Source organism: Emydura macquarii, unplaced genomic scaffold (assembly GCF_026122565.2).
Source record: "Emydura macquarii macquarii isolate MOO-44397 ecotype Brisbane River unplaced genomic scaffold, CSIRO-AGI_Emac_v2 contig_1451, whole genome shotgun sequence".
NCBI lineage: Eukaryota > Metazoa > Chordata > Testudines > Chelidae > Emydura > Emydura macquarii.
Genome location: NW_027131588.1, coordinates 23,409,782 through 23,552,524, shown reverse-complemented (window position 1 = coordinate 23,552,524; position 142,743 = coordinate 23,409,782). Strand labels below are relative to the sequence as shown.

Below are 142,743 nucleotides of genomic sequence, written 5' to 3'. Positions count from 1 at the left end.
CCACTGTGGACAGCCAGGAAAAGCCCAGGCAAAACCTGAGCAAGAGTCAGATCGGTAACCCCTTAAATCACCACCGCTTCCCATAGGCTTCTGTGACTTTGGATCAGGCCCTGACAAATGAAAGTAAAGCTGCGTTTTTATAGCACACCCACCAGATAACACCCCCACCCATTGCAAACACCCCCATCCCATCTATGCCTAAAGGGGCTGCCCTGTCCCTGGGCAAGACAATCGCTAATTCTTTGCCTTAATGCCTACATAAATATTTGCACAAGGACAATAACTTCTTAATAGCAGCCAGTTTATGGCTGCTAGGGGGAAATCTGCATCCGTGTCTGCTGCTTGTTCTGTGAGATCCGGGCACTGCGTGAAAGGAAAAGCTAGCCCAGAATTACTGATTCTTTTCCATTCACAGGGTAAACATTTTCTGGCTCTGTGCTATTGAGCAGGGAAGCAGTGATCTGTATCAGGAACAGCCATTGCAGTCATGCACAGCTGCAGCTCAGAGTCGTAGCATGAGCCGGGACTAGCCGGGGGGTCAGATGGCCCAAGTTCTAGTCCCAGCCCTTTGCTTGCTGAGTGTGACCTTGAGCAAGTCTGAAAGCTCTTCGAGGTAGGGACTATTTCTACAGTGCAGATGCTATTTTAACCCAACGAATGGCCTACAAGTCATTCCTGTCTGGTACAGATAAGATGAGATGTCCATTTTGCTGCCAATTGCCTCACCTTCCGGCACCCTAGACAGGACACACAACAGGTGGACAAGACACTGAAACTGTAAACTGTCCGGGGCAGGAATTGTCCTCTTTGTTATTGCCGGTGCAGCACTGAGCTCAGTCGGCCCCTGCTTCGTGAGTGGCACTACCAGAACACAAACAGATAAGAGTAACACACAATGCATTTAGCTTTGGGTGAGAGATGGAATGCAGGAAAGAAACCAATGCAGAAAAAAAAATGCAGGCAACTCGTGATCACAAAAGCAGTAATAAACATAAGCTTCATAAAGTGGGTAAAGATGAAGGCTGCAGTCCAGCAACGTCATTAAGCACATGCATCATTTCAAGCATGTGACTAGTTGCATTGACTTCAGGGGGACTACTTGAACGCGGAAGCATGTCCTGAATTTCAAGTGCTTTGCTGGCTCTGGGCCTACGTTCAGTTCTTTAAAGAGAAACAAATTCTCATTCTTCCTTCAAAAAGCCCTTTTTACTGTCACTTTCTGAAGAGAAATAATAAAGCAGCAGTCATGCAGGCAGCCTGATCCAGTGCTTGATTTCTTCCCTATTTTTAGCCTCTTTAGAAAGTGTATGTTTTGTGTCCTTTCCCTTTCTTTGTCAGATACTTTTAAGGTGAATTTCTTACCCTTTTCTAAGCGTAGGATGACGTTTTCATCAGACCCTGAACCCTTTGCCCAGCTCTAGGTGGCATGCACTTAGAATAACTAGCTACAGACTACATTTAGCTTGGGCATTGATATGAAATTAAAGCCACTTTCCCAGTGAAAAATGGGAATCAATTTTGGACTCCTGAAAGGTGCCAATGGGAAGACTATCGCCCTATTATCTCCCTGAGGAACAAATGCACCATCTATGAAGATGGGTCCCTGATATGGAGATCTGGCCTTTAGAAGTAGGATGGTAGCCGGTAACTCTCTTTCCACGGGCCAGTGATTTTTCAGCCACTACGGACCCGAACCCAATCAGTGACCTAGAGGTGAAAGGAAGCTCTGTTGTCTGGCCAATCGTGAATCCCCGGAGCCCTGAAAATGAAGCTGTTGTAAGAGATTTGGAAATCCAGCCTGGATTTTGGCTGACAGTTACTAAACCAGTGCAATGACTCATTGTGTTGCTCTTGACTGTGGTCCAGGTGACGAATGTGGGTTTATACTAGGAAAATCAAACAAAGTTTGCATGAGATTCTTGAGAAGAGTTTATTCAAGCTAGGTGGAGCCCTAGATGACGGCTTTCTTGACGTGTAATAAGGCTACCTCAAGAGCAGGACTGGCGCCAATGGATCGAAACCATTTAGACACAGTACTGAATAGGAATGTGACTGCAGAGGCCATGTTGTGGCCAGAGCTGTATAGACTGTCCAGTAGTGGTCCTTGCCCCTATACTGACTGCCTGCGTAATCCTGGCACCTCCAAGGCACACAGGAAGACTGCTGCAGTTCTCCTCTGAGCAGAGATGAGAAATAGGGGCCCCGATTCTGGATAGCACTTAAGCACAATCTTAAAACCAAGCACATGCTTACCACTCGTTGACACCCACACAAAGTGAAGTGCTTTCCTGAATTGGAGCCTTGAGCTGTAAGCATCTTGGAGCTGGGACTCTGATGGTCTATTTACATAGAGGCTCTGGTCCTGACAGGTTTTTAATAGATTTATGACAACCAGCACTGCTTGTTACACCAGAAACCAATCCTTAGTATCTGACTAAGAGGTTGGAGTTGGCCTGTGAGCTGTTCTCATTGGTTTATGGACTAGATTGGGTTTTGTAGGATTCCTTTCATACCTGAGGTGTCTATCTCAGCGCTCTGAAGAGCAAAGGCTACGCAGGGAAATGGCCCAGTGATTTGCACTTTTTGATAGCCTCCACTCATTTCTCTACATTAGTACTTGCTTTATTGGCCAGGGGACTGGCGCGTCTCCCAGAGATGGGCAATTGGTGTTGCCAACCCCATGCATTAAAAAATGAGTCCGGGTCCCAAAAATTACAACATTGGTTTAAAAATTCTGAGACTTTCTAAAACGACTTTTGTATCTCTTGATTTGTCTCCTGGTGTCAGAGCTTTGAGGGATTGCATGTTCAAGATTTTTTTGTGACCATGAGGGCTAAAATGTACTCTTAATGCCTGCTAGGTCGGGAATTCTGCTGTACAGCTTCTCAGTCTGGGCCCTGGGATTATGGAGTAGTTGCTCTTTATGCTTGGGTAAACTTTTTTTTTTTCTAAAACATGCATCCAGATCCTATAGGGATGGACACGTTATGACTGAGGAGAGGGAAAGGAAGAGGAGAGAAATAAGAGGAAGGAAACTCATTTTCTCTCTTTTTCTGGGCAAAGAGGGAACAGAGGGTTCTGACAGGTAAGTCTTAGATTTTTTTTTCTAGAGAAAATCCCTCCCAAACGATAGAAGGGGACAGAACATTAGTGTTTCCTCCATAAGGGTGCAGGAGCAGCAATCACACTAGTGTAATAGACAAGTGTAAAAAAACACACAAAGCAGTATTGTGGGTGTCATAATAAATGTGACTAACTGAAAACGATGGTGAAAGAAAATTTGATTTCTTCTGGGGAAGAAAACTTAACCTTCCTCTGCTATTTCCTGTTGAGCTTATCTGGGTTTGGGACCTGGAAATCAGGAGATTGAAAAAACAAATGGAAGCTATTTCTGCCACATTGCAAAATGTGTGTTCCTCTGTTATCCCCTGCTTTTGAAACAAAGACTGATGAATCTCGCAAACTCCAAAATCCGGTGGAGGTTGAGTCCTTCTCTGGCACAATGTCTTCAATGGAAGTTTGGTCTGTTTAAAGACAGGGTTGTGGCCCGTGTGGTTAAATTACTTGGAACTATAAAACAGATAGAAATATGCACTCTGTACCTGAAACAGATGACTAAAACATTGCCATAAACAGAGATTAGCAATTCCACCTAACTATATATTCCTCTTCTGTACACACTGCACTGATAAAGCTTTATGAGCAGGTGAGGTGAATGGTTCACCTGCCAGTTTGTATGAGGTGTCGGTGTTTTCTTTCTGCCAATCTGCAAAAGGCTGTGATTAGGTAATGTTCTTGGTGTGATGCAAGCCCCAAGAAGAAGATGCAGCGCTGGAGTCACACCGCTGCCTTTTCTCACACTGCTGTGAAAATAAAACAATTCATACAACAGAATAAACGGGGATGAGAAATTCCCCACGGTCAGCCCAGATTCAGCGAAGCATAATGCTTTAGCCCCATTGATTTCGATGGGACTTAAGTACCTGCTTAACGTTAACCATGTGCAGAAGTGCCATGTTGAATCAGGGTGTGATGGGATGTTCACCCCACCCTTGCAGGGGTTAAAATGGCTCCGGAGGGGCTACTTGACAGAACGGGCTCCACTGGGGTGAGGTGGCTACCCAGCCCTCACTGAATCTGAGCACAGCTGGGCTTGTAGAAAGCCAGGGAGAGGAGGGCAGAAAGGGGCTGCTGCGGAGGGGGAGAGTCGGCCATCCCGCTCAGGGGTGAGGAGAAAGGAGTAGGAAGAAGCCTAGGGAAAACAGCAGCCAGGGTGAGACCACCTGGGCCTTGCCCGCTGATTGTCGGGCCCCGAGGCTGGAACCCAGGGTAGAGCGTGGGCCTGGGGTCCCCTCCCAGTCACACACTGCACTGTGCTCAATGTCATGCCGTCGTGTCAGGAAAGGTCTGCCTTGTAAGAGTTTGCACAAGAGGGCAGGCAGAATTAGGGTCGCTGTGGGACCCTTACAAAGCAATTACCTGCTGCTGTGCTGAAACTGTAGCGCTATCCCCGCCAACGCTCTGGGATTCTGGTCCTGCTTGCAGGCTAGGGGGCTCTGTCAGGAAGCACGTGAGCAGCGGTCGGTCTGCAGGCATCCAGCCTGCACAGAGGCAGAGGCAGCTGTACACCCCAGCCTTAGGGAGCAGCCTGCTCTGTTGCTGTTTGCTCTCCTGAACACTAAGAAGTAAAGTGATGCTCTGTGGCAACCTTCCGGCAAAAGGACTTTCTGTATATATCTCACCTCTCTGCGTCTGCCGGGAACGTAACACATGCGCGTAAGAGAACAGACAGAAACAATCAGTAAACTCCACCCCAGCTGCTCCTTTGCTTTGCATCCCACTCCGGTTCCTCCTAGGAAGTTGAGGCCACAGCAGATGTCACTCCGGGTGCTGGGTCCTGGAGCCCTGTTAACCTGTGATGTTTAACGTCTGTCCCTCCTTCAGCAGGCGCAGGCAGAGCTGAATGACTCTAAAGTCTGCCTAGTTCATCAAAACAGGTAGAATTATTAGCTTAAGTTTTACAGCTGGGATTGTCCCAGGCTTCTCCAGGAGTTGGGCACTTGGGCTGGATTTTCAAAGTATTATGCACTGGAAATAGGTGCCTAGTGAGATAGGCACCCACTGCTTTAGTGCAAGCGAGCTGACTTGCGTTCACTAGCAATCCATGACGTTAAAAACTCCCGTGTAGACAAGCCCAGAGTATATGAAGTTTACACCGTTAATTAGGCCCCGTCTACACAGCGGGTACTACAGTGGTGTAGCTACAGCACCGTAGTTAGGCCAACATAATCCCATAGTGTAGATTCAGCCAACGGTGACTGAAGGGTTTTTCCATCACTGTAGAAACTCCCTCCTCAAGCAACAGTCACCAGGCTCAAGGATGAATACTTAGCTGCATCCACGCCGGGGCTAGGCCAGCATAGCTATGGCACTGGAGGGTGTGGATTTTAACCGTGGACAGGCCTCAGTGTGTTGCTGCTGTGTCTCCAGCTGCACTGGGAAACCCACCGCCACCAGATGTGCAAACTTCCTTGCTTCAACGTAAAAGAGTGTCCGCTCTAACCCGAACTTCACACTTAAATGTCTTTTTTGCCAAAACCCATCTGTAGCCCCTGTTCCTCATCAAACATTTATATATTGTTACATTCTGGACCAGATCTTCAGCTGGGGCACAGTGGAGCAGTTCCACTGAAGTCGGTAACATTACACTGACTTGCACAAGCTAAGCATTCGACCTGTGTTTATGTAGCAAATTAGCAATTCAATATGCAGCAAGGTGTAGACAGGACTGCAGCAGTTTCAGTTGCTTCTTTATTAATTATATCTGCAGCGCCCATGATACAGGAAAAATCTCCAGTGGTTTGGGGTTTTTTTGGTCTCAAGTTTCTCAAAGATTTTCCAGAAGCCTGGAGGTGTGCAGTTTGCTATCAGATAACTGCGTAAACCATATCATTGCAATTTGAACTCCTGCTCTTGGCCTGATCCAGTATAGAGCAGTAAGAAACAGTCCAAAAAGCAGGTGTGCCTGTCCACATTGAGAGGGATACCTGTTAGGGAAGGGGTGAGATTATCAGAACCTGTTCAAATACAAAGCCAAATTGGCCGGAAGATGGGAGAGACAAGATTGGTCGGGTAATATCTTAGTTTGGCCAACTTCTGTTGGTGGAAGAGACAAGACCAGGGAGCTCCACAGAGCTCTTCTTCTATCTAAAGGTTTATTAACTAGGAAAAAGACACAAAAGTTATTTACAGGTTAAAGCAAGCAAGCATATACACAAATGAGCTGCAATCCTAAAGATCCAGAATCTGAGTTGGCTGGAGTAAGCTGGAATAAACAATGAGACCTTGGCTAGGACTCTGCTCAGGTGAGATGGGGGTGAGGCGTAAAGTTGGCTGTATATTATCTTTCTTCCCTGCACCAGGCTCGATTCTGGAATTGGCTACGGTCCACTTAAAGTTATGGTTTTGCCCTGTGGGTTGCAGCGGAAAGCTATCAGAGCTTTTACTGTTCTGCAGGCTTTTTAAACCATCACTTGCAAGCGTGTCTAATAGTTCCACTTTCCTGACAGTACAGGGCTGGTCGGACCTCATGATTGCTGCATGCAGTCACATGCTGTCTCAGAAAGCTTAACCCCTGACATCACTTTCTTTGGGCTAGCCACTTATCTCTACTCAAATATTTCTCATTCCTCTTTGCCTTTATCTAGCATCAGAGAAAAAAAGCACAGCTGGACGACACTGCTACACAAAAAGTCGTATTTTTCTATAAACAAATATTTTTAAATAAAGCAAAGAAATCTGTTGAACCTGTTTGAAGATAACTCTAGTGCCATCCTCTCAGCTGTGCTGCTTCCTTACGATGATATATATCTGTACAAATACAGCACTTTCCACTTCCTCACTATGCTGGGGGGGTGATGAATTCCAGTTCAGGCTGTGGAAACCCTTGAACCCTTCCTGAACTCAGTTTACTCAGGAACCTCTAGGTACCCTACAGGTTCAGATACAGCCTAAGCTTTTCAAATTAGTCACGCAGGCTTAATGACTCCTCTTTCTGACATCATGCAACTTACATGCTAAACTTGCAGAATATGTCGCTCTGGCAAAAATAATCGTGTACACACATTATCAGGTGCTGTGCATGGGATCCAAAGCCCATGTGAGTCAGTGGAAAGATTTAACGTCAATTGGCTTTGGATCGGCTCCTATATAATACCCAGCTAGTCTCAGAAGATCTTAAAGCACTTTACAAAGGAGGGCAGTGTCATTTCCCCCCTTTTATTGATGGGGAAACTGAGGCACATGGGGGGAAAGTAACTTGGCCAAGGTCACCCAGCAGGCCAGGGTTAGAGCTGGGAACAGAACCCAGGTCTCCCAAGTTCCCGTCCAGTGTGCTAGCCACTAGGCCACACTACCCAAATGAATCTTACTGATTGTGTAACCTGAAGGCAGTTTCTCATTTTGGCACAGATGTTTGTTAACCAGGCTAATCGGCCCTGTCAACTGTTAGAGGTTTTTAAAGTCTTTATTCTGAGACCTGAAAATCCTTGCATTCCTTCAGCTGTTTCAGGCCAGCAGAAGGCAAAGAGAGGGTTGTACGGGGTGTGAACCAGGCACGACTGAGCCCCATAGAAAGGCACTTTGCACTGAGTGACTAAGGTCTGGCGTTAGGCACCAGGGGGACCACCTCTAAAGCACAGCAGCATTCAAATGAGGAGCAAAGGCTGCCGGCCGTACATACAGGATGGGGGACTCAGTGCTGGGAAGTAGTGACTGAAAAAGTTTTGGGGGGTGGATAATCAGCTGAACATGGGCTCCCAGTGTGATGCTGTGGCCAAAAGGGCTAATGCAATTCTGGGATGCACAAACAGGGGAATCTCAGTGAGGAGGAGGAGAGGTTATTTTACCTCTCTATTGGTCATTGGTGCGACTGCTGCTGGAATCCTGTGTCCCGGTCTGGTGCCCACAGTTCAGAACAATGTTGATAAATTGGAGAGGATTCAGAGAAGATCCACCGGAATGATGAACGTGCCTGATAGTGCTAGACGCAAAGAGCTCAATCTGTTCATTTTAACAAAGAGACGGCTAAGGGGTGATGTGATTAGTTTGTAAGTACCTGCATGGGCAACACATATTTAATAATGAGCTCTGCAATCTAGCAGAGAAACGTATAACCCGATCCAATGGCTGGAAGTTGAATCCAGACAAACGTAGACTGGAAATAGGTGTGCATTTTTAGCGGTGAGCGTAATTAACCACTGGACCAACTTTCCAAGGGTCCTAATGGATTTTCCATCACTGACAATTTTAAAACCAAGACTGGATGCTTTTCTACTCGATTTGCCCCAGGAATTATTTTGGGAGAAGTTCTCTAGCCTGTCATATACGAGGTCAGACTAGATGATCAGAGAACGGTCCCTTCTGGCCTGGGTATCCTATGAATCTAAGCATGGGGGTTTTCTCAGATGAGCACAGGGCAAGACTAGAATGATTTGGGTCAGTCTCACTGCAGCGTTAGCGCGAGTTAGCCTAGCTCAGGTGAGAGTGGCTACGCTATGAAACAACACTCGAGCTGCTGTGTCCACACCAGGACTCCACCCGCTCAAATGCGGCACTGAGGCTTTGGCGGGGAGTACGTCCCGTGGTTCTTTGTGCTCCATGAAGCTGCACCATGCTGATTCTTTCCCAGTGAATGGTAGGAGAACTTGTCTGTCTTTTCCAGGTGCAGGGGGTAGTTGTGGAAGGCATTGGATGACCAGTGTCATTCAAGTGGATCTAGCCTGTGTCCACACTGCAGAGTGGTCATGTTAGGAGAGTACAGTGGGCACCAGCAAAGGCTAACATTTACAAACAACTTTCCCCACCGTGCTCTCAGAATCTCCTATTTTACACAGAAGGGGAAATCCCTGGCCTCCCACATATCACTGTGTATGGGAACTGATTGCAACCGTCAGCTTTTAATGTCCTCATAGATTAAAGTTGCTATAAGAAATGTCTAAATTGTTCTCTTAAATAGAGACTTTGGTTTTTTTTCTATTAAAATATATTCCAAGTATAAAGGACGAAATGTAACGGCACTTCAGCTCGTAGATCAGAAAAAGGCAAATGTCAAAATAGTTTAAACAAATTGTCCTATAGCTGAAGTCATTCCAAGCCTGGAACATACTAAACTTTTCATTAAGAATTCCTGGGTCATTTTAGTAACCACTTTGGCTGCAGACTAAATGCTTTAAAATCTCTTACATGTGGATTTATTTGTCAAAGGAAAAAAGGAGGACAGACCTTGTGAATGATGAGAGATGGTTTTTCTTGACAGCTAAAACAGCTGCATTTCTTTATGATTTGCACCGAAAACAATATAATTTAAAGTTGGAAATGGTGGCAGTGTCTCCAAAGAATCAGATATATGTGGCGATATTTTTGGCCTCGTAGGGCTTAAAATGCAGTGTCATGGACCAAGAGAAATGGGCTGTAACAGGCCAGAGAGTGTAAGAGGAAAAGACAGAGAGTGAGCAAGGTTAGGATCACAGACAAGAAAAACTGGTGTGACAAGCAATGTGCTATTAACCCTCACCTCTGATCTTTATGCATATTGAGTCTATTGAAAAGCACATTCTGGCCTTCCTTGCCCCAAAGCAAAGAGATCTACATTGCAGCAGAAGTCATAGAAAGTTAAAATTCACATTTAGCTTCCTGCCCTTCTGGCTGTGGCTGGAATAGTCCCTTGGTGAGGATCAGTGCTTAGGCACAAGAGAAACCTTCTGATAAAGCAAGGCTCCATTGAACTCAGTGGTAAATTCCTGTTGTCCCCCTGGGAGCAGGAGCAGGGACTTGAGACTCTAGTAGCACAAATAGGGTGATTAAGCAGGAGAAACTAGGAAAGCAATATAGGCGTAAAGGGGACAAAATGTAGGGGATGGACCATGAAAATGAAGTTAACTGGAGGAGAGCAGGAACAAAGCTGGGCTTTCTCCAGAGAGGCTCCAGGGAGGTGATCCAGGAGCCCCAAGGTTATCCGGATTCATTTAAAGTAGGTGAGCATTTCCTCATAAAACAGTTCTACCGTGCTGATTGTCACCCTGTAATCTGCCCTGAGGAAGGGGCAGAGAGGTGCTGCCCCAGGAGCAAGGTAGGGAGAGAACGCAGCTCTCCGAGGCTACGTTTGGGAGGTGTATCCCTAGCTTGGGGTGGATGATCAGAGCTGGTGTGTATGAGCTAGCGCCTAAAAATAGCAGCGTGGCCAGGTCAGCTGCCCAAAGACATACCTAGGCGCTATTTTTAGGCACCAGCATCACTCGAGCTAGCCCCTGTATGTCTACCCGCGCTGGGAACTGCATCTCCCCGCTGCTGCGTAGACATACCCACGTTCACTGTTGCTTTCCTTGGCTCACCTCGGGCCCCTGAGAGTAAGTGTCCCACGCTGGATCTATGCCCACGGCTGATTACTCCCCCCATCCAGCCCAGCTCAGCTGGGAGCCACGACTCTGCCATTCCACACCCCTTGCACATCCACTCCCCAGTCAGCTCTACAGAATCTGCTGTCTCCCCTGCACTGGGTGCCTAGCCCTTGAACTGCGGGGGAATAAGCAGGGGGTCTTCTGCCTCTGACTTTCCCTGCATGGACCCAGTGTGAGAGACAATCCTGCTGGTAAGCGGGAGTTATTTTTCCCCAAATGACAGTGAAATCTGGCCCCTGGCTGGCAGGGGGCACATGCTGGTGCAGCTCCTTGGTGAGTGAGTGTGACAGGTCCCCCCTCGCCCCCGTGCTATTCCACAGACGATAGGCGTTGTTACGGGCCCCGGCTACAGAGCCTGTGCCTCTAGCTCTAGAGGTCGCCGGCCCAAATCCGGGTGTGCTAGCCAAGAGGGCAGTTGTCACACCATGTCAGACAGGCAGCCATGTGGCAGACCTCGCAAGGGTTCCTTCCCTCTCTGCATCCCACCACACTGGTGGTGAGGGACTCCTGTTCTTCCCCCCTTTCTCTCCCATTGTCCTCTTGGCGCGCTCCTCCTGGGACCCATGCAGCCATGTTGTTCCACTGGGCTGGGAGTCCCATGGGAGCCTGAGGCACATTTTCACTTTCCCCGGTAGAAAGTGGCCTGTAGCCATTGTAGGGACTGGTTTTACACTCAGCTAGGAACGGCCAGCTTCTTACAGCTTCCAGGGACAACAACCTGCCCTCCTGGCCAGAGTCCATCGGTTTTAAAAATACGGTTTGTCCTGGGATTCCCCGGAAACGCTGCCTGGGACGTGGCAGAAATGGATTTTTCTTAATGAACCTCTCCCTGCCTGTTACTGGAAAAGCACCGGGCACTCCACAGAGCCGGGGAGGTGGGGCGGCTCAGCAAGATGCCAATGGGAGATAGAAAGCCTTGCACTTCTGGGCCCTCCCTTGTGAATCCAGCTCATGTTGCCAGTGATCATCAGATGCCTCTTTGCTGGCCTACATGAAGCTGGCGGGTGGACAAGTCCAATTGCTAGTGGACAGATGTCCGCATCATAACTCAAAAGTGACACCACAAATGGGGACCCTTGTCTGCCATCCCAGAGGGGAGGGATGAAGTGGATGGGTGAGAAGAAGAAATTCTCACTGTGACAGGTGGTGAGCACCGAGTCTGGGGGAGAACACCAGTGGGACAGCGTGGGGAAGTTGCCACTGACGTCTGCTGGCTAAATAGATGGCTTCGTTCTCCAGGACCGCCATCGAACACCATTCCCAGGCAGTAAACATGCACCGCACGTGTGTCTTTGAAACACTGCTATAACTGTGGCAGGTGTAATGCTAAGGAAAAGAAAACAGAAAAGCAACAGCCCAACTGCTGGGTGAACACAAGAAAAGACACCGAACAGATGCTGGGACAGGTAAACATCATCTGCAGACCTACACATTTGCCTTGGGCAATTGAATTGTGCCTCCAACATTTGTGGTTGCGTATCTTTGTATGCACGTGTAAACAGGTAGCAAAGTGTGCGATTACCCAGTCTATATATACCAAGATGAGGCTTTTGCCTACACAAATGGCTGTGCTTGGTGAGTTTGCAGAAGCATTTTTTTTAATGCCTGTTTGAAATGTTGTCTGACCGTTTGTTCGATGTAAACCTGAGCACACTGAGAAAGAGACTCAGTCCGTGCCTGGTGCCCTTTGAGTTTCCTTCCTTTCCTTTCGCCTTTCTTGGATCTTTGCACAGTTATTCATCTGACCCAAAGAACAGTAAGAGGCCTTCTCCAGGTGAGCCATGGCACAACTCTAAGAATCAAGGGCTGGGTCCCTGGCAGACTTACAGGGCAGTGTACTGTAACATTAAGCAAGCATTGAAGACAGATGAATGAATTTACATTTGCCTCAGTCTGAAGTTCCTACCTCTGCCCCCCAAACTCCTGTAGGAGACAAATCACTGGAATAGCTGGAGCTGCCATTCCAATTATGTCAGATGAACTCTCCATGTCCTCTGAAGAATAAGAGTCTTAACTCTGCGCAAGGGTGGGAAAGTATTTTGGTAAGTTAGAGAAAATGAGTTTGTTTTGTTTTGTCTTTTTTCCTTGTAATGCTCTGCTGGAAAACCTTAGCTTCAGGAGTCCTGAAGTTACTAAACAGATTAAAAATCATCATTATAGTTGAACCTTAAAGGCAATGTTTACCAAAAATCCACAAATTTTAATAGATAGTTTCTTATGAATTTGGGTCCAAATGCAGCTCTTTAATAAAGTCTGTTACTAGCAAAAAAATATTTTAAATGACATAAACTTCAAAATATACATGTGTGTGTACATGTGATGAGAGGGAAAAAAAGGAGTCCTGTACTTGGAGGTGGCGACCCTAGGAGGGTCACAAAAGGTGTCAGGAGGTCATGACCCCCTGCCCTTCCCATATTGCTAACTGGGAGGGCAATCCTGGCTAGATTCAGATAGGGAAGGTCCTGATACAGAAAAGGGGGTTGTGGTCGACTCTAGAATAAACTGAGAACCACTAAACCTCCCCCCCCCCCCCAAATCATCCTCTTACAAATCAGAAACTTTCTCTCTTTATGCAGTTTTACAACAGCTGTCCTACTGAGGGCTAAACCAGCGTTCAGTCATGAGATGGAAGAAGTCTTGGGCCCCATGTTAAAATAGGGAGAGTCATGCCAGTGACTTCAACAGGGCCAGAATTTTACTCAGACTGGCTGCAGGAGCTCCCCCCTGCCCGTGTTGGAGGAATGTATGTAAGGATGCTGAGCAAAGTACACAGCATATTATGGTCTGCCTTCTTAATCTACATAATGGTGTAGATGGTGTCGATTAGTAGGTACTATTCATACGGGGTGAAATTCACCGTGCAGAGAGCCCATTCATGTGTCTCTGAAGCCCTTTTTTTGTTTTTTGGAGGACTTTAAGATTTAAATGGCGTACTGTATGTAGTATTCATTGCACTACTGATCTTTGCAGCATATATATTTGTTCTTATAATACGAATGATCATGTCTGTGTCTCGTTAAAACAATTAAAAACAGTGAACAAAATTAATGTCTCTTTAAAATCAGTATAAATCAGAATCTTATGAATCCAGATCCTTCAGAGAGATGGGGAACAGGGTTTGTGACATTAGAGCAGGTAACTAGACCAGTAAATCTGGGATCCTGCCCCTGGCCTGGTCCATTGATACCTCAAAGGAAGAAGATTAAAAAGTAATCAACAAGGTACCAACTTTCACTCAGGTGCATAGTGAGAGAATGTGATTTCCTATTTATTAGCGGATACCAAAAGGGCTTGCCAAGATAACAGCTGGAAGTACACTTGTAGTTTGCATAAGTACAAGTTATTTCTTATTTGCCCCAGGAAAGAAAATCCGTATGCTCTCCACTACAGCAATGAAGACACTGAGACGGCCAAACGGTCAAACACTCCGTGACAGGTAATGAAACCAGGTTGTAAGGGGCCTAATGTGGGTTGCTCCCGTTGGAGACAAGTTGAAGGAAGCCACGCTATGATGGTATGGGCATACCCAGTGGAGGCCGGAGAGTTTTATATCTGTAGGATGGCTCTTGCAATGGCTTGACAGAAGATGACCAAAGACTTGGTACATGGATCTGAGAGGGACCAATGTGCATGACAGCCTTGCATATGATCATGACTTTTGGAAGAAGGCTATAAAAGTCACCGACCCCTGAATGGGGAAGTGGCGAAAAAGAAGAAGATGTACATTATTGTAGCGCCAGGAGCTGTAATCAGGACCACATTGTGCTATAAGCTGTACAAACACAGAACAAAAAGTTCCTGTGATTAATAGTCATAAAAATAACCCACAGACAGAATTAATGAAGCCCCACTGAGCTATTCCTAGACTATTCCATCCAAAGGCCCTAGTTATAACAAGCACCAAAAGCAGCCAATCCCGTTCCAGTACAAAGCTGTTTATCATCCAGATCATTCATTACTGTTGTCTGTCTGTCTGTCTGTCTCCTGTGAGGGCACAGCTCCAAACCCTGGTCCTTTGCACAAAGCTCAGGTAAACTAGAGTAGTCCCCATGGACCATAGGATTGGGAATGGGTCTGAGGCAGAGTCACCAAAATGAAGGTCACTCCAGCCATTCGAGTGGGGAGGTGTTAGCACATACAGCAGCTCAGGACGGCCCAGCTTAGACGTTCTTAGGCAGAGCAAGAGGAAACAGCAGCTCAGACAAACGACACCAAAAATACCCTTTCGCATTCTGGATCAGCAGCGATCTGAGTTCCCTTTCATGAAGGGAAGAGGAAGCAAGACTAGCGCCATGTTGTTATGATCTCACAGTTCAGACAGAGCTTCTCCCCCAGGTGCGTGTGGTCAAAACCATCCTGGATTCCCTTCACAACCCCTTCAGCTTTTCCTGTCACCGCCCAACCAATGAGCTGCCTGTTCCCTCCATTCACTGAAAATGTTTGCCCAGACGCAAGGTCACAGCTGCACACCCCGTTGCGGTAGCTGTGTGCACGCAGAGGCTAGCTGTGCCCGCAGATGGCCAGTTAAACATGTCGGTAGCCCTGCGTTGGGCCTGCCTCTGCCTGACCTGCACACCCAGTTACTGTCTCTGCATGCACAGACGTGGTCATGTACACGCAGACACGCACGCTCTTCGTGTGCCATTTCAGATGTCATTGACCTCTTCTGAGACCGTCTTGCCTGGGCGGGAGGCAGCATTGCCTAGGGGATAGGGCACCGGAGTGGGACCCTGGAGGCCGAGGCTCTGCCCCTGAACTCCTGTGCGCCCTGGAGGCAGTCACTTCACCTCCCGGTGCCTGTAGAAGTGAGACAAGGCCCCCCTCCTTTGTGACGCGCTTTGAGATCTCTGGATAGAAAGCACTGCCCGCAGCCGGGTGTGCTGGTGGCTAGCCAGGGCTGGCCCTGGAGCTCTGCTTTTTCTCGCTTTGCAGCAGACTGCAAGCCGGCGGCAGCGCTGAGGGTCCCGCACAGGCAAGGAAAGCCTGGAAAAGTCCGCTCAGCATTTCCACCCCCCCCAGCCCAGCCCAGCCCAGGGGAAAACCAGCCTCCGCCGCTGCCCGGCCCGGCCCGGCCCCGCCGGAATGTGTGCGTGCTCGGGCGGAGGGGGCGGGCTGCCATTCCCCTGCCTCTCGCCGGCGGCAGACCGGCGCGGCGCGGCTCGGCTCGGCTCGGCTCGCGGTGTAGCCGGCACCGGCGGCATGGGCTCGAACCGGCCGCCGCGCAGGGAGCAGGGCTGCGGCGGGCCGCACGTAAGTCAGCCCCGGGGGGGCTGGTCCGGGGGGGGCTCAGCATCTGTTTGAAACGCGGCTGCTTTTTCGGGGTGCTTGAATGGGGGGGGGGGGACTGGCAGCATCCTGCCCCTCGCCGCTATCGGGGGGCCCCGCTCTGCATTTCTGGCGGAAAAAAATGCACGCAGGGGAGGGGGGGCTCCCTGCCGTCCTGCGCCGAGCACACCGGCCAGTCCTCTCTCCACAGGCGGTGCGGCGCCCGGCCGCGGAAAGGGGAAGCTCTGCCGGGTGCTTTTGTCTTGCTTTGTGGCCTGTCGTTGTGGTTGTGGGGTTTTTTTTTTGGAAGGGGTTTGACTGCGATCTGTGAAAATCTCGTGAAAATCACCGGGTTTGTCACCAGCCGTTTCCACACAGCAGCGAGGGAAAGTCACGAGCACGCCCCGTTCACAGTGCTGCTGCTATGTGAGCTGTCCTTCGGGTACCCAGCCATCGCATCAAAGTGTTGTTACCAAGTGAAAGCAGGGGGTGCTTAGACACAGGACTGGCAGCCAGGAGAGCTGGGTGAGACACCAGCCCTCTTGAACTAAAAGGGGGTTTCCACGGACTTCCAGAGGACCAGGATTTTATTCCTGAACCCTATCAGACTTCATGTGTCCCCTGGGAAAAGTCACTTAGCTTTCTTGTGCCTCGGTTTTTTCATTTGTCATATGGTAACTGATAGCTGCTGTGAAGCCCAAGGTAACCTGTGTGTAAAGAAAGGCACTATACAAGTGCAAAATAGTGGTCTTTTTATACAGCATCTTTTTCCATCTGTTTCAGTCTATAGCCAGACAGACCTTGGGACATCTGGCGAGCTTCCTAAAGCTGACATTTTATTTCTTATCCGGTGACGTGTTTTTTCCTCTGTACTGCTTGGGTGGAAAAGACTTCAGTTAAGCTATTCTGTTGGTAGCACTTGGAAAGTAGGAGACTCAAATTGCCAGCATGGCGTTAATAATAATAATAAATAGTAGGGCTGTCAAACAATTAAAAAATGGCAATTAATCATGAGATTAAAAAATAGTTACGATTCATCACAGTTTTAATTGCACTGCTAAATCAATAATAGAATACCAATTTACATTTATTATTATCAATATTTTCTACATGTTTAAATATATTGATTTCAATTACAACACAGTATACAAAGTGTACAGTGATCACTTTATTTTTTTATTACAAATATTTGAACTGTAAAACAGAAATAGCACTACAGCACATGTATGAGATGAATTGAAAAATACTCTCTTTAACATGACAGTGCAACTTACAAATGTCGATTTTTTTTTTTAATAACTGTATTAAAAAAAACCAACGTAAAACTTCAGAGCCTATGAGTCGAAGCATGAAAGGGCATACGCATGGTTAGCATATCTGGCACATAAATACCTTGCAATGACGGTTACAACAGTGCCATGCAAACGCCTGGTCTCACTTTCAGGTGACATTGTAAATAAGAAGTGGGCAGCATTATCTCCCGTAATGTAAACGAACTTGTTTGTCTTCGCAATTGGCTGAACAAGAAGTAGGACTGTGTGGACTTGTATGACGTGAATTGAAAAATCCTATTTCTTTTGTTTATCTTTTTTTTTACAGGGCAAATATTTGTCATAAAAATAACAATATAAAGTGAGCACTGAACACTTCGTATGCTGTGTTGTAATTGAAATAAATATTTTTGAAAATGTAGAAAAACATCCAAAATATTTATAATACATTTAAATTTGTATTCTATTATTGTTTAACAGTGTGATGAAAACTGTGATTAATTACAACTATTTTTTTAATCTAGTTAATTTGTTTTGCGTTAATCGCATGCATTAATTGCAATTAATTGACAGGCCTAGTAAATAGTAATTATGTTTGTTATGACTGTGCCTGAGGAAGAATGGGCCCCATTGTGCTAAGTTCTATACAAACACAGTAGTAGATAGTCCCTGCCTGTTTGCTATACAAACACAGTAGCCTTACAATTGCAGTAACTTTACAGCTTTTCAGTTGCTATACAAACACAGTAGATAGTGCTTGCCTGAAAAGTTTACAGTTAAATTAGACCAGATAGAGCCAGGGTGGGGAAGGGATAGACAAGCAGAGTGAATATCTGATGTTAATTCCACAATTTGTTTGGTTTGGGGGGGTTAGTTGGGAGGGGATCGATTATATGGGACAGGCTGATGGGGACAGGGCAGGGGAGAAGACAGTAAAAGGGGCAGGTGTGGAGTGAAGCTGAGAGGAAGAGAATGAGGGAGGTGAGGGTTGGTCAAACAGCCAGTCAGCGGAGGGCAGAGGTCCTAGGCTGTTCCAGACCCCGGGAGACACTGTTGTGATTCCCCGAGGCTGAAGACGATGGCACTTGCTCTGCTGCTGTAATACTCGAATGCTGCTCTGTGCCACCGCCAGAACTGTGCCATCTCACCGAACCGACAGACGCGCCCAGCGCTGCGCACAGAGCGTGATATTCTCTCCACCCGTGGAGATCCTCTGGGCCAGCTCCTCAACTGGCATAGCTCCCCTGATGTCAGCGGAGCTACACCAATTAACACCAGCTCAGGATCCGACCCTAAGCATTCAGGATCCGTGTGACATGCACACACACTTGCAACTCAGGGTCCGTCCTGCCAGAACCTGAATGTCTCGTCACTTCTCCTGGAATCACTCCTTGCCATTCCCCGAGTGATTCCCCCAGGAACATGCTTTGCCAGCCCTCACCACCAGCCTGGCCAGGTGTGAGCTCAGCCCTAGCATTCAGTGCCAGTGTGCAGTTGTGTCACAAAGCACAAATTCTGGAGTCTCCTTCTCCACTGGTGCTTGTTCACAGCCGTGCCACTGAGCTATTAATTAGCCTCGGGGGAGATCACAGCTACAAACTCATCACCGGTTCTCCAGTCTGAAGAGAGCACAGTCTACAAGAGGTTCTAGAGGTTCAGGAGAGGAAAATGTTTTTTCTATCCCGAATGCACAGGGAACCCCTCAGACCAGCTTGGAGCTATGGCTCCAGCAACGATGGCCTTTTTATTCAATAAATGCCTTGATCCTACAGTTGGATCCATATAAGCAGACACTTGCAGTAGACCACAGAGAACCAACTCCAGGATGCAGGCCTGAGTTTATACCCAAATTAGGGTTCATAGGAAAAGCTTTCTAATGTCAGTGAAACTATTTCCGTGATACCTTAGGAGTTTTTTTAAACAGTAATTTCAGTGAAACCAGTGAGAGTGGTAGCATATCTTATCTTCCCCAGGGTAGCAGCTCTGGAAGCTACTCAAATCTAGCCTCTGCTCCACTGCATTAATAGCATTTTTAGCTTGTTGAGTGCCTGGCTGTGGCGTTGTGGAGTTCAGCTGAGAAAGCTCATTTGACGTAGGTGTTGTATGTCCCCCTCTGGCTCATACCTGGAGCAATATTTAGGTACTGCAGAGAGATGGATCCATCCCTCTTCATCTGCCAGGAGGACAGCAGTAATACTCAGCTTTTTAGGCCTGCTGTGGGGACAGGGAATGTGCCCAAGGCATTCCCACCCCTCCCCGAGAAACCAGTGCCACTACTTGAAACAAGACACATGTTCTAACATAAACACACCATGTGTCAATGGCCCGGGCTCCCACAGCAGAGCCTGTACAGCTGTAGATTTCCACTATGTTAGCCCTAGCCTGCTGAAGGCTCAGGGCTTATCACAGGACACACAGTAAATCGGGGTGGGGTGGGGTGGGGTGGGGAGATGTCTGTTAAATACCTGCCATTGCAATAACTCTATTTAAGACCTACTGAACTAAAGTGAATCTTCCTTTGGGGGAAAAAACCCGAAAGGCCTGTTTAACTTGACCCAGGCTGTGATGCAAAGGGCTCCAGCAGGGTATCTTCATCGTTGATAAAGCCAGTGTGATCTAGCAACGCTTTGGGGATTTGAAAGTGAAATGAAATTGGTTTTCTTCTTAACTGATGTTTTTCTGCAGTAATAATCACTGCTTTGATTCTCATGACACTGTTCGGAGAGGGGATAAAACACAACCTACCCTAACAGTGCATTAAGGAAGGACCCGATTCAGCTGCCAGGGGTTTCACTGGAGAGACTCCCACTGATTTCACTCAGAGCTGGCCTGTACCTACAGGCCGACTGAGGCAGTGAATTCCTGGCCCTTGTTCGGAGTCTGCCCTCACAGGGAGTACCCTGTGGCACTGTGACTCAGAGAGAGACATCATGTCTCCTAGAGCTCTGCACTGTGGGGGGTGCCCCCCACTGTGCCCAGTCACCCATTAGAGACATGCAGCAGGCACGGCTCTTTGCTACCATTTTTGGCTGTGTAAAAAAATCCAGGCCCTCAGAAGCAAAAGACACATGGTCATAATGAAGATCTTCCTGCTTTTGTGCTCAGCCCTTTAAAAAAGAAGGTTGTCTTCCGTGCAAATTAAAGAGATGCATGCATGTATTGCACCTTTTTGTTAATTGGTATGTTTGGAGGAAATCCTGTATGCAGAGTAGGATTGGTGATATATTTACTGACATGGGGAAAGAAAATGAACATTCATAACTTTTAAGAAATGAATAATAGCCTAGTAGACTCCAAGAAAGACACTCCAACTTCTAATCTTGCTCTTCAGTGAATATATAATAACCAAGATCCATTTTAGAATGCATGAGTGGGAAAAGAAATTACCTTTAAAACTGGTTTCTGACTGGTCAAATTGCCACTAACTGATCTCTTTCTGCTGAATTATTTTGATTGCTATTTGTATCTGAGAGAGTCAAGAGGCCTCAAGTCCTTTGACCAGGTACTGCACAAACAAATAAAGAGAAGTCCTGATCCCAGTGACGGCAATGGCCAAACTCCCATTGATTTCAATGGAGCCAGGATTTCACCCATTGTGAGAAACAGTCCCCGCCCTGAAGACCTTAGACTGTGTAAATAGACACAACAGCCAAAGGGTGGGAAGAGAAACTGAAGCATAGAGAGGGGAAGTGACTTGCCCAAGGCAAACCCGGCAGGCCAGTGGCAGAGTAAGAAATAGAACCCAGGACTCCTGAGTCTCATTCCGGTGCCAATCCACTAGATCACACTGCCTCTCAAAACTGAACTACCGTTCACCAGGGTCCTTGGTTCTGGGTTAAAATATGAAATATAAAAGGGGGCAGCAAGACACAGTGTGATGCTGCATTTCTTATTATCAGCTTGTATTACAAGATAATTTCTCTTTCATGATTACTTGATAGTTCTTCATGATTTTTTTTTTCAGTTTAAACTATCAGTAGATGATCAGATTTGGTTCTTCCCCGTCCCCCCACTCCCCAGCAAATATGTGCTGTAATGTCTGTCCTCAGAGCCTACTTTATTTAACGTATAGTATTTTCTGCCTCTGTTGTTCTGTTGACACTGGGAAATGTATTACTACTGCTGTACTGCTTCATACTTCATACTGCGGCTGGATCCAGGCTGCCCACAATGTTAGATTCCAGCGTGGGTGACAGCACGCTCAAAAGATAACCCTAAAGTCACTAGCACCAGAGGAGATAAGTAACATTCCCCAGAAATAAGCTCTCACATGGATTTAAGGTCTGTGATGGATTTTAGTGTTTCCATTGTTTTCAACATTAAAAAAAGATTTAATTTTGGAAAAAGGTTCTTGACTTTCTATTTATAAAAACTGAACTTCAGTGGGAATACTCCCATGCTTAAGTAGTTTGCTGGATAAACAGATGAAGGATGGGGAAATGGGTTACAACAAAGAGGATATTATTTATTTTTCTGTGCCTAAGAACTCCAGTCATGGACATTACACCGCCTTTGTGCAAGCACAGAACAAAAGAAGTGAAATGAAATGGCTTCTTATTAATTCACATTAGAAAGAACTTACTTTTTTCATTTCCTCTTCCATGAGAGAATAACTTTGAACTCAGTGGAACTATCAGCTCCATCAAGCTACTCACGTGCTTCATGTTTGCCAGATCAAGCCCTTAGCATACAAATAGCTCTTTATAAAACATACAGTCATGTTCTGAGTTAATTTGCTTTAAAAAAAAAGGCCTGCAGACTTTCCCCAAGTTCCCATAGAATCTGGGGCAGAAATTCCACACATCCTGCTGCAGTTGAAATCAATGGTGCGAACGGATGGAAGTTTGGGCCCAATGGCTGCAACTTGATGCTTTTTAAAAAATAATCACATTTCTTTTCCGTTTTTAGCATTCTGTTGTTTTAACCCTGTCCAAGGACACTGGTGTCAGACTTCAGGGTTGGCAGCAGAGCGCTTAGACATATAATGCCGTTCATTTTGAGAGGCAGTGTGTATGGTGTAGTATAATGTTCAAGATGACAGGAACTGAAAAAAATGAGAGAAAAGAATTGTTTTTCAGTTCTCTTTCCACATTTCCACAGCACTCTGTAGACAGTTAGTTTCCCTGTTTCTCCTACGTTGTCAGTTGGTTTCCCCTGTTGTGTTAAAGACTCTTATGGACAGCAACACACCATAACTCGCTTTTTTTTTTTAAAAAAAAAAAGACTAGATTCCAACCTGTTCAGCATTGGGTGAAACACTTCTGAAAGAGTCAACCAGTTCAGCACGAGGTAGAATTAATCACCTGTTTACAAAAGTAATGTCAAATCCCACTCCTGAGCTCAGAAAGGACAGATGGGGCAAATCCACTGCTTGGATCTGACCTGATTTGCTCAGATTCATATTCATACAAAAGTCATCTGTAAAAATAAGACCGATAATGGCCACTGCCATAAGGTGACAGACAATTTTAAGTATGATCCAGTTCCACGCACCACTCCCTCACCTACACAACCTGCTTCCTGCACCCCAACTCCTAGCACGCATCTCCTACCCACTCCTTCCAACTGCCCTTTCCCTGACCTCAACACGCACGTTCCCACCACTCCGCTTCAGTAATCAGATTCATTTGCTTAGAGAGACGGTCTGGATAGGGTGCTAGACTGGAACTCAGGAGACGGGTTCCATTCCCAGCTCTCCTGTGGGGTAACCTGGGCAAATCACTTCTCTTCCCTCCACCATTTGTCTATCTTGTGTATTTAGACTGTAATCTTCTGAGGCCATGGACTATCTTACACTCTGTGTACAGCCCCTAGCGCAATAGGGCTATGAACCCAGTTGGGCCCTCTCGGTGCTACTAGAAGTCCTGATTCAGGAAAACACATAAGTATGCTTAAGTCCATCTCTGTTCAGCAAAGCCCATGCTTAACATTAAGCACATGTACTTTGCTGAATAGAGATGGATTTAAGCATATACTGAAGTGCTTTGTTGAATAAGAATGACTTCCTAAACTGGAGCCATCATATAGATAATAATAATTCACTTAGCTAATCAATATTGAGGTCTGATATTTGGAATTTGGTAAAGATGATTATCCCACCTCTACGGCATGGACAAAGTCATGTTTGCTGGTTGGTTGGTTTGGGGGGTTTCTTTTAGCCAATCTTTGTGCCAGAGTCCAGGTTACATGATGGGTTTTACACCATGTTTTAGGTTGTAATCATATCAATCATGTCCGTTTCTCAGAATTGAGTTGTATCAGAATAGAGCTCTTAGTTGGCTTTTCTCCACTGCATAAATGCTTTGAGTAAGGACAAGTAGCGTCATTCTTTCCTCTGTGGCTGTATCTAAAGATTTATTTTGTCTGTATTTATTATGTGTGCTGTGTAAATCATAGTTTGAGCAATGTAAACAAGCAAGTTTCGCCAAGTCAACTGCATGGTGACGTTCTTGTAGGAGTATATCCTGGTTTGATAGCTAGGCTTAAATTAGCCGTCAGAATTGAGCAAGGATTGTGGATTTTGACTCATGTGTTTATCCAGTTAATTGAAGCAAGTGAAAACTGAGGCTTTAAGAACATTGGCTTGGGTCAGGCAGACTCCAGGCAGATGCTGTACAACCTTCCTCACACAGCAGTGTTAATTCATCGCAGTGAATGCTACATATTTAAACTGCATACATAAACTGCTCCACAGCACCTCTTGAGCAGATTGCCAGTTGGGTCCAGTTCTCTGGTGGGCGTTTGATGTGCACAAATGAGGTCAAGACCATCAAATCCATCCTCACTTGTAAGCAACTGAGCTTAGGGCTTCAGAGGTACATGCCGTGAGTGTGGGGGGCCAGGACTAGATGACTTATTGAGACACCTTCTAGTCCTACATTTCTATGATTCTATGATTATGGGCCTGATCCAAAGCCCACTGTGAGTCTTTCCATTGACTTCAATGGACTTTGGATCAGGGCCCTATCTCACTTTTCCGCCCCCATTAGTCCCCGTGATGGGGGTTGCTTTTTCTTTTGGTCTGAATCAAGATGTCTCACACTATAGAGTCAGTAAACACACCTAGCTTCCTTGGATTGTACGTCTGAAATTCTTGATGCTTGACTCAATCTGAGAATTATATTTGTGATTTATCAAACATTAATGCACATTATCTTAGACAGCCCAAAAAAGTCTGAGTTTTAAAAAACAAAAAACCTAAAAACAACATGGCTGGGTTTTAAAGGAACCGGTGTGATTTATGAGTTAATGTTTGAATTCTTTCAGTGGAATCCAGGCTCTCCCTTTCTATCTGGGAGTAGGATGAGCAGATGTCCCGATTTTATAGGGACGGTCCCAACATTCAGGGCTTTTTCTTATATAGCCACCGATTACCTCCAACCCAATTTTTCACACTTGCTATCTGGTCACCCTATACCTGGGACTTTGATACATCCTGGGATGCACCCACTTTCACTACACTTTATGTATGCTCTTGTGAGTAAGAGAAGGAGCTCACAAGGGGCTCTAGACTAGAGCTGGGCAAAACTTTTTTCAGTGAAAAATGCAGGTTCCCGTTGACCACATTAGAGGTAATTTTGTGAATTCATCATGATTTTGGCAAATTGTTTTGGGGTTAAAAAGAAAATATTCTGGAAAAAGAAACAATTTTTTTGTTTCAACAGTCCCAAAACAAAACATTTCAATTTTTCAATTTGAAACAACTTTTCATTTTGAAATTTCCTTTGCTTTTATTTTAAAAATTTAAAAATATATAAAAATGCTCAAAACCGAAACAAAACTCCCTGCTAATGTATTTTTTACTTTTCAAAGTTTTCGACAAATGAAAACATTTTGGTTTTGGGTTTTGGACCTGAAAACATTTTCTGCAATACTTTTGGAATTGCCAGTGAACCAAAAAATCTTATCCCCACTGCTCTATTCTAGACTTTCCTCCTCTTGGCACAGAATAGGCCTCGTGCTTAATTTCACTTGAGCCCATGCCTTCCTTGTACTGGAATAGAACACTGTGCAAGGAGCTACAGGATCAATTCTACACCAAAGGTAAAATGGAATAACCCCAACATCTCCTTCCTACATGGTGTAGTATGGCACAAATGGCCTTGCATTCTCCTTCCCTTCCCTCTGAAGCATCGTGTGTAATTTATTACCAGACTGACCTTTGCTCAGGTCAGATATGGATAATTCATTTGTCATAAACAACTGCTCACTGTTTACCTGACAATTTTAACTAAGAAAAAAACAGGATAATTTCTGACAAGATGATCACTTTTGGTTTTTTCCCTATTGCATGTGCTTGCTCTAATATTTGTCTTTGGTACTTATAACAAGTAGTACTTGTTGCTCGGTATTGCTATAGTAAAGTTCACACAGAGGACATTCATTACAGAGGTAATTACAGTGACTGTACCCTAGGGACAGAATTTTCAAAAGTGACTAGTGAGTTGGCCCCCCAACTTTGGATACCTCACAGGGGCCTGATTCTTAGAAAGTGTTGAGCAGCTGTCCTTAAAGTACAGGCATCTTTTAAGGTGACTTAAGTTGGGCCCAGCAGAACTGAGGTAGCCAAACATTGCTAGTCGCTTTAAAAGATCTTGGCCTGAATTTTCACATCCCCGTAGTTAGTTTTCAGTTTCAATCTAAATACGCTTCATGCAAATGAAGAGTTCTACCAAAGAACGTGATGTAGTTCCATCTCGGGTGCTGTACAGGATGAGAGCTAAGGGGCCCAGTCGCATGCTCTTTACTCCGGCAAAACTTCCATACGAAGAAAGGCAGCGTCAGAGCCCCACGGTGTAAATGAAATGTACATTAATATAACTTTCGTAAGAATGTGTTTGGCTAGTACAATGGTCTCCATAGCCATCAATTAGAGGGACTAGAGCACTGGTTATACTGTAACCGACCCTACTGCAGGGGTTATTACAGCTGTGCACAGCTCCAAGAGGAGGAGGACAAGTCCAGCTGTCCTACGTCATCACTGAGGCCCCAATCCTGCAGTTAAGCCCTGCGATGGCCCCACTGCAGTCAACAGGGCTCTGCATGGGCCCAGGGGTCCATATTCACATTGCAGATATGGAGAGCCCACGGTCTGATAAAGCAGGGGAGGGTAAAGGGTATTGCCTCTGCCACAGCCTAATATTTTGTGGTAATAGTAGGGTCAGTGGGGGCCAGGATTCCTGCTCTCAAATGGTGCAGAGCTATGGAGAGAGCTCCTTCAGTCATTGAAGTAGAGGATACCTCTCTCCACATACCTGATGCTGTGAGGTTGAGGGTGGGGGTCGTGAGGGGGTGAACAAGAGGGGAAGTGTTTATCCTTATAGGACTCTGTCCTGTGGACTGCTGGAAACAACATTATAGTAACACCTCTGTAGACAGTAGATTAAAAGACTAAGGATTCTGCATAAATAGAGCCCTGCAAATCCATGGCAATTCATGGACCATTTTTGCAGACCGTGGATTGGATGCGGATACAAATTTGTATCCGTACAGGGCTCTATGCATAAAGGATCATTAATCCCCAACATACTTAAATGCCAATTTGCATTTCTTGTGCAGCCACAGGAAACATTCAAAATATATCTTTAAAAAAAGGATAATTAACTCTGAAAGATAATTCAGACTTTGCTAAGCATTTCATTCCAGAGAACGCATTTTCAGGTACTGCTAAAGAAATTATATCAGGGAACAAAGAAATGTGCAAATGAGACAATACTCTAATATAAAGCGACATTTTTAGACATGCATACAGAGTTTTAAGCAATGTGCACAATATACAAAAAAGTGCACTGATGTGCAGAAAATTATGAAAACAGCTTAAGCCTGCCAGGAATTCAGTCCAAGGTGCCTCCCAGCTGCTGCTTCTACCTCTGATCAGCATTTCTCATGGTTGTAATGGTAAGTTGAGAAGAGGGCATATACTGCAATTATGTATAGGTCACTGGCGCTTTGAGGGGCCGTGACTTACTGTTGCTGCCCAACCCATTGTGAAGACTTACTGTATGTCACACAACATTCTTTTGCTTTCCACAAAACTCCATAAATGGAGACACTGGAATCTTTCTGAAAACAAAACCTGCAATCATTATTCAAGATTGACTCAGGCAAAACTCCCCTTCACGTAAATAAAGATCTTGACTAAATAAAGACTTAAAGATTGGTCCCGTAAAGCTTTTTTACCTTTATGTTCACAACTGCTAAAAAGTACACCTGAGAAAGGGCATGCTCTTTCTTCCAAATAAAAGATAAGAATGCCCCAGTCCATGTACCCTTCGCTTACACATGCATGTGTCCTCTTCTAGATACACCAACAACAGGAGCAGAAATCAGTGCTAATATGCATGTGAGGGAAAGACCCAAAAGTGGAGGGGCACGGAGCCTCCCCACTTGCTATATTGATGAACACAGATGCAATTTTGACTGAGAAAATACCCCAGAATGCAAGTACCTGATGCCCAGGTGCTAGACAGGACTGATATTTCCTTCGGACCAGATGATTTGTCACAGCAGAGCAGACCCTCGGTTCACCTATCAAGTGCAGTAGCTAGCCTTTGGTAAAGGCCAATACATGATCTATCAAAGGAAGATAATCATAAATAATCATCCTAGCCAACTGCACATTCTTTATCCATGTAACACAGCAGCAGAAAGATTTTTCATGGGAGGGGTCCCCAAAGCAGAACTTTAAAGAACATCTATTATCATCATTTTTATTACAGTTCCTGATTAGAGACTCCAACCACGGCCCCATTTTGCTAGGAACTCCACAAACACAGAAGAGGCAGTCCCTGCCCCACCTAGTTTATAATCTAAGCAGACAAGACAGTTGCAGGAAGTATGATCTCCATTTTATAAACGAGTAATTGAGGCACAGAGAGATTAAGGACCTGATTCAGCAATTTTCCTGATTGGAGTTAATGAGATTTAAATCTATGCTTAAGGGTTTTGCTGAATTGGTGCCCAAAGTTATGTAAGAATTTTGTGGCAGAACCAGAAATTAAACCCAGATTTACTGAGTTCCAGTCCAGTGCCTTAACCACAAGATCACCCTTCCTTGGTGAGGTAGAATCACCACATCCTTTGCTCAGCTCAAGCTTCTCTCCTGACTGCCTATAGCTCCTTCATCTGCTCCTAATTCTGGGACCTTCTTTCATGCTGTGCCCAGTTAGTCTTTGTCAAACACCCTCCCTCTGCCTTCAAGAAACTCTTGGGGTATGTCTACACTGCAATAAAAAAACAGGGGCACCAAAGCTGATCCTAGATCAATTGACTTGGGGTCACAGAGCTGCAGGGCTAAAAATTGCAATGTAGACATTTGGGCTAGGGCTGGAGCATCTGCGCTGCAATTTTTTAGCACCACAGCCTCAGCCCCGCTCAGCTGAGCTGGGCCAGCCACGGCCATGCCCCGGGTCTTTTATTGCAATATGGACGTACCCTTAAAGCCCAAGCTGTTTCCATGAAGCATTCATGCTATGAGGAGGATGTCACGGCATATATCGATCTGTATTGTACCAGCTAGTTATCCAACGTGTAAGCGGACAGCTGTAAGCTGTCTGGGGCGTTATTCATTTTATCCATTTTACCAGCTAAATAGCAGTGTGAATCTAGTACAAGGTAATTATTATTAACAGTCCTTCAGTTGCAGCCCCTACCTACAGGGAGATCTTTAAATTAATGCAGTTCCTGTTATCCTACATCACAGAGATCGATCGAGAGAGAGGTTTCTGGTACTAAGAAACCTATTTACACTATTATTACAAGCATATTGGGGGATCTGGGTACAATGTAGGATCCTGATCCTACAACTTAATCGAGCCAAGCAGACCCTTCCGCGCCCTCCCTCACGGATCTGATTGCAGGGTCGGGCCGGGTTGTGCCGCAATGGGGAACAAGTTCATTGCCACCACGCAGGGCAGGGGACTGCACGGACATCTCCCTGCTGGCCAGTCCCAGTCCCAGGCTTGGTGAAGGTCCTGTCTGCACAGCACAAGAGAACGGCCGGCCGTGTGCTGGGTGGTGGGGAGCGTATTGCCCTGGGGGCTCCCAGGACATCTGTGCAGATGGACCCACTGCGGCAGCCTCACCGACGCAGGCCCCCTAGAGCCATGGGAATTCAAACGCAGTACATCTGGGGCTCTTTCTCTTCTCCTTCTGAGCAACTCTTTCAAGCTTCTCTCCACCCCAGTTGAAGGCTAGAACCCCCCTTTTTAATGGGGGGGGAGGGGGCAGGCTTCTCCTGTGAACCCAGGGCTCCAGCAGCTGGGGCTGGGAGAGGAGCCCCCGAGGGGGCGCTGCGGGTCCTGTTCAGAGAGCACTGCCTGGGCGGGTGGGCCCCAGGGTGGGCTGCGGGTGGGGGGTGTCACGGCCTGCCCGGCCATTGACCTGAGTGGGGGGGAGGAGCTGTGGGGAGCACCTGTGCCCCCCGGTGAAGGAGGAGTGGCTGAAGGGGGGGTCTCTGGAAGGGGTGCCCCCCCCACTTAGACAGGGAGGCGGGGCTGTCTGTGAGGATCCCCCAGGGGATGGAGGGAGGCAGGAGAGGAGGGGATGTGAGGGGGAGGGGCTATGAAGGGCCACGCCTCCCCCCTAGGCAGGGCCACGCCTCCCCAGAGCGGGAGCTGTGCGTGGGCGGGGCTAAGCTCCCGCACGCTGGGGGCTGTGAGGGGGCGGGGCTCTCACCGGCCTTTGACGGCGAGCCGCTTCCCCCCCCCCCCACCGCCCGGCGGGTCGATGACTCGGCGCTCGCTCGCTGGTAGGGCAGGCTGGGCAGCCGAACGTGCCGAGCGCATCCATCGCTCCGCGGCCGGGCGCCGGGCGCGGAGCCGGCGGAACGTCTGAGGCGAAGGTGAGGCGCGCGGCCGCGAGCGCGGGCCCGGCGTTCCCGCCCGCGCGGGAGGCTCTGTCCCCATCCCGCCCCTCCCCCAGGCTAGCGCGGGCACCACCGGCCCCGGCGGGCGGAGAGACAGACGGACAGACACCCCCTGCTCTCAGGGAAGGGGGTAAGGCGAAGAATGCCCCCCCCCCCGCACACCGATGGGGGGAGGGGTAAAGGGAATGACCCCCCCCGCACACCGATGGGGGGAGGGGTAAAGGGAATGACCCCCCCCCCCGCACACAGATGGGGGAGGGGTAAAGGGAATGACCCTCCCCCCCCGCACACAGCTAGGGGGGGACCTATCCCCAGTTCTCTCAGTGGGGTGGGGGAGGGGTAAAGGGACCCCCCCCCTCCTCACCCAGGGTTTGAGGCAGGGCTGGTGTTTCTCTGGTGCCCAGTTTCAGGTTGGTTGTTCTTATTTCCACGCCCCTTATCGTGCGGTTTCACAGGGCAAGTTTCCAGTTTCTTTCCTGCCTCGCTGGCATTAAGACCATTTACGGGGCAGTTTACCCCACCCATCGGTTTTCTCCCAGGGTTGAAAGGCCCCCGGGATCTCTAACAGGATGTAGTGCCAGTAAAAAGTGAATACCGGTTAAAGTGCAGGTGCTGTCATTTGCTTGTGTGTTAAATATTAACAAGGAGGGGCATCTTTAACACCTGCTGGAGACAAATCATAGAAAGAGCAGCTCTCTGTTCACCCACCCCACCCCTTCACTCCCCACCCTTCACAAGCCTCCAAGCCTTGCTGCCCTTTAGGAAATAGACACGCTTCCTTCTGAAGGCCGGCAGTCACAGACTGACTGAGGCCAAGGCGGGATGCAGGGCCGTATTATCCATTAGACTCCGTGCCTCAGGCCTAGGAAACTTCCAGGGCCTACAAAAAAAAATTGTATATGTAATTTTTTATTTTTATTTAAAAAAAACTATTTATTAATAGCTTAAAATCGAGTTAGTTATTTCGGTCGGGGAGCCTGTGAAGGCAAGTGTGCCTAGGGCCTACGAAGGTCTTAAAACAGCCCTGGCGGGATGAGCCGATTTCTCATGATGAATGCTGGCCTGCTAGCTCTCCTGTCTTTTAAATGGAGGGGGCTCCATTGATCCCTCCCTGGAGAGGGAGATGGTCATTCAGATATAAAGATCCCAACCCGGTGCAGGCTAAATAGCATAAAACTAACACCTCAAATCCCTCTGTTAATAATTCATTACAAAAGATGTTATATACTGATGGCACTGAGTATCCGCTCCTCTACTTGACTTATGTGGAAGTTACTCAGGACTTTTCAGAATTGGGCACTTAAAGCCTATTTTAAGTTAATGGTAGTTTTCCCATTGATTTCAGTACTGAAGAATAGGCACTTAATGCATAAATGTAAGGTATGTAAGGTAAAGAATGAACAAGTTTTACAGGTTTTTACACACGCCCACACCCTGCCAGGATGGGTCTACATTTCATGAGAGAGGTTGCTCCATTTTAATGATAGGACAGAGAGCCACTTCAGACCACATTGCCAGGAAACAGCTAAAATGGTTTTTGGCTAAATCTTTGCTGCCAAAAAAGGTGGTTTTTTAGAGAGAGATACCTAATGCACATTAAGTATCTTGTTGTAAAATCCTAACCGAGATAAGGCTCTGGAGTTTTCACCATGATGTAGCTAGGTGAGGTCGAAGTCAGGTGAGGGTTATAGTGTTGACCTTGGCTAGCTACATCACAGTAAACTGCCTGTGAGAACTTCAAACACACTTTTTGAGCTTATAAGAGAAAGTAAATTCTGTCTGTGCTCTTAAATTGTCATCTAACTGAAAGATCCTATTTCTTTAGAACTCAGAATCCAAGTACAAGGCCACCACTAAGGGCTTGCATATACACAAGTTTTAACTGTACTGACAGCTGAAGTGGTACAGCTCACCTTTGTACCAATAACTGCCCACACGAGGGGTTGTACTCATACAAGTATATGGGCTAAAATAACCATACCACTAACTGAAACAGTTATATCTGTACAAAAAGCTATATTTAGATCAGTCCTAATTATGTTGTAGTTTCATTGTTGAATCCAAACATGTTATAGAGGTTAAACTCAAAACTAAAACTAATGCTGCTGCAGGGTTGCTTGAAACTTATTAACACTAAATATAACTGAAATGCACTTCTGCTGTAAGAATTGCTTTTGTTTCTAGCCAACTCCAGAGCAGATGTCACAAGGATCTTTGATCTCTGCTGATACTTTACAAACTATTTGTAAGAGGCCATTGCTATAGAAAGCTGTAACTGATAAATTAAGTTTAAAATGTGTTGCTTTGCAGATGTGCATTCTGTCTACTTCATTTTCTACAGATTGGTAATTATTGTGTGTATCAAGAGATTCTTAGACGTCTGACATCCTCAAGGTAAATTCTTTCTTGATTTAGGGTGTGTGATCTTATTTGGATCTTAGCTGAATGATTTTTAGGAACTTAAGAGTTTTTCCAGAAGGGCCTTAATTGAACCAATACTGCTTTTTAAGGCTATTTTGCATAAATAAGCAGATAAAAATCCTGTCTCAGGGGAGTTGGGTGTCTGATGTTTAGAGCATGTAACTTGGAGTAAGGAGACCTGGGATCTGTTCATGACTTTGTCACTCTCTTGCTCTGTATCCTTGGACAAGTCACTTCACTACTTTGTGCCTCAGTTTCTCCAACTGTAAATAGGGGAATACATATTCACTTTTATAAATCACTTTGAGATCAGTGTTTGAAAGACTCTATGTATTTGCAATATGTTAGTCAGACAATGTCAGAGACAATCATGTAATGATTAAAGCTGTGTCATAAAAATTGCTTGCAGATTTTGAGTATGTTCTTATTTTTAATTTTTAATTGTAACTTCTGTTTTTCATAGATGAAGGGATGTTGTCCTCTTTAGAAAAACTTCTATAATTATCTGCTTTATTTAAAAACAAGAAGGCGGTAGTTGTGTTGTAACAGTGATGTATGTGTCAAGTTAATTTATTATACACCTGCTAAGCATATAGGAGGAAGAATTAGTTCTTATAGATTTCATTTAGCAATATACGACCATGTGACCTGGGCAACAGAACAGTGTTGCTAGAATTGTTTGCAGAGTATTTTCTAGATATCTTAAAGGAAAAAAAGATGAAGTTCTCAAACACTTCATACCTTTTATAAAAAGTTGTATCTGTTAAAGGAAATGAAATCCAAGACTAAGTTTTGACTTTCAGTAAGACATAGTATAGAATAGATGTAGCAAATGTACAGAACTTTGCAGCTGGAGAAAATGTCAGTCTCTCTGAAGGATTGAAACCCTATCCATTACATTTCTAAAATAGTCATGAATTAATATTTGATTGCTTTTTAAATGGTGATTGAGTGTAACAGTAGTAACTCAATCCAAATTAGAAAAAGAACATGACTGTGGTGCCATCTAGTACAGTTGTGAACTTGGTTAGGAATCTGGAGTGTTTATTGCCCTGAAGTTTTGCAGGGACCTACAGGCCACATCTGTGGCTCTTACTCACATATTTTGTCCCCTTGACTTCTGCAGGATGAAGCTGTAATTGCTTTAGCATTACATAAGTCATTATACTAAGGCATTTTTGTTCACTGTACACAGGAAAACATCCATAATGACAGGGAAAATCCTTGGAAATTGTTGAATGTTGTGAATTATTAGTAAATAAGGGCCTGTACCTGCAAACATTTAACTATCAGAAGTACTTACTAAAGTAAGTAATCCCACTGTTGTACTGCACTAAGCAGTTCTAGGAGTAGAAAGCACAAGCAGTGTTTGCAGGACCAGGCCCTAAGTGAATTGACACAATAAAAATCAATGTATAATGAATCGCCAAATGTTCTTTGTTCCCTTATTTTGGCAACTAGTTGAGTTTTAGTTATTAATAATACTTGCACTCTTTACTTTTTTTTTTTAAAAGGTCTTTGTAACATGGCAACTCATTACAGCTTTACTATTAAATGTTTACTGAGGGATGGGGAGAAACTGCTTTTGTTTAATGTCAAATATAAATTATGAGCATTAGTGAGCTTCCTAGAATGTTGTTTCAGTGGTAAGAGAACCCTATTTGTGTGCGTACTTGCATTTAAAATGTTTGTTTTTTTTAAAAGTCCAGTATGCTGCTTCACTGTGTGATGTAGCATAACATAGCACACTAAACCAGATTCACACATAATTTTGTTCCTCATCAAGACAATAGAATTTGAGACCAAGCCTTTTACTTAAACTTGACCATTTTTCCTAATCAAAATAGGCCTGCCTAGGTTGGAACATGTCTAGCTAAAAGTGAACTAAAAGTATTACCATGCATCTCCTACACTAGGTAAAAGATTGGGTTTAAATTGGATTTAGCGAGTGTGTGTGTTTAAACCCAGTTTAAGCAAGACCATTTTCCTTGTCAAGACAGAGCCTAAGAACGCTATATAAGCTTGTTTTATCCTTTCTGCATTGGTAATAGTATTTTCTGACCATTACCAAATCACCTTTGCTCATGTCCTTGATACACATTGTGGTCCATGGCTATTTTGTGTCTGCAGTACACAGCCTTCTCTGCAGTGTGGAGGTCACATCACAGCTCTGCTGTCGTAAAAGGGGTACCCTGCTGGCTTTCAGAACATTGCTAGTTAGGTTGCATCAAGCTCTCAAGAGCAGGGATTCTATTTTTTGTTACTTCTCTGTACCATGCCTGTGGGGACCATATATTTGATTGGGGTTCCCAGGTGCTAACCTAACACAAATAATTAGAAAATTCCCTACGACTACCTTCTTGCTGTGGAAGCAGAAGCTATGTTAAGTGCTTCTGATTGCTCCACATGAAAACAAGAAGCAGAGAGGGCAAGGTATATAAGGATGGAGTAGTGGCCCTGAGACTTGTTCCAAAAGAGGTCATTAGAGGTATTGATGATAGTGGTTTCAGTGGAATAGAGAAGATGAAAGGCAGACTGGAAGGGATCCAGGCTGGAGTTGAAGGAGAGGGATTTAAGGCAAAAGTTGTAGATGGGATGAGAGTGTTCCATGAGTTTGGATTTGAAGGGAGATAAAGCAGTACTTGGAGTCAGTGGAATAGCTTTTTTGAGGATGAGAACACTCCAGGCCCCTGTGAATTCCCAAGATGCAGGATTTGCTGTGGAATCTGCACCTTGCAATGGCATCGTACTCCAGAATCTTAACTTTTATTTCAGTGAGATGTTCCGTGCTTCATAATTACAAAGATATGCTTGGTTCATGTTTTCAAGGTTAAACCAATATAGTGTTAGCCTGAAACAATATCGGAAAGTTACGAACTGCCCCATTCCTCTCATAGGGCGGCTACATGAGAGATCTTACAGCGGTGCAGTTGCATCAGTACAACTGTGCCCGCTGTAAGCTATCTACTGTAGACATGGCCCGATTCACATGAAGTGCTATCAGATACCCAAAGTAAACAAGCTGGAAAAAATATTTTTCTTGAATCTTTCAAGTTCAGTAATCGTAAATGTAACATGTAAGTACAGTAACCACAGAACTCTGTGAACAGAGGTGTGGCTTTTTAATTTATAGGCTCCCTTTTAAAATACAGCACACATTATCCCATTGAACTGCGTGATAATTCTTTTAAATAGTTTTTGTTCGATTCATTTCCAAAAGGTGATATAAAAATGTGATTCAAAAAGAGAATGGGTTGTTCAGACTGTTGTATAATCTTGATGCATTTTGACCTATAAAGGGGGTATGCATTGGCAGTACAATAATTTGACCGCATTTACAGAGAGCCTCTGTACAATAACTGAAATCTAAACTCTTCATTTAGGATTTTAGGAAACTTTAGGGACCACTCAAATTAAAGTTGGGAAAAGCCATCTCCTCTGCAAATGAAGATGCCTTTAAAAGGCAGCAACTTCAGATGAAGACATGGCTTCGGTAGAAGCAGATCTGCTGATCTTATTATCATTAGTGATGAAACCAACAAGAACTCAGTTTTTAGGAGTGTTCTGATTTAATTAGCTTGATGTTATACTGTGAATCTTCATGAACTACCAGGGCTGAGTGATCTCAGGACTCAACATTAACAGGAGCAGCATTTGCTATGGGACAGTGAGCAAAAGAGGTCTGTTATGCCTCCGGGAGAGCTGTACCCATCTCACAGTAGAAGGAAGTATTTACATAATATGTTGTTAAGCCACAAAAACTGAATCCCTTCTGTAGAAGGATATAACTTTCTTTATATGACTACTAGTTAACAGGAGATGGAAACAAAGTAAGAGTTTCTGGGGAGGAGGACATTTATTGTGCAATCTGCACACACTGAAACTGAGGACAAAAAGAGATCACTGTTCTAATGTAATGTAAATATGACTTACTTTGCAATATTTGTTCTGTAGCTTACCCGTTTGGAAGTGACAAGTGACCTTTTGACAATAAGAGACCAATGGTGGATAGGTGGGAACATAAAATGTTCAGGGCCTGATCCCACAGCCCTTTAACTCCCCATTAACTTTTCAAGCCCTTGGTAAGCATCTAATTAAACGTACATGCCTATCACAAGTTGACTCCTTTAAAGCACTCATGAAGACTTAGGCGGCTGGGTACACTCTGTGTAGTGATGTAAATTCAAGCACCTTGTGGTAGGTTTCCCCTTTCATGACTTCTAGCATTATGCCTTTATTTTTCTCCTCCTCCTGTGTCAACACTTCTGCACCAAACTGTGAGCAGGCACCTTTCTCAGGCCTGTTGTACAGACATTCACTGAAGAGTTTTTGCATCAGGACTGCTCAGCCCTTACCTCTCCCCAGAGGCCACTCCTGCCTCTTTTATATCCAGATTGGGGTAACGATTCTTCAGTGGATGTGACTAACACACTGAACCTTTTCCCAGCAGGCTCAACACCTGCTAACAAGGTGAGGGGTATTGGGTAAACCCTACCAGCCTGTTACAAACCTGTGCATGAGACTGGAAACTCTCAGATTTCCCTCACTGAGTTTAATGTGGATGGCTTTCCCATGGAATGAGAAGGAAGTTCAGCCCCATAACCCTACAGAGGCCCAAGATCTGACCTCCACACTGTCTTTGGAGTCTCTGGCCCATTCCTATTCACTCCAGTCTCCACAGCAGCACAGCTCCAATGGATAATGAAAGGAAAACATCTGTCACCTTTTGCTCATCCTTATGCATCAGTGGAAGCCCACTGTGGCGATCCAGTTCTGCAAACTCCCATGGAAGGGAAATAAGTGTTTCCTTGCCCCATCGGGAAGGTCACTGTGTTTTCATCCCCTCTGCTTACATGGATGATCCCAGGCCTGTGTATTCTGCTGTCAAGGTTTCTGGAAACTTTCAGAGGCTATCTCCTTTACTGTAAATTTAAAATGTGAGCTAGAACAATGCTTAGAAGATTTCTGATATATGAAGATCTCTGAACTGAATCCCAGTAAGTGAGCTGACACTTAACTGACCTTCCTTTTCTATTGTGAAGGGGAGGTGCAGAGTAGGAAAATTAGTGGTACAAAATGTTTTGTTTTGTGACGCTTGTCATTTAAACTCATAAATACTCCATTACAGTGCTACACCAGTATAAGGAATAATCTGATCATTCTTTTTACTTTGTCTTGTGCATGAAGCTTGAACACGCGTTAAAGAAAAGATCAGATGTAATACCAGTTTATTATATACATTGAATTTAGGGAATTGTGTGCTGTACTTGCATGAGTATGTCAGGGGGAATAGGAGAGAACTGACTATCTAATAGTAGCTGAAGATTGATCAGAATTATTTGATGTCTTGGGGCCTGATTCTGATCCCATGTTGGTTTTGCACTGGTGTAAACTTCATTGACTGCAGTGGAATTACTCCTAATTTACATCAGTGCAAGTGAGATCACAATCAGGGTCTTAGTTACAAACCTGTTTTAGTGGAGGCCCCTCACTTACGTAGTGATTTCTGCATTGCTGATAAAGGAGTTGACACCCATTCTTCAGGGACAACTTTCTTCTGATGGTCACACAGTGTCTTTGTTAATGTAAACCTAGGTATCTCCCAACAGTCCCCTCCATTAGGGGTTTTTTGGCTATGGCTGTCATCCATATGGTACTAACTTTGCACTCAATCTGACCATCTCAAAGCATTTTAATTACAATTGGACCTCACAATGTGTTTGTATCATTATCTCCATTTTAAAGTCAGGTAAACTAAGGCTTAAAGGTGTTAAAGCCTAAATTTTTCACAAATGTCCACACATTTTGGATGCCTCAACTTTTGAATGTCCAACTTCAGACTCTTTGGGCCTGATATTTAACAGAACTGAGCATCCACAGCTCCATTTCAAGTCAGGAGAGCTCCACATCGCTGAAAATCAGACTTTACGTCACTCAAATTGAGCATCTATAATTAGTAGATATTTTTGAAAATTTAGGCCTTCGTGACTTTCCCAAGGTTACATAGCAATTCCATCTCAGAGCAAGGAATAGAACCCAGGAGTCCCGATATTCAGTCTCTTGCTTTAATCACTAAACTGTTTCCTCTGTGAAAGCAGATACACAATCTGAGATTATACTTAAAATTGAAAGTATGATTTTCCCTGCAAGGTACCTGTTATCTAAATGATAATCTTTTGATCAGTTAGCACGATAAATTATCCAGATTTCTACACTGGAATAGCATAGAATTCTGCCACGTCTCTTTCATTATTTAAGTATGTAGTTTAATGGCTGTATAGAAAAATATTAATCCTTGCTTTCTGTTGTTTCAGGAACTGTATTTCAAGAATCTTTCAAAACAAAGACTAATCATGGAGAAGAATGGGAACAACCGAAAACTTCGGGTTTGCGTTGCTACTTGCAACCGAGCTGATTATTCAAAATTAGCGCCTATCATGTGTGGCATTAAGGCAGAACCACAGTTCTTTGATCTTGATGTAGTGGTGCTGGGCTCCCATCTGATTGATGACTATGGGTAAGATGGAAACTTGCATCTCTGCCATTTTGTTAGTGGCAAATCCTTGTCAACTTGAGATCCGATATAGAGAATGGAACGTTAGTCATCTCTTAAGGTACATCTTCAGTACCGCACTAAGTTGATCTAAGTTACGCTAGTTACGTTATGCAAGTAATGTAACTTATGTCAGTGTACCTTAGATCAACTTGCAGCAGTGTCTATGTTACACTATGTCAACGGGAGATGCTATCCTGTTGCCATAGCTTCCGCCTCTCATTGAGGTGGATTACAGACGTGGACTGGGCAGGTGGCTCTTGATTTGGTAGCAGTAGGGCTTGACAGCACACTTACACTTCAGATCACTTCTGTGCCCCTCAGTGAACAAAGGAGTTTATAGGATACATGATCTTTCCTGCACCAGTGCTTAGAAAGGCTTCTTCCAAACAAAAACATGCTTGTAGATCGAAACGCTAAAAACATTTTGGAAAGCCAGTTTGAAAGTTCACCATTGTGTGTAAAATAAACATGGGTATCGTACCATTGCTTTGTACCAGGATTGTACCCCCTTGGAACATAACAAGTGATCATTTGTCATAAAAATTCATTGTGAAAATATTTACTAATTATCCTGAACCTCTCCTAATTGCTCAATGAGAACTCTGTTTAAACTAGGACTTGAAAAGTGTATGCTCAAAGGCATTTGCTGTGGCTAGGGCCTCCAAAACTTCCTCTGAATTGTTTTCCCAGAACTAATAGTCTCATTTATAAAAATTAGCAATGGCTCTGGATATTCTATCTACTGGAGTGAAATTAAAAATGGCATTAATGACTTACCTGCAGCAAGGAGCCAGAGTCCAAAGAAAAATCACATATTCAGCAAAACTTTGGGGGTAAGGGGACAAGACACAGGGTAGGGGCCATTAACTGCTAAACAGAAGTAATTCTTGAGTTAGAAAAGCTGGGTCCATTAAAACACACATTAAATGGTTTTTATTTCAGAGTCAATGTAGAAATGTTGTGACAGAGTGGACAAAAAAATGAAAAAGCACTCTTGTGTAGTCATTTATACCAGTGCAGAGTGGATGTAAATGCTACCATTGTGTTTATTACCTACCCAGCTGGTGGAAATGAGGACACAGTGTACAGCGCAATGGAGAATTGGGCCTAAAGTGTAAATGTAGGTGCTTCCATACAAAACAAGGTTGGTTTGTAGGAAGGGTTACTAGTCCAAACCATGTTACTTTTGTCTCTTTTCTCACCATCCTGCACTCCTTACTCTGACAATAGTCCCAGGAGAGTCAGTGGGCCCGTTTACACTCCCATTGAAGTCAATGAGAGTCTTGCCTTCAATTTCAATGGGACCAGGATTGGGCCTGCTGACTCTTGGGACGGAAGCAGCAGATAGTCATTGAGCAGCAGGCCGCCACTGCAGAGTAAGTCTAACAGATTCCACTTCTCTGGGTCACCATTATTCCTGCATTGCTTAAGGGGTAGGGGGACTTTGGGCATTGAGCCATGAAAAAGATTGCAGCTACCACCATTGTTGCTGCTAGCTGGGTAGTCAGTGAGGAAGGACACTAATGGAATGTCCTAAAGCGATTGATTATGAGGGTGCAGTGGTGAGCACGCGAAGAGGTCTGTTCGAGGGTAGTTGTAAACAAAGCCAAAAACATAATGCATCTGAAACTATTTCAAGTGAGGAGGTTGAGAGAGAGTTTTTCTGGAATAGTAGCAGCTCTTAACAAATCATGTAGGAGGTCACTGGCCAAGATTTATCCTGCATGTACTTGTAGTAAGGAGGATTTAGGAGTGACAAGGCTGGGTTCCTCTGTCCCTTTTCTGGAGCCCCCATCCTGAGGCTGAGCTCTTTGCTCTGCTTGTAACCGTTGCTCTGCGCACACGTGCCAGCTATGCGATTTTTAACTCTCGGCATGCAAGTGGACAAGTGGATTTGCCGAGCATTAAATCTGACAAAATCCTACTTGGAACTTTGCTCCTTTCCACTGAGAGGGTGAATGGATCAGCTCTCTTAAGGAAAAGAATTAGAATCCTTTAATTTCTCATCTCTCATTCCAACCAGAGAGTGTGGAACATTTAAAGCCAGGTATAATGAATACGGAATGTATGTAAGTGCATCGCTATACATTTGTAATCAGAACAGCAGTCTTTTCTCCTATTGTCATGCCTCTTGTCCTTCACCCCAATTACAGATTATAAGTGTGTGTGTGTGACTGTGCAGGTGGTAATGACTCCAGCATATCAGAAATATTATGGCTTTCCCACTGTGGGTGTAAACTGCTGTTAGTATGTGTCATCTTACCAGCATAAAATGAACCCTCTCTGGCTTTGCTGCGCCTCCTGCAGCAGCTATTCAAGATCTTATTACTGTCTTCATTTGTTCTGGACTTATTTACCTTTGTTAGTTTTAATATAATTCATAACATACTCTAGAGGGCTGAGGAACTGGTTGGTCAGGCAGTAAATTGAAATTACCATATTGACAGTAGTGGCTCTTCAGCTGCCTAGCAATGGGAAAAATACAAGGAAAAAAGGGAGGCAGCTGTAAGGCCCTTTGTCAGTATATATATAATACTCAAGTTTCCATTCTCCCTATCACTGGTACTGATGCTTGGTAGCCCTCCGGAACCTCTATAATTTTAAACTACAAAGATGTGATGGGAAAGGTTGACTCAACTTGCTTGTAAGACCCCCACACCCACCAACTCTAGTCTGTGGAAGAAGCTCAACATTTTCCTCTGCTACTCAGCCTATGTAACACCTTGGTGCAAGTATATTGGAAAGAGACTTTGGCAGAGTTGTGCTAATTAAATGTCTGGTGTTGATTAAAATGTTTTGGAATTTAAAGTAAATAGCTTATGGTTAAAGAATCTTTACTTTTTCTTGGCTTTATGATATTTAACATAGGCTTTAAAATATTATGTGAAATCTTAGTCAATATTTATTTTTAAAAGTAGATTCCTAGAAGTCCCATGTTCTTACAGCCTTGGTGTGACCCCTTTTCTCCCACCATTCCATTATTTAAACTTTGTTTTTATTTTTTAAAAGTCTGGTTTCCTGGTGCTGAAAACCCAGCCTGAACGTGGGCTACTTGTTTTGTAATCTATAAGGGGCTACTTCGATTGCATGATGTTGGAAGCAGGTCAGTGCTTTCAAACAAGGCTGCTTAAAGTTAGGCGCCAACATCAAAATGGCCTGGTTTTCAGAGGTGCTAAGTAGCCATAGTCCCATTGAAGTCAGCGAGAGCAGGTGCTCAACCCCACTGCAAATCAGGTACATCTATGCAGGTGCCTAAGTATAGCACCCTAGCTGAAAAATGTTGGCCTCGGTGAACAAGGATCATTACAAATTTGTGAAGGTATCTCCCAAAGAGGGAGGGAATCTAGCTGCTGCCTCAGAAAAGTTAGTGAATGGGCAAACTGGTAATCAAATGCTTGTGTGTGGTTCTGCTGTCATAAGATATATCGGTATGAAAACAAGCAGTATTGCAGTTTGAGCATTCCTTTGCTTTCCCTCCTCTCTTCAGCAACACCTACCGTATGATTGAACAAGATGACTTTGACATTCACACACGGTTGCACACCATAGTGAGAGGCGAGGATGAGGCAGCCATGGTGGAGTCAGTAGGCCTTGCCTTAGTGAAGCTACCAGATGTCCTCAACCGTCTGAAACCTGACATCGTGATCATTCATGGAGACAGATTTGATGCTCTGGCACTGGCCACGTCCGCAGCCTTGATGAATATTCGGATTCTTCACATTGAAGGCGGGGAAGTCAGTGGGACCATCGATGACTCGATCAGACATGCCATAACCAAACTGGCTCATTTCCACGTGTGTTGCACGAGAAGTGCAGAACAGCATTTGATATCCATGTGTGAAGATCATGATCGCATCCTCTTGGCTGGCTGTCCCTCGTATGACAAGCTTCTATCTGCCAAAAATAAAGACTACATGAGTATTATACGTATGTGGTTAGGTGTGTATTACATTTCTGTTCAAAGCTCATATGATTTCTATAGGGAGACAGATTTTTGTTAGCATTCCCATGAAGATGAGCTAGGGTTTTATGATGAGCATGAGTACATTTCTACAATGCTATTCTATCGTCTTTTTCCCAACACAGAAGTACATAGACCCAGTAAGCACAGATAGGTAATTTAAAACCTTGGTATGCTGTTTTTCAATAGAATGCTATTGCAGAACTATTTCCTGTGGCTTTTCTTCTGCTCTTTTGGAAGAAAAATACCCATCTGCTCTGCCTTTCACACTTTAGGGAAATTTGTTATTTTGAGAACAAAAGCTATTGGTAAACCAAAGGGAGAAAAAACAGTGTTCAAATGGTATAGCACAATAGTCTGTTTCCTGGGCAAGATAATAAAAGGGCCAATTGGTCTGTAGCCTGGAAGACTGAGAAATAGGGGCCCCAATTTCACATATTTAACATAATTACATCCCAGCAAATATCAGATGTAATCCTCAAATATTCAGTATTTGCTCTCTAGAGATCCAAATTTCACTTTGGTTGTGTTGGTTTCTTGAAGAAACTCCTTCATTTCTACAATTTCCATTCTTGTATTTGTAGTAAGGAGAAAGTAACTCTACGTGGCCAAAAAAAAAAAAAAAAAAAAAAAGATAGTCAGAGGTTGTCTTTAACATCTGAAACCTTATTGCTGAGTCAAAAAACAAGTCAAATTTGCTGAGTACTTTGCTAAAAGGTAAATTAGAACTCAGAGCCTTTGGTACACAGAGATTCAGAATGTTATTCGTATCCTTTATAACCAGACATCTGGGAGCAGATCTGACCTAATGTTAAAGATTGTGCATGGTGCTAATCTTGCAGAAAAATCAAGGAAATTTACATGCTGTACATTGTCTCCTGCACAGTGTAATACAGTAGCATGACAGATTTCAGAGATTTGTGTTGTATGTCATCCATTTACTTTCATATCATTCTATATAAATCAGCAAATCTTGTTGGTGTTTGATAGGAACAATTCTTCAACCCCTGTTGGCTAGGAACTGGACTCTTGTTGGTTCAATAGTGTAATAGTCTTTGGTGAGCTTAAACACAAAAAAGAAGCTTAAAAGAAGTGGAAGCTTGGTCAGATGACTAGGAAGGATTATAAAAATACTGCTCAAACATGCAGGAATGAAATCAGGAAGGTCAAAGCGCAATTGGAGTTGCAGCTAGCAAGGGACGTGAAAGGGAACAAGAAGGGTTTCTACAAGTATGTTACCAACAAGAGGAAGATTAGGGAAAGTGTGGGCCCCTTACAGAATAGGGGAGGCAACCTAGTGACAGAGGATGTGGAGAAAGCTGAGGTACTCAATGCCTTTTTTGCCTCTGTCTTGACAGACAAGGTCAGCTCCCAGACTATTGCACTGGGCAGCACAGAATGGGGAGGAGGTGAGCAGCCCTCAGTGCTGAAGGAACAGGTTCAGGACTATTTAGAAAGATTGGACATACACAAGTCCATGGGGCCAGATGCAATGCACCCCAGGGTGCTGAGGGAGTTGGCTGATGTGATTTCAGAGCTATTGACTATTATCTTTGAAAGCTCATGGCAATTGGTTGAGGTCCCTGATGATTGGGAGAAGGCAAATATAGTGCCCATCTTCAAGAAAGGGAAGAAAGAGGATCTAGGGAACTACAGACCGGTCAGCCTCACCTCAATCCCTGGAAAAATCATGGAGCCAGGTCCTCAAGGAATCCATTTTAAGGCACTTGGAAGAGAGGAAGATGATCAGGAATAGTCAGCATGGATTCACCAAGGGCAAGTCATGCCTGACCAACCTGATTGCCTTCTATGATGAGGTGACTGGCTCTGTGGATGTGGGGAAAGCAGTGGATGTGATATACCTTGACTTTAACAAAGCTTTTGATACAGTCTCCCACAGTATTCTTATCAGCAAGTTACAGAAGTATGGGTTGGATGAATGGACTATAAAATGGATAGAGCTGGCTAGATCAGGCTCAACAGGTAGTGATCAATGGCTCGATGTCTAGTTGGCAGCCGGTAACAAGCGGAGTGCCCCAGGGGTCGGTGCTGGGGCCGGTTTGTTCAACATCTTCATTAATGATCTGGAGGATGGGGTAGATTGCACCCTCAGCAAGTTTGCAGATGACACTAAGCTAGGGGAGTGCTAGATACCCTGGAAGGTAGGGATAGGATACAGAGTGACCTAGACACATTGAAGGATTGGGCCAAAAGAAATCTGCTGAGGTTCAACAAGGACAAGTGCAGAGTCCTGCACTTAGGACAGAAGAATCCCATGCACAGCCACAGACGGGACCAATGAGCTAGGCAGCAGTTCTGCAGAAAAGGCCCTGGGGTTTACAGTGGATAAGAAGCTGGATATGAGTCAGCAGTGTGCCCTGGTTGCCAAGAAGGCTAATGGCATATTGGGCTGCAGTAGTAGGAGCATTGCCAGCAGATCGAGGAAAGTGTTTATTCCCCTCTATTCGGCATTGGTGAGGCCGCATTTGGAGAAGTGTGTCCAGTTTTGGGGCCCCCCCCCACTACAAAAAGGATGTGGACAAATTGGAGAGAGTCCAGTGGAGGGCAACAAAAAATATTAGGGGGCTGAAGCACAAGACTTATGAGGAGAGGCTGAGGGAACTAGGCTTGTTTAATCCGCAGAAGAGAAGAGTGAGGGGGGTTTGATAGCAGCCTTTAACTACCTGAAGGGGGTTCCAGGGAGGATGGAGCTAGGCTGTTCTCGGTGGTGGCAGATGACAGAACAAGGAGCAACGGTCTCAAGTTGCAGGGGGGGAGGTCTAGGTTGGACATTAGGAAAAAGTTTTTCACTAAGAGGGTGGTGAAGCACTGGAATGGGTTACCTAGGGAGGTGGTGGAATCTCCATCCTTAGAGGTTTTTAAGCTGCAGCTTGACAAAGCCGAGGCTGGGATGACTTAGCTGAGGTTAGTCCTGCTTTGAGCAGGGGGTTGGACTAGATGACCTCCTGAGGTCCCTTCCAACTCTAATATTCTATGATTCTCATCATTTTTAGAATAAAGTAAAGTAAAGTGAACCTGCTTCTCTTTATAATAAGTGAAATAAGGTATTTATGGAACCCCACACTTTTTTTTTTTTTAATTAAAGCAAATGGTGAAAAAATCCATCCCTTGAGGCCCAGAAGAGTATCAGGAAACTGAATAGATTATGATCATGTATCTTTCAATCCATTAATGAAAATCTCTATCAAATCTGCCTGTTTGCTGTTATGCAACAGCCTAAAGCGCAAATTCTGCTCTCATTTACAATCGTGTAAATCCAGAATAATTTCATTGGCTTCAGCTGAGTTAATCCAGTTTCATGCTGGTGTAACTAGGGGCCTCAGTCAGTGTTCAAAATATTCTTATAAAGTTTTAGGACCCAGTACTACAGTTGACTCTGTGCAGGGGCTTTAAACAACAGCAATTGTTCAGATCTTGCTTACAGGGGTAAACTTTAAACCCATATCTTCCTCTCACTCCCTCAGGATTTCTTGTAGTATTGGAACTCATTGTGCTAGAAATTAGATTTGCTGTCTAGAGCTTTAGGTTTTCATTTCAGTGGCTTTGGAATCATTCTCCCACCATGCTGCTAAAAAAAAGTCTCTTTTGGACTGTCTTTAAACAGGTGAAGATGTAAAACAAAGAGATTATATAGTTGCCCTGCAGCATCCTGTGACCACTGATATTAAACATTCCATAAAGATGTTTGAACTAACGTTGGATGCACTTATCTCCTTTAACAAAAGGACACTAGTTCTGTTCCCAAACATTGATGCAGGTGAGTGAAACAGGTACTCTTTATAAGTGGGGTTTTTTGAAGAATTGCCCTCCAGATTTTCAGAACTCTCCATGAAGTCAGTTCTCTCTCTCTCTCTTAACCCTAAGACCTCTTAACCCACCTGTTTCCATTCTTGTTCATTCCAGCCCTCCCATTAGGCTTCCTCTCTCCTCTCTGCATCTTCACTTGGCCTCCTCCTCTACCCCCATGGAGATAGCTTAGTGATGTAAGCATCATGTTTGAACTCACTGGAACCGTGTGCTGAATGCAGCCTTGGCCCTTCAAACTTCTGAGGAAGATAAAGGGAAACCACTGCAATTTGTGGGGACAGAAGCTATTCTGCGCACCCACTGGCTGTAAAATGTTTTAATATAATAGTAATGATGTGTTTCCCCTTTGGATTTCAGACTCACAGCTGAAACCCTTTGCTCAGTGACAACTGTGAAGAATCCTGGGCGGGGGTCGGGGTGTCCAGCAAAGAATGGTTGGGAACACATACATTGAGCTGACCGGGGCAGTTCTAGGAATACCAGCCCAGCTGCTTTCACAGTACTTCTGTGTTAGCACCAATGGCAGCTACTAACATATAGTCACTGTATATATAGTTGCCCCTTTAGTAACCACAGTGAAACTTGAACTATCTGTTAACAGTTTGTTCTCCGTTGTTGGCTTTTTCCCTAGGAAGCAAAGAGATGGTTCGGGTAATGAGGAAGAAGGGCATTGAGCATCACCCCAATTTTCGAGCAGTGAAGCATGTCCCATTTGAGCAGTTCATCCAGTTAGTGGCACATGCGGGCTGTGTGATTGGTAACAGCAGTTGTGGTGTTCGAGAGGTGGGAGCCTTTGGTACCCCTGTCATCAATCTGGGAACACGTCAGATCGGAAGAGAAACAGGTATGTGTTTGCTGCTAAGGCATTGTTTCCTTATGCCGCTTTTCCTGGTGAGGGTTGCAACAGCAGTGTGGAGAGAATGGAGGACCAGACTGCCCTTTCTTCTGCAACAGGTTCCAGCTCCTTCGGAGAGATTTCCTGGCGTTCCCGGGCTACCTGGGAGATATAATACCTCCAGCATGGGGGCCTCCTCCCAGTGGGATGTGCCCGGTACAGTTACAAAGGAAGCCTACCAGGGCCCAAACAACCTCAGCTGACTCCTCTCAATCCAGAGGAGTAGCAGCTCTACTCAGAGGCCCTCCCAAATAACTGAGCTCCTCACCCTATCTCGGAGAGTCAGCCCAGCCATCTAGTGGAGAAACCTCATTTCTGCCGCTTGTACCCACAATCATCCTTTCGGTCATTACCCAAAGTTCATGACCATAGGTGAGGATGGGAACATAAATTGACCTTTAAACTGAGCGCTTCGTCTGACAGCTTAGCTCCTGCTTCACCACCACAGATCAGTACAGCGCCTGCACTAATCTGTCAGTCAATTTCACACTCCCACTTATCACTTGTGAACGAGACCCCTAGATACTTAAACTCTTCCACTCAGGGCAGCTGCTCCCCCTTCACTGGGAGAGAACACTCCACTTTTTTCTGAGAAAGAACCATGACCTCTGATTTGGAGGTGTTGAGTCTCATCCCAGCTGCTTCACACTCGGCAGCAAAGCATTCAAGTGCATGTCGGAAATCATAGTCTGAAGAAGCAAGGACATCATCTGCAAACACTGTTTGAGATGCCGCCTCCAAGTCCCCGTACTGGATACACTCCCCTACACGCCTGCACCTGGATATCCTGTACATGAAGATCATGAACAGGAGTGGGGACTTCGCTGCTAAATTCTCTGCTAAATTAGCTTCCTGGGTGTGGGGTACAGTTATGTGGTTATATCATTACAGAAGGTAAGTCAAAGTTTAGCAAGCATGTTAATTTTATTTTTAATGGGCATTATCACAATTGAGCAATTTTGACCTACCTTAATAGCTCACTGATCTGTTCCTTCTGATTTTTTATTGAAAAGGCCTTTATCTATTGTCTAACTAAAATAAATATCATGCAGTGGCTTCCGCCTACCAGAATAAACCACTGCACATGTTTTCTTGATGGTTGCAGGTGCATGTGACATGCATAAAACTATATACTCTTGTATGATCCTGCAACTTTACTATATATACACACACACACCATAACCAGCAAAAAATGCATAGTTTGTCTTCACAATCACACAGGTGCCTCAGATGTGACATAAGTAACAGTTTACCTTCCTGCTGTTCTCATATGTGGGAATTACACTGGAGTTAGAAGAATTCTATTTTCTGTGTGCATCTGAGGCAAGATAACTGTGTCATGACAGTGTACTATTGACTTCAGTGGGAGCAGGTCCTAACAGAGAAAGTCTCTTCTAAATGTCAGCTTAGCACCTGCATGTAAGAAGATGGCACATACAGAAGTAGGGACACGCTGTGCCCATAGCTTGTTGTTGCAGGGTACGTCCATCCCATCCCCCTGTGGGGCGGGTTAGGGAGTGTGGCGGCCCCACAGTTAGAGCTCTCCTGACTGTTATTGGACTCAGGACAGTATGGCCTAATGGCCAGAGTTGATATGGCTGCCCTGGGGGTCAGGGCTGTGCGGTGCAGCCCAACAGTCAGAGTCAAGGGGACCACCACCAAGGGGGTGACAGCCCAGGTGAGAGGACTGGGTCGTCCTACCTACTCCACTTGGTCCCAGTCTAGAGCCCTGGCAGTAGGTAGGTTGCTCACCATTGAGTCAGCAGAGAATCTGCCTGCAACATACTGACTGCTCCTAGGAGTCACAGCTTCCCTGGACTGCTTCCTACCCTTTGTCCTGATGTGATGGTCCACAGGTCATTGGGGATTCCGGGCCCCTCAGCATGCAAAGTCTCCCCAGGCTCCAACTGCGGTTGGGGGTCTGGGTACCCCAGGGATCCTGCCTGGTTCTCCAGGTCTCTGGCTGCATCAGGCAAGGGCTGCTGCAGAAGCTCCTGGGTTGGTGCTTCCACTGTGCATCCTTCCTCCTTAGTGATCAGCCTAGACTGACTGGAGCTGCTCCCTTTATATTATGGCAGTAGTTGGAGCATGCCCAGCACGGTCTGGGGGGCGGGACTTCCGCCTCCCATGGTATGTGGTTAACCCTTTCATGGCCAGTGCGGGGTATGTCCACCCCACCATACTCGTGTTACTGTTGAGTCGAGGTGAGGCCCTAACAAATTTTGCCAGGACACAAAAGTAATTGCTTGTTCATTTCAAACCCTGTTCTCCATGCCCCTCACCCCATATTTTTATCAAGTTGCTGGCATGCACTATAATCCTGTTGCATTTTTGATTATCAAGGTGAAAATGTTCTTCATGTTCGTGATGCTGACACGCAGGACAAAATACTACAAGCTCTACGGCTCCAGTTTGGAAAACAGTATCCTTGGTAAGTACATATATTCACCCACTGCACTGCAGGGGACCAGAGGAAAGTCCCTTAGTTAGTACTGGGGTGGAGAATAGACTTCACCATATTTATCCAAGGTTAGCTCACCACTCTAGGAAGAAGAAATCATCTTAGATACCTTATTACATAAAAAAGAAAGCAGTCTGTGACTCTCAGAATCATTGTACAGTGTTAGCAGATTGGTACTCAGGCTACAAAGCCCTGCTGTAAATGGCTTGATGGCTTGGATTCAGTATCAACGCCTAGAATTCTTTACAAAAACATCCTGTTGTACCCTCATGAAACATGGTTAAACAAGAGCAGCAGGCAAAAAATGATGGTAATTCAACATTTGTGCTACCTGCATCTGAACAACCCTCAAACCACTCCAAATTATTAAAGCATCTAACACATCCTCTGGCACACTCACAGAGACTTGAAATGCATTACTGTCCTGGCAGATAACATGTTCTAGTTATTAATAACCTTTGAGATGTGAGATACTGTGGACTTCTATTTTATAAGTGCTTTACAGACTTGCAGTTTTCCTTGCACTATAACTGGGGCTTTTTATCTTACAGCTCAAAAATCTATGGGGATGGTAATGCTGTCCCAAGAATTCTGAAGTTTCTCAAATCGATTGACCTCAAAGAGCCACTGCAGAAGAAGTTCTGCTTCCCTTCTGTAAAGGAGAACATATCCCAAGATATTGACCATATCCTGGAAACCCAGAGTGCCTTGGCTGTGGATCTAGGTGGAACAAATCTGCGGGTAGCAATAGTCAGTATGAAGGTAAATACTATGCCATGCCTATACATGTCTGTAGGTGCCATTGTATCCTCTGGGAATAGCCCTGTGTTGGGGATAACGCAGTGCAGCACTATTCCCAGGGGAGATCCCAAGTGCACTTATGAAGTGGGCCTGCTGTTGTGCCATGGTCACACCTGCTCCTGTCTTTGCGGGGGCATGCACCCACAGGGAATAAGCAGGGAGCAGTCCCTGTACTTCAGCCTGTGTCTTACATAGATCACACAAGAGGGGAGAGACTTCTGCTGTCATTTTGCTCACTTCCCACACTACCCCCTCCTATGCCCTTGTAATGGACATGCAGAATAGCTGAAAAAGAGAATGAAACTCGACTCCAAGGATAATTAACTGAGGAAGGAGTGGATGGCTCAGGTCGGGTGATATGGAGTTTTTCATCTCTGTCACCAGAGAAAAACAGGTAGGCCAAAAGTTGTTACTTTCTGATGGCTGTTGGACCAACAGCAGGTGATAGTTGTTCTCCATTTGATACCTGAGAACAGGAGCCCAGCACTTCAGGCTAGAAGCTGATTGGCACCCATGAATTCTCAGAGAAACTCATGACTGCATGAGCTTGGAAACTAAACTGCCTCTTTCTCTTCTAGAAACAATCCTTCCAGAACAGGGTTGAGGCATGTGGTGGGCAGTGTGGGGAAAATGTGGATGTGCTGTAGATGTTCTGTGAATAAAAGACTTCAGTCTCCAGGGCTGTCAGCCCATCATCTTTCACCACCAAAGAATTCATGGAGAGAATATTTCTCTTTGGTCTAGGGTTGCACAGTTTGTACACAGCTAGCTCAGTTAAATAATGTTTCCCAGAGTGAGGGGTACACCCCTTGAGCTGGCATGAAGAACTAGCCAGGGAAGCACAAATAGGCCTCTCCGTTGTTCCCCAGAAACTTAGCCTTCATTCAAAAAAAAAAAAAAAAAAAAAAGTGTCTAACTGTTCTGATTGTGAAGAAAACCTTGAAAATGTGACCCAGATGTAGCTGATAAAGAGATGTTTGCAAAACGCCTGAAACAAGATCTCGGAGGTGTTAACTGCCTTATTCTCTTGACTGGGTACAGCTCAGGCACCACTAATGATACTTCAGATTTTGTCACCGTTGTTAACAAGTTCACCACTCAAAGCATCTAAGAAAGGAGACAGAGTGTTATAGTATGAAGAGCTACCAATCTACTCTGATCTGCTGTAAGGGCATGTCTATGCTAGGTCCCTGTAGGTGTAGCAGCATAACCCTATACTGCAGACTCAGCCTACACCGACAGGAGGGATTTTTCAATCAGTGTAGGACCACCACCTCCCTGAGCGATGGCAGCTACGTCAATTCTTCCACCAACATAGCACATTTGCCATGGGGTCAGGTTGGCATAGCTACAGTGCTTAGGGGTGGGTGGTTTTGTTTTTGTGTTTTTCCACACTCCTGGCAGATCTAGCTAGGTTGTTCTAGTGAGTGTCTGCACTACAGCACTATAGCGTTTCTAGTGTAGACACACCCTAAATGTACACCAGGCCAGAGTGACACCCTGTTTTTGAGTCAAAGATGCAGTTGGTTTAGTTTTCCTGAAAGGTGGGACACGGTTTCTGAAGGTTTGGGAACCACTGCTTTTAAAGCGCTTTCAAGCTCTTCTGGCAAAGCCAGAACAAAGAGATTACCTCCATAAACTGTCTCTATTTACTTTTTTTTTAATTTGTTCCTGAAAAAAGCAAAAACTGTCGGAACATTGTAACATTGTTCTAATGTTAAGGTTGTGAGAACTAGCTCTTAGAAGTTAGGAAATTTCTAAAATTGAACTTTGCTTTGGTAACATTAAGCCAGCCATATTGTACATATGTAAATCATAGTGTAATATTCTGTTATAAAATACACAGGATGTGCTTTGTGGCAGAGATAACATCGCAGAGGCATATCTTCACTTTTGAAATTTCCTCACTTCCTAGTGTTTGATCTTGCAAGCTTAACATTTTATTAACATTAGTTTTCCCCCTGCATCCACGCGCAATGAATACTTTCATTGCTTTATGACTGTTAGGTTATAAAAATACTCCCCTCTTTCGTCCCTCACACAAACAGACGTCAGAGATTATATTACTGCAAAAAATGTTTCAAAGACTGATATTCAGGGTCAGCATGCTGTATAAGAACCAGTATTTATGAAAGAAGCCCTTTAAATTCTCTTAACTTTGATAAGACCAACTCCTGTATCTGAATTCCAAGTACGTCTCTCTACTTAATCTCCTGTTGCCAGTAAAATAGCAATATTTATGACACCACACAAACTTTTGTTTCATCATATTTAAAACTAAATTGAAAACTCTTCTCTTTTAACCAAACCACTGATCATGATTCTTGAAGCTATTTGAATTGGCCATTCCTCCCTTCAGTGGTGGGACAAAGTGAAACCTCCAACATACCACAGTAGGGTTTGCTGTTTGCAGCAACTTCCTGTGGGATATTCTATTGGCCAGCTCAAGGGTCCTTGTCTTAGAGGCATGTTGTATATCAGCTAGTAGGGGTTGATTGCAGAACCCCAGTCTAGGGCCCCACATAAGTGCAAGGGACCTGTCTACACAGAAGTCTTAGGCCCTGATCCTGCAAGTCATTCAATCGTTTTTTCCCCCCAGTTGGAGATAGAGCTGTGGCCCTTTGCAAATATAAAACTGCTTTTAAAGTTGATGGGTCTGTAATTTAAACAGGAGAGGAGTAATTCATTTTGCAGTGCATTTATATAAGTGGACAGCCCTGAGTGTTTTTCCCTCTTAGGGTGAAATAGTGAAGAAATATACCCAGCTCAATCCTAAAACGTATGAGGACAGAATAGAATTGATCCTCAAGATGTGTATGGAGGCTGCATCAGAAGCTGTAAATCTGAACTGCAGAATTTTGGGAGTGGGTAAGTTAATGAATATTGAATTTTTCTTCCAAAACTTTAAGTACTCAATTAGATCTTTATGAATGTGTTAATTTAAAAATGCTTTTCAAAATTGATCCCAGGTATTTTCACAGCTTTTATATTGACGGTTTTATTCCTGTATTTAGTGAGTATGATAATGAACTCTTTTTAAATTAAATACATGTGAAAAGGCAGATCTCTCTGAGTAGGAACTGTGAAAGCTCACCACAAAGCTATGCCAATGCACTCAGTCCCGACCTACAACACCACTATTTTTCCAGTACTTGTCATTTCATAAGAACAACTTGTCATTCATACTCATTTCGGTGAAGTTTGATCCTGGGCCCATGATTCTGAACAGCACTGCCAGACTGGTTTTGCTGAGGAGATACAGCCCTAAGGGTGGTGGGTGGCAAAGGGAGCTTATAAACCTACCTTGACGCTGGGACCTAGTCCCAGCATTTGGAGAGCACCATTTTAGAGAAGTCCCTGAAACTGCCGTAGCTACAGATGCCTGTGGCAAATAACTTGGGTGCCAAGCCCCTTGACTCACCAGAGCAGTGTAGAGAGGCCAAAATACAGTCCAGAATTGATGCTTGTGTCTGCAGAAGCGGAAGGCAAGATAGTTTTTCATTTGCCATTTCAAGTTCACTGTAGCAGAAACCCGTTTTAAATTATTTTGTTTATACTGTAACCAGTCCCAACTTCATTCTGCTTACTGACTGACTAAAAGCTTTGTTCTGAAGTTTTTCTTTTAGTGGAAAGGATTCTGTTGAACTAGGATGTTAGAACTTCATTCCATTCTAGCAAAGACAAGTTTTGCTCTAAAACCAAAACTTTGATTTAAATCATATGGTAGAAAAATGTTACTGTCAACTCTTGAAAATTCTTATTTGCCATAACGAGCCTGGAAAAACGTCAATGATGGGTACATAAAAGCAAAAGAAGCAATGTACACGTGTGTGATCCAGATCCCTGAACTAAAGGATTATGAAAAGGCAATTTATAAATTCTTTATCCCCAGCTAAGAGAGAACCTTTTTGAGAAAATTGTATCTTAAATGATTATGAAACTACATCAAGTAACTGAATCTTTCAGAATAATGTCAGTGAACAAAAGCTCCTGTTTGATATCTGATGTTTCATTTGAACTAAAAGGTTTCTCTACTTGTCCCCAAAGGATTAGCTTGTGCTGAAGGATTCACTTTAATATAACACAGTTGTGAGGAGTCACTGAGAAGTTGATATTCTTAAGAAAAAATATTTTATTTTTCTACACTGCACAATCCCAAAGAAAAGGATGTATTGTGTACTTCAGTTCAATACTTTGTTCCCAGTCACTAAGTTCAAATGAGCCTTGATGCAACCTTGTAGCTGCTGTAATCTTAATGATTTTTTGTTGTTGTTTTGTCACTATTAAGATAAAACTGGAAATAAAAACAATTCAAATAACTTTATAGATGTGGCATGAAATCAAAAGAATTGAAAAACATTGCGAGTATGTGTTGTGGAAATGTTCTGATTTCCATTTAAACAAATGGGAAAGGGGCATTCAAGGTATTTTTCAGGTTGGTGGAGTGCACGCTTCTGAATGCACCTCAGCTATTCAAGAAATGATACATGCTACCCACAGCAGTAAACTACAAGGCAAGGCCTCTTCTGCTTCCAGTATTGCCATGTGTTTTTACGGTTCTTATTAGATCTTATTTTATAACCTGCAAGATATAAATAATATCAGTCACTTAAAAAAACTAATGCACAATGGGCTAATTCCTGCACAGTTACAGCTCTGCATCCTTCACTGATAGACTGTGCTGGTGACCTCACATCTATGCTGGGCTATCACACCGAGGTGACCTGCGGTTTGTGAACATGAAAAATGAACATGAAAAACTTGTGAACCTGCAGTTTGTGAACATGAAAAGCTTGTTTAAATGCCCTAAAGGGGAATCATAACTTTTTTCAGAACATATTTGTGAATCACCTTTCTGGCAGACACTGTGAACCAAATTCTGTGCTGACTTATTCCACGTGCACAGGGAGATCACAGAAATGCAAGTCAATGTAAAATTTACCCCTGTATCTATAACTCCTTTCCTTGTACTTAACTGCTGCAGTACAAAAGATCACACCACAAGTGAGACTTTCAAAGACACAGCGCTAGATTCAGTCCTGCTGTGATTTTACTGCAGTGTGTGAACTGACATTAGGGATGAATTTGGCCTAGGAGGTCAAAATGAGACCAGGTGTAAATAGGTCCAGCGCCTCTGGAAGTCTCTTGGCGAAATTCAGCAGTGACTTAAACAGTGGCAAACTTTGGACATTGAGTGTAAGGTGCTCAGAAAATGGGTGTAAGTGACAGAATGGTGCGACTTGCCTGGGGGTGGCATTCAGTGGGTGTGCAAGAGAAGTGTAATTTATATGCTGAAAGGGAGGAGAGATGTTAGAAAAAGCATCTTATAAGTTAAAAGGGTTAATTTCTCCAGTGCTGGGTGCCTTATGTCACCATGCACACCTGTGCAGTGTGTGTCAGATGCTACCAAATCAGAGTGGTGGTGTGTTACATCCACTTCATGCAGGTGCAAATGATTACTCCAGGTGCAAGGCAGTGGAAAATCACACCCAAAGAGTGTGTGTCTGATCCTTCTCTTCCACTGGTGGTGGTTGTGTGTGTCTGAGGGGTTGTTTTATTTTATCCCCTCCTGTTAGTTGCATTTCCTGCTACATTTCCCTTTTCTCCTCCTTGTGCAAGTTATACTTGTTTTTCCCAGCTACTGAATATTAAACCAGTGCAAGTTGCGCTACTTTACACCTATTTTTTTTGTGATAAAATTTGCACAGCTTCTTATGTCCCTGCTGAATTGGGCCCGGGATCATAGCTGTAATGCTCAATTTAGTTGATGTGTCATGTGGCTTTTTGAAACTTTTTTTAAAGTTATTGGACTGATTTTCAACAATCAAACCACATGTTAATTTGTGAATTTGTAATCCTGGTGTGTGGATTTCTGGAGGAAACCACTGTTGGAACGTTCTAATTAATCAAAATCAAATAAACCCTTGTTTTGATAGCAAGCTCTCCTTTCTCCCTTCATCTTACAACTCTGAGTAGAGGGACTGTTGCAAAGGGTAAGGTGGATCCTGATGGACATGAGCATTCCAGTATTTAATGAAATTTTTGGATATTTTTCCCAAGTAGGAACCCACTTAAACAAACATATAGGGCCTGATTCTGATGTAACTGCATTGGTTTCTGTGGGTCACTCCTAACTTACATTGATGGGGGATCAGAATCAGGCAGGCCCATTAAACTTTTAACTGACTACTTAAATATTATTAGCTACCAAAGACTCTACTATCCTTGTGCAAATTAACTGTCATAGTGAGTTATCTTTGTGCAATATCTGACTAATGACTTTCTGCTGAACGTTACATTCAAATAGTTGTCTCACTCCTGTACAATGCATGAATTTATACCAGTGACTTAACTCTTAATCCTTTTATCCAGTGATATTCTGAATTGAGTAAAAAATGGATTTTCTGTGCCAAGCAAATCTGTACTCTGAAGCTGTATTCCAGGGTAACCAAGTTAACTGGCTAACAAAACCTCCACCAAAATACCAGTCTTAGTGTGGGTTTACAAAACAGGACATCGTAAAATAGCGCAGGTGCTAAACGTGGTTGCTGTTAAACAATATAAAAATAGTTTTCATACTGTAGCTGCTTAAAACGTAACTAGCTGCTGAATTCATTGTGTATAACATTTCACTGTTTTGGGAGTATGGATACACATTCTACTCTATGCATTGCACTATGGTGAAGAAAATATAAGTAGTAGTTTGAAAATTATTGTAGCTTTCAAACAATTTGTTCTGCATATATGTGTGGCATCTACCAAACACGCAATTATTGGCATAAATGTTTATTTGCACTCGTGAAGGCTGACCGGGATAACTGACCCTTGTCTTTGGAATAGCTGCATTCCTTATGAGTGGCAAACTCATGCTGCTATCATGCCGCACCATCATATGTTCTCTATGTAAAAGCAGTGACCAAAATGTTCATACTTGGGTATCGAAAGCTAGGCACCCTAATATTTAGTTAGGCACCTAAATAAGCAGTCCGGCTTTCAGAGATGCTTTGCACTTGTGTTCCCACTGACTTTAGCAGTTTTCATCTGACTATAACCATTGTCTTCTCAATATAAACTTGACTAGTAACTCCTTACTCTGTGTATTGTTCTCCAGAACAAGTCCCATTCAGGCACACACTTAGATACTTTACTATCCAAGTTCTATTGCTCCTTTTTTGTTCATCCTAAACGTTTATTTAAGTGTTGACAATTTCAGCAGCTTTTACTGTTGATGGGTTTTAAATAGTTATTTAAGATGGACAACTCTTTGGTATTAAACAGGGTTTTTTTTTTTTTATATGGCTAAAGAGAGGCATAGAAGGGTTAAATGATTTACCCAACATCACCTAAAATAAGAAATTGAAATTTCAGCTGCTAATGATAACATCTCCCAGCTGGTTGGCTGGGACACTGAGCATATAGTGGTAAGGATGATAGAATTATGTTAATTCTCTTTTCATATCATAAATGATGTAATGTATTGTAAGTGAGGCTTACAACTGTTTTGTTTAGATTCAGAAATATGTCATTTAGTGTTTAAAAATAATCCTTTCATCTCAGGGAGAAAATAGATTGTAGTTCCAGAATTATTTCACATTAGTCTTGATTTTTCTCGCTTGTGTGTTTTGGGTCTTAGGTATTTCTACAGGTGGACGGGTGAATCCCCGAGAAGGAATAGTGCTTCATTCCACAAAACTCATTCAGGAGTGGAGTTCTGTTGATCTGAGGACCCCAATATCTGATGCTCTTCACTTGCCAGTCTGGGTAGACAATGATGGCAACTGTGCCGCTCTGGCAGAGAGGAAATTTGGGCATGGAAAAGGAGTGGAAAATTTTGTAACGCTAATCACTGGTACAGGTAAGTGTGAACACAGAAATCAAAGCACTGAATCCTACTGTGTTTATGTCACAGAATAGGGGGCCGTCTTCCAGTGCCAGCATTGTAATTTAATTCCCTTCCACTGCAGAAAATGTAGGTCAGATCTGGAGCCTTATGTAGTAGCTAAATGCGCAGTTCAGTATGGAAGATCATCCTTGTAGCACATTGTGATACATTGCTGGGTAGCACTTTGACCCACTCGTTTGATTAAAAAGATATGAACCACTTACAAGGGTCACCTCAGCTGAAAAATCCCCGCTTGACATGTTAAAAAAAAAAAAAAAAACACAACCCAAAACATGCTTGATTTGGGGCTTAAATGGGGCTGCTAATTTGCCCTCCCAGCTACTAATGCTACTGCTGGGAGTCAGAAGTTAACTGGGTAGGAGGGCCTGGGCCGGAGTAGCCCCGCATGGAAGCTCCAGAATAACAAAGCATACTATCCTCGGTGCTGAAACCAGCATGGGCACTCGAACAGTAGCTCCGCTGGTGTGAGGGAGAAAGGGCTGCTGATTGGGTGTATTCTGTAAGGGTCCCAGGGCTTTAGCATTCGCTTCTCCTCCCCCACCCCCAGCAGTCTGCAACAGCCCCAGAAGTTTAAGGGCAAATCTCATCTGTTTTCCCCAGATGACAAGGGGAAGGGGATTGAGGGGGACTGAAGGTGCCTGGCTCACTGTTGGTGGCGTCTCTTTTATACAAGGGAGTTCAGGAGCGCCTAGACCTATGGGTAGCAGCCTCATTTAGTTTTGTGGACATATAAATATCTGGAGATGACTAGATTTAGAAAAGAAGTTGAGGTTGGAACTGAGTTATAAGCACAGACATATCAACAATATGGCATGTTGGGCTTTGCCCTCCTTTTGACTCACTTTTCCTGCTTCTTCCTTGGTATACTAAGAAATGTGTAGCTAGCACTGCTCAATGGGAAGTGCATACACATGACTAGTCTGTCTCTACTAGTGTTGAGTAGGTGTTAAAAGATAAAATTTGGATTAAGGAATCTGACTTCACACATCCAGTATCCACACAGCTGTGTGACGACACGCAGGCCTGCCCACTGCAATCAAAAGTAGGGAATTAATATTAAACAATAGTTTATAATGCGAACCACAATTTTATTCTAGTCCCAGGACAAGAATTCTAGATGCACCACATCTGAAGGACATGACTGATGTCTATTGTTTTACTTTAGTGTGTACAAGTCTTGATAAGATTTTGCATTTCAGTGAAGCGTGCTGCTTAAGGGTGACAAATATTTGTTTCACGCATAAAGAATTTAGGACTACAATGACAGGAGTCGTGAACATAATGTCTAGAGGTGCCCCTCAATAAACCCACTTTGGCCATTTAAAAATCAAATTGTTCCATGAAATGACCAATGAATTATGCATTGTAGATTTAAGTTCATTGTGCCATGGCAGTGGAGGTTTATGCATTTATTTGCACCAAGTACATTAAGCAGAGAAGAGATTTGTAATGACTACTCCCTTATTTGGTCCTAATTACATGTATTTAACCCCTTCCTATTTAGGTAAGCACGTATAAGTGCCGTGCTGAATCAAGCCCATTATGTGACTGTTCTTTTACTGTCAAAATTTGCATATGCTTATAGGAATCGGAGGTGGAATCATTCATCAGCATGAACTGGTCCATGGAAGTTCCTTTTGTGCTGCTGAACTTGGACACATTGTGGTATCTTTCGAGGGGCCAGAGTGCCAGTGTGGGAGCCATGGCTGTGTAGAAGCATATGCCTCTGGAATAGCCTTGCAGAGAGAAGCTAAAAAACTACATGATGGTAGGTGTATTTTGTACCCTCTTTTCGATGTAACCGACCCATCTTCTGTAATGCCGGTGGCACAGCCTGAAATGCTGGGCATGCCACTGGGGCAGCCGTTTTCAACAAGCATTCAGAAGGAGCTTCAGCAATGATCAAATTGGATCCCAGGTTCAATAAGTGTGACAAATCAGTAGCGAGGGTAGGATCTTTAAAGTGCTGTGTTGGCCTAGTTCTGCTCCCATAGAAATCAAATCCTAGCTTTTATTCAAATAAATTGTGTTGAATTTAAAATATTCCATAGACATTTCTTTTTTTTTCCCCAGGGTTGGTAACTTTTCCCCCCCAGCAATTAACCCGTAGAGCAGCGAATGCACTAAATTAACATATTGTGATATTTGTAAAGGCAAATGTACATGTTAGCTTTGGAAGATTATATTCCTCCAGCCCAACAGACCTTGGATTTTAGACTTTCTCAATGGCATATTATTTCTACTACTGCAAATACGTAGCCGTCTTACTAGCCATTTGGCTGTTTTGGCTCTATCAGTTGTCTGTTCCTGGTGGAATTGGAACCTCTCATCAATAGCTCCCTAGTCTTGAATCAAATGTGGAAGGTTTCTGCTCTTAATTATGTTGTACGTCTATACTGGGAGTGATCGATTTGTGAAGCAAACCAGTATGTTATCACAATGGAACTGTCGTAATTAAGGCCCTGATCCACCAACCAGTTAGGCTAACTAGGCACATGTTGAGCTCAGTGGCACCACTGTCATGCATGTTTGCAGCATCGGGGCCTGGGTGTGTAAATAAGGTCTTTATTTTGAAAAGGAACCCTCCTTTTACAGATGTATAACCTAGATATAACCCTGTCATATCATTATTTGAACGGGAGGTTCGTTATTAATGTTTCCCTCTTGGTTTCTTTTCACCCAAACAGAGGATCTGTTGGTAGTGGGAGGAATGTCCTTGAAAGCGGAAGAGACCATTAACGCTGCACATCTCATTCAGGCAGCTAAATTTGGGAATGCAAAAGCTGACCACATTCTCAGAACGGGTAAGAACATAGACTAGCATGGGGGAAACCCGCTTAGAACAAGAGAGAGATGCTCAGAGCTGTAGAACTGGTATTTCACTGCCGCAGGCCAATCTTCAGTGCAAGTCTGCTGGTTTCAGTAGAGCTACACTTACACTTGGCAGTGGGACCAATGAAATGACCAATAGGGAATTGTGAAGAGAATGGGCTGGTGATCCTGTCCTGTCTACATCAAACTCTGTTCTGGGACAGGATTAGAGATTTGATTAAACAGATTACAAATTGCATGGTCATTGGACCCTTTGCTATTTCGTTTGAGATTCCCTGCTCTAGGGGATTAGAATATTAAAACCGCATTCTTTTTCTTTTCCTGTGGCAAGCAGAATAGCTCTGGCTTCACACTGAAAAACAGTATCAGGTATTGGTATGGGAAATTATGGGACACTTCAGTGATGGACCAACCAATATATATGCTAGGCAACCGAAATTAAGCAGTTTCTTTGTTCTAGTTTATACAATACTTTATAATGCACAATTTTTCTGGGATTTGAAAGAAGCATTAAATATAACCAGTTTCCTTATGTGTCTAGCACAAAAAGGTAGAAAGCATTTTTTTCCCTTTATTCCCCAAGCCCGGTAATATGTGTAGACTTCCCTCACACATCTATATCACTGTATAACTTCCTTGACTCTTGAAAGAAAAGAGAATGATCAGCGCAAGTGTCCCAGCCAGTTGTCCTAGAGTTATACACGAACACTTTCTCTCAAGAAAAGGAATAGATTCTGTTGTGATTCTAGTGTTCTGGACAGAAAATCATAACTATCTGCCCTGTAGAATGAAAAGCTCTCCTGTGTTTAGAGACACGAGGTCAGCCACGGATGATCAGATTCTTCTGTGATATTGTGTGTTTGCTGTAATGTGTCTCTCATTTGTTTTCACAGCTGGGACGGCTCTCGGCCTTGGAGTTGTGAATATCCTGCACACCATGAACCCCTCTCTGGTGATCCTTTCTGGAGTTTTAGCAGGCCATTACGTTAACATCGTCAGAGACGTGATCGGTCGGCAGGCTCTGTTCTCTGTTCAGACGGTGGATGTGGTTGTCTCAAATCTGGCGGATCCTGCTCTGCTTGGAGCCGCTAGCCTGGTGCTGGATTATAGTACACGCAGAATATACTAGGTACCTGAGGAAATGACAGAAACGGACAATCCAGCAGGATAACGGTTCTAGGGAAAACAATACTGTGCTCAAAGTATTTCGTGCTGACCATCATCTTTATCTCCTGTAGTAATGCAGATTGTTGTGCGTTAGGTAGTTAGTTACTACTTCAGTATTTCCGTATTGTAGTGATACTACTTTGTATTTTGTTTCTAAATTTTAGCCAAGTTCACAGGGAGTGATGTGCGTTTCCAGTCTTTGGTTTGCCTCCGTAGCATGGGAGCTCAGGTGTTGCTTAAGCAATGCTAGAAAGACTGTCCATACGCACGTTCCAGTGCGCTCACTGGATATATGGGGTGAGGTGTGCCGAGTTCTAGACAATACTTGGGGACCCTGGCCCTGTTTCATAACTAGAAAAGCCTGCAGATGAGCACTGACTGAGTCTGACTTGGCTTCGAATTTCCTCACCTTCACATACAAGTGGATGCGCTGCAATCCTGACCAGTAGGTCATCGTGTCGGTGGGGGGAAACAACAGAGAGGTTGCCTCTCAGGAGACAACCGTTGCCCCTAGAGCTCCTCTCGGAGAAGTACTCTTTTTGTTGTTGTTGTTTGTTTTTGTTGTTGGTGCCTAGGGGTCACAGTCGTGAATCGGGCCACGTCGTACAAAAAGGAAAGACTGTCCCTGTCCTCATAAACTTACGAGATGCAACAGGTGGCCAGACGAACTGGGGGAGTGTGAGAACAAGGGAGCAGAGCAGTAATTGCTTCTGGCAGTGAGCAGCAGTGAGTTATTGGAATTTGACCAGTTCCACTCATTTGGATGTAGGAGGGGGAGGATTTTCTGCCAGAGCATGAGTCTGTCCTGTGTTAGCATGCCAGGATCGTTCCTGCCTTCATTAGCTGTCGGATGAACTATAGCAGTGCAATAGCCACGGCATGGAGCTATCTGCACCCAGGAAACTTCAACTGGTATGGGACGCTGCCGCACGCCTCCACGGGCTACCACAATCACCTCAGACCTGCCCTCCGCTCCCTAAACCAGCTCCCTGGTGCAGAGCTCTGGATCACACGCAAGGGCTTGGTCCTTATCTTCAAGATGCTCAATGGCTTGACCCCAGGGTATCGAAAGCTCTGCTATGCAGACCATGGCTGATAACTACGCTCCTCCGGCACAATGAAACGTTCTACCCTAAAGAGCACGCTTCTCCGAGCAGAAGACACAGCCTTCTCAGGTCAGCCTGAGACTGGAACAAATTCCCCATCACAAACCGACCCCCCCTTCCACTCCATGTCAGAGGTGTTTCTTTGGCATGACCCCCCCTTCCAGTAGACCTGTGTGTATGCTAGTCTCAAACTTCCATACCAAAGCACCCTTCTCTGGAGGTGGAGACAGCAGACACGTGGCAGATGTTCGTCACGTCGCTGGCTGCACTGCCGAAGGTGCACAGACACGCCTGTGACGAGCGCCTCTTTAGAACAGGCTAGCTGATGAGCTTTCCGCTTCCTGTAACGTGCAGTCTGTTCCCTTCAGCTTGCTCCTCGGTGTCGTCTCCAGCCACTGGCTCCCTCTTCCATTCCAGTCTGCAAGGACTTTGGTGCAGCCCCCAGCGGAATCACGTTGCTCAAGGCAGTACCAAGGACCAGCCAGTCTCCCAGGCCTGTGGGAAGTTTTCATTCATCTCAGACTAGGGCATCTCTTCCCTCAGGAAAACCTCCCTTGTGGGGATCTAGCAGTGTGTCCGCCCCGTGGTCCCTCCTGAAACTTTCAGCAGAGAGCGCCTGGATTTGTGGGCTTGCATCTTCTCCCCACGGCCTCTTCAGCCCAGCCCTCAGGCGGCCTCTCAGGATCCAGCTGACTTTCAGCCGGTTCCTCCAGGCATTGAAAAGCCAGAAACACTGCAGCTGGGAGTCGGGACACATTCCAGGAAGTGACCGAGCCCTTTCCTCCCCCTCCATGGCCTCAGATGGTGAAACACACCGGAGAGCTGTGGGGCTCCGAGTGTCTCTGTGCTCAACGCTGAGAGCCGGAATTCTCCAGCTGCTGTCCCCAGAGCTGCCTGGCTGGAGCCACGCTGTCCCCAGTGCAGGGTCCTTAGCCATGGAATTGGCTCCCCCCCGGCTCCCTGGGGCCTTGCCCACCTTCGGAGCATTGCAAGGCGCTGCAAGGGGGGGAGGGACGGATTTGCTGTGTCGGCAGCAGTCAGGCGAGCATGTTAATGGAGAGTGCTCTTTGGGGAGGGCGGGGGGGGGGGGTGTTTAAATATTATTTCCGGTGCCCCTGCAGAACCTGCAACAGGTGCTGAGTACAAACTGGGCACCAGACGTGTAATCCCAAGCCTCTGCATCCCGAGGAGAGGTCTGAAAACATCCCTGGGGTGCTCAGTGACACCGTCCCAGGGAGAGCCTGAGGCCAGGCCTTGGAAGAGGCAGTGCAACTCCCAGCTGCCTTTGCCCTTCTCAGCCGCCTCCGTATGATGGCGTCATGCATGGCTGTGCGACCATGGCCTGCGCTTCCCCAAGGCCATCTGGGAGTTCATCTGCACAGGTGCCCTCCCGCTCGCAGCACGGCCAGGAGGGCTTCCCCGCCACTGGAAGTCAGAGAGGCGCTCTGGGGAAGCACAGTCAGAGCAGGTGAGAAGGGCCGTCAAACAGCTGTGCAGTTCGCACGCCTGGAAATCCAGACACACGTCGTGTGGCGTGGCGTGGCAGGTTAAACCGTGAGCACTTGGCTGCAGCAGGAGGCTCTGCCCCCATGTCTGGACAGAGGGTGCAGTCCCTAGGAACCAGCCATGTGACGTGGGCACGGAGCGGCAGAGCGAAGTGGCGGAGACAGATGTCTGCTGAGGAAAGGGGACAGTCTCTGCCGGTCCAGTTAGCACCAGAAGAGTAGCACTGAGCCCTTCGACAGCAAGCAGCGTCCCAGTGCTCCAGGCCTCTGCAGACGTGCTCTGGTCTCTTGTGTCTCAGGCAGCCGGTATCTGTCCCAGCATGACACTGACCACACCGGACATGGCCCAGTGATGGGCATTGTTCTCCAATCGAGATTCTTCTCTGCCTTCCGCCAGGGAGCCCCAGCTACTCCCAGGGCCCAGGGTGACCTCCAACCCTGGCAGGGTTTTCTGGTTTTTAGCAGGGGGGGGCTGGAGATCTGCGGGTGGAATCCCTGTGCTCCCCTCGCACACCGCGGGGCTGTGAAAGGCGAGGGAATGGCTGCGCGTCCGCTCCTGCCTGCTCTGCAATGTCTGTGTTAACTGGGCTCGCCTCCCACTCTCAGCTGCAGCTCCAGGGGCAGCACCACAGTGCTCAGAGCTACGTGCTGACACTAAACGTCAGTCCCAAGCGGCAGGGCCTGGCTTCCCCCAGGCGCGGCTAGCCTAGGCTGTTGTAGACCAGAACCTGCTCCTGAAGCACTTGTCCAGCACGGGTGTTTTCAGGGCGGGGCCCTTCCACTGCGCAGACTTGCTGGAAATGGAGCTAGACTAAAGTAGAGCACAGCAGAACGGCAGGCCCGCCCCGCAGGTGAGGGAGGGGTCACAGCCTTTAGGAGATGAGTGACTGCATGGGACAAAACCCAGGCAGGGTAGGGTCAAAACAAGGGCAGGCGCCAGGGCCGCGGAGCAGCGTGTCCTGGCTCACACCTACCACTCTGCAAAGGAGGCCAAGAGGCAGGACACCACCTCCCTGTGACAAATGCAGAGGAGCTGCCCTGTGAGCTCCCTCCTGCAAAGCTGCTGGCCAGCCAGCCGGGCCCGGGGCGGGACGGTGACAAGGAGGCCGTGTGTCTGGTGGGTCACAGACGAGCTGTGTACAGAGAAGGAGGGGGGGGGGGAAGTGCAGCCAGAACCTGGGCCGGAGGAGCCAGGAGGGGAAGGGTCGGGACTATGAACCACCCCAGCACCATGCTGTGCTCATGACCCCGGCAAGAAGCTGCTGCCGCAGGCGCCTGGCAGGCCGTGGAATCGAGCTGCAACGAGAGAGTTTGTTTACCACAGGCTGGGCCGCGCGATAGCCGGACACGTCAACCTGGAGCACAGGCCCCTGTGTCAGCTGGGACCCAGCCTTGCAAAACGCTGTGAAAACATTAACACCAGGGCCTGGCCTGCCCTCTGCCCAAGGGTTAGTCATGGGGAAGCCAACAGCGCCGTCTCCATCTGTCCAAACAGTGCCTCCCAAGTCGGGGGGCGAGCAGGCGGAGCAGGATTTGCAAGGCTGCTTTCAGCCTCCACCCGTGCAGAGATTCTGCGTTAAATTGCTGGGTTCAGCTGGCGGAGGCGAGGCTGCAGGGGGGGGATCCCTGGGAGTGGGGGAAACGGAGACCGACCATGCTCCACAGGGCGGCTGGGCCGGGACTAGCGGCAAGACTCCTAACCAGGGGCGGTCTGTGAACCAGCTGTGCGGGGAGGCTAGCTGCCGGCCTCAGGCGGACTGGCTGGGCCCAGACAGGGCCGGAGCACCCCAGCACCAGTGCCATGGGGCAGCTTGAGCCCATGCCCCAGCACTGCCCCCAAAACCCTCCCTGGCCCTAGGCTGGCCAGCCCGCCCATACCCCAGCCCACCCTCCCTTCCCTGCACCTGGAGTGCTGCCCACTGGGCAGCACTCCGCCCAACCCAGCCCAGCCCTGGGCCCATGTGAGCAGGATGCAAGAGGAGGGGGGGGCAGAGCCACAGCTGGCTGTCAGGGTAGGCTAAACGTTCCCCAGCCTTACACACCAGTGCTGCTGCTCCGAGCTGGCTGGGTGCTGAGGTGGGCAGAGGTTATTTCACAGACGGGTGTGGGAATAGTGAGGGTTTGCCCAGACCTTGGATTTCCTGATCCCACTAAGTTTCGTCCTTTGGGGTGAAGCTGCTCCAGGTGGGGTTTGGCTGGGGATGCAGCGCTAGGAAAGGTCAGACTGCTCCATCTGAGTGAGCTGCCTATGTGTGGTAGAGCCTCCCACCTTCTGTATCTCCAAGGGCCTTAGGCACTTTTGAAATGGGCATGTGAGACTGTTACGTGCCGTGTCGATTGTGGGCCCGCTGCAGGGGGATGGCGGCAGTTTGTCAGTGCAGCTGCTACAACGGTTCCCTTAGCACGACTCCACGAGACACAAGGGAGGGTGCACAACAGTGTCTCTGGTGGAGGGGCCTTTTATCACTTCTTGTCTGTGGCCAGCCAGAACACCACCCCCCTTTCCCAGTGGGTGCAGGACCAAGCCCTTATTTAGGGCGAGTGCTTGGAGAAAGCCTTGGTCAACAAGGGTGTAGCATGCGCCGGCAGCTAAGGTGAACTCAGCCGTGCGCGGTTCCTGTTTCAGAGTAGCCAGAGTTAGCCAGTAAGAGTGGCGAGGGGTTCGAGGGAAGAGACAGCCCTGGTGCTGAGCTGTTCAGCCCTGGTTTAACGACTACGCCGCCTGTCACACTTTAATTCCTGCTCAGAACCGGGCCGGGCACAGCTCTGATGCTGTTACCACACCTGGCTATGTGGCAGCCCGGCTGAAAACTGGTTCAAGCGTCTCGCTCGTTCAGGCTGAGCCGTTTGACGAGTGGCTTTATGCTGTGTGGCCAGTGAGCTCTGTGCTGCTGCCTGTCCTCGTTATACAGGTGGGGTCTGGAGACTTGTTACCTGGTCAGTCACTCGTTTTACAGGTACGGTGCATGACCCCGCCTCCCTAGCTGAGCCCAGCTTTGCAACAGGCACCGGGGGGAGGGGGGGGTGTCTATTTAACACGAAGTTTTAAAGACAGGCAGGGTACCGAGGTTTCTTTTAATAAAGACATTACACATGCTCCCTTTCTTGTGTCTCACGTCTTCCACGCCAGGCCCTTTCCTTCTCCGACCAGACTAGTGCTGGGTGCAGGCTCCTGTACGCCGCTCCTCTGGTCACAGAGTACCTGTCCAGCCTTCCAGCTGTTCTCGGGGGTGGTGGCAGGGGCGAACGCTACATCTAGGGCTCAGTAATCACGTCTACATGAGGAAACTAAGCCCTTGTTGAGGGAGTGGCCACAGAAGGGGAGAAATTAGATGCTTGACATCGCTGTGCTACAGGTTTCACCAGCCAGCCGCCAGCCTTGCCCCAAGACCCGCTGCAGTTGGTAAGAAAATGCCCCCTTCTGACCAATCTGCCATTCAGCCGCCATGAGCTGGGAGGCCAGGCTGGTCTGAGTCAGCAAATACAGCCCTAGGACAGGACAGTCACACCACTGCCTGGCTTCCTTCTCTGAGCCGGTTACATGTACATCGATGCTGTCTCTCAAGCCGTGCCTGAGGCTCAGCCTGCCACCGATGTGCTACGCCCCACTTTACTTGCATCACTGTCAGCAGCTTGTGATAGCAACGTATCCAGACAGCGCCAACCTGCCACGTGTGCGCCAGCCGTGCCAGGCGGCCGACAAACTGAGCAAGGCCAGCAGGCTCTATGCAGCACAGAATAAATAGACCCACTGAAAGGCGGGCAGGGAAGAAACACGAGGGTAGGCATGGCTAAGAGCCAGTACCCAGACTCTGGCTGTGACTGATGGCGAGGGAGATTGCTGCATTTCCAACAATGCAGAAGGTGGAAACCAAAGAGAGAAATCTGGCACAGCACAGCGCCTGGGGCTGCAAGAGAGGCCTGGCTAGCCGCAGCAGGACTGCAGTCTCAGAGCAGCGTAGAAGCCCATTACTTGCCTAGTCAGGCCTCATCCACAGGCTTGATGACCAGGGGCGCATGCAGGTCCTTACTGCCCTGCTGAATCAGGCCCAGAACCATGCTAGAGACAAACCAGGCAATCTGTGTATGGCAGAATCCTGCAGTGAGAAAATGGGTGACCCCAGCTGAGCTGAAACCATCACACCCCTCTCACCTTGCATGTGCAATGTTGTGTCACGCCCATCCCTTGGTTGTGGGGTTTGTTTGGTTTTTTGGTACCCCTCTTAAAAACTCACACCCTGGTTGCAGCAGGCTGCAGCTGCCCTATGGCCCCTACTTCCAGGAACAGCAGCTCAGGGGAGGGAGGTTTCGTTTCTTCCCATCACAGCACACGTTTATTTTGAGTGACAGCTGAAAGCTCCCACAGGGCCAGGGGGACTGTGGGGGAAATGAACCTTTACGAAAGGGCCCAGCCAGCTCATACCCCAGTCCTGGGGTGGGTGAAAAGGGTGAATCAAGCACATTAAAAGACTCAGCTGCCCCGTTCTTCTAAGGGGGCAAAAGCAGTGTGGGGAGGGAGACGTGCTACCTCCCTGTCAAGATCCTTTGTCCAGCAGGCAGCAAGAGCTGTCCTCTCAGTGCCCCCCCGGCCCCCCTTTGCCATAAGGGCATAGAGCCGCTCTGGGGGAGGGATCCAGGCCTGTTTCCTGAGTAGCACCAGGACCCCCAATCACAGCGTGCGGCTCAGCTGCACGCTACGTTCTTCACCCTTCCCCGTTTAGCACCTTCATTCGGGCACTGTCGGAGCAACAGCAACCTAGGACTTTGTCTGCGAAAGGCAAACGCAAGGACCTGGCCCAGTTACAAACTAAGGCAGCTAAGCTGGTGCTCCCCCTCCCCCGGGCACACAGTGGAACCAACCCGTGGCCATGTCAAACCTGATACACAGACAGTGCTTATCACCCCCCTCCCCCCAGTAGCTCACTGCTGAATGCAATTTTCCCACCCCCAGCCTGCAAGTACAAGTAAAACCTAGTACAGTCAATAACCCAAATAACTTCCCCTCAGTCACACAAGGAGCCATCTCTTTAGTGTCCTAGGCTATCACCCCAACCAGCGACCATCCTCTCTGCCTCCCATTGGTCTGTGGAACTCACTGCCACTGTGCCGTTGAGGCCCATAGCTTAGGCTGATTCAAACTTGGACACTAGACCATTGGACTCATCATTCAACACGCACTCAAGGAGCCACAGACCCTCCTGCTGGTGCACACAAGCCAACCTGTAACTACAGGGGGTCAGAGGAAGCTTTCTTGGTGCTCACATTTAAACTGCCTGCTGCAGGCCTTCTTCCACTGACAGCGCCCACTGGCAGACAGCCAGAGCTAACCTCGCTTGTCATCTAAGCAGAGGATCCCCTGCCTTCCCTCCCCTTCTGAAGAGCAAGGCCCCGTTTCACCGCTGTTACCTGGATTGATTAGTAGCTGGAGCTAACTCGAGGCTGCTCTTCCTGCAATTTGTCTAGCCTCTCCTACACTTGAAGTTTTGGGGCTTTGCTTCCTCTGCGGTTTCTTCTCCTTACTCCCTTTCCTCTCAGCCCTGCCAGCTGTGCCTACAGGACACAGGAAGGGGCACACTGGTAAGTTTGCACCACACTCCTCCCTATTGCTGATAAGCAGCTGTTTCTAAAGGGGTGGGAAGGGAAATAACTAAGGAGGGGCCTCTGACATCTTAAATCAGCAGGTTGGCTGTGGGCACACACTTATCACTGCTCCTTCCCCCCCCCCAGAGCTTGCGTCTGTCATGCTAGTTAGCGGGGATGGAGTTAATGTTCCCAAATCACAGGGAGGCACTTAACAGTTTAAAGCCCCCTGGGAGTCTAAAGGCTGCGTGGTCAGGGCAAGCAAGCAGCAAGTTGGATGTCCTACCCAGTCATCTGTTACCTCACAAACTGCAGCACTCACCCAGCACTAGGCATGGCCACTGCTTTAGGGGAAGTTATTCAACTGCCCGTATAAGCAGGATGGAAGTTTGCTCATGGACACTCTCTGGATTGAAAGAAGATCACACTGAACTTTTTAACAGACTTTAATATCAGCACAGTTGAAAGTGACATCTCCGCGCACAGGAGTGCAGAGAGACTACACTTCTGGAGGCGCTCTCCTCCCATTTGGGACACAGGAATGAAACATGAGGAAGAACATGCAATCACAAACAATGATCAACTCTAGATACTTCATGAGGTTTGGTCCAAAAAAAAAAAAAAAACACATTTAAACATAATTAATCCAATTACTGCAAACACAGCTTCTCTGAGTAAGGTTAAGATATTGCATTTGTAGTGTTTCCATTGTGCTTTTCCTTCAGTGAACCAGCGGAGCCTGCTTGAGTGAAATAAGGACCGAGCGCATGCGGGACACGTCTTTCGCCTGTTTACTAGACTTGGGATTAAAGTCACAGAGCCGAGCCACACGCTCCCACTCGGTGCCTGGGGAAGTTTCTTCCACATCATTCACAAAGGCTTCTTCAGCTGCCCTAGAAGCAATGCAATAAACATGTTAATACGGGAGCTGCACGTCCCCTGGAAGCCACTCCTTTCCCTCCACAGAACAGAGTTATTTTTACAAGTTTCATAGGAAAATGTAACCTAACAGCTGCTTGAGAACATTAAGGTTTGTTAAGTTCCCCTACCCCAACCTTGCAGATGAATCAGTTGCAGTAATCTGCTATGCACAAGCAGTGCAGAGAATTGCTGTGTAAAATGTTGGAATACAGGTGTTTGGTTTAAGAGCAGTTATTCAATCTTGGCCTACAGCATGTACACAAGTGTCTAGAGCAGAGTGCCTTCATTTAAAAGCAATGCTTTAGAAAACTAGCTATTGTTTTACACCTTCAACTCTTATCAGTTTGCTCTGGACATTTGCCAACTGGAAGTTTACCATCTACTAAAGCGTAAGTTTTGAGGAAAAACTTTATTTAGTTTACAGATACTCCAAGGCCTGCAGGCCACTAGAAGACTGTGCGGCTGGTTCCCAGGGGTGTGGAGCAGCAGTGTGGATCACAGAGAAATTGAAGTCATCGCCCCCATGCTAGCATATGCTCTAGGTTTACGAGGCATATTTTGGCAGAGGGGAGGGTTACGGTGAGCTCAGCTAAGAGGAGAACACGTCCCCTTCTTTCATCCTGAACGGACACAGGGAAGTCTTTTCAACATGTCGGTTGGCAAATCATTCACATCAGGGTTATCCTTTCGGCATCCCTGTGCAGCTAGCAGCATTGCTATAGGCACATGTAACCCTCTGATGCAAGCAAATTGTGAGTCTCTAGTAGCCACGTAAGGGCAAAAGCAGTAAGCATGTCAGAGAAATCAAACCAAATCCATCTACTCCAACAAGCAGCACAGAGAAAGCAATGCCCGTGATCATCCTATGGGAGGGGAGGGGCAGCACTGGGCACAGGGATGACTCGAGTACACACACCACTGAAGACAAGGGTCACTACAACACTGCTACTTCATGTGACAGACACTTAAGGGGGGCAGTGAAGATTTTTACTTAACTGTTCTAGGCTGTAGCAAGGATGGTTTATGTTTGTGCTTAAAGGTGACGAGAAGAAAAGAAACAAGGAGAGAAAGTTTAAGTCAGATATAGAAAATGAAAATGAGCTTAATGCAGATGACAAGCTGGCTGGCTAGACATGCACTAGTCGCTCAGTCTACATTCAGGAAACATGCTGCCAGTTTTAGTCTGGCATGTTTCCTTCTGCATTGGCTACATGGAGACCGGTACAGGAAACACGTGGTTTAATTCCAGGTCTTTCAGTGTCAACTTCAAAACAAGATCAAACACCACCTGTAAATCCAGCATTTCACAAGTCTTGGCTTACATCCACCTAGTTAGGCCATCAATTCCACACTGGAACTTCAACCTTAATTCACTCAGACAAAGCCATACTACTGTTCTCACCAGTGCACCTTTACAAGGGACTTTAGTATCTGAAATGGCCAGCTTTGAATTCAAGTCTACAAACGTAAGGGAAGAAATTAAAGTATAAACAAGCCAAAAAGCCACATTGTAATCCTTAAATACCCATCATTCCTTGGGGGTTGGAGACCAGGGCTTGTACTTAGAAAAAACAGAAGCTAGATTGAAAGGCCCCAGGGCCTACTTGTCTGCCTGAACACGGAGCATTGTTCTCCAACATTCTGGCTGTCTGGTTTTATACATCCCACGTAATGGGGCTTTCAGCACCATATCCTCTGGGAGATTACCCACGTGGGAATACTACACAGATGAAACTGTGTAACCAATCCTGAATTCCTCACTGCTGCCCCGATTGCATATTAAGGCCTACTTTCAGGGTTGGGTGTGCAGAGTTAAGAGCTAAATAACTGGCCTGATCAGCAGAGGTGCTGAACATCTGAAGTTCTCTGACTTCAGCATCTCGACAGTCAAACTAACCCTTTATACCTCCCTTAAATCAATCCTTCCAGCCCCAAGCGCAAGTTGCTAGAAAAGCAACCCTTTCCTATTTAACATCTTGCCTGTAGAGATGGCTTGGGGCAAACGTAGCATCCAGGTGAGAAAGTACCAACACCAGAGAGGTTTGTTACCTCAGTATGCAAGCTTCCATTGGCCGGGAAGCAGGAGTTTAAGGATTTTAGTCTTGCTACCGTGTGCTTTACCAACAGTGTATTACTGGTGGTATGCATGCTGGACTCCAAACACTCAGTTTAATATAGTCAAGTTACAATGCTAAAATGTATCTGAAGGATAATGAAGAGGATCAGACAGATAATTAGTAGCTAGGCAACATACACATAACCAATCACGTCAGCGAAGGGTTGTTTGTAGAAAGCTTCATCTGCCACCCTAGGCAGCAAGTAGTCCAAGAGGAAGGCAAGCAGGCAGGAGAAAAGAGAGACGGATGAGAAGCAGAGAATATAGCTGAAGACAGGTTAGGTACAACAAAAGAACCGTATTAAGCCTATACCAAATCAGAATGAATCTGTAGTTCGACTCAGAGCTGGTAAGTGACTAATATTTAGTTACATGTTCTGCATCAAATTTTCCCATGAAGGAACAGCTCAACAAGCTTTTGAGATCTAGTTTTAGACTGGAGACTCTGGACTAGTTCAGGGAGTCAGATCATCTGGGTGGACTGATTTACATCAAAGCTGCTTAAATCACAGATTTGAATCATGATTCAAATCAGCAAGGAGGAAATCTGTATTTAAATAACAAATTTTAATTGTGTTTTCATTTATACTTTAGTTATTTTCATTGAATCATACAAATGTTGGCTGGAAGGGATCTTGAGAGGTCATGTAGTCCAGCTCCCTGCAGGGAAGCAGGGCCAAGTGAACCTGAAGCATCCCGACAGATGTTTGTCCAATCTGTTCTTAAAGCCTCCAATAGACAGGGATTCCACAGCCTCCCTTGGAAGCCAATTCTAGCTGTACAGTTCAAAAGTTTTTCCTAATAGCTAACTTAAATCTCCCTTGTGCCAAATTAAGCGGATTCCTTTTTGACCTATCTTCAGCAGACATGGAGAACAACTGATCACCATCATCTTTGTAACAGTCCTTAACATATTTGAGGACTGTTACCAGGTTAGGCCCTGTTTTTGGCTTTCCCACAGAGGTCAGGCTTTCTAAACCTTTTATCTTTTTGTTGCTCTTGCTTAATGTATGTTGTTAAAAATGCATCAACAACAATTTTCTATGTACCAGATTACATTTTTTTTACTTGTGATATACATCAAGATGAAAATTCAAAGTTCATTAAAATGCACAAACTGCATTTTAATGATTTTATTAAACCAAGCTACCTTAAATTTGCTATAAACTTAAGCAAAACATTTATCAAAAAGTCTCCCAAAACCTTTTCATTTGGAACAGATTGAATTCAACAGAGCAAGTACTATTTGTAGTTAGTGAGTGAACTGATTATTTCTAGTCACTATGCCCTTTGAGATTTTAGAGCTAGTAGATCTCACTCTCTTCCATCCAGTTTTTATTCATTGATTGGAAGATGAAAACAAACTTTCCTGCCTTTTCAATGGCCAATGGGTTTCTTAACTGCAAACGAACTAGTCACTGCACTGAACTAATAGAATAAAGTGAACGGAAAGAAATATCCTCTCTGCACCTGCAAAAGAGGGGACTTCTGACAACACTTCAACAGCTCTGCTTCCAACTCAACCAGTGACTTCCACCAGCTCACTGGTTTGACTCTTTAAAACAGGTCCTACATTTTTGTATGTAAATGGTTTTAATAGATGTTAAGGCCTAACCTTAGTTTGGTTTTTTAAATAAACCTGTGATTTAGATGAATGGATTTTAAACAAAAAGTTTTAAAATCAGATTTTTAGCCACCCTGTGGTTCAGTGTGTACATCCGCCACATCTGAGGACTGTTTGGGATCAGTTACTTTTCCATCTGGAAGTCTTCCAGAAGAGCCATCCCAAGGGCTGTAAAGACTGTCAATCACACCCCTTCAGGCCAATGCTCTTCCAAGGTCACCATTATCACAGAGGGGCATGAACACATCTTCCCACACCCTTTTACTTGTGATCATTCCCCAATTCCAAGAAGTTCACATCAGCCATCTCAGGGATTGCAGTACCTGAACTCCAGCCTGAGCTAAGGAGAGACTTTGATGACATTCTTAACTTCACCGTCAGACTACCCAGACATTTGTTACTCCTACCTCAGTAGGAAGATGTGAGCGGTGTTAAAGTTTCATTTGCCTGAGAAATGAAGAGCAGGGGTGTGTGGTGGGTACTGAAGTTTGAGGAGGAGGGGGGGGGGGGGTGTGCCCAAAGCCCTCCATTTGATCTGTACAAAATATTACTCTTCGCAACCCCACTGGAGCTTCAGCTCCTCTTTCATCTCACCCAAAGGGCCAGGCCTGCCATTCGAGCTCCCAGTATGCAGAGACTTCTCACGTGGCATAATGGGAGCAATGGTCCAGTGGACAAGATGCTCTGACAGGTACGATCTTTATTCTTGAGAACCTGACTTCTATATCCAATTTAAAAAAAATAAGGCCACAGTAATGGCTTTATATAGCCTTGTTCAACAGCCGAAAACACTAGGAAAACAGAGAGGCTAAGAATAAATTGGCCAGGTTTACACAGCAAGTCAGTGCCTGAGCTGGGAGCAGAACCCAAGACTCATCTCCCTGCTCCAGACACAACAATATGGTGCCTCAGGACATCAGAATTATAATCAGAGTCTCAGATTTTCAGGACAACGCCTGCCTCGCCACCCCGTGTCCTGTCACTAGAATGTTAGAGTACATGAGGTCAACCATCACTGTGGTGTCTGACACCTGCCCGGGGGGGGGGGGGGGGGGGAGAACACAACGACACAGGACACCCCCCCCCCCAAAGAGGAGTTATTGTTGAGATTTGTTTAACCTATCCTTGGGGGTGCTGAGGTTACTGTGAGAAACCCAGATCAAAAACATGTTCTCACCAGCTAGACGGAGCAGGCCATTCAGCACAAGTTAAAAATCTTACCTTTGCTAATTGTGCTGGCTCTAACTATACTGATGCACCTTGACGAAGGTCACATCTCCGGGTACCAAGAACATCCTCATGAAACGGACCATAAGGCCTCTGGTAAGTGAGTTTCTTCATAATCTTTCAACTAAGAACCATTTACTCCAATCAATCTCTTACTGAACACCCAAGACAGTTTCACTGGAGGTCCAAAAGCACCAGTGTCTCTTTAGTCTGACAAGGGATGTAGACAAATGCACTGGATGCAAGCATACAAGATGGCAACAGCACTCTAGTTATGTTTTGATTCCTTCCACAACCATCCCAAAGCGCTACAGAAAATCCTTACCTGTTGTTGGCTTTTGTTTTCTGTAGCTGTTCATCTTGCCTTGCATACCATTCTTCCAATTCCTTTATCGCCTTCTCTTTCCATTCTGCTTCCTGCTTTCGAGAGTTGGCATCTGAAGATTTAAGAGATGCTATAATGTAACATGTAAACCAACATCATGCATTTCTGGGTTCTGACTGTGTCTTGCTGAAACTTGACAGGAACCCCATATCATGACTAAAATGGTGAACAAGTTAAACTGTACTGTGAACCAAGCTGATCAGACAAATGAAATGTAAAAAGATGCTAGGTGTCTGCCTTGACAATTCCAGACCACAGAACCCTTCAAGGAAGGGGTACGATCAGCTAATGCCTTTGCACAAGACATTTGTTTCCTGCTGAAATTTTCCTCATGCAAAAGGCATAATGGAACCACTTCAAAGTTACCTCATTTCTGAGGACAGGCTAAATATGCTGCTAAGCCTGGCTAGTGAAGGCTAAAGGAGATAGCTTTGTGTTAATCCTGTTTGCAGACTAGCTGAAATCCATTCCCATGCTCCCAACAAGTCTAGTCAGACACAGCTATTACAGAGCTCATCTGAAGCGGGTTGCAGTTTGGCTGATTACTGCGTTTACTTTTTGTTCACTTATTTCCCCACAGGGCATAAAGTAATGATTAGGCAAGCCAACTGCATTTTCCTAGCTTCTCCTACAGCAGCTGTACCAGCACCAGAATGCTACTTACTGGACATCAGTGAAGCAGAAACCTGCCATTATAGCTCTTTGTGGGACCTAGAGTTTAGAAGAACAAGTTCAGTTAACATGCCAGGGGGTTTTGTCTGGTCAGTAGCTACTGCAGATAGCAATTCCATTAGCAGGTCACTTTAGGAAAGTGACAAGTAACATCCTGTTTTTAAGTAGGCTCTCAAAAACCTGGTTGACTGCCAAAGATATAGCCAGCAACCGAGGCAGAGGACAGTGCCAGCAAGGCAGTGAGGGGGTGCTCTCCTCTGATATCTGTGCTGCTCACAGTGTTCCTGACAGTCAAATACCTCTTCAATGCCTAGTGAAGCAAATTGTGGGGGCGTGGTACTCTCAGAAAGGCTAAGAGGCGCACACTTTCGGAAAAGGCCAACTCCATCCACTCCAACAAGTAGTGCCCAAAGGACAGTAGCATTATCCCACGGAAAGCAAGAGTCACTACAACACTGCTATGTCATGTGATAACAGGAGAGCTACTAAAGTACGCCACATTTTCCCTTGCTTTAAGTGAGTAGTTGGCCACATTGACCTGCTTGTAGACTCTCGACATGTCTAGGTTTTAGCGTTCGTATTGTGTGGAAGTAATTCCTCAGTCAGTTGACAAGTCACTGCTGAAATGGTCTTAAACCAACAGCTCCGAGATACTTTTGGTAACTGAGGGCTTCAGTGCTCTGTTAAGACTGGGCAAATGGAGTAAATTGTAATCAGAGGCAACAGATTTACACATGGCATGGCACCAGGCTCACCACCATTTCTTGCTGGCAGAAGGGAGGCTGGGTTTGTTCTGCTTTAGACACCAGTTAAAACAGGAGGCAGGTCACTCAGATGTGTTAGCTTACGCTGAACGCCTTAAGCAAGCTGAGCTAGCAGCAGCAGAGCCCAGGAGACAGACAGCAAGGTGATGGCCCAGGCTTGGCTAGGCACACTTGCACCATACAGTGTTTAGCCACGAGGCCTTTGCTCTTCCCCTTGCTGCTGGGCAGCACTGAAGCCTTAAAGCAGCTCCTGCTCTGTCACCCCCGAGGTCCTGGCACGTAGCAGTGCTGAGCGCCCTTGCAGATAGGCTGGAGAAAGGGTGAGCACAGAAACACCCTCTGCACTGCATTTTCCTTTCGATGAGGCAGTCTTCAGGACAGGTTTGAGGCAGAGGGGCATCATTGTGTTAGACACACCCCTCAAGTCACCACATGCCAACACTACTGGTTAAGCAGGAGCAGTTTTCACGTGGCCAGGTTTTCCAGCTTTAAGTAACAGCTGGCAATCGTAGATGCCCAAGCAACTGGGAGATTTCCCCTCAGTTGGGCAGCACTAAGCCAGCTCCCCATTAGCAGAGAGCTTGATTGGCCAGCATGTTCGTCAACAAGGAAACCGGTGGTTTCAGATAGCAGAGAGTCGAGTGAAAGTTAAAGACCCAACTCGTGTACGAAGGAATCAAAGCAGAATTTGAGCAGCAAGCCCTGCCAAGAGACATACAGGAACCTTCAGCTTTTCCTTACCCAGGGCTTCTAGACGTTCCTTTTGCTCCTCTCGCCATTTACGGATACTCTCTGGTTCTGACTGCAGTCGATCAACGTGTGAAATAGCGGCATAGCAGTCTGTCGGACCATTGCTCTCCTTAACCAGACCAAACAAGTGAGAGTCAGTCATAAGACAGCATGACCTGTATTTTAAATACCATGAAGACAAGGTAAAGTACACCCTTCTCATATGCTAACAGGGCAGGTAAGCAACAGATGCTTCTAGTGGATTCTGAACACAGACACCTAGCAAGGAGAGGTTTGCAGTAGGATTAGTGTGCTCGTGAAGAACACAGCTAGAGAGAAGATATTCACACAGTCCATTACAAAATTACAGGGGATAAGGAGCTAGAGACCGCTTTAATAAAAGCGGTTTGGACAAGGGGTTTGGCATGGGCAGAAGAAAGGGACTAATGGATAAAACAAGAGCAGGAAGTGACGTTTTGTTGTTTACTACTACTTAGTAAGAAAAGCAACCATGTTCAAAGCACTGCAAATACCATTCATCCTCCACACTAGGGTGTTGTTCCCATTGTACACAAGGGGAAAAATTCCTCCCATGGTTACAGTGAGTGAGTGCTGGAATCAGAACTCGAGATCTCACTTTGCATCTCAGCCACATTGCACATCAAGGCCGGTTAGCATTTCAACTTCCCCCGCACCAGTCACAACAGAGGGTCCACAGAGATCAGGACTGCATTAGCTGTGAAGCCTCAAGCAACGTTGAGAGCTGCTCTGTTCACTTAGGACATAGGTGCAGAAACCGAGGTGGTTAGGCCAGCCAAAGGCCAACCCTCATCTGAGCAGGGTCATCTAATGAATCCTTGGCCCCATGAAGCAACAGCAGCAACAACTTGGACATTTGAACTCAATCACCAAGACAATTTTAGGTTACAGTGAAGTTTAGACATACCTGGAACATTCTTATCAGACCTGTGATAGAGCAACTCTTTAAAGCTCTTTGTGGAGTGGTTTAGCCAGCCACATGCACTCCTCTCCCTATTCAGGAGAGGGTCTTAGAAATGTTGGTTTCTGTTTTGCCACTTGATAAAGCGGTGTCCATTAGAATTCCTTCATTAACCCTTCACACGGGACAGCAAGGGGCTATTTGGCTAGTGGTTAAGAGCTTTAATCACATCTTTCTACCAAGCTATTTAAAGCATATTGACACAATGAGTTCGGTTCTGATAATGCAGTAAGCGTAGGAAACAAACTGGGTCTGACTTTATAAGGAACTGTTTAATGTTAGGATGCAACCATTTACTGGGAGAGAAACTGACCAAGACAAATATTATCCCTAGGCTTGGATTTTTACAAAGTAAAGATTGGTTAAGAGATATAATTGTACACACATAAATTGACAAAAATATTTCTAGAGATAATGGAAGTTTGCCTAAATAAAAAAAAAAGTTACTTGAAAATTTAAATCAAACTAAGGATCTTGTACATTTTGATGTGTGATGTGTTTTAATGGTTATAAAGCTTTAACTTTTTGAATCACAACATCTGTCATTAAAGAATTGTCTGAACCCCCCCCCCCATAAGTTTCCACAACTGTGAAAATTTAACTTTAAAAAAAAAAACTTCTAGTATGGATCTGTTTAAGTTATACAACAAAAATTGAATTCTGCCATGCCTAATTATCCCCTACGCTTCATGCAATGCCACAGAGTCTGTAGCTTGTGCCTGGGGAGTCAGTCAGTGCTGACCCTGATTCAGCTTGTTAGCTGAAGCACAGCATCTCTAGTAATGCAATGCCAGCCCTTGGTGTCACATCAAGTCCTAGCATGTGGCCGGAGTACATGGCAGTCTTCCCAGAGGAAGGCATGTTACCCATTAAAATATGATGCAACATGAATTGTTGCTGTAATTTGTCTTCATTTTTAAGATGGGGTGTACTCTAATTGTCAGGCACTTTTGGAATTTTAGTGAGTATAACAAGATTAGAGACTGGATTAGAGATTTTTCTCCCTTCATTAAGGAGTCAGGAGATTTAAGTGTAGTAAAAGGCAGGCAGTGGGAAACATTTCTATTTAGATTAAGAAAGCTAGTTTAAGGTCTGAGTAATCCTACTATAAAAGCGAGAAACTGCTTTTGAGAAGTCACTTGGCAACATTTAGGAGGTATTCTAATTTCACCTAGCAGGACTGATTGTTCGAGATGAAGATATTCCTTCAGTTTACCTGGTAGACTTCTCCATTCATCACCCCATCAACAGCATCTGTAAGGTAATGACGACTGTAGGTTAGACAGCTCTGAGAGCAAAAATTAAAATCACAATATAAGCCTTTATAGGATTAGGCTTATTAATTGTAACATTTGCAGACAATACAAAACTACTCAAGATATTTAAGTCCAAATCTGACATCAATGAGTTCCAAAGGGATCTCACAAAACCAGGTGACAGGCAACAACATGGCGGATGAAATGCAATGTTGATAAATGCAAAGTAAAGCATATTGCAAAATGTACTCCAAACGATACATGTAAAACAATAGGGTCTAAATTGGTTGTTACCACTCAAGAAAGATCTTGGAGCCATTGTGGATAGTCCTCTGAAAACTTCTGCTCACCGTGCAGCAGCAGTCAGAAAAAAAACTAATACCGGTAGGAACCATTAGGAAAGGGATAGATTATAGGACAGAAAATATCATGATGCCACTATATAAATCCATGGTATGCCCACACCTTGAATACTGTATGCAATTCTGGTAGCCTCATCTCCAAAAAAGGTATTAAATCAGAAGTACAGAGAAGGATAACAAGGGATTAAGGGTATGGGACTGCTTCCAGATAGAGAGAGATTAAGATGGACTGTTCAGTTTAGAAATAACACGACAAGTGTGGGAGATATGATAGAGGTCTATAAAAGGCCTGGTGTGGAGAAAAAGTATTATTTATCCCTTCCCCTAACATACAAACCAGAGCTCATCCAATAAAATTACTAAGCATAATTTAAAAAAACACTTCACACAATGGTAGTCAACCTGTGGAACTCATTGCCAGGGGATGATGTGAAAGCCAAAAGTATAACTTAGTAATTCATGGAGGATTGGCTAATAGCTATTGATGGGCCTAGGATTGTCAGGGCCACAATCCCATGCCCTGAGTGTCCCAAAACCTCTTACTGCCAGATGCTAAAACTGGATGACAGGAGAAAGGGCAAATTATCAACTGATCTATCCTGTCCATTCCCTCTCAAGCATCTGGCATCAGTTCTGTGGAAAACAATGTACTGGGCTAGATGGCCAATTGGTCCGACCCAGCACGGCCATTCTTATGTTCTTAGATATTACAAAGCAGGTAAAGAGTTGCTTAAAAGTTTTGGTATTGTGTTGCTGGATTGTGTGTGTAGTGATTCAGGCCAGCCTTAATCTGTAAATTATGCAAGGAATTTCTGTTCTCAACCAACTCTGTGGGGTTACTTTCCTCAGTTAGCCACAGGAGCACAGGCTTCCAAACAATGCTGATCAGCACTTTGCTTCCAACACCAGCTTTTAGGCAGAAACTAATAACAAGCCAGCCAGCATTCTTCCTATGTCACGACTGCCAGCAGTGTCATCTACCGTTTCCAGCATGTGGGGCTTCTGTGCCCAACAGCGTAAGAACTGGGATGGAAAAGGGGGACTAGAGAAGAATATGCTGAGAGAAAGCCTTGTGTGGAGGGGTGGTAGGCAGGAAAGAGATACAGGAGCCATCAGTAAATGAATATTAAATAATATCTGTGTCTGAGTGTTTACGCAATTTGACTTGCACCCCTCTCAAATAGCCCCCTAACCACCCCCCAGCAGTGGCATACGGAATGAGTTCAGTGAAGTCCTTCATTACGCCATATTGTGGTCTGGTCAGAGTCTGCCTGCATTTTAAGCTGTGGTCTAACGATAGAGGCCTGCAAATCCATTGACATCCGCATCCCATTTTTGTGGATTGCAGATCGGATGTGGATACAAACGTTGTACTCTACTAACAGAGATATGTGGTACATGACACAATGTGATCAGTTTATCACATACCTTCACCCTAACCTCACCTGCCCCCCATCCATAATCCAACTCGAGACCAGCATTCCAAACCTCTGAGCAGCTTCAGACAACTGCCTCTTGTGGCTAGCTGTCTCAGTCACTTCCTTCCATTTCAACCACAGGACATTTTCCTCTGAAGTTATACTGGCAGGTAGTCAGCCCTGCATCAGTGGCCAGGAATCCCACAGCCACAAGGACTAGAAATAGGAGGAGTTTTGCACCATTAAATATCCAACAACTCCCCCCCACACTTTTTCCCCCCACAATCATTGGCAACAAAAAGTTTATTAAGTGGAAAAAGGTGAGCGAATGAGCCATTTTAAGTAGAGGCTTATGAAATTTATAATCTCTCTTCCACTAAAGCCTGTACATCTGGACTTCGGGCTAAAGGCACCAGGCTTTGCAAGTTGTATGAAGGTATTTGTAGGGTAGTTTCTGTGAGGAGTTGCATATGCAGATTACACAATGCACTGAAAAGATACAACAGCTGTACTGGTATTCATTTGCCATAATCTGCATCTCAGTGACGGTTTGCCACCCTTCAATCATGCGACCACCTCTAATTCATGCCAATGTGACATTACTACATCTTGCTGGGATGCATTCTTTACAGAACACCATTCATCCACGTACAGTAATGCTCCGAATATATACAGCAATCACTGCAGCCACAAAGAAATGGAGATGGAAATACAGCTACAGGTGGCTGGCACAGAATGGCAAACATCATCAGGCAAGTAAATAATCCACATGAAACTACAACAGATTCTCACTAGTCAGCCTAAATGGTGCAAGTCCTCCACCCCACTGCCTGTTAGGGAGATTTGCTGATAAAAATGCCAAGGCAAAACCAATGTCATTCACTGTCTGCCGTGGGGAGTCTTGGATCAGCTTCTAAACCTACCCCCATCCAATGCTTTTCCTGGAAAAGAACCCGAGAAGGGTATTTATCATTGGTACTCCGTCAACTGCAGGTGGCAAGGCAGGCATGCTAAGCGAGTGATAGGAACTGGCCAGTGATTAAGGGCGCTGTCCCCCTCCTTCTGAGTCACTGTTCACGGTGCTACTTAGGACTAGTGGTGGGGCACTAGTAAAAATGGCTGCCAGCTTCAGTAGCTAAGGAAAGGATAGCCCTGATCTCCTCTCCCTCTGTTCAGACAGGGAAGAGCAGAGCTGCGGCCCACCGAGCCATCTCTGCTTGCACTCCACAGCTTGCCTGCATACCCCAGCTCTTAAGAGTCACATCATTCATTGACAAGATCAGCTAAACGCTGTCAATTGGTTGTTCTCCAACAGTAATCCTGACACAACTGCCGTGGAAGAAGGCAAGTCTGTCTCTGCATGGCAGAAGGCCCCGCACACAAAGGAGCACCAACTGCAAGTACTCAAAACCCAGACTCAGGGCTTCCTTGAGTGCAGCATGCAAGAGTGCGCCCTATGGTCTGTCGGGAGGTCGATGTCCTACCTCTAGAAGTAGCCCACTGTCCTGCACTTTAGTTAACAGCACGTCTGGAAATCCACTTACAAGACAGGTGTACATGAACACTGATGAACTTCAAAAGCCCTGTTCTGGCCTAGAAGCAGCCAAAGAAAACAAATTGTCTGTGTGGAAAACTGTACCAGTTTAACCTAAGGCGTCAATATAAACAGGTTTAGTTAAACTGGTGCAACGCTGTGTGGGTACTTATTTCAGTTCGAGTGCATTTTAAGTTTAGTTTAAGTGGACTGGGAACAGCAGAACCAAAATAAGACCACACTCAAACTGAAGTACCATACAGGGATTTGCATCGGTTTAGTTAAATTGGTCCTTAAATCAATTTAAATTAACCTGGGGGTGCAATGTTCCTATTCAGGCAAGGCCTTAGAGTTTGGGACTGCAAGTCCTGTGAAAATTAGAACAAAAGCAGTCCAGGCAGAATATGGGAGGGTGGAGAGCTGATTAGACTCAAGCAAGTCCACGCATTCATGAATAACTGGTGCACCTTGAAAAGACTAAATGAGACATTCTGAAGTCTTACTTTGAGGACAATACAAGACTGAGGTGAACCCAATACAGTAAGCATCACCACTACCCTAATTAAGGTAGCACATAGCATGGCTTTATAAATAGGATTCTTGGAAACATACCTGCCCACATGATCTAAACATAGCAATTGCTAACAAGTTTTCAGCCACAGCAAGAGAAGACAGACTTCAGATATTCTGAACTAGTAGTATGGTAGGCCTAGCAGTCTTGAGATCAAAGCTGCAAGTCTCAGTATTCAATTCTTACCTCCAAGCCTCAGCTAAAATTCACATCCACCCTGTTAACATTATGATGCCTACTGGACAAGTTTAGTTTGAGAAAAGTCAACCAAATACGACCTTCCAGTGAGCTTTAGTGTGAAGGAAAGTAGACATATGGCTCCGGTATGGGAGTGAGTGTGAAACCTATGTGTCATGTGATGTTCACGTAGTTTTTTACATTGTAACTTTTGAGGAAACGTGTAATATTCTACAAGTTTGCATTTATCCTCCGGTAGAAGACTGAAAGAAACAAACTTGGTCTCATTGTTCTGTTATGTATATCACTACCTCTAAGAAAAGAGATGCTGCTTTAGAACAGTCATTCCTGCACTTATTCCGCAAACTGAATGAGAAAACACATCCAGGTTTTGGAAAGCCTTACCTCAATTTTGTACACAAGTCTGAAGGTATCACGCACCACTACATTATATTTAATGACAGCTGCAACAGTGGCAAGGCATGCCAGTGTAAAAAAAAAAAAAAAAAAAAATCCTACACTTCCTCAGTTAAGGGTCAATCACATCAGTTTAGACCCCTGCCTCTAGTGTCCAGTGCTTTTTATTAAAATCCAGATATATTTTTATAAGAAGTGTGTTGAACTTTTAATGGAACTATGAAGTGCTATGAAAAAGACAGCACTGTGACTTCTCAAAGTGGGCACCCAACGTTAGCTGACTTCTTTTGGTTTTAATCATTGTGCCTGAGTTCATGAGTAAGTCAGGATAATACCATCTCACCTCTGAGGAGCGAGAAGATGGTTCTTTACATGTATGAATGCAGTTCAGACACTAGGATGAGAGCACTGCAGAAAAACTGACCAGAAGAGATTGTGTTCAGTACAGGGTTTGGATGGTGTGCGGTAAATAAGTACAGAATAGCTACCATTCAGTGAGCACACCATCCTGTGCGCTGAACGAGACACGGGTCCTGTGGAAGATGTGATCATGTAAGTACAGATGCACTAAGGAGCCAATTAAGCTTGCACAGCCAACCTTAAATCTAGAGTTCAACTTTTGAATGCTCGACTTTGCAATCTTAATGGTGTTTAGATGTAGCTTAAGAGTTCATATTATATTAAAAAAATACTATAGTGGTGCCTTTAGTGGTGTGTGTGTGTGTGTCTTTAAATGTCACTATAGCATCTAGATACCATGGGGAGGGGCATTTTGAGGGAATATATTGACGTTTTCCACATATAATTACAATTACACCACTGCAGAAACATACTGCCTCAGTAGATGAATTTCAAGTAATATTAACTATATATAGTGACAAGAACTACGAACAAAGTGTTCCCAATGAAGAGGATATACATGCACCTTCACATTTTAAAACTGTACTTTTGTGCCTAGACTTTGTAAATAGAATTTCTTTAGCCTGTTCTGCTGCTCTTGGCATGAGAACACAGTAAAGACAGAAGAAAGCAGTGAAAATGGTGGTAAGTTATTTTCCACACATTAGTTCTTTGAACCTCAAATTTTGCCACTAGAATACAAAGTCAGCATGCTGACTGCATCCCATCTATGCATACCACCATTTCCTCTTCTGTATACAGTACCAATATTCACCACAAGCCATGACAAAAGCACTAAAAATAGAAGTAGTACTAGAAGCCAAGCATTCTCTTATTGCAACTTTGTTCAGACAGAGCGTTTGCATAATTCAGTATCAGTTCTGGAATATCTGCCTGCTTGCCAATCTTGGGCCCAGTGCAAGTAATGCAGAGTTGTGTAGCTGGCATCCTTTGCCCCAGAAAAATGGGGAGTCTTTTTCCCTTAGGAGAAAAATATATCCTGCCTGTGGGTCTTCTTTCCATCAGACAAGATCATCAAAGCCACTCAGCTGCTTTCAAGCCAGAGGCAGATTTAGACAGGCTAAGAGGGCTGCCTATGGCACTACCTCCTGAAGTACCTCCAGTAACCAATACTGCGCGAGCAGGTCAGCACTTTGAGGGACCTAATCCCCTTCCTGTAAAAGGGTCAGAGCTTGAAGAGAGGAGATCAGACACTCTTGTATGCATTGCATATTGAGGTAAACAAATGAACCCCAGAATCAATGCAATGTTTGTGGATCCTGGCTGCAGGAGACAGTGACAAGGCCTGAAGAAACACATTTAAAGCGCTGAAAGGCTGGATATAGGGAAGGGGAGAACTGTCTTAGATCTCCCGTTATGTGGTTGGGGGGGGAGAGGGGAGGGGGAAGAAGACACAGAGTCTTAAGAGCCCTAATTTCTTCTGCCCATTTTAGAGGTTAGCAGCATAAGCCAGGAAAGTGAAAGGAGAGACAAAGGCCAGATGGACATATAGGGCTAGCTTAAAGAGATGAGAAGAGGCAGGTCCAGAAAGAGGACTTGGTGTGAAAATATTTTACTTCAGATTGCAATAAAGGGGGATCTAGAAGAGTGAAATCAAGGCAAGGAAATGTCATTGCTGTGTTTGATATCCCAGCATGGCTCTTCGGGGCAGCTCTCAGATCTGATTTGTATATTTGAGAGATAAGGCTGTCTTTGCATGGAGCAGTTTGAAAGAGCCAAAGATTCTTATCTAGGGCACCACATACCCAGAGTAAGGCTCAATTGGTAGATAAAGGATCTCTTCATGGACAACAGTCCAGAAGCAACTTCATATTTCTCCTTAATATTACATGCTGCTCAGTTACCAAACACAAAACCACATAATGTTAACATGAAAGTCCACACCAGTTATTGCTATCAACTCTCCAAATATGAACCACTCAGCTTTGTTATGTTCTACTGACAGCATTTAATCCAATTACTTCCAAAGTGTTCAGTACAATGCACTTAGTTTAGCCCATCCCAAACAATACAGCATGGTTTCCACAGCACTGTCCAGTGTAGTTTTCCAGTTCATTTTTCAGTGTCTCAAACAAGACTCCAAGACTTTACACATACAGCTCAGATTCGTCATTTTTCCAACTTCTGTTCCATTACTCCTAGTTGCCTCACCCCTGAAAACTCCATTCCTTGGGGGTTTACTCTTACCTGTAGGCTGTTCTAATCCCCCCTCCAATCTCTTAATCCTTTAAGAAAGCCATACATCTATTAAACCAAGTGTTCCCCTTCATTACACAGAAAAGCCCCTCAACATGTTGAAGTGCTTCTGTGGCACATCCTAGCAAGAGGATGATGAAGTCCTTCCATATGAAAGCTGCTCAACTCTCTGCAGACCCAGGGAGGGAAGGGTACAGCAGCCACTCAACACTGTCCTTCTGCCAAGGGGACCAGGATTCCCTACATCAGAATGCTATCCTATTCATTGGGAGCAAGTCCCGAAAAACAATTTAGGAAATCAATCTCTGCAGGGACCATGCTACTGTGCAGCCAGGCATCAATATGACATACAGGGGTTCCACAGAGACGGTCATGGCTTCTAACAGCTGCTCACAAAATTTGCATAGATCCCAAAATATTTACAAGTTTAATGATGTGAAACCCCACCTGTACTGAGGCAGTCCACCTCAAGAAAGGGACAGGTGAGGAGACTAGGACAGGAAGCTTGAAGTTGCCACCTTTAAACACGGTAGTCTTTTACCCTATTTTTCTGTAAAAAGATGTTTACTCAGATATCTGAACCTTCCCTTCTAGATGAAACATACAATTTACTGTCTAAATTAAGCATTCCACCAACTTCAGGCCACACCAGTATGCAACACTTCCAGAATAGTCACTTCACACTAAAAGAAGTGTAATGGGGTAGTCAGACTCCTGGTGAGAACTGTTAAACTGACTGAAAAGAAAACTAACAGCCAATGAGTGCCCAAAGCCTTCTTTAGATGCCCGATAGCCACAGTAGGAAATACTAATAAGCAGTTGCCCAACTCTGCAAGTAATTGTTATATTTACTATTCTCCCATTAACTGAGTAGCAACTGGTTTTGGAATACACCATATGAGTCACTAATATAGTGTAGTATGGTGTTGGGTTCCATAGATGTTTCTTACATAAAGAAAACTATCAACACGACAGCATGTTTTAACTTCTATAGCAACAAAAGATCATAACCTGAACTGTACTTTCAAAAAAGGAGCTCTTTATCTTTTGTCCTACTAGGTCTTTGCAATCTTGGAAGACATGGGAGATATCTATTTATGAATAGTTTGAGTATTGTGATGTGGTTTGCTCTATGGAAAACTAAAGGTTAATTCTAGCCAGATAACCAGGACCCAGGCAATTACTGCAGTTCACCTGCCAATGCTCAAATGGATAATATAGTGAATCCTTTTGCTGTTTTTAACCCTTTTCCCCAGTTTGTTATTTTCCTATGGGGAAATACTTTGTTTTGAAGAAGCTGTTTTGTCCTGCTGCATTTTTATACTGGTTAGAGCTGGCAGAGGAAGTCTAAAGCAGGGACCTACGCTCAGGTGGCCCAGTGGTGGAAACAACTGAAAAATAGGGATGATGTGATCTGGGGACCCAGTCAGAGTGATGTGAATTGTGAGATTCCACTCAGAAATACAGGCACAGGCCCGTCACTGGGAAGGGGTGCCTAAGGAGAGAGAGAGTGAGGGGGCAAAGGCAGAGGACACCCTGAAACTATGACCACAACAGCCAATTAAGTACAGTTTTATTACATCAGTATCAAAATAGCCATTCATCTGGTAATTTTGAAGTTTGGTAATTAACTTAATTGCTACAATACTGGGCTAGGCAGGTGGTCAGAAGTTTGATATTGCCCCATTTTTACACTTGTCCCATGTCTTCAGAAACATTGTAATGTTCACCTTTCCATCTGTTTGATTTTTAACTGAGCAAGATAGAAATTCTACTTTCGTGTTATGTTCATTCACATACCCAAGCAACCAGCTGAACACTGTTGAGCTATTCTTGATTTAAAAGCATACCCTTTCATAAACACCCAAACTGAAGCTGGTAATTACTTTTCACTCCATAATTTCATTTCTCACATTGTCATTTGTTATTTCCAATGTATGTACCTACAATCTCATTTCTTGAGTACTGTATAAAGTCAGATTTTACTCTGATACATGCAAGACACTGCATTAACTCCTCCAATTTGGTATTATCTGTAAATAAGGTGGTTCAAAAGGTTAAGGTTAAAAAAAAGTAAATCCACAAATCCCCTGCTGCTGCGCTTAAGTACTTAAAATAACAGGGTGCAAAAAGCAGTTTGCTTGCACTTAGAGAGTTACTTCTATTGTGTACTATGCACAAATATTACATCTCACTAGTAGGAGTTGGACGGCTGTCCTGATACACTTTTGTTGCAACCTTTATGTGATTTTATCTACTGCTCAGAGATGGGACTAAGGATTGTGAGCACGTCCCAGAAATGCAGATCAGTAGCAAGGTTCAAATTCCTGGAGCCATCAGAACCAATTACAGCAGCTCAAACTCCCTCAGCCTTCTGCTAACTATACTAGATTTTGGGGAATGAACATCCATTAAATTTAGTTCAAGTGGAAATGAATGACCGATCCTCCCAATTAAAATATGAAGTCCTATTTTATAATCCTTTCTACTCATCTGTTCCAGACTCTATTAGTGATGAAATTTTGCCTTTTCTATATGTCAGAAGTGTGAATTGTCATTTAAAAAGAGAAACTTACTAAAAAAAAAAAAACAAAAAAAAAACACACCTACAGTTTTTCATGTCAAGCCAGGGAGATTTAGCAGGGTCCCCTGTATTAGATAAGGAATGATAACAGTGTGATGGCCATACTATGGTTGTGGAGAGCAAAGGCTGACTTTAGATCAGCTTATTTCAGTTACTCCATTGGAGACAGGAAAGACTGTAAGGGGATATCATGCAGAAGCTTCCTGTAGAGGAAGCACTTTTCTGTGAAAAGAAAGGAATTGTTTCTTGTTTTTTTAAAAAGTCATTTAGGCTGGGAAAAAGTTACATCTCTACATCATTTAGAGACCTGCTCATTCTAAGACATTAAAATCTAGGTCTATGTCAATTCGGTTACCAAAGACTTCATGATAAAAAACAAGGTGCTTGGCTCCTTATAAATTCATCTGCTGCTATTCCTTGTCAAAGTTGTAGCATTCTGTGAAGTCACTTATCTGTACAGGCACTAACTGTTTTCAGAGCAGGATGAACTTGGGACAGGAAATAAACAGGACCAAACACCACCAGAGTTGAGGAAGTTATTCCCATGTAAACATCCCTAGTAGAAAATTGTTAGAATACTCTACACAGAAGGTTTTCTACTTAATTATGAACATTGACAAAGAAGGGCTGCACTCGTGACTAGCTAGGAAGCAGCCCTTAATGGAACAGGAAGTACAGTGGAAGCTTTACATCTGCAAGTTTCATGCTCTTTCAGTCTATCTAATCATCCTTGCTGTATTCTGAATACACCATACAGTTTAAGGGACTACCTTCCTGTGCTGGTAGGAAATAGGGAAAAAAAAAAAAAAAAAAAAAAAAAAACAAAACACACTAGATCCACTAAATCTCCAACTTCACAGCTATAAAAGAGAGGAATTTTTATAGTGGAGCCGTTTTAATCCATCAAGTACTTTAAAAAAAAAGAGAATCAAGTTATTACACTTAAAATATGAAAACAAGTAGCAAGTCCTTCAGAGTTTGGGTATCCATAAAAATGTCATGGAGAAAAATAGAGTCACAAAGTGGGTGAGGTCATCTGAAGAAGAGCTGTGTGTGGCTTGAAAGCTTGTCTCTCTCTCTCACCCACAGAAGATGGTCCAATAAAAGGATATCACATCACCCACTTTGTCTCCAATATCCTGGGACCAACATAGCTACAGCCACATTCTTTCACGTATGTATGCAAAGTGTAAGACCAACATGCTCAATATAACTAATATTTCAGCAAATTTTAGCTTGCTAAGAAATACAAAGAATGCCTTCCTTGAAGAAAAAGCAGCCTATATTATGCAAAGGCCAGTATTCTAAGTTAGAAACAGGTACAAAGGTTACTAAGAGAAAATGACCAAAGGCTCCATAAATTAAACTTTAGCCTAATGGCTAACATACCATACTGAGAGAGGCTATCACAAATCCTTCAGAGATTAGCTGGTCTGTCTGGTGGAAATAATATTGAGTACAGCATATACTTGGTCAGCCAATCTACCTATATTTTTCTGAAAAATTCAACATCAGCTTTTATTATGCACCAAATGAAGTGGCCAGATTTTCAGAAGCACTCAGCAGTCTCACTGGGAACTACTCTTTCCTACATCTGGCTCAAAGCTTTGACTCCTCATTGAGAGAAGAATGTTTAACTAAACCTGGAGGATGCAATGCCAGTATCTGATACAATGAGAAGCTTGGCTATTACCTCTAAGCTTCCTCCCTTTCCTTCTATAAAATTGGAAGGAGTTACTCATTTAGGGACATCGAGTCTGTACATCGGTCAGGTAATCACAATGTTTCAATATTGATTATCTATTTTCGTGTCAGGAATCTTGACCAGTTCAAAGTAAAGCTCAAGGTTCACAAACTTAACTTGGAAGTGTTAACTACAAGACAGGACCTTTGTGCTGTTTTAAGCAGCAATATTTTGGTTTCCAAGTCCATCAACTGAGGCCAATAATGGTTCTTTCAAACCAAACACAAATAGATTGGGGAGGGGGTGGAAAAGTACTGCTACTAAGCAGTATGTCTATAGCACTGAAGAATTTGTTTGCAAGATACAAGGAAAGTGTGTAAGATGTCTTAAAATATTAAGCACATAATCCACAACTCCTCTCTAAAGCAATATTAGTACTAGCGAACGAGGAAGTGTAAGACACTTCAAAACATTACGTTCCTTTGAAATTGCTCAGTGTCCTTGATCTAGTCATTGTAATGTGCTATTTTCATCCCCTGCAGGAGAAAGGATCCTATCTACTGACAGGTGGAGCTTAGACAGTGCAAGGCACTGAAGAGCTAGACAGACAGACAGACATTTCTCAGGACAGCCTGTGCGCACCTAGAATATTTTTGCCCGAGCAATTCTGCTTCACAGCAGAGGCCTGTCCAGGCAGGGCACAGCACCTGCACGAAGCGGCCCCCGGAGGGCTGGAAGGGGCCCCAGAGCCGGCCCTGCCCGCGGAGAGGACCGAGCCCAGGCCGGCCCGCGGGGAGCGGGGCGGGGGTGGGGAGAGGCCCCGTTTCGAGGCCGGGGACTGCCCGTTGGATGGCTGTGGAGGGGACACCGCGACGGCGGCGCCTGCGAGCGGCCCGACAAGGCGCTCCCGGCCCGGCCGCGACACCCCCGCAGCTCCCGGCTGGCGGGGCGGGGCGGGGCCGACCGCGTCGGGGACACGGAGCAGGCCCCGGCCCCTCACCGCGGGAAGGGGGGGGATAAACAGCCAGGCGGCCAAAGCGCAGCGCAGCGCAGCGCGGCCTTTCCCCTCCCCCTCAGGCCGGACACCCCCGCGGGACTGGGGGCGGGCGGCGGGGAGCTGGGCCCTACCCGGCGCGGGCCCGCCGTGGCCCGGCAGCCCCGCCGGCACCTCGCCGCTCTCCAGGATGCCGAAGCCCTCGTCGTTCTCGATGCCCGCGATCTCGCTCTCCTGCTGGGCCAGGAAGGCGGCGGCCGGGTCCTCCTCGCCGCCGCTCAGCGCCCCGTTCTCGGCGCCGGGGAAGTCGGCGGGCGGCGCGCCGAACAGGTCGAACTCGGCCATGGCAGCAACGGACACGGAGCGCGACGGGCGGGCAAAGGGGCCGCAGGGGCGCGAGCGAGGCCGACTTCCGGTCCGAGGCCGACACTTCCTCCTTCGCCTCCCCGGAAACCCAACGCTGGGGAAGAGGGGCCCGGCGGGCGCTCAGGACGCCGTTCACCAATGAGCGGACAGGGCCGGGGAAACAGGCAGCCAATCAGCGAAGGGCCGGGGCGGGGCTAACAAACCCGCACGTGATACCGGCTGTGCCCGCAGATGGGCGAGGCAGGGACGTGGGCGGAGCGGGGACCAATCAGCGCACTCCACTCCATTCCATTCCCCCGCCCCCGCACGCGCGCGAGGCGTAGGAGGGTGGTACGCTGTGTACCCGCCGGAGCGGGGAGGGGCCTGGCCCTGGGCCTGTGGGTAGTGAACTACGCTGTGTGCGCGCTCGTGTGCATGACGTAACTGTCTTGTGTGTCCACGTGTCCTAGCTTTGGGCCTGTCATGGTGTGTGTTCCATACGTGTGTGTTACAGGTGGGCGTGTGCTGCATGTAAATGTGTGTGTGCACCGTGCCTGTATGTGTGTTACACTGTGTGTTACCTTGCATGGCAGTGTGTGCGCTCCTGCACAGTGAATAACTATTGTGTGTACATGTGTCCTGCCTGTGGGGTCACATTGTCCTAATTCCGTGTGTGTGTGCGCACGATAGGTAAATTTGCGTGTGCACTCTGCTTGCTTGTGTGTTACACTGTGTGTTTGTTACATTGTGCATTAGAGACAGGCATTGGAGGGCCAGCTCCCCAGCTATGTGTCTCAGTTGCTGTTCCACACTCGGTGTAGGGGCGGCCAAAGTCAGCTAAATATAAAACAGGGAAAGTATTTTGCCTCCCTTGTGAGTTTGTTCAAATGGGACAACTAGTTTGTTGTGATGTCATCACCTAACATCAAAATGTCATCACCCCCCAAAGGAAATGCAGATTTACCATTTCCTCCTGCTTCAGATGTATTTTACTAGGAAACAAGTTCGTAAACATGGGACCTCTGAAGCAGAAGAGTTTTCTCCAAAAACTGTAATAAAGGAATATTACACATTCTGGTGCCTTCTGGGGTAAATCAGAGACACCAATGAAAGATGCAATTGAACTCCAGCATGAAGTCAGAGCAAGGATTCATTTACTTTAAAAATAATCTTGTGAAGACAATCAAATAAATATAATAATTGCTATTTCTTATTTAGCACTTTTCATCCATAGAACTCAAAGCACTATACAAAGGCGGTAACAAAGTTCAGAGGGTGTACTCCATGTTTCTTTTGGAACCCGAACTGACCCTACCACGCAGTTAGTTCTCACTTCACAATTCCACCCTTTTAAGGCCTTTCATCACCATTCTTTCATTCCAGCCAAGAGTATTGGATAGGACTCTTCGGCCTACCAATGCTTTCCCTTAATCAGATAGAGGATTCAGTGTTAAGTGACACAAGACCCGTTTAGGCTTCCTTCCTTCCTTTCTCTCTCTTCTGCTATCCTGTCCCTCTGAGAAAGAAGCTGCTGGCTCTACATCACAATGTATTTCTTTGGAAATGATTGCATCATCACAAACAACATGATTTCAAGTGAGGAGTCAAGATCAGAAAAAGAAGAATTCTTAGAAAAGAAGATCCTGATTTCTTATAAATATCTCTGATAAAGAATAGGGAAAAAGGGAATATATAACAAGCAGAATTGTCTCTATATGTTTTGTGTAAAATGCTAGTAAGTCTTTGAATAGCTTTCCCATTTAAAGCACAGGATAATTGCTACCTAACCTACATCAGAATGGACCAAATTAATCCCTGGTTTTAAAATTGATGCTTTGTGAGGGAGTGAGGAAGAGGCCCCTAGATGAATGATTTGACATGGTCCGGGCTGAAAGAAGTGGAAACATCTAGAATTCAGGTGCACCTTGAAATATTTTTTGCATCATCTTAACCAATTTCTGCTTTTTCTGTCCTGAAGATAAGTGATTTGGGAGGTGCACCCCATCTCTATTGCTGAAAATTGGTTTTATTGTTTGGGAACTCCCAGTAACTGTAGCAGTGGCACCCCCTTCTTCATTCGTACATAGCACTCCATCTATGTTTCACACTCGCTGGTAAAGCTTTGTGCAGGGAGCATAAATGAATAACTCTCAATAATATAAATAGTAATTGAGCAACTGTGTTCTTCAGGCATCTCTGAGAATGTGGGATTTGTAAATATGTGCCCACTATCACTAGAAAGACATTGTATCGATGAAGTCTTTACTTAATGTTTCAGAAGGTTATGTATTTCAGAAATGATTCATTTAATAGAATATATTTTTTCAGATTACTATAGGGATTTTAAAACCAACCCTTGCAAGCTGTCTAAAATTCTTCAGGCATCCTCTAACTGGCATTTATCTAGAAAGTGACTGGGGTCTGATCCAAAGACCATTGAAGTCAATTGAAAGATCATACACCTAATCCTCCTCTTTCTTAAAATCTGTGATAAATAATTGGCATATATTCCCCAATTTAGCTAGAACTATTTGATACATACATTGAGGAAAATGAGACTACCGGTTTATATCAGTTTCTTTCTTTCTTAAAAAACTTTTTATTAAAGTGAAAATACAATACAACGTTAACATACTACAGCATATATTCCTTATTACTTATTAAGAATCAGGTTAATATCCAATGAACCTGGCTAAGGATTTTAGATTGCTGGCTGGGAAGCTCTCCTCTGAGTACACTAAAAAGGGTGACCAAATTTCTAAATACCTCTCCTCTTTTTGGCACTTCTCTTATATATGTAATTGCTATGAAAGCTTTTTCATTACAAAGACAGTCCATATTTTACTTACCATAATTCCTTTATATCCATTTCTTTCCACTACAATTCCCCTCCCCGCTCCAGTGGACCTGGATATTATTCAACTTTTCAGATAGATTTGTCATCTTGAGAGTTAAATGTAGGTGACCAGGGTGGAGTGGAGAGAAGGGTGTATCTAAAACTCTCAATCACTACTGTTTCTGGTAGTGCTTACAGTGCACTAGTCACTTTCCGAAGATAAAAGGCACAGTTCCTGCTCAGAAGAATTCACATGGAGGGAAGGTAGAAAAAGAAGTATAACATACAAATAAGTAAAGGAGTGTTACGGTCATAAGCAACATGTTGATAGTACTAAGTAGTATGATCCAGAGTGGTGGTGGTGGTATAGTCTTTGTTTTTGTCATAGATATATAAACCATCCCAAATAACTCTGTACCCTTGCTGTTGTTATAAACTGATTAGGTTTTGGTAGTTGTTACAGTAAAAGTGCGTTTTCAGGAAGTATCTGAATGAAGAGAAGGAAGTGGCTCTGTAGACCAGCTCAGAAAAGGTGTTCCATGTATGAGGGGTGGTGTGGAAAAAAGCACAGAGATAAGCAGACAAATGGCATCAGTGGAAGGGGGGCGATGTGAATAGAGGCCAGGGAGAATAGGTAAAGAGGAGCAGGGTATATTGAGGGTTTTGAAGGCAAGATCAACAATCTTGAAGAAATGGGATGGAGGCAGGGAAGCCAGTGGATGAGTCACAGAGGGAGTGACGTAGTAAGATGACAGTGTCACAGGCAAGGAAACATATTTAGCAGCTGTTCTATGAATGGACTGCAAGAGGCCAATGTGAGTGTTTGGGAGTGCAGAGAGATTACAGTAATCAAGGCAGCAGGTGATGAGGGCCTGGTTGAGTGCTTTGGCTGAAGGGATAGCAAGACATGGGTGGATTTTAGAGATTTTTTGGATAAAGAAGTAGTGAGATTCGGTTCCGTCTTGGACATGTGGGGCAATCCCATGTTATCATGATCATTTATTTACAGTAGTGCTCATGATGTGCTAGGCGCTGTGCAAATATTCAAGAAGGGCAGCCTGTGCACGGAGGAATTCACAACCTAAGGCCAGAGCAGGAGGTAGAGGACAGGGATAAAGAAACAGTAGTGTTAGGCTCAGAGCGCATCTTATTTCATAAGGCCTACTTCAACACAGTATACTAGCGGCTGATTCATTAGCCTTTTGTCATCATGTTTATATCATTTTGGTTTACACAAGTGTGTAAACAGACAATACTGTACATAGAATCAACTTATATAAATACATACAAAACTATGCACTTAAATAGAACAAGGAACTTAAAATATAAATCAATTCAAGGGATTTTAAATCTTATTAAAATATGTAGAATCTGTTTGGCCCATCCAAGGTTGGGCTTAGGTTTATTTATGTGGCCCTCCTGTGTAATAAGGTTGGGCACCATGTCCTTAGAATATAAAAAAATGTCACAAAACTGCCATTCTCCCTGGATTTTCCATTTATTCTCTTCGGGATATTTGTTTTTTAGAAAGATTCATGCAGAATCAAGGAAATGAAAAAAGAAAACTGATTCTCACAGCATTTCGTAATGCTATAAAGATTTTTTTCCCATCACCATTTTGGTGCAGTCATTGGGGAGGGTTATCAGAGATACTTAAACAACATGAGAAAGCATGTTTAAGAGGCCAGCAGGAAGCAATTTCAACCCTCTATACAAAACACTATCAAATACATATTTATTAGGAAACAAAAGTGAGTTACCTGTTTGCAGCCACGCCTGAAGCACTTTTTCAAACAACCAAATGATCTCTTCCTCAGGGTACATGCTGCATTATAAAGAATAAAAGTGCTAAAACATGGAGGAACTCCACGGGAGAATGTAAGCAATCTCAAATTCCCATCTCAATAGACTTACTTTATCCCCAGCCCCACAATAAGAAAGAATGCAGTCCCAAAATGAGGGGCACCCAAAACATATTCATGCAAGAAATTTAAAACACTGTGAGACTCTTTCCTTCAGTGTAAGAACTCTTTCTATAATCTCAGGTCCATTATTCTCTATTGCTGATGTAGAGAATTTTCAAAGTGAGGGGACATAAATAAATAACTGTGCGTTGGAATGAGCGACCACTGATGGGCATGCTAAATAGTTATATCCACTGGAATCTCTGCTTACGAAATCTACTATGACCTAAAGAAACAAAGTGAATTAATAATGTATCATTTGTTTGTATCAGAGATTTAATCATTCTTTATTGCTAGGATTTGTATTTGTTTTTTCCAAATTAACTGATTACAATTTTTCGGAGAATCTTGCAAGGCAGTTTGGCTGTACAGCAAGCTGGGCAATCCAAAGCTTCCGGAGGATCGGACAAAACCTTCCATTCCCCTGTCTTTTGGTCTAACAGGTAGGCATTTTGATTGACAGAATAATCTCCAGGACGTTTGTCACCTGCACAAATGATGCCTCCACACACAAACACCTTGTTGTCACCAATAGAGCACACGGCATGTGACAAATCCAATGTATAGTTATTTGGCAAGAGAGGCACAGTGTTTGTGGATTTGTTGGCTTTAATCTTCTGCAGGTTTATGTCCAGACTTTGTTTGTGGCTCTGTACACTCAGGATGTTGTCCTGTTGAAAAGACAACAGAGGTTTGTGATTGAATTCAATGGGAAAAGTGAGGTACTGTACCACTTCCCCTGTCTGAGTGTCAAAGCAATCCACCATCCCTACTCGAGAGAAACGCCCGTTGACCAAGCATCTCCCCGTCACAATATAAATAGATTTGTCTCCCTTTGTGATCAATGCAGTTGCATCCATAGGAATGCTCATCTTCCCAGCCAATGTCCACTTCTCTTTCCTCTCATCATACCTGTAGATGTTAGAGACATATTTTCTTGGGGCTGTGCTGCCTCCTACAGAGTACACCACTCCCCCACAGGTCACCATAGTATGGAAGACCAAACCAATGGGCAGATCAGGCAGTTTAGTCCAGGAGTTGTTATTTATATCATACCTCCAGGCAGTCTTTAAGCCAGATATCTGCTCTGTTGTTCCTCCAGAGACATAGATGTACCTCCCTACGGAAGTTGCACTGAGAGCAGCTGCTTTATACGGCATCTCTGTTAGTTTTAGCCACATGTTCTCCTCAATAATATAAGCAAAAACCCCATCATTGAATCTACCATGCTCTTTCTGGCCTCCTAAAATCACCACAGAGTCCATTAAGGCCCCCTTTCTTTGAAAAAGCAGCAGACTTTGAGGACTTTCTTGCTTTCTGTCACTCAAAATGTTCTCCATCTGGGCCAGGGGGCCAGAGTGACTCTCAAACAGCAGCACTTCACGGCTGGCAGCCAGCAGCGTCTTGGTTGAGACCCCAGTTAAATGAATAGCGGGGAAGAACTTTTTGAAATGCTTATCTCTTTCTCCCCTTTTGTACTTCACCCACTGGAGCAGGGCAAGGAAGGCTTGGTCTTCATTCTGCACGTGAAGGTTCTCGTCCCGGAGAAGCTTGCCAAAGATCTGATGGGGGCAACGCAGGAGGTCTGAAATTCCCTCTGGACCTGACCAATAGTGGAAGTTGTCACGGATACCAGCGTAGGCACTGTTTGCCACCTCTTTCAGCTCATAAGTGTTGGCTAGGAACAGGTAGCACAGGCAATTGTTCTTCTTGAGGGACCTGAGGAGGAAGTCAGAGCAGTGGGCTCTTAGAGACTCTGAGTTGAAGTAGTTTGCCCCCTTCAGCAACTCCTCCACATTCTTCTCAGACACTAACACCTTACCAGTGTAGAAATAGTCCAGCAGCTGCTCCACCAAGGCAGAGTTCAAGAAGTTAGCATCAATGATGATAAACAGCTCATCACCTATTTTCATGTCATTGCTTGAGATCAGGTTCTTCACATGGGTAGACACAGCTGCCAAGACATTGAGGTGGGCAGAGAAGACCTGCTGGTCCACGCTGAGTACCACATCGCAGAACTCCCTATTCTTTCTCTGCTTGTTGAGGGCCTGCAGAACAAAACTGTTGTGGTTTTTTTCTGTGAACTGCATCCTCATGTTCTTAGTATAGTTAGTCAAGAAACAGGGATGATAGTGCGAGCTGTAGGAGGACTACTTGTCAGTTGTTATGAAAGCCCCACTGGGTGACAGAGGAGTGATGTCATCAAGTATAGCAGCCAGGTCACAATTCAACACCTGTGACATGTAGAAAAAGAGTCTTTTAACAATCTGGCCAGCTGTGGGATTTACAGAGCATTAATTGCTGTAGTGTCCAGGCATGAACAAACCAAACCAAACAAACCAGACTGGGCTCTCCTCTCACCCACCTGGATAAGTGCTATATATAATGTATTTATATAACATCATTATTGCCCCATCACCATGGCTAGGTGTGCTTTTGCAGGAACGTGCGTTTTGTACTGAGCTTTCAAGGTGGTGAGTCTGGAATGCGTTCTGGTCTCCTCTGGTAGATTATTTCACTGTGTAGGGTTCAGCACCCAATCCACCTTGCCTTCAGCTCCCAATATTCTGAGTCTAGGCCAGTGGTTCTCAAATTTCTTTGCACTGCGACCCCTTTCTGACAACAAAAATTACTACATGACCCCAGGCGGGTAGGGGGGGGCCGGAGTCCAAGCCCCACCACCCCGGGTTGGAGCACTTGGGTTTCGGCTTCAGGCCCAGAAAGTCTAACGGGGTCACGGCCCACTTTGGGGTCCCGACCCACAGTTTGAGAACCGCTGGTCTAGGTACATCCATGTCCCCAATGAGCACTGTGGTCTTGGGAGGCTATGTTTGAGGAGGCAGTCACTGAGGTAATCTGGTCCCAGGCCATTAAGGCATTGAGGTTTAGGACTGGATATTGAACTGGGCCCATTCCCAGAAGGGGAGTGTGGAACTCTGGTGTGGAGTGTTCCTTGCAACTTGGTCCCAGGCTGCTGCAAGTTAAAGAAACTGGAGTTTTGGGTTGGCCATGATCTATCACCCAAAGCCAAAGGAGTAACAGTCATCCGATCTAGAGGTGGCAAACCTGGGTCATGGTTGTGAGATCTTTGTCTGATCAAAGAGGTGAAGTCATCTTGATATGCAGTGGTGGAAGAAGGCATGCTTGATATTGTTGTTACCTGGTTCCCAAGAAGCAGGGATGAGTCTTGCAGTGCTCCAGTGCTTCATGCTGCCTGGGCAATCTTGACAAATGCCTTTGGTGGAGGGCAGGGTCATGTTCTTTTTAAGATCCTCATATCGTTTACTTCTTCCTACCAGCTATCACTTCTGTCTCACCTGGATTGGGCTTCAGTCAGGTGTTTGTCTCTTGTAACTATTGTGATGTCTGTGTCTCATCTGTGTGGTTATCTCACATAGGCTTTGTGACACCAGCACTGGTCATTTCTGCTGAGAATGAGCTGTTAAGCCTGTTGGTGACATCAGCACATTGATAGCCCTGGCGTCCATGATGCCTAATGACTTTGCCTAGGGTTGTTGAAAATAAGAGGGCAGGACTGATCCCCATGTGATGGCTTGGAGACAAGGAGCTGTTGCCCATCACTATGCTCCAATCTGTTGGAGAGAAGCGACTGGATCCAGATTTGAATTATACCGCTCACCCAGCCAGGTGATGAAGACAGGTCAGTAAGATCTTGCAGCTGAACCCTGTGAATAGATCAAGAAGTATGAGAATAGAGGTTTCAGCTATGTCCACAACCACGAGGCGGCCATAAGCGCTCCCAAACCCATTTCTGTGCTGTGGCCTGCTCTGATCCCTGACTGTGAAGGATCTTGGATCCTGGCAAAGATAAGTTCGGTTAGAGTAACATCATTGTTAATTTGCCCATGATTCCTATTTGATATAGGGTAGCATTAATGCTAAGAATGAATTACAGAATTATAGAAGTCCCACACCTTTGAAATCAGACTGTGCTGGTTTCAGGGTGACACTATCAGTCAGGACAATCAACAGACCAAAGCACAGTCATTCAGACCAGCACAAGAGGTAGACAGCTTCGGTGATGAAGAAGCTTATTGGGGTGATTAGATATAAAAGTGGAAAAGGCAACAGGATGCAAAATTGTTTAGCCACAGAATGAGGAATAGATCCCATGGAGAAAAAAATATGTGATCACGTAACTGAAGATTGTATCATAATGCATATGCCCATACTGCTCAGCCAATCCCAGCCTCCAACCTCATGCATCTTGCCTGATCTATCTCTCTGCTGCCCACTGACTCTCAGTCCATTCCCAGCCTCTCTCCCAGTCTTCTTGTCAGACAGTCCAAGTCTCCCCCACCCCAACTCCCAGTCCTAGTTTCCCTCTCTCTCCCCGACCAGCATCCAGGCTCAATCTCTTGTCTTGTCTCTTCTACATTCGAATCAAGCAGCTTCCTCTTTCATGCTGCCTGGGAAGTCACTGAGAGCATAGGAGAGAAAGGCTCCCTGTTCTCAGTTTCAGTGCCTGGACCCCGTCCCAGCGTAGCCTGGCACCATCGTGAGCAGCAATTGCAGGGAAAGTCCTGCTCGACCACCAGCTGGAGCATGCTGAGTGCATTTCAGAGAATTTTGGTTTGAAGTCTGTAAAGAGCATGTGCAACCTGTGATGTTTCAAAGACTTATAACTTAAATACACTTTTTGTGCAGATTTTCACAGGGGTAGCAAAAGGCACATCCCTGACACAAAAGGCCACCTCCTTGACAAATGTCAAGTTCCTGCTCCAAAACATGGTGGCATGAGACCATGTCAAAAGAAAGGTCACCAAAAACTTTTAAGAAGGGCAAAAAATTATATTTTTCCCTCGTCTCAGTCTCAGAAATAACTGAACTGTTTGGGCTAAAATCTTCCCAAAAATTTCAGTTTGGGGCAGACATCCAGCATGGAAAATTTCTGCGCAAATGGTTGAAGTTTGGCAAGGTTATAAGCAACTGAAAACCAGGTTTTTTTAATGGGAAATGGCAGACAACCTTAATAACAGATGCCCCACCTATAATTTCTAATGGGAGGAAGGAAGGTCCAGTGACTAGGATGCTAACCTAGGACTCAGGAGAAATGGGTTCAAGTCCATGCCTGTCACAGACTCCTTTATCTGACCTTGGACAAATCACTTAGTCTTTCTATGCCTCAGTTACCCATCTGTAACATAACACCTGCCTAGGCACAGGGGCTTTGTAAAGATAAATATGTTATAGGATGTGAGGCATTCAGATTCTAAGGTACGTATATGGCCCCAGATTGCCATAGAATGTCTTGTTTTCCATTAAGTTTTATGATGTTGCTTAAAGAATTTCATACAGACTGTCTGGGGAGGTGAAACCACCTTCAGCTTCTAACAAGAGGGAAAGAAGGCTGTATGGAACCTAATCAAACTCAGGAGTCTTGGCCTGACTGCCACAGACAAGGAATTCCTCTCCCCTAAGGTCTGAGCTTGCAGGGCTGCAATCTGATGGACTTACGGGAAACACCTCTGGATGTCAGACATGAGCTGAATATAAAGGGGAAAAGAAGGCTGAGGATGGGGGAAATGAGTCCCAGTTACAACTGCACTGCTAGTGGTGTCGGGCAGGGAGCTAAATCCAAAACAGTCTCCTGGAGCCTAGGCAATGATCCTCAGAGGCAATGTTCAAACAGGCTTTTGCAACAGGGAAAAAATAGGGAAAAAATCAGACTCAGCCATACACTTTTCACTCTAAGTGGTTAGAAAAGATTTTGCAGCTCCCATGAGACTGCAAAATCCTGCACCTAACCATGCGCATCCATCAAAAGCTTCAGGAATCTTTGAATTGCTAGGAAGTGTTCAAGCTTTAAAAGAGCTCAGTTATTTGCTTTGCAGTCAAACTGTACTAACAAAGGTGTACAATTTCCAACTATAACATGAAGGGGCAATATTGCCTGTCATTCTTGCACTATCAGTAAACAGGCTTAAAGGTATATGTGTGTGTTTTTATTGTACAAAAATAATTGGCAATATGTACTGACTGAAAAACATGGCCCAACTGAAGTAAATGGGCAAACTCCCATTGACTTCAATGGGGCCAAGATTTCACCTATTACATATAGCGTTCGCCAAAAAGCAGTTGTACAATTAAGAGTTGAAAACTACTGATTCTGAGGCTCTGTAATTCATAGAAGTCAGGAATTCATGTTCTCGAGGCATCTTTTCCCTACTTACTTAACTCACAGGAGACTTGCATCAAGCGCAGGGTGTGTGCTAGTTCTGTGGAGATGAAGAAAGGATTTTGTGTGGGAAGACCTTGGCGTCTCTGATGATCCTCTAGGAAAGGAGGTGCGGCATGCCCAGCCTGACAAAGCCTTCCTGTGGTGCAGTGCCACACAGATGGAATTAATTGCTAAGATGCCACACAGTCAAGTCAACATCGTTGGAGGCTGATAGCAGCACATCTGTCAAGACACAACGGAGAAGGGTTTCATGGTGTATTAAGACCATGACGGTCAATACATATAGATTAGCTGCAGTGAGGACCAGTGGGTAGTTCTAATATGACAGAACCTGCACAAGAGACTAACTGTATCAGACAATTTCCTTAAGAAACCACTCCAAATATCACAGCGTTTGGAGCACAGTTCTGCTCCATCTTTTTTAAATGGAGTTTAATAAAGGTGCTTTAAATAGTTGCTCTGTTAATCAATTAATTTGTGTTGAACCCCTCACTGTAATTATTTTCATAGTTCCAAGCACGCTTTGTCTTAAGTTTATATTTATAAATTGTTTCTATAGAATTAAATGATTAATAGATGTTTTAATAAATGGTTAATCTATTGTTATAGTGTCGAACAGATCAACAGGTTGCTTATAACCATCTTCATATGATGTGCTTATAACTATTTATATTCACATCTGTCACATGCTTAATCTATTAATCTTTTACTAGCCCTCTATGAATTATTTATAAATGCAACCTTAATATAAAGTATAACCATTCCTCCTATATACAACATGGCCAGATTTTTTCAAACAGATGTCAACTCAGCCTCTATTTTTGAAGTGGCAGTTCTGCATCGACACATAATTATGTCTTCTTTTGTTCACACACTTTTTTTCAAGCACAACTAATGGTAGTTTTGATGTCTAACTACTTGACATCAGCAAAAACAAGTAGTATGTGTCTAATTACCCAGAAATCATCATGGGCACAGAATAGCATGTACAAATTACTAAAACATTAGAGCCAGAAAGTGTTTGCTTCTATAATAGGTGCATGTACAGTTCTTTATTTAGTCTGTATTGTTAAGTATTAGAGATAGCGCTAAACTTATCTTTTAATTTCCCCTTGTCGTGTGACTGATTATTCACAGTTTCAAGAGATTATAACCAGGAAGCTTTTAGCCTAATAACACAACCTTTAAATCAAATCAAATAACACGACCCTTAAATCAAACACTCTGGTACATCTAAACCAAAACAGATTTCAAAAGCTCAAAATTTTTCACCAAATGGAAATTCCAGTTCCTGCCCAGCTGTGTGTGTACACAGGTAAGAGGGGATGTATGGGACAAGGCAACCTGAGTGGACAAGAAAGAGATTATCGTTTGTTGAAGCTTTGTCCACCATCCGCACTCACGCTAATCCACATTCTACTGGTACAAGGAACAGAATTCCAATCAAAGCCATCAAATATTTTCTGGGCATGCAGTATATGGATTAGTTCATTCTGGTATTATCTTCAGGGTAAAAGGTTACACTGAACAATTGCCTGGTATTTTTCCATAAAGCCCAGCTGATCTATTTGAGGATATCAGATTCCAGATGCCATGCTGGCATTTTGGCAAGAATTTGAATATTCAGACGTGTGATTTGGTGCTAAGAACTACACACTAGGGTCCCTTTCCTGGTGTGCAGAATAACTGATGAGGCTAAAATACAGAGATTCCAACATGGATCCTGGCTCAAATGCATCCGTGTACATATCAAGCAGAGATTGAAAAAAATGTGTTTGCACACTTGGGTCTTGTCAAAATCAAGCACCTGTTATAAATCTTGCCTAAGCTAGGATATTTGGGAAATGGCACGTCACTGCACTACCACAAGTGCAACGCTATTGGTTATAACTCTAATGCCGAGGGCAGGGCACCCAATGCCCTGATTGCTCGCCAGCTCCCATAGCTGCTGCTATTAGTATTGTAGAGACAACCTGTATGTCTTTTGTTTCGTCTGGTGTTAGAGAATAATTTTTAGTTTAGGAGAGATTAACCTGAAGACATGTTTTCCAAGCCTACTTGTTCTGAGGCAAGCAGGGACTTGAGTGTGCTATAAGGGAGTACAGCGTCCGTGTAAAACGACCCTGTTCTTTCATTTATACTATGGGCATTGCCACTTGACAAATGGTTTTGTGGCAGGTACTTAGTAAACGTCCTCCTGGTGTGGCCGCCACCCCGAGAGTGATCTGTCTCATCCTCGCCCATAACAAGTTCACATTCAAAGACGTTGTCCCAGCCCTGGGTACTAGGCTGGCTTGCCAATGTGCCACCCACTTCATGCCTCACCTTCAAGAAGAATTTCTGGAGAACTCAATCAGGAAACCAATGACGGTCCTTCCTCGCCTCAGCACCTTTGGGTGTATTTGCATACATTTGCATACACTTGTTCGGGAGCGTCGAGCCTCCCGCTGGGCGCAGGGCGCCCTCAGCCGGGCTAGGCCAGGGCTGGCGTTGCCTAGGGAGCCAGCGGGGCGGGGCTCACCAGAGCTGGCTGGGATTGACAGCCAGGGCCAGGCCCTTAGTCCCACCCGGCTCCGCAGGCACGGCATGCGCTCTGATTGGCTGGGCTACGCGCGTTCCTTCGCGCGGATTGGCCGAGGCCAGGGGTGACGTGTTCATTCCCGAGCGCCGAGGCCCCGCCCCGGCAGCCGGCTGACCGACCGAGGCACAGCGGTGGGGGTGGGGTGGCGCCGCGCGTGTCGCTGCGGCCAGAGGCCGGCACAGTGGCGGTTGGCGGCGGTTGTTCCCGGGGCTCGCGCTCGCCCGTCCGCGCGCCGCGATGCCGCTGGAGTTCGAGCTGTGCCCGGGCCGGCGGGTCGGGGGGACCCAGCCCTGCTTCATCATCGCCGAGATCGGCCAGAACCACCAGGGGGACCTCGCCCTCGCCAAGCAGATGATCCGCATGGCCAAGGTGCGCCCGGCCCGGCCCGGCCGCGGGACTGTGGGGGGCTCGCCTGGGAAGGAGGGACAAGGGGGCGGGGTCTCTGTGGGAGAGGGGGTCTGAGGAAAGTGGGGGAGGGGCGCGGGGTCTGGAGGGGAGCGGGGGGTCTGGGGAAGGTGGGGGAGGGGGCGCGGGGTCTGGAGGGGAGCAGGGGTCTGGGGAGTGCTGGGGGAGGGGAGCCGGGGTGCGAGGTCTGTGGGGACCCTGGCGGCTCTGCAGAGGGATGCGGTGTCCTAGCTGCTGTTTCAGGTCAGTCTGTCTGTCTGTCTGTCTGACACTCGGGTGCCCGGTGCGGGGTGGTTTTAAGCAGACCGCTGCGTGCCCCCTCCCCCCCAGCAGCATGACTGCCTTCCCGCTCATCCCCCCAGCGCTCAGGGCGCCCTGCCCGGGCAGGTCAGCGAGAGCCTCGGGGCGGGGTTGGCACAGCCGAGCTCCGAGCTGGCTCGGGTGCCCCCACCGGATTAGAGGCCAGACAGCTGGTGGCAGCCGCCCCTCTCCTGGCTACACCGAAGCAGCAGCTGTAGCTGAAGTCGTGTTACAGGGAGGCGAAGGTTAATGAAGGGATGTGAACGTCAGGAACGGCCCAGCGAATGCCTCAGGGTCCTCCTTTGACTGCGGCATCCCCTACCACTTCTGGAGGATCCCGCCTCCTTGCATGTGAGGAGCCACTGGGATGGTGGCGGGGTGTTGTTGTGCAATAATGTCAGCCTGCACCTGTGAAAATGGAGTTTATTTAAACCTTTACCCCTCTGGTAAATCAGTGGATTTTCACCATATCCATGAAAGGTATATTAGCCGCCTTGGCACGCTGTCCCTGCCAAATTTTATGTTTCTTTCACTGAGGTGCCAGACTTTTTTTCTTTAAATGCCCTTTAAAATAGAAAATTATCTGGGTTTTTTTTCCAGTCTCTCTGTAATTGAAAACATCTGAACCATTTTCTCAACTTAAAAAAAATGGATCCTGTACTGCACAAGTGTGTCAGACGTTAGCTAATAAAGCAAGAGATTGTACAAAATCTTTTCAGAAACTGGAAAGGACCTCTTTAACTATACTATGTATGCTGCTGTCTGAATGATTGCTGCCCAATTGGCACTACAGTTTTGATCTATCTTATTTTAGCTGAACTTCCAAATAGCGCTTGTTAGTGAGATGAAACCTGTGATTTGCCAGCACTTCATCCTCTCTTGATGTTGAACTTAATGGAGTTTTTTTCCTTTTTCTTTAAAGGTTGAGCTACAATCAATCTTAGAAATTTCCTTGACTTCAGTACCTATTAAAGCAGCTATTAGAGATTGGCAGACTGAACTTGGGGGATAAATCTGGGCAGAATTTATTTGGACACTTGACCTTATGTAAATACTATGTACTGGTTGTGGAGTCACATGTACAATAAAAGTCAGATTGAGCAAATCCCAGTTAGTAAATCCCCAGATGTTTTTATTTTTCCTTCCAGAGTCATTGGACCTTGATGTAATTGAAAATCTTGTTAAAATTACAAAGTTACATTAGTAGTTTGACAGTTTGCCTTACTTCTGTGCTTTTTTTAAAGTCAGAATAATGTTTAAATAAGTAACTCGCATTGCAGGAAAAGTTTGTCTGACCATTGATTACTTTAAAAATATATATCTAAAGGGAGAGTGGCTTAGCTATAGGAAAAATGCAGTTTCAGTATTATTCCTCTCACACAGCTGCTGCTCTCCTGGATATAAATCTTTGCATAGTGAAACACAAGGCTAATAAATTTTTGCTCACTATCATGTACTCTCACATTTACCAGGCTGAGAGTATGAGTAGTGGATCAGTGTTTTCCATATGAAAGCTGATATTCAGATGTGATTAACTGACAGCACATATACATGGCTTTCAAAAATGTGTGTCTTTGTTGCATGCTATCCTAAATTATTTTTATGGACATCATCACACAATTAGTTACATTAGTTCTGTCAAAGATAGGAAGACACTGCTATATGTGAAAATAAATCTCAGAATTAGAGAATATCAGCCAGACCATTACTTTGGGTATGTCTACACTGTTGGTGCTGCTGAATCGATTTTGCGGGATTGACTGAGCAGCACTGGAGACCCGCTCAATTGATCCAGAAGTCGATGGCATTAATCCACCCCTGCAAAAAGATTAATGCTGTGTCGATGGGAGGGCATTTCCCGTCAGCGCAGCGTAGTGGGGATGCTATGCTATGTAGAAGTTAGGAAGTCGATGGGAGGTATGCTACTTTAGCTTGCATATCTCCCGTCGACTGCTGCCAAATTTCCCTGGCAGTGTAGACCAAGCCTTTGATTCAGTGTACTTTTCAGCAGTACTTACGAGCTGTAGATTTGGTGGCACCTAACTTGTGCAGATACTAAGATGATGATGATGTGTCTTGCAGGAGTGTGGAGCAGACTGTGCCAAGTTCCAGAAGAGTGAGTTGGAGTATAAATTTAACAAGAAAGCCCTGGCGAGGCCCTATACCTCCAAAAACTCCTGGGGAAAGACTTATGGAGAGCACAAGCGCCACCTGGAGTTCAGTCATGACCAGTATCGGGAGCTGCAGAAGTATGCAAAGGAGATAGGCATCTACTTCACAGCCTCTGGCATGGATGAGGTACATGAGCTGTTGTGGTATAGAAAGCAAAATGTAATTCTTACAACAGTACAATTGTATTAATGCATTCATATGTAAAACTAACATCAAGGGTCTCTTTTACTCTAAACTACAAAACACATGAAAACTAGAGCCCACATACAATTTTGTCCTTAATCAGTGCCATTGAGTGTCAGTTATAGTTGCATAGGTTTCCTACCAAATGTCCCTCCCAAATAGTGGCGTACCTTGAGTTTCTAGCACCCGGGGCTACTATTTGTATTTGCACTCCCCCCCCCTCCACAGAGGGCCCATTTACCACTCTTCCCCACTCCCCCCATCCTGCTGAGGGTTGCGGCGGCAGTGGCTTACCAAGGCGGCCATGCCCCTGGGCGCTGGCTTGGGGGTGGGGGGCGCTGGCCTGGGCCCTCCTCCTCGGCGCTCCCCCTGCTGATATCCCCAGTGGCCGCACTGACTTGGCCCTTCTGGTGGGGAGTGAGAGGGGCAGCTGGGGGGAGTGCCTGGCCCCTGTGCAGCTGGGGTCCCCGTGGCTCCCTTGATGTGCCCAGCATGGGGGTGGAAGGGCTGGGTCAGTGCGGCCGCTGGGGATGTCAGCAGGGGCAGCTCCTCCTCTGAGGGCCTGGCCAGCGCCCCTCCACAGGTCTGTGCCTGGAGGCATGCACCCCCCCTCTGGTCCCCCTCTTGGTACCCCACTGCCCCCAAACACATTGTCTCGTGCTGAAGTGTCTACACACAATAGGGCAAGTTACAGAAAATGTCTTAGGCAGAACTCTGAATGACCTGATCTTTATCAGTTTAAACCTGATTACAACAGAGTTTGGCAACTCTCCCAGATTGTATGTTACCCTGTCTGTGGTCAGCTCCTCCTTTCAGGTTCCTTCAGTCTTCCTCATGCCCTTTGCATCAAATTCCTTTCCTGGCAAGGCCTCTTTCATCTGAGCCCCTGCTACTTCTCTGCAGTTTTCTCTATTTGCTTCCCATCATCCCCCTTTGCTTAACCCAACCACCCACAAAACTGTTCCTTTTGTTGTCTTCTCCCACTCTTGTGCCAGGACTCCTTTCATCCAGCTCCTTCCTTCTGAAGCACCCCAATCCTGTCTGACAGTCCCATTCTGCCTTCAAGTGCCCTTCTATAAACACATTTTTTCCATGAAATCTATAATCCCTACTGCCATCAAAGGGGGGGGAGGGTGTCTGTCTGTATAAAATAAAAAAGCCCCCTGTAATCCTCAACGAGGCTTTGAGTCCCAAGCCCTTTAGCACGCATCAACCCTTGGCCAGGGCTACTCCGTGTGAATCAGGGTTTAAAAGTCTACTCCTAAGCGACGAGAGAAGCTAGTGAACAGGAGCAGCTAATGGGAGTTTTGTAAGGGAGTTTAGAGGGGTAGATAATCTTCATTAACATTCTGTAAACTAAAGGCAACAACAACTCTGGCAAGTGAAGTGTAAAAATATAATTAGGAAGGCCAAAAAAAATTTGAAGAACAGCTAGCCAAAGACTCAAAAAGAAACAGCAAAAAAATGTAAGTACATCAGAAGCAGGAAGCCTGCTAAACAACCAGCAGAGCCACTGAATGATCAAGATGCTAAAGGAGCACTCAAGGAAGAAGATGAGGCTATTGCAGAGAAACTAAATGAATTCTTTGTATTGGTCTTCACGATGAGGATGTGAAAGAGATTCCCACACCTGAGCCATTCTTTTTAGGTGTCAAATCTGAGGGATAGTCCCAGATTGAGGTGTCATTAGAGGATATTTTGGAACAAATTGATAAATTAAACAATAAGTCACCAGGACCAGATGGTATCCACCCAAGAGTTCTGAAGGAACTCAAATGTGAAATTGCAGAAAACTTACATACCAAAGTTAGTAGATCATTTGAATCAGCTTCTGTACTGGATGACTGGAGGATAGCTAATGTGATGCCAATTTTTTTTAAAAGGCTCCAGAGGCAATCATGGCAATTACAGGCTGGTAAGCCTAAGTTTCAGTACCATGCAAATTGGTTGAAATTATAGTAAAGAACAGAATTATCAGACACATCTGAGTATAATTTGTTGGGGAAGAATCAGTATGGTTTTTGTAAAGAAAAATCATGCCTCCTCAATCCACTAGAAATCTTTGAGGTGGTCAACAAGCATGTGGACAAGAGGGATCCAGTGGATATAGTGTACTTAGATTTTCAGAAAGCTTTTAACAAGGTCCATCACCAAAGGCTCTTAAGCAAAATAAACAGTCATGGGAGAAGATGGAAGGTCCTCTCCTGGATCAGTAACTGGTTAAAATATAGGAAACAAAGAGTAGGAATAAATGCTCAGTTTTCAGAATGGAGATTGGTAAATAGTGGTGTCCCCCATGGGCCTGTACTGGGACCAGTACTGTTCAACATATTCATAAATGATCTAGAAAAGGGGGGTGAACAGTGAGGTGGCAAAATTTGCAGATGATAGAAAACTACTGAAGGTCGTTAAGTCTAAACAGACTGCAAAGAGTTACAAAGGGAACTAACAAAACTGGGTGACTGGGCAACCAAATGGCATATGAAATTCATTGTTGATAAATGCAAAGTAATGCACACTGGAAAACATAATCCCAATTATCCATATGCTTTTACCACTCAAGAAAGAGATCTTGGAGTCATTGTGGCTAATTCTCTGAAAACATCCACTCAATGTGCAGTGGCAATCAGAAAAGCTACCAGAATGTTAAGGAACCATTAGGAAAGGGATAGATAATAAGATAGTAAATACCATAATATCACTATATAAACCCATGGTATGCTCACATCTTGAATACTGCATGCAGTTCTGGTTGCCCCATCTCAAAAAAGATGTATTAGAATTGGAAAAAGTACGGAGAAGGGCAAGAAAAATGATTAAGGGTATGGAACAGCTTCTATATGAGGAGAGATTAAAAAGACAGACTACAACTTGGAAAAAAGATGACTAAGGAAGGGGATATGATAGAGGTCTATAAAATCATGAATTGTGTGGAGAAAGTGAATAAGGAAGAGTTATTTACCCCTTCGCATAACACAAGAATCGGGTCACCCAATGAAATTAATAGACTGCACATTTAAAACAAACACATGGATGTACTTCTTCCCACAATGCACAGTCAACCTGTGGAACTTCTTGTCAAGAGATATTGTGGAGGCCAAAACTATAATGGGGTTCAAAGAAGAAGTAGAGAAGTTCATGGAGGATTGGTCCATCAATGGCTATTAGCCAGGATAGGCAGAGATTGCTGTTCGCCAGTGGCTGGGAATGACTAATGGGATGAATCATTTGACAATTACCTGTTCTATTCATTCCCTCTGGGACACCTGGCATTGGCCACTGTTGGAAGACAAGATACGGGGCTAGATGGACCATTGGTCTGACCCAGTATGGCCGTTCCTATGCATCACCAACCTCAGCAACTGCATCATCTTGATAACAGATAATCCTTTGAACATGAAGTATAGCTGAAGTCTGTTAACTGGAAAATTCAATGGCTATAGTCTGTTATTTTCAGTGTGTTTTAGCTGAAATGCCGGATAATCAGTGGCATGGGCTGAATCGGTAGACTTGAGTCATGATTAAAAAGTTCAAGGATTTATTTTACTTTTCAATTTTGCCCTAGAAACAGATGAGCAAAAATACTGTGATGGTCACTTCATGCTGCCTTCAAGTCAAGGGGGCTTGCTAAATATTGAACTTTTAAATTAACAAATACAACCCAACAGTCCCTCCTGTGCTTACACCTGGGATCTTAAAGTGGGATTTCAAAGGTTTAGGCACTTTTGAAAACCCTACCCTTCATTCTTTGGTTTTTGATGTAGAAGTGCAAAAATTTGTGAAGGGTTAAGCCCCTTCAACTCCAAATGGCTCACTGAAGTTGCTTAGCATCTTGGAGGATAAGTTCTTTACTTTGGATACTGAGCTTTTGTGACTGAGACAGCCTCCTAAATTTAATTAACAATAGTGATGCCAAAAAAGGCACAAATGCATATGTTTGTTGTCTAAGAAGCTGCATGCTGCTCTCTTGACTAATGTGTTTTGACTGTAAATGTTTCATGCAGTGAAATATGTTTCAATTGTTAATATAAACTGAACATAACCAAATGGAACTTGTGCTGTAGAAGATGTGCAGAGGTTTTTAATGGTATGAGGAAGAGATTTTGATTAATGTGAATTAAATATAAAGGAAGTGAGAGACTCCTTTTATTTAGTCTGTTCCAATTTGTAGTGAAGACAAAACAGTCCTAGAGAACCATTCCATGTGTGCCATCTGCATCATGCAAGGTTATTTCTGTTACTTGAATCTCTCAAAGACGACTTGCCAAATTTTCCTAAGAAATGATTCATAGCTTCCAAGGTCAGAAGGGACCATTATGATAATCTGTTTTAACCTGTGTAACACAGGCCATAGAATTTCCTCAAAATAATTCCTGGAGCAGATATTTATAGAAAATGAGCACACAGTTAGCAAACAGCTACTATACTTAGGAAGGGCCACGGCCATATCTCTGTTGTGTGTAATCTTGCCAAGGCCCTTTCAATGGCAGTAGAGAGCCACAAATCTAATTTGTTCATTTAATTCAAATAATTATGAGGAGCCACAACAGTATAAACACAAGACATTTGATTTAGCATCATAGAAGAGGGGCAAATTAGAATAGATCTCAGTTGCTTTTGAATGTTAGATTTTTCCTCTTTCTGGTAGAAATCTTAGACTCAGATCCCCAAAGATATTTAGATCCTAACTCCCATTAACGTCAATGCAAGTGGGAATTTGGGCCTTAGCCACTAAGTAAACGCTGTAGCTACAAGGAACGATTTGTAGAATTTGCTGTCCTTTCGAGCAGTGACAAAGTTGTGTAGCTATTCTAATGTCTTCCCAAAACAGGGCAAGAATGGAGGAGTTTCATAACAGCTCTGCTGATTAGTGGCTTTATTTTTAATTCTTCTAGATGACTCCTCTTCTTAAATGTGCCTCTTTTAAAGAGTCCAGTTACAATTGTAATGGTAGTTATTGCGTGATCTCTGATAAGGCCTGAATTATTTTGTCTGCGGCACATAGATTTTAGAAGACGGTTGAATGTAATTAACATTTCAGAAAGATGCTGATTTTACACGTTCTGGTGCAGCTTTATATTTCTTATTAGTTGCACTTATAAAAGTAGAAGTAGTCTTCTGGCATGCATTTGAAAAATGGGGGGAAATCCCTTATCTTTAGCATAAAAACATTGTATAAACAAAAGCATCCACATGGTAACTTATATCTGGGCTTCCAGAAAACAGAGCCCTAAGAGAGGAGTTGAACTGTGGTTCAAAGGGTTGGGGATATTTTCACCTTTGGAGTCATTGATTCAAATCCAGCCTAGGCTGATAACTGACTGAAAGTTGTTAGCATTTGATGAGTGAAATGAGGTGATATCAGTCCATTCTTAGTGAATATAGGTCCACATCATAAAAAGCACCAGCAAACTCCTCACAGACCAAGACACATCAACTCAAAGTGGCACCAGACCCCTCCCCCTAACAACAGATGCAAGACCTGTAGACAGATCTCTACTGCTATGATAATCAATACCCCCAATAGCACATCATTTGAGATCCTTGTGTCCTACACATGCCTATCACGACATGTGGAGCATCTCATCCAGTGCACTAAATGCCACAGTAACAACAACTGTGTGGGTGAAACCAGACAATCACGACACTAGAATAAACTCTCAGAAACATAAGTAAAAAACAGCTTAGGTGAATACTTTTAACAAAATGATCACTCCATATATAATCTCTTAGGCCGCATCCTCAAAGGAAACCTGCATAATACCTTCAAAAATCATGCCTAAGAGCTTAAATTCATAACTTTGCTAGACCCTAAAAATCATGGACTTAATAAAGACACTGGATTGATGACTTATTACAACAATCTGTAACCCACCAATGCTCCTTTGTCTTATGGCTGCAGAAGTGTTAACTGACTATTTCACGGTGAGTGTTCTGTTACAATATGTTAACGCCACATGCTAAAAAAGCTGCTCCAACTTGTATTTAGCTGTGACACACTTGAGTGCTTTTCCCAGAGCTGAAGAAGAGCTCGGTGTAAGCTCAAAGCTTGTCTCTCTCACAAACAGCAATAGGTCCAATAAAAGATATTACCTCACCCACCTGGTCTCCTATATCATGGCACTAACATAGCTATCGCAACACTGCAAACAAACATCACCAGCTCAGCTGAAGCTGCTTGACACCATTTAAGGACAGAGGCCAAAGATTAAAAACACCTGGAAGTTGAACTACTCTCTCATGCTTAGAGGTAGTACCTTCAGTTCATGGTGGAGGGACATTGGCAAATCTGCATGGTGAAGTTAGTGGTCTTGCCCCTCATTTTGTGGATAGCAATGAGAATACTTTGATATAGCTCTTCTCACCCAAGGACCTCCAAGCAGTTCATTGATAGCAGACATCCAGCAATTTTCCTGACCAGTACATTCAGTCACAATACTTAATTTTGTTAGACTAAATTTCTTGGGCCAAATTCAGTGCTGTTTGGGGTTTCTCAGGGTGTTAGTCTGCAGAATTTGGCCCCATGCATTCAATATGTTGTCCCTGATGTGTCCGTGGAAAGTGGTGCCATCAATATTATAGACTAGAGTTAAGTTTTCATTGGAGTACGTGTGTGCATGGCCTTGAACTTAAAATACTTTTGTTACAATTTCCTAATCTTTCTTATGGAGAAGAAGTTTGGGTGAGTCTTTGTTGCTCTTAAATAGGAGGGGGCTGGTAATTTTAGAAATTTAAAAAAAAATGTGTTCTTTTTTTAGATGGCGGTCGAGTTTCTGCATGAACTGGATGTTCCATTTTTTAAAGTAGGATCAGGGGATACTAACAATTTTCCATATTTGGAAAAGACAGCAAAGAAAGGTGAATCATTTTATTTTTGACTTTTATTAACCATCACTGAGTCCCAGCAGTTTAGCTCCCACCCATTTCCCTCCCACATGAGACAACCATATGAAAGCTTCAGTAACTCTCAATTTGGAGTATCTCTCTTTGTGAATTCTTTTAAATATCCTCTGTTACAACCTGGCCCAGTCTCCCTCTCTGAATGGACACCAGTCTGTTGTGCATGACTCCAACTGCTGGATCCCATGTACTTCTAAGTCCCCTGGTTCTAGCTCTGGGTCTCTCAGGCATGCTCCCAAGTGTAGACCACATGTGTAACATCCTTCTTGGGCAGTGGCACCCCGCAATCCAGCCACTTTATACCCCAAAACCAGTGATCTAGCCCTCCCAAACCCCCGATTGCTTGTACTTGTTCCATCAGAGTTCCACCTCTCTGGGGGCATGCTGAGCTTCTTGATTAACCCCTTCAGTGACAGCGTGGCAGGAAAACAAGGGATTTCTTAATCACAAACAATTTACTCTTAAAGCACATTAGAGAGTGTTAGATCTTTAGACAATAACAAACAGTTCTGAATGCAGCACTCCCACCAAAAAAAAAAAAAAAGAAACAGTCTGATCTCTCTCTCCCAGTGAGTCCTAGGAGTGATCAGCATCCGTAGGCTAGTCAGCCCTTCCTGCCTCCTTAGAACTCCCTTAGCTAAAGGACATGAGAATAAAAGGAACAGAGGCTGTTTTAAAACAGGTGAGCTTCTCTAAAGAAGGGGCCAGACCACCAAGACATTCAAGAAGATCAGTCTGAGTTTCAGCTGTCTCTCGGTTTAGAGCCCATGAAACAAAATGGGGTTAGCAATTTAACACAGACATACCCCCAACCTGTCTCAGCATCAGTTTTAGCAATTAGGCACACTTGATGTCACGCATATTTAAATGGAATGTATTTGCTTTTAGTGTATTTTAGCGTTAAGTGAACAACAGAGATACGGTGTTTTTGTTGCTGGCAAAACATTCTAGTTTAATTTCACACAGCAAAATGAAATCCTTGACAAATCCGCAGGTATGGTGATCTAGAGATATGACCAATCTAAGGGCTAGTATACACATACAGTTGCTCCAATTTCAGTGAAGGTGTGATTTTTAAACTGATTTAGTTAAACTGGTGCAAATATCTGTGTGGACACTCTTAATTTTGTTTAACCAGGCTTATATTGCTTTAGCTTAAATCAGTTTGGAATAGGTTTGAGCTATATCAAAATAAGCCTCTCTTACACTGAAATAATGGTAATCAAGACAACATTTTGCACCAGTTTAACAGAATCTGTTTAAATTCAGACCTTAAGTTAAACCAGTGCAACTTTCATATGTAGATGAGCCCTAACTCATGAAGCCTTGGGAGAAAAATGACGCTGTTTGTTTTACTGGCCAGGTCGCCCGATGGTAATTTCCAGTGGAATGCAGTCAATGAAGACCATGCACAAAGTTTATCAGATTGTGAAACCGATCAATCCCAACTTTTGCATTCTCCAGTGCACCAGTGCTTATCCTCTTCAGCCTGAAGATGTCAACCTCCATGTGATTAAAGTTAGTGAATCACACCTGATGTGCAATGTATTGGAAAAATATATGTTTGCAAAACTGTGGAAAATGTTTAGACACATGCTTAACTTTATGCACATGATTAGCTGCATTGTTTTCAGTGAGACTGCTCACTTGTATATCTACGTGCAGTTTTAGGATCAGGTCTGAAGTATCCACTGCTGAAATGTTACATGTGGTGCTCTATTTTAAAGTTAATTTGTATCCAAAGCATTTTATATACATTTTAAAATTGGTTCAGTCCAGTTGACGGTTGGATGGGAACAGAGACATACCACTATCTTTGGATTTTAAGTGCTGATAGATGCAACTTAACTAGGAAAAATGCCAGAGACGTTTTAGGGTACTCATACTCGTTGTCCTAGCGAACCCCTTAAACAAAATCAAGCTAGTCAGTAGTGCAGTGCAGCTAGTTCATGTTAACCAAAAGTAGGATTTACTTGTTAAACAGCCAACCATTTGTTTTGTGACACTGTAGCTGTCCGTATATTCAGTTAGTCGTTATATTTGCTGTCTGTGACTGTGAAATTGATATCCTTATAATTCAAATCAACTTTGTTGTCATTCAAGGCATATCAGTCAGCTTTTCCAGATATCCCCATTGGCTATTCTGGACATGAGACTGGCATAGCCATTTCAGTGGCAGCTGTTGCTATGGGTGCTAAAGTACTGGAACGCCATGTGACTTTGGACAAAACATGGAAAGGAAGTGATCACCAGGCATCCCTGGAGCCGAATGAACTCGCAGAATTAGTGAGAACAATCCGTCTGGTGGAGAAGGCAATGGGGTCTCCAGTCAAACAGCCCTTGCCCTGTGAAATGGCCTGTAGTGAAAAGGTAACTTTCCTTTTGAATTCACATGTAGCTAAAGGCCAACTAGACTGCCAATTAATTGTTCTTCATTTACTATGTAGGACATGCAACTTGCTAACAGTTTGTAACTGCAGATCCTCTTCTACTCCCATTAATATAGCTTCTTCTGCCTCACCACCCCAAACTCTTTTGCTGATAAATGATAGCATCAACAGCCTTCGCTTGTATATACTGCTAATACTGCAGAATTTGTTTCTTAGCATAGACTTAACACCACGTATAGTTCATCCATTAGTTTTGTCGGCGGATAAATATTTCTACTGATAGGGTAATCTTACCAAGACGGATTACAGTGCAGCTCCAGTCAAGCAAAGGTTGGTTACAGTGCCCTCTGGTAGAGCCAGGCTTGGGCCTTAGGAATCTGTAGATCTCTCCTCTTCTCTGGCCAGTTTTGGGGAAGGCAGCAGGCTCTCTTCACTGTAACTGGAAGAACCCCAGTCATCCACACCCCATTCTAGAAAGGATTTTTTAGTGACACCTGTGACCACAATACAACCGGGCATTCAGTTGTATTTACAGTGAAGATTTCCTTACTAAGACATATTTGCTAAACTGATTTGAAGTCAGTGTATTTAAAATTGGACACGCAGGGGAGAGCAAAGTCACTGAGTTTTCTTTGTAGCTGCTAAGAACCCCTCCCCCCCATTTTCAGTGGGCTTGTCCTTGGTAGTTTATTAATTAGAATGTACTTGGCTCAATAAACTAACCCTCTTCTATTGGTATTTCTGTAGCTGGGAAAGTCTGTGGTGGCAAAAGTGACTATTCCTGAAGGTACGATGCTGACTCTTGACATGCTCACAGTGAAGGTGGGAGAACCTAAAGGATACCCCCCTGAAGAAATTTTTGATCTGGTTGGCAAGAAAGTCAAAATAAACATCGAAGAAGATGAAACAATCACTGAGGATGCAATAGAAAATCATGTTAAAAAAGTCAAATGCTAAATGTAAGCATTCACTTCTGTATTGTTTATAACATGCTGTGCAGCACAATACTGCAGTCATACACTTAGGAATTAATAGCATGATAGCTTAAAAATGAAGGGCTTCAGGTATGAGAATCTGAACAGAATTTCTGCTTCATGTTTGCAAAAAGATATTTGCAGCAAACTTAGTGAAATTATGAACCCAGTTTTATTAGAAGTTGCGTAGTATTATGACCAAAGATCCTGTTCAGAAATGTCTTATTTGCTAACTCAAGGTCAGGATATCACAGTAATAGTTATGTGGGTGAGAAGATGTCTGTGGGTTTGAGTGAAGCAACAATGGTGCACAGGTTCCTTTTGGGATGGTTGGGATATAAAATGTCAATATGCGCATACCAGTCTCAGTAGCACTATCCTAGCAGAAACTTCCCTCATTAGACAGTTATGCAGTAAATATTCTCTGTGACCTTGTGTTTTTAAACACCTTTCTTTGAAGCATTTGATGCTAGAGCCTGGACTACGTGCTGCACTTCTGCACCCTTACGACAGCTCGTTTGTTCCTCTGAATTTTCCTGCTATCTTTCTGCCCCTTACATCAAGTAAGTGTGGTCTGCATCTTTCTACAATTCCACCTCCCTCTTTAAGCTTTAGGTTCCAGTTATTGCATGAGGAGGAGCAAAATGGCCGCTAACAAAGGCAATGCCTTGTTATAAGAAAAGAAATACACTGCTGATGGACTACTTTCTGCAAGCAACCATGTGGAAATTTGTGCCTACCATGGAGGGCTATAGATGCAGAAGTATCAATGGGGAATGCTAGTACTTCTCCTACTATTATGGGTCCTCTCTGCTGGCCTGGGATCAGATTGAAATTTCACCAAACCGGAGACCAAGGTCTGCTTCTCCTTCCTGCTTGGGTAATACAAACTGTGTGATTTTGACTGCACTATGTTCTGAGCTTTTCTTATATTTTTGTGTTTTTATTCCTGTGTCTTCCCATCCCTCTTTAGCCTAAGAAAGGGAAGCCAAACGGAACTGAATGTCGACAAGTGGAAGGTAAAACACATTGCTGGGTTCTAAATTAGCTAGATTCTCTCTGGGGGTGAGGTGGGAAGAACTGAGTCACTGGGGATTGCCAAGTGCCCAGAAGTGGTAGAACTAAATGTCAGGCTGTATGGAGGAAGGGAGACAACACTACCCACCAGTATTGTAATGCCATTCCATAAATCAATGTTTACACCCTCATCTGGAATATTGAGTTCAGATTTGGTCATTGTCTCAGAAAGGATATATCATATCAAAAAGGGCAGTAAATTAGAGTCATGGAAAGGCTATAAAGAGGAAAAAAAAGTACTTTGTTCAGCAGTATATAAAATAGATGGTCAGTCAGGAGTGCCTATTTACCCTGTCCTCTGATTTAAAGAAGAGTAGCCTATCTAACCAAATTGAAAGCCACACATTTAAAATGGATAAAATAAATTTTTTCAAATCCTAAAGCATAAAAATTACTGTGGGGAATTCACTACCCCATGATACTGAGGCCAAGAGCCTTGCAGAAGTCTGACATTTTTATGTATGCTATCAGGCATATTTACACAAGGTGAGATCCAAAATACATACAGGACCTCAACCTTCAGATCACAAGCCAAAAACTAAGAAGAACCTTCCCTCATTAGACAATTATGCCGTCAATATTTGCTGTGGCTTTTTTTTTTTTTAAAAGACACCTTCCTTTAAAGCATCTGATGCTAGAGACTGGACTACATGCTGTACTTCTGCTCCCCTATGGCAACTCATTTGTTCCTCTGTCTCCCTGCTATCTGTCTGCCTCTTCGTTTGTTGCCTCCCCATCATCTCCTTTACAGTGAGAGCTGCAGCTTACTAATTGCTGCTGATTGCCTCCTGTATGCAGGGTGACAGGCTTGAAGAAATAGCAGCTGTGCGCTGCAGGACATACACTCTTCAACTATCTTAATTACTGGAAAAATACCTTGTTAGAAATCACTTCAATGAATCTACAGCAGAAGTAATTTTTATCAGTGATGGTTGTTGCAACTTTCTACCTCTTAAGACTTTAGGTATCTTAATGTTTCATTTGAAAGGTTTATCTTAAATTTACTGCTGCAGTGCCAGGAGCTTGTATGGCTATACATTTACAATGGGAAGGGTTTGTTTCATTCAGCTTTGTGCTTAAATTGTATGAATTGTGATTGTGAGCTTCAGTCGATGCAGAATGCTTGCCTTAATAGATTGATACTAAAATGATTGTTGAAAGAAACATTTTTATTGAAAACTTAAACAAAAATAAATCAAGTTTGTCAGAGAAACGCTTCTACTTTGACATTTCGTTTTAACAAGGAGGGTTAGCCTTTGCCTGCACTAGCATTTTTCTTAATATCCCATGGGTGCACTACAGCACAGATGAAACAGCATGGTTAGAGAAAACAATAGTTAAAGCACTACAGGCTGTTCTACACTAGAAAAAGGACTTTTGTGGATGCAACCTCAGAAATCCTTTGGCGTATGGATTTGAGAAAAGAAGAAACCACCCCCCTTATGCACACCTAACGTTAAGAATTCAGTAACTGTATTGGAACAACGGTCATGACAACCTGCTTGAATGTGAGTGTGTGTGGTCAAACTGTCATCGTTAAGCTGCAATCAGCGAGAGCCTTTGACGTTAGGAAGCTAGAGAGAAATAAAAGCAATGTCCTGAGGCTGTATCTCCCAACTCCATAAGCTCTGCAATAGAAGTGACAATGCCGCTAGAATCTAAGGCGAAGATGGTCCTTTTCCAAAGGGGGTAGAGGCTGTACAGCACCACAGTGTTTCTTCTCACTCTACGCTGCTGGTATATGGGAGAAGGGTGGCTACCTGCAGAATTGCTGCAGTATGCATTTCTGGAGAGGAGTGCATCTGCAGAAAGTGTGACTAAGACAGCAGGACAGGCTTCCCTAATGTGCCAGTGTGCTGTACCACTTAAATCAGTTCAGTTCAAGCTCTAGTTACTGGATCCCACACAAGACTAGCTATAACCACCATAGCTAGTTAGCGTCGATGTAGAAGTCCCCACTCCAGGCAAATCTGAAATGAGTTCTAGGCAACAGTGAAAGCCACCCTTTGATTGTTCTTGGAAGTGGATGATGCTTTTCACCATGAGCTATTTCGGTTACTGGATCTGTTCTCCAAATTCAAGCTGAAATGACAAAATTAAACTAAAAGGTTGTACCTTACATAAGCCAAGCTCAGAGTAATACCTATGCAAGATGGTAATCTCTTCAGCCAGCTGAGAGGTAAGGCAGTAGTTTAATAAAATAGATTGCTAGCTCCTGTTTCAAATATCAGTTGCATAAGCTATGATCATCTAGCGAAAATAGGACTATTTTATTTTGTAAGTCACAGTGCACTACAAAAATAAAGTGTAAAATTGCTTTAGTCTTTTAGACTCTCAGAGAAGATTTCCTACAATTCCAGAACCTGACGTACCATTCATAAATGGCAGAAGAGCACTTTGAAAATACAATTATATAAAAATCACTCATCTATAGAACAGTACCTTCTGGGGTGTTGGATTTGCCTAAGACCTGAGTATTTCTCTACATGGGGTACCGAGCACCATATTTTAGGGCGTGATCAGTACTGCGTCAGAAATGTACCTGTAGCTACACTCTTTAAAGCCTTACACTACAGTATGGCTGCAGTAATCTGAGAATTAATTTATAATTCCTTTTAAAGTTGTTTTACATACAAATAATTGAAAAGCAGGCTCCGGTTCATTTCTTTGTCTCATTGCTTCCTAAGTCAGTTTGCAGATTGTTATTGCACCTTCCCACAGTCTCAGCGCTGGGTAAAGAGGCTCTGTGAACTTGCAACGGAATGTATGCAGGTGAGCCATGCCATCCGTTACATTATAGAACGAGAGGATGCCAGCCTCGTAATCCAGGAAAACACCAATTCGTTCTGGATCATCATCTGTCAGGATCAGGGTCCTCTCCCCTTTGTGAAATGCCCAGTATTCAAGGTCAAACCTTTTTATACACCAGGATGCTCTGTTCCACCCCAGTCGACAAGTTTCAGAGTCTCCATGTCTCTTGATGGAAGGGTATGCTGCTCCAATCCACCATCCTTGTCCAGCGTGAAGCACGTCCACTTCCCAGTAATGGCTCCCAGAGAAGAAAGCATCTTTGCTCAAGACTTGCCATAACTTATCAAATCTCTGGGGGTTGCCAGGGTAAAATTTCCTTCTCCAGCTGCAGCTTACTGTAAGACGATCATCAGACAAACTCAGCCTGGGATGAAGGCTATCGTATTCCAGGGTTGGAGATCTCGCATCTAGAACCAAAACCATAAGTACATGTTGCATGTAATTATCTGAAACTTGCTGAGTGACTAATAGAAACCTCTTGAGACAAGTCAAACCTGATTCCTCTGAATGAGAGCAAGTTTATCAGCCCACTGAAATTGACTGTGTTAGAGGACTGTAACCTTGCTGGGACAATGCAATTCAAAAAAGGGTGGGGGAGGAAAACTGCATATTTGATTACTTGTAGTTTAAGATACTTGTCAAGGGAGTGGCCCTAAAACAAACTATAAAATGAGTGTCCTATTTCTTTACATACTGGGTTAAAACATTCTTAGTAAACTGTAACCAAAGAAAACTGCTTTGCATAAGACTGGAGGACATGATATTGGGGAGAACCAAATTCAGTACATTAAATAGCAAATAAGTATATAATACCATCTATTGCTGTAGATTTTAAGGACACTTATTTTTCTTAGAACTGATTTTTCTACCTCACTCAAATTGCTGCAGATACCTCATGGAAAACAGAAGGAAAATATTCTAACTGAGTCCAAAGTGGGTGTGATTTGCTGCCATTCTGATTTGGTAGTACTTTACTTCAAATTTGCAGTCATTCAGCACAGGTGCAAATGACTAGAGAACTGATTTGTCACTTCATTGCACAGAGCTCGTGTTTACCATGTATGTAGATCAGGGTTTTTTTTTTCCCAAAGTGAAAGTCATTTTATACTGTGGAAAAAGTTAGGCTTTGTCTAGTCAAGGAAAGGTGGTCACGCTCAGGGTGTGCTTAGCCAATTCATATTAGGCTCTTTGACATTTTTCCTTGTCTAGTTAATGCTGCAGTGACCCTTACTTTAAAAAGCAAAATGAAAGCTTACTAATGGTGTTCGCCCAAAACAGCACTCGCACCCTTTCATAGCAAATAACTTTGTCCACAAAGCCGCGGGTGACAGCCAAAGACACAAGTGCTTAGAATTTTTAACAATCTGGATCGTTTTGTGATTTGATCTTTATACAGTCCTCCACAAGTGTGTGTTTGAACTGTTTCCTGTTTAGACTGTGAACTCCTTAGGGCTGAGGGTTGTGTCTTCCATTATGTTCCATACAGGACTGAACACAATCAGTTGTACTAGCCTGGTGATTCGGGCACTCACCTGGGATCTGGGAGACCCAGGTTCAAGTATCTGCTCCTAATCAGACAGAGCAGAGACTAATGTAGTAGAAAGAGAGAGCATGAGACATTAGGCCTGGTACAAGGGCCCTGGTATGAGGCCTAAGGCCCTATTACAAAGCTGATGCCTGCTTGCAGGTTCGCTTGCTGATACATGAACCTGGCAAGAACAGGGCTGCTGTTTCAAAAACATAAGCACTCCTAGGCACTAAGTATTCATGTAAACACATTCCAGAAGGATACTACCAGAACACTCTGATCCAAGGTTATGGTTTAAACATGCTCCCCAAAGATGGTACAAGGACACAGTGACCCCTCTTAAAGATAAGATCAGGGTGATGGATAGAGGTGTTTGGATCGAACCAACGTGTAGAAGGTAAATGGTGGTAACTAACCACGTCAGAGGGGCAATATGTAACTTGCTTTTATCAATCTATAAAACAGAGGTCACAGAGGGGGTGTCTTTGTCTGGCTAAGGGGGGAGCAGAGTCCTGCTGCTCACTGAGCTGCGTTAATTGTCTTAGTCTCCCCGTAGAGTCTGCCAGGTGCTACTACCATGCTTCGTTGACAATAAACCCGGCCGAGTGCCTTCACTACTGCACCAAGTCTATGGTCTTCCTGGGCAGTTCTAACGAGGTCTGCTGTGTTAACTATCTGTTCAGAGCTGGAGCAGCACACAGAGAACACACGCAGCTAACAACGGACAACAACCTGAACTCACGTCTGCCAAAACACAGGTGCCCGAACAAAATCTGGCTGTTCTGGGGTCTGTCTTTCCTCCCCCATGCCATCCTGGACCTGAGAAACATTCCCACAGAATATTTTTGTTTCAGGGCAGAGGAACCCACAGCTGAAAAGTGTGCCTGGAACAAACCTACCCGCTCCATGCCCCTGTTCTTCCTTCAAACAGAGAGAGAACAGTATCTGCCTGCAGTGGGCGTTAATTGTTGCAGAGTGTTTCTCTAAACAGAAAAAGAAGCTGACCAGTATCCATTATTGTTGTGCTTCTGATATTTACAGGGCAATGATTTGTAAACCTGTTCAAACTTCCTAAATAAATAAATGGATGTATTTTTTATATCTATGGCAATTCCTCTTTGCGGTCTCTACTGTCACCTAGTGGTGGACTGCAGATAACAAAAAGATACTGAGTTGGCTTCATTGAGTTATATAGACCCCCCGCCCCAACCTACCAAGGCCCGAATGTGGAATGCAGTTTGTGACAAAGACTCCAGATGAGGGAGACAAAAAAATTACTCCTGCAGGAAACATAACAAGCAGTGGAATCCTTCGTTTGGTGTAAATAACTCTCTCTGAACCCTCTTCTCAATGAGCCTGCATTGCGGAGGTCAGTAATTTTTGGCGATCGAAATGAAGGGATACCAAATTTGCATGGAATGGAGGTAAGTGGAATTAAAAGAGATGATGGGCCCCCAAAAGAAGGAGCAGTTGAGAAGTCTGGATCCAGTTACTCTTTTCCTAGTAACAGCTTGTAAAGTTGTATAAATAATTAAAGGGATATACTGTCAGGTCAAGCGTTGCTAAAAAAATAATGTAAAACCTCAGATAAATATTTCCATGGGATATAATAAAACTTCTTGGGAGTGTGTTGTGTGTGTGAGTGTGAGTGTGTGTGTAAACAAACATTCCACTGCAGGGTAAGCTCAAAATTCCAGCAAAGTGCTGAAGTTAACTAGAAAAAAACAAAGAGTATCTGTTTTCATTCTCCAAACAGAGAAATGCTGTTTGCTTGTTTGTCCCTTAAAGTGGATTATTACTAAAAAAACAAGCATTTTAATAATCCACAGTTATTTATAACTAGCACTTTACACATCCACTAGCCTGTGGTGCACTGAAAAGCTCCCCTAAAAAAGTCAGCAAGGCTGACCCATCATTGTCAGCTTTGCACAGACAAGGAATTGTATTTCTAGTCCTTATGATTGCAAAGATAACTTCCCAAATGCAAACCAATAAGTACTTGTCCTCCTGACTCTGCAAACACAGATCTTGAAATAGAAAGATGCAAAATGCTAATCAACCAAATCATGCATCCAAGTCACAGCTCGACAGCGCCTAACTCTGCTTATCCTTAATATTAAATGCTCACAGAGACACCACCCAGCAGATTAAGTGCCTAAGCAAGAACAGTGTCTGGATGAAAAGCAGCTAGCTGTATCTCACCCGGGCAAGACAGAAGTGGTGCAAGTGGAAAGAACTACCCAAGAACATATCACCCTCACTAGAGAGGCTACACTGCTGCTGGATTGCCAAACAGTAACAGCTGCTGGAAACCCATTCTTCCATCTCTGACTGGCCAGGGACCATGCAGCTCCTCTTGGATGCCACGTTAGCCAGAGACAGACACATCATGGTTTATATGCTAATTTGGTGCAATGACAGCATCCGTCCCAAGTCTGGTCCATTGATTCAGAATATGGCAGCCCACCCAGAGCAACATAGGATAGCGTGAGCACATCACACCCATGTTCCCGATACAGCACTGACCTCCCAGTGATTCAAGGTTCTGCAACTCTGACCTTCTATCGAGGACAGTGGAATTTTTAACAACCAGGGCAAGTGTTGGAAGAGCAGTAGGCAGCTGTTTCTCAGTGGTTGGCCCTTGGCCTTGATATTAGAGTAGCCACAAAACCCACCATCTTCTGGACAAAATGCATGACTCAGAACTTTCCCACAGCAATACTGATAATAAATTACAGAAAATTTACTGCATAGCTTGCCTACCCATTCTGGGAAAGAGAACCACCAAAAGATCAACACCAAGGAGGCTACATGGTGGACCTATGTAATTGTGAAAGGTCTGGTCTACGTGGGGAGTTATTCCTGATAAACTCCAGGGGGCTGCTCTTTTTCCAGAATAAAAGTGCCTTATTCTGAATTAGTTTAATCCATTTTGGAATACTTTTGATTCACGCCCTACCTTATTCCAGATTAATTTTCATGTGTAGACAAGCCCTAAGAAAGGCAAATATCATGAGGATGCACGGAGGATAAACATCTAAAGAAGCTACATTAGATACACTAGCCAATTAATAGGCTTGCAGGCAGGGCCGTCCCAAGGGGGATGCAGGGGCAAATGGCCCCGGTGTGCAGCTGGGAGCCGCCCACTTCCCGTTCAGTCCCAGTGCGTAGCCGGGACCCTGGCGGCAGTTGCCCACCGCCCGCTGGGTCCCAGTACGCAGCCGGGAGGTGGGCTGCAGCCCACCCCAAAGCGTAGGGCCCAGGGCGATTGCCGCTATTTGCCCTCCCCTAGGGACAGCTCTGCTTGCAGGTGTAAATATAAATGCTGTGTCAAGATTTTCAAAAGTGACAGCAATTTTTGTTTTCTGACTTGAGGCACTGTAGAGGTGTCTGATTTTCAGAAAGTACTGAACATCCACCTTCTGAAAATCAACCTCCAAAGTCCCCAAAAACGGAGGTATCCAAACTGTAGGCACTTCTGAAACTCTTGCCCTGGATTATTGCTGGGAACAAAGGAAAGTTTGGTTTAATGTTACTTACGTTTTAAAAATAGCGATCGATCAACTTTAGACGTTGTTTTCAGCAACAAACCAGGCTCCTTCTTTGAAGTGGCATTAAGGCTGCTGAAAATGTCTAAGGCACAAATGAAAAGAGACTGTTTAGAAAATGTCTTTTCAGGAAGAACATATCTGCTGCTTATAAGGGGAGTCTGCACGGAAAAGTGCTTTGAATTCTAACTGCAGTATGTCACATTCCCCTTTTCCAAGCTGATTGGCTGACAATAACTACAAATTATATTTACCAGTGGAAGGGGAATTTATTTTCTACAAAATTCTACTTCCCACCCTAAGTCCATTTGCTAGCACAGAGATGCGTAACACACAACCCAACAACTCATCAGAGAGCCCAGCATGCAACACGCTCCACTAATCATGCTACAGGACTGAATCTCTGGTTTCTAAGTATCAAGGGGGGAAAAAAAAAACCATTTCCAAGAGCGTACTCTCTGTATACAGACAATTGTGAAACAGAATGTAGCCAGATGGTTAGACTCATGCAAAGGCAGATATATGGTACTATTACTCATTCCCTTCATTACATTGCCAATAAACTTCCAGGATCCCCACTGTTCCTGAAGCCATCCTGTTGCTTCATGCCATATTTGATTCAATGTCATCTAGTGCATCTTTCACAACAGGGGTCAACTTGGGTAACTGGGTGGCCTGTGATATACCAGAGGTGAGACTAGATATCTAATGATGCCTTCTGGCCTCATTACCTATGAATCTATGAATCATTGGAGTTTCCAAATGGGGCGAGGAGGTTATTTTTCTTCATGGCCCTATATTCCACTAGGAATGCCTTGTCCTTAAAAATCCATATACACCATGTGTAACAAGAGACACTCACTCAGAAAAGAGTTATAGGTAGGAATGTATTAAATACTCTGGGGAGAATACCTGCTACTCTAACACTGCTATTTAAAGATATTACAGAGCATAACCTTGCATTACAGCACTGGACTAGCAACAGTGAATTAGGAGTGAGATGGTGCAGCTATGGGGGCCTGGGCCTCCTAGGTTCAAACTTGGCAGGCCTTATTAGAGGGACTTTAAACTAGGTAGGTTATTACTTAGAGCTGAAGCTCTTTGGGGGCAGGGACTGTCTTTTTTATCTGTATTTGTACAGTGCCTTGCACAATGGGGCTCTGGTCCATGACAGGCTCACAGGCTTTACTGCAAGACACATAATGAACACCACCACAAACAACAATGAGAAAAGGGGGAGACTGAGCGCTCTTTCAGTTAACTCAGGAACGAGGCACTTCTAACAAACAGTAAGGCAGAAGACAGAGTTGGTTCAAAACAAAAGAAGAAGAGCTCTCAGTGTACTAGCGTATCCATCCATTCGGAACACGGAAACCAGGACTGCGGAACGTTACTAAGCGAGGGCGAGTGGAGTGTTGTAGGATGAGTCTCCCAGCAGGCACGGCGATACAGACAGACATTATACAGAAGAAACAAAGGGCAGAAGGGGCATGTATTTACCACTAGAATAGCTAAAGTATTTACAAGGTCAGAAAGTGCTACAAGAGGACATGAGGCTACAAATATGTGAAGGATGCCAGCCCCAAGGAGAGACAGGAAATAGGGCCCGACAAGAGCAACGGGACAAAATGTAACAGGAAAATTTAGACGGATCATCAAGGACAACTCGCTGACAGCGAGATAGTGGAACAGTCTCCCCAAGGAGATCGTGCAAGTTCCATTGCTGCTGAAAGACTGGATGTTTTCATAGGCCTTTCCCAGTGCTATGTTCTGTGAGCCGGCTCTCTCACGCTAAAAGGGGCTAAGTCACTCAGCACCCTTTCTTCTCACTGAAGCTCTGGGACTTGAGAGTTCCCAGCACCTTGTGTCTGAAGTCCCCATTTTCAGTAGTTTATAGCTAGACAGAGTTTTACTGACTCCATGGCAGTGGCATGGAGGTAAAAGATGAAGCGGGTCAACTAACCTAAGCTAACTTCCTTACTCGCCAAATGAGAAGTGGGTAAAAGTTTACCCGCATTTACCCTCGATTACACTGCTGCTACGTGGTGCCGGTCTGCCCGTGAGTGCTACTGAGTGTCAACGGCGAACGAAGAACAAGCAGACAGCAGGCAGCTGCACAACAGAAAGGGTTAAAAACATAGCACTGTCAGAGGCACCTTCTTTAAGCCGAGCTTCTAATGGTTTCTGCACAATGGACTGAATAGCCCTTGCAAATCCCCTGAAATGGTTCATAACATGCTCAAACGACATAGGCACTGGGTGCCACTGTTCTGCCGGAGTCCTCTGCTCCTGCATGTCTTTTTCTGATGCTGTGTAGTCCTGTGGACAGAAAACCAAATTCTAGAGTTAGGCAATACCTTTTGGCCATTTCTTCCCTCTCCAAACCCCCATGTGTGCTCAAAGGCTGAGGTGGAGCCACAGATTTGCACTCTGTTTCTCCAGCCAGCAGGAATAAATCAAAAACAACCAGCAAAATCTACTGTCCACAATACCAAGCCCTTTAATTCTCCCCGTGTTTGGGCTTCTTAGTACAATGGCAATAGCCAAGTTCTGGTATAGCCAGCCTGTGTCCCAGTGTAAGGGGTTCCTGTGGTGGTGCAGAGCTGGGTACTGCTGCAAGATAAAAAAATTTGGGGAAACATTGAATTCTGAAGGGTATTTGGCCTGGCTATACCCTTGTCAGGGTTCAGGCAGGCTCCACATTTTCTACCCCTGCAGCATGCATAGGCCAGGCTGTCAAGAGGGTTCAGCTCCTATTTAGGTCCTAAAATGAATTGGCCAGAGTTTCACTAGGTCTCCACCCCCTACAGCTCCCACTGGTCTCATTGGAGCGGGGTGTGTGTGTGTGGAGAACTCTCTGCTGTTCTCAATGGGAGTGGTTGGGCGCAGAGCACTTCTGAAAATCTGGCCCATACCTTGTACTGCAGAGTGGTACAGTCCAGCCATCCCCACCATAAAAATGGGTCATGAGGCATTGGGAGAGGCAAACAAGGGGAAATTCAAGCCACTTAAAAATGAGAACCTGAGTATCTTTACACTCGGATGACGACACACAGCATTATCCTTTGGCACAGCATTATCCATTGGTGGAGCCAGTGGTCTCATTCTACCCGTGTTAGGAAGAACAGGCTTAATTCTCGAGCCTGTTGAGTCAGGCTAAGGGGTATACTGAAGATGCAACAACATAACACAGGCCTTCCCAAGAGACTGACATGGAAGGATCGAGTGTCCTCTTGCATTTGTGTCAAAATTTTTCAGGTCTTTATGCCATTGTGTGAAGAGTATCACAGAGAGAGATAGGGCAGTACCTACCAGTAGGTGATACTATAGGCCCTGCCTTCTGGAAAATGATGCTCATCACCTGTGGAGCTTGGGAACTTCTGTGGTGTCAGTGAAGAGAACAACTGACAACACTTAGCTGTCACGGGTTTCTTAGCCAGGTATCCCTTTGCTCACATGTTCAAATGTGTATGCACTGCCCCAGGAGTGGGTTGGAGGTGTTGACTTGTAAAAAGGGACAGGGATATAGGAAAAATGGGTATAATTTAGCCTATCTATTTCACTTAATGATAAAGCTCCAGGTGATCTAAACCCAGTCTAAAGGCAGAACCATGACTATGCAGGTTACTAATTGGAAGGGCAGGAGCTAGACTATTCACCAAAACAGAGAGGCAAAAATAGAGGGGAAAAAAGAGGATAAGGCACATATATATCTCCAGAAGCAAAGACCACAGACCTCCAAAGCGGTTCACCATTAAATGTCAGAGGCAGAAAGAGAGTGAGATGCTACCTTTAATAACTGAATGGGATCACTTCGCTGTTGTATCTGCCTGACTCGGTCTGAGAAGCTCTCTATGATTTTAATTCGTTCTTGACATGACTCCGTCTGCTGTTCGTACATCCCAAGGGCCCGTTGAGTCTTTTCATCTATGAATTTTTTTGTCAGCCTTTCCTCTTCATCAAGTAATAACCGGAGTTCGGTGAACTTTCCTGCCAGACATGCTTTACTAGCTGAGGCGTGTGCCTACAGATAAAAACTGAATGGCAGACGCATTCAGAGCATTAGTGTCTCAGACGTTTCCCATCAGACTTTAAAAACTTACACTGCCACAGAGTTTTACTGAGCTGGAGTTTTCCTTTTAAAAAAAAAAAAATGGTGCAGCCACAGTCCAGAGAACCACAGTTGTTTGGGGTTTTCCTGCTATATTGTCCTGGGTGAAAAAGCTCAGGGACAGATTCTGATACCTTTACTCTCATTGATGGCACCTTAATTTCAGTGGGGCTACTCACACAGTAAGATACTGTGAGAAAGGGCATCAGAATCTACCTTTAGCTAGCAATGTCTGGAGTAACATCAGGATGACTCCAGAAGCCTGGCAGACGTGAGATCTGGATTTCTCTGTATGCCTGAAAGGGAATATTTTATGTCCTGTTATCAAACAAGTGAGGGAAGTAGAACTGTTGGAAGGAGGGTGTTTTAATGTGAGGGACAAAGGAGTAAATGTCCAAACCAACATGGAAAGGGCTATAGATCACACAGAGCTATTTGCTGGGCACACTATGGAAATACTTTCAGAGTAGAGCGTAAGCTTCTGGGAATATTTCTACCTGTAGGTTTTGGACAGGACTGAGAACACGGCTAGTTCTCTACACAGAATCAGTAATAGTTTTCCTGGCTTTATTGGACTCAGATCCTCATATGATGCAAATCGGTGTAGCTCCATTAACTTCCACAGAGCGAGATCAATTTACATCAGCTAAGGCGGTTCATTGTTTGCGATGTGTAAATAATTATTTCAGTACCTCTCTCCCAGATATGTATGTCCTGCACTCACCATCAAGTGGCTGACTGCGGAATTGAAACCAGGGCCAGGATTTCTCTTTCAGGGGTGCTCCCCCTATCCTGACAGAAGAGTGCATTTGTTGGCTTGGCTAATGTCGTTCAGGGCGGTGGCCTAGCTATAGCATCAGAAGAATTCCTTCTCCTGGCTTATACTGCTTCTACACTATGGGACTCTGACAGCAAAGCTATACCAGCCAAGATTCTGCATAAGCCCTCTGTGTCAGTTTTACTGTAATCACTATTTGACTTTGGGCTTTTCTGCATGTGAAACTTTTACCAATTATACCAGGATAGTAAAACAGGCACAACTCCCCATGCAGGCACTCTTATTCTGTAAGACTGGCTTTTTTCAGTTTAGCTTAAACCCCTCCTAAAGTGACAAACTAAACCACAAATAGGCACTCTTCTATGGATGGCCACGAGTGGTTACACCAATATAACTACAACGGTTTAGAGTCACACCCCTCCTTACACCCATACAACGTTCCCATGTAGACAAGCCCTTTGCCAGGTAACAGAACACGGGGCACAAAAAAGTTAATCACAACATTTACAACAAAAACTTCACAGCGAGTTTACTTTTCACTCTAGAAAACCCTGTTTGTAGCTTGAGCAGCTGCTGATGCTGCAACGTGGATGGCATCTGAAAGCTACTCTCTGGTTAATAAGCAAGTTTCCACTTTACCTTAAGGTCATTAACAGCTTGTTCTATATGACTTATATTGCCAACTTCCTGTTTCTTTTTCAATTCTAGCTCCTTCAAGCACGTTGCCGTGAATTCCTGTTCAGTATGTAAAATAAAACACAAAATCATACTTGGTCATAACAATGGCTACAAACATTGTAATTATCCATTTTTCTTTCTACAGCGGAAGAATACAGTCAGAAACTGCCCAAATCATGTGTTCATACAAGAAGGTAAATATCAATACCTGTTAACTAGAGCACATATTTGAACATTTAACCAGCCCACCTGTGCTAATTCTTGCACCGTTCAAAGATACGTACAAGCTGATATCACTTCGGCAAGACATAGGGAAACCTACTGGAAAAGCCTGTTTTTCACTCTGAAATCTCTATTGTTGCTCAGACCAGAATAATGCCACCTGCACATGTGTTTAACAAAGAAAGAATCCCAGCTGAGCATCTAGTTGATTTAGGAGCCTAGACATCATTTTCAAAGGGTATTTAGGCTCCTAAATCAGTTAGGCCTTTCAATGCTGAACACAGAACCACCTAAATACCTTTAATAATCTGGTCTTTATCATTCCTAGAGCAGATATTTTAGAATAATATCCAGTCTTGATTTAAAAATTGCCAGTCAGGGAGAATCCACCACAACCCTGGGTAAATTGTTCCAATGGTTAGTTAATTCACTGTTACAGATTCACACCTTATTTCCAGTCTGAATTTGTCTAGCTTCAACTCCCAGCTGTAAGATCACGTTAGACCTTTCCCTGCCAGACTGAAGAGCCCACTATCTCTATCGCTATATTTCACTATCACTATCTGTGTGATATAAGTGCTTCCCACAGAGAGCTCCCCCTGAAATGGGAGCTGTATAATGGCAGTGATCAGGGCTAGGGCGAAACAAAAACAGCATTGTCAGATCTGCATGTTCTGTACGTACACCTGCCGATTTCCTTGCTTCTCTCCATCCGCACAAAACTGGGTCTCTGGGTGCCCTTCTCTCATCCCCCTCAGATTATACATGCCTATACTTTGTCAATAGTTAAATTATTTCTTTCCTTTCTGTCTGGGAAATCAGTCACTCAGGGTCTGGACGTTTGCGGCATCTCTGGGAGGAAGGGCAGAGCTGAGACGGAAGCATTGTTATGCTGAAAGGTATTAATGGCTCCCACTGTTTAGTTCTTTGATCTATAGACAATTACAGACTGGTTAAAGATGAAGGGGATACCAGATGCCAGGAGCTCTGTCAGCTTCTCATTTCCCTGTTCCCATTTTCATCCAAATCAATAGGGCTCTGCCCATTGAGGCCTAGATTATTCCCTGACGTTTTGGAAGCGATCGGATACAGTGTTCAGAAATTTCTGTTTTTCTGCATGTAACACAATAATGCTATTCACTGGAGTGTAGAACCTTGCTTTGCTTGGCCAGCATGGGCACCACTGTCTCCTCTGGCCAAGATTTTTCAAAGCTGGAAGCCTAAAGTTAGGCTCCTGTGTCTATATTTAAGTAACTAAGTGGCTTGACTCTACTGAAAGTCAAATGACTTCTTTTAATACCTAGCTATAGATTTAGGAGCCTACCTTTAAGCACTCAGGCTTGAAACTCTTGGCCTCTGTGGACAGAGGGGAAGAAGTCCCTTTAGATCTCTGATCAGGGGGGATAGAAGGGGCAATCTGCCTTTAGAACATTTTTCCCACTTGCCTCCTGGGAGCCTGTCCAAGGGTGTTCTGTGGGGATAGCGACCTGTCTCCCCAGTATTGTTCCTCCCCATCAGACCCATGGGACTTCTGCAGTTTGCTAGAGCTGGCCCTCTGGCCACATTGCAGAACCTTCCCCATCCCACTGGAGGATGAGGGGCTTCTTGGGGCAGTGAGAGTCCCTGGCAGCATGGAAGAGGCCTGGGAGTGTGCAGAGCTTGGGAACCCAGGCTTGGGTGTGGACAACCCCCTAGATTGCTCTGCAGGGGAAACAAGGACAAACCCCATTTGCCTCCACTCCCCCCCCAAGGAATGATCCAGAGGAATCTCTGAGAGGGGAACCCGCAGAATTTCCTGCTATGTATGCTACTCCCCCTGCTCCAAACACGAGCGCACACTCAGGCAGGCTGCAGCACTTATCAGCAGTGAGTACTCAGAACTGCCTTGCGAACATTTCTGCACAGCTCCGATTTGAGTCCCAGCACACATCTGCTTGTGAGGTCTTCAAGTCTTACACAGGATAAACAAAGTAACTGCACTGCCTTCAGGAGCATTGCTAAAACATTGCCTCTGATAGGAATGCCAGGAACCCCCTCACACAGCAACAGAGAATTTTGGTTTGATCAGTTTGGTTTGCTTTGCATATTCGACTAAACTTTCAGAAAAGACAGCTTGGCTAAAAATGCGGGGGTTAAAGTGCCAGAACCCAGGCGCGTGTGCCAACGTCCCAGCTCACCAATTACACTAAATACTGATGCCATGTGCTCATGCCCTGAAGAGAGCATGCCTTTCTCTTCTACTGAATCCACAGTCAAAAAACAATTTTCTGATAAGAAAGCTATTAGAACTGTTTCTGATACATTGTCCTTCCAATATCGTCTGGGTGAGTATAAACTGTCCTGAGGGCTACACAGATAAAATTCACTCACGCCAAGAACAAGCCTTTGTTGGCAATCACTAGGTGAAAATCAGATCTCTATGGCTGTCGATTCTTGAAATCTCCACCGCCCAGAAACCAGCAGATGTCAGCAGAGGCTAGATATTTAGGGCCTGAAGTTCCAGGGAGCTCAGCACTCACAAATCAGGAGCCAGATTTTCAAAAGAGTTCAAGTTCCCTTTTCAGAATCAAGATAAGCAGCCGGATAATCAGAAGTACTGAAAAGCTAGTCCGAAGGATTGATTCTCCACAGCCAGGTGCCTTGCCAGAGTCATTTACGCTGGTGCAAAGTACACGTCAGCTTCTAGCATCTCAGACGAGTTATAGCATTTGACCCCACTTTGCATTTATTTTGGTTACGTGTAAATGACTACACAATGCACAAAGCAGTGGAGAAACAGTACCTTAGTATTTTAACTGGAAAGCTGTGGGTTTATGTTTCGAAACGCTTTGAATACTATAGCTATTCCTTCCTCCACCATTTTCATTTGCTCCTCTCTTTTTGAAAAATCCTGCTTTGCATCTGAAACTTTCCAACTCTGTGATTGTTCTGGTAGTGGAAAGAAAACTGTTTCAGTCACTGGGGGAAGGAGGTCTTCTTCTGCTTAAAGGGTAGCTGAGGTAAGAAAGAGAGAAACTTATCATGCTCCATTTTCCTTTATTTCTCTGACAAGAATTACCTCCACAGATCCCCCACCACTGGGAGAATAATCATCAGTGAAAAGAAAACACCTGTGAGGCTTCATTGCAATGAGGTGAACTTTGTACAGTCTAGCTGGTGACCAGATAGCAAGTGTGAAACACTGGGACACAGGGCGGGGGTAATCGGTGCCTATGTAAGAAAAAGCCCGAAATATCTGGATTGTCCCTATACAATTGGGACATCTGCTCACCCTACTGCAGGGTCACGCAGAGAGGCAGGCCCTGCTGCACAGTGCGGGACCAGGAAGGGACGGGGCAGGGTTAACCACCCCCAGCCACGGTCAGGCACTACGCCTGGTCCATATAGGATCCAGGACCAGGAAGGAACCCAGGCCCGGTCCAGCTCCAGAGAGGGTCTCTCACCAGGTAGGGCCTGGGCAGGGTCCCACAGAGGGGCAGACGACGGGTCATGGGCCAGGGCCCGGTCCCCCAGAGGGCGGAGGCCAGGCAGAGATCTGTGCCCGGTCCGGTCCCTCAGAGGGGCGGAGGCCATGTCAGGGCCACACCGCTCCCCTCCCCCACCCGCCACAGCCCGCCCCGCCCCGTCACCTTGGTGCCCTGCGCGGCCTGCGCGACGAGGCTGAGGCGGTGGCCGCGGTGGGCGCCCAGCGCCGGGCACAGGGCGCAGACGCAGGCGGCGCAGTCGGCGCAGAACAGCTCCAGGGGCCGCTCCGGGTGCTCGGGGCACCAGCGGCCCCGCTCCCGCCGCCTCCACAGCTCGGCCGCCGCCGCCTCCTCCCCGGCCGGGCGCAGGCAGTGCCCGCGGAAAGCCGGCGCCCCGCCGGGCTCGCCGGGCCGGTGCGGCCGCGCGTGGGCCTCGCAGTAGGAGGCCAGGCAGGTGAGGCAGCTCCACTCCGCCGCGCCCGCCTGCCCGGCCGGGCACAGCTCGCACCCGCCGCCGGCCCCGGCCTCCCGCTGCGCCATGGCCGCGCCGCCGCCGGCTCCCGCCTAGAACCGAAACTCGCCGGCCCGAGGGGGCGGGCCGGCCCCGGCAGCCCGCGGGGACGCGGCCCCGCCTCAGCCCAACCCCGCGGCTCGGGCGGTGGCGGCGGAGTCAGGCCGGGGTGAGCCCGCTGCAGCAGGGCCCGGCCCCACGGCGGCTCGGGGTGCTCAGGCCAAGCGAAGCGCCCCTGGCTCCGGAGTCAGCGTGTCCACACGGGGGGGGGGTGGAAGCGGGCACGGAGGCTGAGGGGACAAGCTCTGAGAGGGAAGAGGGAGCAAGGCCCCAGCCCTTGCCCGTCCCCAGGGGGGGCCAGGCGCTGAATGCCATGGCCTCCCCGTCCCTCACGCCTCAGGGCGGCTGCCCAGCGCCCGCCCCACACCCGTGTCCTCACCCACCCCTTGCCGCCCCACGGCTTGCTCTGATTGTACCATGGGGGTAGCATAGCCCCCTTCCGCCACGGCTAGGCGGCCAGGCTAGGCCCAGCCCCACTGGGCTTCACCCACTTCCCATGCCAGCCACACACTCGTTTCCGTGGCACAGCGCTTTCCCTGGGGAACTGGTGTAAATTATGCCCTCGACTCTTCCCCAGGTCTCCTCTGCCTCTCCACTAGCTACACGGGCAAACCCCTTGTCATCGAGGTGAGATTCTCCACCAAAATAACAACCCCCGTTATCCTAATCAAACCTAATCCAGTTTGGAAGAGAGATTAAACCTCGTGCTTCATGAGGAAAACCCATTTCTAAACCCCAGAGATCTGGATGAGACCTACCCGATGGGAGGAGGAGTGTTTTTACACCTTTCTCTGAAGCATGCAGTGCTGGTCCCTGACAGAAACAGCATACTGAATTAGGTGGACCATGAGTCTGAACCAGCCTGCACTTGCTAGTCTGAATGTTACTACCCCACATCTAACATAGCCTGTCTCACACATCTATATTACACTCAAACACATCCTCACCGCCATTCCTTCTGCTACTCTCACAGTCCAGCTAGCCCTCCATCACGACACATGATTTATATTCATGAGATTTCCAAATGCTTTTTAGTCATCTCTTGTGCTTCTTGTGTGTGATGATGTGCACAAGCATCCGCAAGTGACCTGATTCACATTTACACTCAGGGACTTCTGTGCCACTCTAAGAGCATAAATGGGCCTTACACCCAGTGTAAATAAAGCCCCTGTGCACTGCCAGAGCCCTGGAAAAGGGGCCTAAGTTTAAATGAGAATCAGGACCAATATATCTTTAAAAGCACTTACACACACGGCAAAAATTAGTAAGATAACAGGAAACCACACAGTCATGAGAGACTAGCACCACAGATGTCTGTTAAGTAACAAATACAGACAGACAGACATGCAAAGAGCTTATGTAGAACCTGAAAAGTAGAAAGACTAACAAGATCTTCTAGATCCGAATCTACCTACTAATCCTAAATCTACTTACTAATAGAAATTGATATAATGAGAATAGTAGGGAAATCTGCTACCATTCACCACTAGCTACATGAATTCATCAAAATCAGATGCAGGCTCACAGACTGAAACAATGCAAGGATCAAATGCAATTATGATGTAGTAATAGACGGGAATATTAAAAACCCACAGTGTGAAATAAGGTGAGAGAATCCTAAAAGACAATCATTAAGGAAAAGCAAAATTAATTTCCTCCATAGGAGCATGAGGAAGGAACAAGTAGTTGCCAAAATGGCTTCTCAAGGGACTACACAGACACCTGAAGGTTAAATCAAAATCTTATGCTGGAAATAGAAAATTATGGCCTGGTTCGGCAAACACTTATGCATTACTCACATGAGGAAAGTTATGCATGCGCACAAACGTTTAAAGGACTGGGGCCTTAGAAACAAAATTGGTATATGGTATAGTTAGTCAGTGCTTGCAGGAAGATGAGACACAAAAGAGCAAAAAGAATACTATAAACTAAGGAGGATATAGAGAATAAAAAGGGATTAAAGTGTATTGTGAAGAGAGAAATACGTGAGAAAGTGATTGCATTAATAAATGAGGCTGTGAATTGTTTTATAAGGGCTACATGCAAGCCCAGTAAAAGTGGGGGGAACTCCCTCTGAAGTCAGAAAGCTACTTGGTTAATCAGAGAGTAGTAAAGCACACCTTTTTCTGTGGACAGTGTATGGCTAGTCAGCACAGCCACTGTACCTCAGAGTATGGTGTTCTAGAGTTTGTGCTCACTGATTAGATATAAAATGGTAGGGAGGAATAAGGTAGTCTTGGAGTTTCTGATGTTTTCAGGGTCTCAATTCTCAGGCATTCTGCCAACCTGAATTCTGATTTTCCTCTTAAATGGTGCCAGGTTTGGGGATGATAACTTTCGTTAGACTTCTGGACTTTTTAAAGGGCTTATGGGGCAGGGAGGGGTGTTTACAACAGAACTACAAAGGTTTTGTAAGTTTTTTGTCACCTGGATTTTGAACATCCTAGTTTTATATACTGGTTTTGTATAATTCCGGTGTTCTTGTCAGGTCTTTAACGCTCCAAGTCACAGATATGCACTTTCAACCTTAAACTCTCATGTCTTATCTCTAACCTGATATGGCTGAGATATGTATCAGTAGGGTTTCTCCCCTATGCAGAGAGCCAGCAAAGCTTTCAAAATAGGGAGCAAATGCCCCATAGCCAGCCTCCTGGTGAATTTCACCTGGCAGGAACAGTTAGGGGAGAGGGCAAGATCAAAGCAAAAGGGAGGTGAAAGCAGCAGAGCAGTCCATGCTGAGGGGTGAGGAGAATGGAGGCTGCCCTTGCTCCTCACCAC

General features: G+C 44.8%; 5 protein-coding genes and 1 long non-coding RNA gene across 17 annotated transcripts; 2 read left to right on the top strand and 4 right to left on the bottom strand.

Annotated features, from left to right (window-relative positions):
• Positions 1 to 15,688: 15,688 nt before the first annotated feature.
• On the top strand, positions 15,689 to 64,736 carry GNE (glucosamine (UDP-N-acetyl)-2-epimerase/N-acetylmannosamine kinase). Of its 2 annotated transcripts, XM_067553375.1 has the most exons (13): positions 29,767 to 29,834; positions 32,200 to 32,252; positions 38,594 to 38,796; positions 42,323 to 42,774; positions 46,422 to 46,574; positions 47,256 to 47,468; positions 49,863 to 49,950; positions 50,532 to 50,742; positions 53,520 to 53,649; positions 58,415 to 58,636; positions 60,270 to 60,452; positions 61,372 to 61,488; positions 62,410 to 64,736. In XM_067553375.1, the coding sequence occupies exons 3-13, from the start codon at positions 38,633 to 38,635 to the stop codon at positions 62,643 to 62,645; spliced, it is 2,169 nt and encodes a 722-aa protein (XP_067409476.1). In that variant the 5' UTR covers positions 29,767 to 29,834; positions 32,200 to 32,252; positions 38,594 to 38,632; the 3' UTR covers positions 62,646 to 64,736. The 2 variants fall into 2 exon arrangements, with proteins under 2 accessions (XP_067409475.1, XP_067409476.1); XM_067553374.1 differs by lacking the exons at positions 29,767 to 29,834; positions 32,200 to 32,252 and adding an exon at positions 15,689 to 15,707.
• Positions 26,709 to 30,412, bottom strand: LOC137156492 (uncharacterized). Its single transcript, XR_010920780.1, has 3 exons — positions 30,223 to 30,412; positions 27,441 to 27,565; positions 26,709 to 27,055 (listed from the first exon to the last, which is right to left on the bottom strand). It is a non-coding gene; the product is annotated as an uncharacterized lncRNA (long non-coding RNA).
• A 6,566-nt stretch (positions 64,737 to 71,302) lies between the features above and the next one.
• On the bottom strand, positions 71,303 to 94,393 carry CLTA (clathrin light chain A). 4 transcript variants are annotated; one of them, XM_067553370.1, is made up of 7 exons: positions 94,060 to 94,393; positions 81,529 to 81,566; positions 79,325 to 79,442; positions 77,088 to 77,199; positions 74,050 to 74,103; positions 72,792 to 72,827; positions 71,303 to 71,767 (listed from the first exon to the last, which is right to left on the bottom strand). In XM_067553370.1, the coding sequence occupies exons 1-7, from the start codon at positions 94,268 to 94,270 to the stop codon at positions 71,596 to 71,598; spliced, it is 741 nt and encodes a 246-aa protein (XP_067409471.1). In that variant the 5' UTR covers positions 94,271 to 94,393; the 3' UTR covers positions 71,303 to 71,595. The 4 variants fall into 4 exon arrangements, with proteins under 4 accessions (XP_067409471.1, XP_067409472.1, XP_067409473.1 ...); XM_067553371.1 differs by lacking the exon at positions 72,792 to 72,827 and having other exon boundaries at positions 94,060 to 94,392; XM_067553372.1 differs by lacking the exon at positions 74,050 to 74,103 and having other exon boundaries at positions 94,060 to 94,392.
• A 4,943-nt stretch (positions 94,394 to 99,336) lies between these two features.
• CCIN (calicin) lies at positions 99,337 to 101,166 on the bottom strand. The gene has a single exon (XM_067553472.1). It carries the CDS (start codon positions 101,164 to 101,166, stop codon positions 99,391 to 99,393), a length of 1,776 nt encoding a protein of 591 aa, XP_067409573.1. The 3' UTR covers positions 99,337 to 99,390.
• A 6,841-nt stretch (positions 101,167 to 108,007) lies between these two features.
• Positions 108,008 to 127,645, top strand: NANS (N-acetylneuraminate synthase). 8 transcript variants are annotated; one of them, XR_010920775.1, is made up of 8 exons: positions 108,008 to 108,222; positions 110,641 to 110,856; positions 117,672 to 117,771; positions 119,177 to 119,331; positions 119,917 to 120,183; positions 120,951 to 122,034; positions 122,151 to 122,196; positions 127,139 to 127,645. XR_010920775.1 is itself a non-coding variant. In XM_067553369.1 (7 exons), exons 1-6 carry the CDS (start codon positions 108,091 to 108,093, stop codon positions 121,158 to 121,160), a joined length of 1,080 nt encoding a protein of 359 aa, XP_067409470.1. In that variant the 5' UTR covers positions 108,008 to 108,090; the 3' UTR covers positions 121,161 to 121,162; positions 121,793 to 123,258. The 8 variants fall into 8 exon arrangements, 4 of the variants coding, with proteins under 4 accessions (XP_067409470.1, XP_067409469.1, XP_067409468.1 ...); XR_010920776.1 differs by lacking the exon at positions 127,139 to 127,645 and adding an exon at positions 125,954 to 127,132; XR_010920778.1 differs by lacking the exon at positions 127,139 to 127,645 and having other exon boundaries at positions 120,951 to 121,162; positions 121,638 to 121,740; positions 122,151 to 123,258.
• On the bottom strand, positions 123,403 to 139,934 carry TRIM14 (tripartite motif containing 14). Its single transcript, XM_067553492.1, has 6 exons — positions 139,560 to 139,934; positions 135,670 to 135,765; positions 133,932 to 134,165; positions 132,298 to 132,460; positions 130,134 to 130,226; positions 123,403 to 125,472 (listed from the first exon to the last, which is right to left on the bottom strand). The coding sequence occupies exons 1-6, from the start codon at positions 139,932 to 139,934 to the stop codon at positions 124,937 to 124,939; spliced, it is 1,497 nt and encodes a 498-aa protein (XP_067409593.1). The 3' UTR covers positions 123,403 to 124,936.
• Between the last annotated feature and the right edge of the window lie 2,809 nt (positions 139,935 to 142,743).

Coding starts and splice junctions, on each gene's coding strand:
- TRIM14 (XM_067553492.1), bottom strand. CDS start 139,934: ATGGCGCAGCGGGAGGCCGGGGCCGGCGGCGGGTGCGAGCTGTGCCCG. Junction 135,766..139,559: donor AGGCCGCGCAGGGCACCAAG/GTGACGGGGCGG, acceptor CATACTGAACAG/GAATTCACGGCAACGTGCTT. Junction 134,166..135,669: donor AAGCTGTTAATGACCTTAAG/GTAAAGTGGAAA, acceptor TTTTATCTGTAG/GCACACGCCTCAGCTAGTAA.
- CCIN (XM_067553472.1), bottom strand. CDS start 101,166: ATGAGGATGCAGTTCACAGAAAAAAACCACAACAGTTTTGTTCTGCAG.
- NANS (XM_067553369.1), top strand. CDS start 108,091: ATGCCGCTGGAGTTCGAGCTGTGCCCGGGCCGGCGGGTCGGGGGGACC. Junction 108,223..110,640: donor AGATGATCCGCATGGCCAAG/GTGCGCCCGGCC, acceptor TGTGTCTTGCAG/GAGTGTGGAGCAGACTGTGC. Junction 119,332..119,916: donor TCAACCTCCATGTGATTAAA/GTTAGTGAATCA, acceptor TTGTCATTCAAG/GCATATCAGTCAGCTTTTCC.
- GNE (XM_067553374.1), top strand. CDS start 38,633: ATGGAGAAGAATGGGAACAACCGAAAACTTCGGGTTTGCGTTGCTACT. Junction 38,797..42,322: donor CATCTGATTGATGACTATGG/GTAAGATGGAAA, acceptor TCCTCTCTTCAG/CAACACCTACCGTATGATTG. Junction 53,650..58,414: donor CTGCAGAATTTTGGGAGTGG/GTAAGTTAATGA, acceptor TTTGGGTCTTAG/GTATTTCTACAGGTGGACGG.
- CLTA (XM_067553370.1), bottom strand. CDS start 94,270: ATGGCCGAGTTCGACCTGTTCGGCGCGCCGCCCGCCGACTTCCCCGGC. Junction 79,443..81,528: donor TGAATGGAGAAGTCTACCAG/GTAAACTGAAGG, acceptor GGTCTGGTTAAG/GAGAGCAATGGTCCGACAGA. Junction 74,104..77,087: donor AAAACAAAAGCCAACAACAG/GTAAGGATTTTC, acceptor CTTGCTGCCTAG/GGTGGCAGATGAAGCTTTCT.